The following is a 144,179-nucleotide window of genomic DNA, read 5'->3' as shown; positions in this document are numbered from 1 at the left end:
CCATTCGACATGCTGGCGGGCAGAAAAGCACCCACGATAACAATGTAGTTTGCTGGTCTGGGAACTACGGTACCAGCAAGCTTACCGGTACCGTAGTTCCCAGACCGGCATACTTGTAATGAAGCCCAATGTGTTCACTGGTTCCTGCTGATATTTGTATTCAATGTGGAAGTCATATGTATCAATCCTTAGAGGTCTGCCAATTATCCTTCCCATCACAATACAATAAGTAACGTTGAATTGGGCTGGTAACATGTATGCCTTGTATTCACAATGCTTTGAAACGGTAAGCCTTTCACCAAGCACTATATAATGAGTTTTATTGTTTGGCGTCTGGTGGCTTCATTGAGCAGTATTGTATCCATGACAAATCAGTGCTTTAAAAAAGGTAACTAGCTGATAATGTTGCTTATTGGTTTAAGCACATACTAAAAACTGAGAGGTTTTGAGTTGAGATCATTCCTGTTATTTACAACCCACATAAACTACAGGTTTATAAGATTTGCACTCGGATGTAAACGGCCACAATTGACACAGATAGGACGCTGTCTTATTTTATTTAGACAGACGTAAACTTCTATATAAAATAATACATATTTTAATCATTATATACAAAATATTAATGATTTCCACATTCTAAAACATATAAAAGAACAATACATGATCTGACATTCACAAATACTCTTGGTCACTAGAGTAGCAACATCAAAATGTCTGAATTGGGTCTGATCACTAAAAAGGAGTGGGATTAGTAGGGGAGTGAGGGATATGGTTGTGCCAATATGTTTACCCTCTTCATGTTCCTCCTTAGGATTCGTCGACACTCAGTTGTGTTTCTGGGTCCCAAGATGGCAAGCAATTGAATCAATCTCATTTACATGATCTGATGGGCCCATCTTCAGGACACTGTGTAGTGCCACAAATTAGTCAAAAATGACGTATTGTGTGGAGAGGTTCAAATAATACGGATCTAAAAACCAAAACAAACATGTGTTGGTGTTTTAAAAACTAGTACCTTTCTCTCTCTATCTGAGTTATGGTGGATTTTTTCACTAACCTTTAATTTATTTTAAAGCGTGTGATGGGTCAAATATGTTAACGATTGTAGCAATCCATTGTTGAGTGGCACTTCATCCACACTATAAGGAAAATAGCACAAGTTTAATGGTTCCTGTTTTCAAATAGTCTTTTTACAAAGGAATGGAATGCTTCATTCACTTTTAAAATCAATTTTAACAAATTATTCTGGCAACACCGTATGGGTTATTCTCACTGGGTGCCTGAATTGTCGAATGTACAGGTCAATATTTCTTATCTGCCAGTCATTGTAATATCGCGCCTACATAGACAACTTGCCTGTGGCGTGATCAAAAAGATTTGATTAGTTTGTTAATGAGCTCAAAAAGAGCCCTATCCAGTTCAAATGCAACATCTTAATATAGTTATACCAGTAGACAACACCTAAGGTGAAACAAATCATATTGAACTAATCTGTAACACTTTCCATCATATAAAAACTGTGTTGGAAATATCACGAAAAGAAAAACATTTAAACCGAGGTTGAATCTCGCTTACCTAGATTGGCTGTAATCGGGTCCCCGATGTCTTGTTTGGTCTGACTTTGCGCCGTGTAGAAACACCCAAGGCGTAGTACTGCACTGCAAGAGCTATAAGCGCGTGTCACCGGTAACTGGAAAAACGAACGCCGTGCACCAAAAAAGTTATGAAAGCGAACCTTTGTTCGGTTATATCTGTTAGATCTAAGCGAAACGCTTGAATGCTTTTGCAAGGTAACTAACTTTTTTCCCGATTTCCAGGGCCGGGTGGAACAGAGATACGACTTCTGTTTGTGTAAACAACAGGAGTGCGCTACAGCTGATAATGGCCCTCATTACGAACCTGGCGGATTTTTTCCGCCATCGGCGGACTTTTCCGCCATGGCGTAAAGTCCGTTTACGCCATGGCGGATGGTGGACTTACCGCCCCATTCCGAGGTCGGCGGGGCGGTAAGTCCCCATTGACCCATTTACCCTTCCCCATTCCCATTTCGGCCCCATAGGGTATAATGGGAGTGGGGAAGGAGTTAATTACGCCACCGTAAATTACGGTGGCGTAATTAACACCAAGGTCCCATAGCGCCATGGATTTTTGCGCCCGCAAAAAGCGGGCGGAAAAATGACCATGGCGCTCTGGGAACTCGGGATTGGCGGTAAGGGGTCGGCGCAGCTAACGCTAGCGTAAACCCCTTACCGCCAGGGTCCTAATGAGGCCCAATGTGTTTTGTATTAGCCACGCAATGCTATAAAGTGCACTGGGCCTCATTACGATTTTGGCGGCAGCCATGCTGCTATTGGCGGCATGGGTGCCGCCAAAATCGGGACCGGGTATGGGTTCCCAGAATGAGGAATCACCGGGCCATTCCGAGTTCAGAGGGCCCGGTAATTCCTCCCTCTGGGAACCCGGACCCGGGCCTTCCCCATTCCCATTCCAACCCCCATAGGGCTGAATGGGAATGGGAGAGGGAGCAAACAACGGGCCGATTATGAGCGGCCCGTTGTTTGCTCCCTCTTCCCCTCGCGGGACCCGGTCTGCAGACGTGCAGACCGGGTCCCACGTGGGGACCTCGTAATCAGGCGGTACGGGGTTGACGGCGCAGGCAGCTTTACCAGCGCTGTTAACCCCTTACCGCCTGACTTGTAACGAGGTGGACTGTTTTGCATCCCGAGTGTTATTCAGGGTGCCATGTTGGAGATCACAGAAGGCGTGCCTTCAACTGACTGCACATTAAGCATTTTTCTTGATCGACATTACTGAGCGGAGAATGATGTTTTCTTTTTAATTTCCTTATTCCCTCATAATGATGCAAAGAAAACACTGGGACAGGGAGGTTATGCAAGCAACTATTTAGTCACATGCATTATTGTTGGAGGTGACAAAAAACGTTCCTTCCACTGACTGCGCATTGAGCCTTTTTGTTGTTCGGCCATACTGAGCAGAGATTGTTGTTTTCCTTATTATTTTCCTCATTGCATCATAATGATACAAAGGAACTACCGAGACAAGGGTTATACAGATAACTGTTTAGTCACATGCAATATTGTTAAACCGGACCATGTCAATCAATGGGGGCCAATGGGGTTCTCTAGCCAAAATTCATTGATTTCATTATTAAATTAATCAGGTGGGAACCACAGTGACAGTTTTTGTGCTATTTTTGTAACATAGTCTGTCCTCGCATCCCATTTACATAGGCCATGTTTTTTTCTCATTTGTCTTTCATTTCAGTCACAGATAGTGTGTCTTAGTTCTTAACGGCTGAAATTGCAGACATGATGACAAAATTTAATTTATGAGTGAACAAATTCCATTCAATTGCAATATTTAACCCCGTCTTGACAGAGTTCAGGTCAAATATCCATTTATATTCCAATTGTCTGAGTTTGAAATCTCTGTCTCCTCCTGGATGGGCTGGGACCGTTGGAATTATAAACCAATAGATGTCTTCAAGGTTATGTTTGGCTCGTGTAAAATGTGCCACAAGTGCTTTATCCGTGATTGTGTTTTTCACGCAAATTCTTTGTTTAACCAGTCTTTTTGTTTTACCAATATACAGAAGTCAGCAAGCACATTTTATACCGTAGATGGTGTGTTGGTGTTTTGCAATTGGTGAATGTCTTCAATTTCCATTTGCAACCATTCAGGTCTATTTCTTTTAGGTTACTTGGTAAAAGGAAAACAAAACAGTTACCACATTTAAAATGCCCGATGACTGGGGGCAATTGCCATAGGGTGGTTTGTGTTTGATGATACATGTGTTTTTTTGCTGTGTATGTGTGGACCAGTTTATCTCGCAGGTTTGACATACGTTTGAATGTGAAACATGGTTTTTGAATGGCAAAGTCTTCTGTATGTATCATACCCCAATTTCTAAGGGTACTCCTATGGAGTTTGTGATTAATAGGTGAAAAAGTAGACACACAGGTAATTTTGTCTTCTTTTACCTTTCGATGTTTTTCAAGACAGTTTTCTCTATTGGCATTTTGCGCCCATTTCATGGATCTACGAATGGTGTGGGCAGGATATCAGCATTCTTTTAATCCGGAGGAGAGCTGCCTAATATTGATGTCAAAGTCCTCTCTGGTACTGCAGTTGCGTCTAATGCGTAAGAATTGCCCAATGGGCACATTCTCATGTAAGGCTTGTGAATGGAAACTGTAAAATAACAGGGAAGTGTTCTTATCAGTGGGCTTTTTAAACAAAGTTGTACCCCACTTGTTAAAGGCAGCCATACATATTTCTAGATCGAGAAATGCAATTCTTTCCTTGTTTGAAGTCATAGTGAACTTAATACAGATGTCGTGTGTATTTAACCATTCCAAAAACATAGAGAGACGCTCTGGTCCACCTTTCCAGAGCATGAAGACATCGTCAATATAGCGATGTCACAATTTAATTAAGTCTTTGAAAGGATTGGTGTCCGCGTATATTGACCTGTTTTCCAGGTCGTCCATAAACAAATTTGCCAAATCTGGGGCAAAGGTCGCACCCATACTAGTGCCATGTTGTTGTTGGCAGAATGTCCCTTCAAAAATGAAAATGAAAAAATTATTCATAAGGGCCAGCTTGATACATTCAGGTGGAACCATTTTGCCAGCTTTCCTGAGGCCTCACTGAACAGCAGAGGCAAGACTTCCAGCAGTTGCTGGATTAGTATATAGTACATAGGCCCATTCACCTTGACTCGGGGAAGATTATATGATGTGTCCATGACATTGGCATGGGAGCCAGTAAGCCAATAAATAGTAGGCTTCAACGGATGTTTGAAAAGGTCAAAGATACCATTAAGCAGGAGGTCTCTAAGATGTTGGCCTTGGGCGTTATTGACCCTCCCTGCATCCGCTGGGCTAGCCCATTGATACTGGTCCCTAAAATGTCCGGTAGCGAGAAACTTGAGGTCTGCTTTAGAAGACAGATGCACAGCTCATCCCTCAGGCAAATGAGCAAATGGAGAGGTTAGGTGCTGCCCGTGTCGTAAGTACCTTCGACCTCACGGAGGGGTACAGGCAGTTTGGTCTGACCACCCCTGCAAAAGTGAGGTCTACATTCTCCACCAAGGAAGGGCACTATTAGTTCACTGTTATGATGTTCAGACTAAAGAATGCCCCTGCCACCTTCTAGTGGATGGTTAGCCAGACCCTAACGTGGCTGGAACACTTCAGAGTTGCCTACGTCGATGAAGTTGCTGTATTCAGCAACACCTGGAAAGTCAATCTAACCAACCTAGAGCAGGTTCTTCAATCCATGTGGAAGGCTGTCTTGACTATCAAGGCATTCAAATGCCAGATAGAGCAGGGTAGTGTAACCTACCAAGGACACCAGGTCAGTTGTGGTAAGAAACAGCCTTTCCAGGCCAAAGTCCAGGCTGTGATAGACTGTGATGTCACCACCCCCAGACTCAAGTGATGGCCTTCCTGAGCCTTGTGGATTATTACTGGCCTTTCATTAAGTGGTATGGGACATGTGACCTTCCACTGATTGACATAACATCAAAGAAGTGTCTGAAAAAGGTAACTGACAGGAACCTGCCTGTCAGTCATCCTTCCAGAGCTTGAAGGATGGCCTGTACCAGGCCCTCATTCTGAGGATCCAGGAATTCGGAAAAGAGTTTATCATACAGACACACAATTGCAAATCTGGTATCAGTGCAGTGTTAGTACAACAGAACTCTGAAGGGGAGAAAAACCTAGTGCGTACCTCAGTAGGCACTTGACAAAGTGAGAGCCCACCCGGGCCACCATTGAAAAGGTGGCTTTTGCTTTAGTTTGGGAGAAACACAAGTTGAAGCTCTATATTTTCAGGTCTCACTTCCCTGTCCAAACTGACCACAGACCACTGAGGTGGCATATGGACATGGAGGGAGAGAACCCCAAAATACTAAGCTTGGCCATATCCCTGCAGGTATTGAACATGGACATCCAACACAAACCGTGGGTGTAGCATTCCAAAGAAGAAAGCCTCAGTAGGTACTTTCTCCGGGAGGAAGAGCCGGACCCCTAGAAGGGTGAGTCTCAACCTTTTTGACTGGAATGAGTGTGAGGAATTGCCATATGGCAAGGGGGCAGAGACCTCACTTTTTTTGATTTGTATTAGCATGTAGAGGAGCAGCTGTATACATTTGCAGGAGATCCCACCCCCTTCCCTCCCCTATACTGAGACATGAGACTGTGCCTTTTCTGACACCAGCTTTTGTACCAATACAATAGCTTTTGAAAGAAGTTACCCATTGAGACAACCCTATCGAATGTACCCCCGAAGTAATAACCTGCAGGAGGAACTCCCTCAAGCAATATGAGAAAAAGCTAATTAAATTAACTGATGATTCATAAGGAAATGTGCATGATGTCCTGAAATACTGACTGACGATAATGTATGGATCCTAAAGGACAAATGACGAAGTAAGGGATTGAGTGAACTCTCACGTGGAAAAGAAGATTACATGTTAACAAAATACTGCAGAACAATAGAAGCTCAATAAATGTACAGATGCTGAAACGCAAGGTAGATCAAGTCATCATAGAGGCTAGCTATGAGTAGTGAATAGAATGCAGGTGAAGCCGCCACTGTACAGTAAATGACATTGGTAACATGGTAAGCCAGAAACTATGAAGCAGGAATGGAAAAACTGTGTCACAGCAGAATAATAGGCTCATGGAGCTGTGTCGCAAGGCTGTCTGCCCTGAAGTCATGATCCTAGAGATCGAGGTCAGCTATCTAATCTGAAGAAGAACGGGTGTGCAGAGGATGAATCTTCTCACGTTAAGGTGCAACAAAGGACACAAAGGATGGCAAGTTTTAATTCATTGAGTGCTTTTAAATGCTGCAAAATGGACCGGATTGTGGTCTCCTGTCCCGTGAGCCAAGGATGGAAATAGAGTTTGAACTTGGAGTACAAGACACGATGGAGAGTGCCCTCACTCCCGTGCATTCCCAAAGACAAGAATACTCAGTAAGGCCATGTACAAATACAATTTCATGTCAGTAGGCATGGGTGATGAGAGAGATGCTAGGCTAATTGGGTGGTGAGGAAGCTCCATGTCCTATATCCCTGCACCTGGGTCTGGGCGTACGTGCTGCTAAATTAACCAAATGTTCCAGACATGGCACAAACGTGCCAATCAATTGTATTAGTACATATAACAAAAGAACTTATAGCTTGAAAGACCAATGAGAAACTGTATCTAATGTTTCTGAGATGACATTTTGTCCACCTGATATCAGACAGCCAATAACAATCCTAGCTCTTATATAAATTTTAATCTAGATGTTTTCCTTAACCAATCTCTACCATTGATAGGTTTTTCACTATTGGCAAGTAGTATGACGTCACTGTGATGCATATTTGAGTATACAAATTATATTTTTTCTGGAGATCATTGAGAGACTGATTGTACGCCCGTTGATGTTCATTGTAACCTCCCTGTCATAGACACTTCTTAATAAAACAGTAACTTGCCATCTTCTTGTGTTTGTCTGGTTATTTGGCCATAAGCTCAAGCACATACAATGATGAGGGTTATTCCCTCTCCAGAGGGGTAATATTCTAACCAGATCCAATTTGTCACAACTCCATGACAGAATCATAGTGTGCTTGTGCCCAGCTACATCAGAAACCTGATCTGCAGCACCCACTCTGTTCATGGCACAGAGCAGGTTCAAAGGTATAGCCACTCAACCACTGCAGCACCAGCAAAGTCACTGCAGCACAGGGGCGACATATAACATTATTTCTCCTGTACCCAATCTATGGTGATGGTGAGTACCCTATGATGGTGGCAGGGTAATCTTTAAGAATAAGCTATGCCAGAGTTTAGGGACAGTGCATGGCGACAATTATGATCATGGACTCCACACCCCAATTGATATTGCACTTGTGTCAGCTCCTGGGATTCAGCTCTGCTGTGGACAGGAATGGGCATTCCGGTCAGATAGGATGATACTGCCACATGGCAGGACAGGAACCCAGAGGACCCAGCTCTCTCTTTGATTCTCTTTGGGAGGGCTGGTAACACCCTCCCCAGAGACAGCAGGCAGCTGTCCTGGGGCTAGGTATGAACGGAGCACATCTGTTCAGGCGGAGTAGCCTTGAATCAGAGTGTTACATATCCAACAATCTATATTGTCAGTAGGAGGGAAGGGCGTGGGAGTCGGATAGGCAGGAGTGCTCTGGAAACTGCAACAAGCCTACAGCCATCTTGTTCCTCTCACTGTCTCTCTTTCTCGTTCCTGTCTCCTCCACTTCCTCTGGAGCCTAGAACTATGGTTGTGCAAGATCAACAGGGCAATGTCCATTCCAGTCAGGAGCCGGGATTGGTCTCGTAATGCAGGCTTACTTTTGACCAATTACTTGAGGACTTTTACCTTTACAGGAGGGAGTCTTGCACCTCTTGAGATAGAATCCCTCATTTCCTCAAGGACCCTTTACGTCTGAAGAAAAGTTCTAAACATTCTCACGTGGACGGTTGCACTGTCAAAAGCCCTCTGCTAGAGGTAAAGAAGGAGCCATTCAAGACAGAAGGAAGATATGTCCCGTAACCACTTCCAGGGACCATCCGGAGTGACCAGTGTTGTGGACCAGGAACCATTCTGCAACAGATATTCTCTGCCAGAAGACCAGACCTTCCACTAGAGTATGCTGTCCTCGTGTCCTTTGTGAAGGCCTCACAGCAACCGGAGGACCAGACCAGCTAAAGTGTCCTTTTCTCTTGCACCAAGACAGTTTCTCAGTGTTCGCCACATCCTGAACATTAGAGAGGGCACTGGTGCTGGTGTCTGCATTCCTCCAACCAGCCGAACTATTGCACTGCATCTAAACCAGCCCGACACTGCATTGTGTCCTAGTGAAGCACGTCACTTTTTAGGCCGAATGTGACTGCTCAATGCCAGAAACCAAACCGAATCTCTGGAGGCTCACTGGCTGACTCTAACCAGGGGCTATAACCATGGTTCGGGCCAGCTAGCCCAGGAACTGGCGCCTCATTGATGGCGCATTGATGAACCCTCGATCACCACTTCAATGAACATCGCCTGCCAACTTGAATTGTTGGAGCATCACTTGCCGACCTCTCCCAGCGGCCAAAGCATGAATCGGCCTGGCCCACTGTGAAGTGTTCTTGGCACTGTTCTGACCTGCATCACTTGCAGTGTCGCTGTTTGACCGCACCGATCACCCACATTCAACCCTACTCAATGCCCACTTGCTGTCAGGGCCTCCAAGATCCTACTTGCCTAACTGAGTCTAATCAGCTCGCATCAACATTCAAATCTGGGTCTGATGCTCCAACCCACCAAGAACTGAATACACATACTGTGATGCTGAACTGCCTCAACAGTCCACTGGGACCCTAGAGACTGGTTAGGTCATGATAGCTCCTGCTTTAAAACCAATATCCTTTTACGGTAGTAGCTTACCTACCACCCTTGGAACTACACTCCGTTCTGTCACATTTACTCTGCAGATGGTGTGTTTTATTAAAGTGCTTATATATGTATAGAACCTTGATCGGACAGTCCCTGGGAGTATATCTCTTGATTGTCCCTGTTTTACATTTATGATTGCATTGCGTTTGGGTTTGTAGAAGCCTGAGTGGGCCATTTTACCCTTACTCATCCTTATACTTCTACAAGGCAGAATCCAATTCATCACAATGTGTGGGTCTAGTGTGTGTGCACTACCAATGTGTGCATGTGGCGGGCATCTAGGTGACAGGTTAAAGGGGTATTGTGGGTGCTGGCTGTGTGTGGATGACAGTGCATGTGTGGGGGCAGTGTGTGTTTGAGTGTAGTGCTTGTGTGTGGGGAGTGCAGTGTGTGTGGGGGAGGCAGTGTGCTTGGCAGCCAAGAAGAGAATGCAACTAGGAAATAGCCACAGGCTTTCATAACAGAAGGGGCTGTGCATGGCTGCACCTTCAGTGCAGAAAAATAACATAAGAGGCAGAGAAAGCATCACTTGCGGATCCACTGAGAGGTTTCTTTAGTAGTCTTCTTGTTCTTGCAATAATTGTTCATTTTGTGGTAGAGCGAGGAAAGAGCCTGAAGCGGGATTTTCAGAAGGCCATGTCTGTCTTGTGTAGTGTGTGTTTAGCAGATGCTCACCGCCTTTTGCCGATGGGCAGCGCGATCCGCGTATGAATCCTGTCAGAAGGTTAGCTGAATCCCACTCCTCCCATAATAGCAATGTTCTTCTTAATCAGTTGCCTGCAGGTTAAGGATACACGCCTTGCCTGCTTCTGCTTTCCTCCCCTGAGAAGGTCTATTGGCAGGCATTGGCCTTCCGCTGCGGGGAAAAGTTAGACAGGGCGCCAATGGTCCAAGGTGATCTGTGCTGAAGCCTTCAGGCAGTCTGAAGGGGATCTCCCTGATGCCCTGTTCTTTGGACCCTATCCATTAAATACAGTAACTTTTCATGTTGTCTGAACAGTGGCAAAACATTAGGCTTGTTAATGTGTACAGTTGGAATAAAAGAACTAGTCTAAATGTGAAAAAGCCCAGGTATGCAAACTTTGGAGGTCAGATTACATAAATTGCTCCTGTATCGAGCACCGGTGCCAGGTTATTCTTATGGACCTTTTCACTGATCGACTGGTATAAATAGCATACACACTAATAATATTATGTTATGACATAGCAGGAAATGCCTGGCTCGTCTAGCTTTTAAGAGCTGTGAAAACAGGTACTGTTTCCCCATTCTGAATGGAACGCCATTTATCAACATTGGAATGCATACAGACTAAGCCAAAGTTGCAAAATGCAGGCAGCAGGGACGTCATTTAGGCGTCGCCAGGGGTCGCACTTGCAACCTCTGAGTTCTCCCTTGCTACCCCTGTTGTCTCTCTTGCTACCCCTGGCTCTTTGTTTCTAGAGTGGCTGGCTTTCTTCTGCAGGCTTCTTAAAAAAAAAACACAGGGTTCCACAAGTGTAACACTTTTAGCAGTGACCCTAAATAAGAAAGAATAGGAATAACAAATAATTTGTCTTTCTGGAATTCTAAAGGAGAGTCAACAGTTACCAGGATTTTTCTGGTCCGGGATCGAGTCAGCCTTCCCTTGGATTGAACTGTTCGCAGGTGAAGGGTCCTAACTGGCATCGGGACGTAATTCAAGTGGGTGAGCGCCTTGGTAGTATTGGAGGTTGAACTTTAGGTTATTTGAGTGCCTGCGCTGGTTTCTGGCAGGGCGTCCGGTTATAGTCTGCGGATGAGGGTATGTCAAGGTCCAGTGTTGAGGCTGGAGAGTTCACGTAGTGAAAGTGACCAGAATTAAGTTGATAGAAGGTGGTTCATGGTCCCTCGTAGTACGTACTAAATCAACTGAATGGAGCTGATCAAACCTAACTATGTGTCGACAACAGTAATATACTACTAGTTCACAAGTAGTATTGAAATTCACAATATATACTTATGTTACTAACCCTCACTCACTCAACTGTGATGTATAAAACAGTTTGCAACTTCTCTTGTGAGCCCAATTGTGCTTAAATGTGATTTTTAAGGTTCAATTGTTGTTTTTCTTTGTGAACCTACAGATTTTAGATGTGTGTCTGAATTTATGAATACATTGAATTGTCATAAAATTCTCTCTAAATCAATCTGTGACCTTCCATAGCCAGTATTTGTACAAACAAACTAGCTATCTGCTTCCTTTAGGCCTACCTCCCTAACACGGTTGAAAAGGGGTAGCTGTTGACTTTCCTTTTGCTTACTACGTAATAGTGCCTTTTTGAGTCAAGCCCCCCTCCAACAAAAAAGAAGGCTTTTTCCTTGCCCCACCTTTCTCCTTTTTCTGGAATTCTATACAGTAATTGCTAGACTCATTAAAGGTTTATTTCAGGCACACTTCAGGGGTTGAGTCAATGATTTAATCTGTTCTAAAACGCCGCAAATTCACAATGCAGACACAATACACCAAAAACCATTGAGAGTAAAATAAGCATCGATTTGTGACTATGATCCTCATTACGACCCAGGCGGTAAGTTACCGCCTGGGTCGTACCTTTACCACCATGGCGTAAACTATGTTTACGCCATGGTGGTTGGCGGACTTACCGCCCCATTCCGAGGTTGGCGGGGCGGTAAGTCCCCAATCCCCATTTACCCTTCCCTATTCCCATTTTTGCCCCATAGGGCATAATGGGAGTGGGGAAGGCGTTAATTACGCCACTGTAAATTACGGTGGCGTAATTAACAACGAGGTCCCTTAGCGCCATGGATTTAACACCTGCTAAAAGCAGGTGTTAAATCCTCCATGGCGCTAAGGGACCTCGGAATCAGGCGGTAAGGGTCGGCGCTGTTTACGCCGCCGTAAACCCCTTACCGCCTGGGTCCTAATGAGGCCCTATGTATTTTGCTTTTTGTAAGTTGCAGTTATAGCATGTTTTCTTCTGCTGATACATATGGTGATCCGTTCTTGTATGAAATGTTTATCACGTTACAGTGATATTGTAATTATATTTTTCATAGTGTACTCAGGAACAATGCTATGCAATGCCACTTCCTGTTTTGTCAAGGGGTAAAAGGTCATGTTCATAGCGTCCGTGATGTCACTTTGGGATGGGGTCAAATGACATCATTTCTGGTGATGTCATCAGAGGTCAAGGGTCATGTGATGCCACTTCCGCTACCCCTGGCATTTGGTGAAATGACGTCCCTGGCAGGCAGCCGCCTCAGCAGAAAGCAACAGTGCACACGCCTAGCTCTCCAGGCTTCGCCGCTTTCTGTGCACAGATCAGCCGGTGCAAATGTCACTTTCAAACTGGTTGGTCTGTAAAATGTTGTCCCAAAACCTTCCTGCAACGGTGAGCAATTGCATGGAAACGGTGCATAACTGCTTTGCACCAGTGCGATAGCACTACATAAAAAACCCATATGCCTGATTCACTGGTGCAGATCACAATAATAAAAACATGATAAAGCATAAATATGATTCCACTGCTGAACTGTGCATGTGAACTTTGGGGGACTACCTGCACGAACCCGAGCAGCCACATTAGCAGATTTTCTGATGCCACCTTCGCCTGTGCATCATCGGATACCATTTGGAAATAGAGCATTGGGTGGAGCAAGAAGCTCTTGTATGCCAGTAATTTGAACAGGACCTAGCTTTGCTCCCCGTATTTGCTCAAAGCAGATTCCATACCCATATTGAAGATGGTGGACGCAGCTTTCTTCAAGGAGCACATTGCCTGTGGAGCACATGTGAAAAGGAATTATGCACAGGCCACGTGGGAACAGTGAGCAATGCAGGACTGTTACCCACAACCTTCCTCGGCTGCAGGATTCATGGCGAGCAGAGGCCCCCAGTAGGTCAGTCGCCTCTGCACATCAATCCAAATAATGGGGTATCAGGGTACCTCACAGGGTATGTGAAGTAGGTGCTTAGACCAAAGAACAAGAATGAGATAATTGACGGTTTCCCATGGTTTTGTTTGAGGCTCTTACATGACACAATTACCCATGCAAAAAAGGTCATGCTAGTGGTAATTGAATGGACGAGCCACCAATATGTGGATCTGTATTAGACAATGGGCCTCATTACGGTTTTGGAGGTAGCCATGCCCTTAATACGGGCATGGCTACCCTACAAACTTGGGTCCGGGTCCCACGAAAGGGGACTTACTGGGCCATTCCGACCTTGGAGGACCAGGTAATTCCCTTTCGAGGGACCAGGAGCCGGTATGTCCACATTCCCATTTGAGCCCCCATAGGGCTTAATGGGAATGTGGATGATGGTAGCAACTGTACCGTACATGACGGTTCTGTTGCTACCATCCTGTACTGCTTGTGGGTGCTGCTCTGCATGCCTGGTCTTACCAGGCGTGCAGAGCGGCACCCGCGAGCAGCACTCGTAATGTGGTGGGCCGGTATGAACGGTGCCAGTGCCTTACCGGCACCGTTCATGCTGTGGCCGCCACTGTCGTAATGAGGCCCAATGACTTTATACTACAGTATTAGATCATTACAAATCCATCTGCACCTGGGTGGAGATCGCTGCCATGCTCTCCTGTGGGATATGTGAGGGTACATTAAAAAATCATCTATTCACACAGTTAGTCCTTTCCTCTGGTTTTAATGGCTGCAGAATTCAATGGGGAAGCAATGACTATGTGATTTTCTGATCCTGTAGCCCAAAATGTTCTTCTCACTTTTGGCCCCATTACAAGTATGATGGTGTGGTAAAAAAGGGTGGTAATGTGGCAGTAATTCTGTTACTGCCGTATCTTTGCCTTACAGTACTACAGGTTTGGCAGTGATGTGGAGGATATTCCTCCCCTGCCTTGCCACCAAAAATCAGCAAAATCAGTGGTATTTCTGCAGGTCTTTTTTCTGAATCCTGTGCACTCAAATAACAGGGACTTACACCACCTACCACTGTGTGTAATTCAGCAGTGAATCCGCCGGACCAAGTATCGAGGTGCAGTAATTCTGTTTGGAAGTATTCTGGTGGATTTACAGCCAGAATGCCACCAAACCTGTCATGAGGCTAAGGTGAAGGGTGATGCATGGGACGCATACACCAGAGGTGTGGAGTTCAAACAAATGCAGGTTTATTTGATTTCATATAGGCTCAAATCAGCTCATATAAAAAAAGTAGGATGTCTTCTCCATGGAGTTAAACATGGATCAATCTCTGAGTTGTCTCTCCACATTGTAAGAAGGTTCCCTTACAGGTACTCAGACCACTGTATACAGGCATTGGAAGCAACCAAGAGGAACCACTTACACCAGGAGCAGGCCATATGGAATGGTCAGTAGGCTCGGTGGATTGGAGTCCTCGTAATCCTGTGTTAACAGACCTAACTCTGGTATGCAATCCCTTGTAGTCTCCTTCCCCTTCGATTATATGTGACAGCTTCTTTCATGGGAAAGTCATTGGTATGTTCATGTTTCTCCTTCTAGTGCTGTTGTCCACACTCCCTCCACCTGATCCCTTGGCACATGCATGTCCCTTCTTCCCTCTCCCACCCTGATCAGCCAAGTATAAGAACTACTTGTTGCATTTCACTCTTCTTTGCTTACCCACCTGTGATATCCCTTATCTCGGCAGCTCTTTCCTTTGATACTTGTCTCTCCATTTCTATATGTTTTACCATCTCTCCACTTTGGTCTCTCTCCACAACTTGGTCTTCCACCACCTCTTTAATTTCCTTTTAATCCTCTGCCTTCTTCCATCAGACCTTCTCCTCCTTGGCTGCACCTTTCGCTGCATTGGACACCTCCTCCTGATTTATCACCTTCTCCTTTCTCCAGGCTAACCTCTACACTTGCTTCATGTTCCTCCTCTATTTTTGGCTACTACTACATGCAAACTGCCCCTGATGACACACATCCACAATCTCGGGACGCCCAAACCGATTTGACAAGATGATATTCGTGTCTATGGGTTTAGCTTCACCCCAGGGGACTGCCCTCACCCAATCATGTTTAGTAGAAAATAACTGTTCTTTCAATGGATTTTGACATCATGGAAAAATGTGCCCTGGTGCTAATACAGTACAATATTAGCACTAGGAACACTTTGGAAACATAGCATGCATAGCTTTAGTTGGGATGACATTCTGTGTCTGAGTTGATTAAGGGACTCAACTAGTTGATTAAGGGCCTCACCATGATCGAACCTGTCAGATATATTTCAGTGTTATACCTATCACTTTGTGGTATTTTTTATTACAGTGATAAAGGGTGGTATATTATGGTGGTAGTATATTGTGGTAATTTGTTGGGATATTTCTATCGTGGTGAGACTACGTTCAGAATATCACCTAATCATTGTTTTACCAGGGTCACTCACTATTCACAACAACTTTACTGCACTTGATACACTCTGGATTCCTTGTGGTATCTTATGTACAATGCCACAATACACCATTTTGGCTGAGTTTGATCATTTCACAACCAAATAGTTGTACACACACACACACACACACACACACATGCCTAGCACTTCTGAAAACTCAATTGACAAAAAAAACCAATTTAATTTATGTTATACAACATATGGTAATGTGAATTACCGCCTGCAGTAAAATAGGCTTACCACCTGTTGGACCTCAGTCAATAATTCAGACACATAGTAAGAGTACAAATCAAATTTGTTGTTTCTCTTTTGTGGCTTTATAAAATGTTAACATTCAGGAAATATCCAAACAGTTGCAACATGCAGTGCTACTTTACAATGTCTTATACTTGAACATGGATACAGTGCATTTCATTAGAGAGCTTGCACAAATTAAATAGCTTTTCTAATGATAAGATTTACTTACACATTTGTTGCTGGCTGGTCAGAGCACAGACTGACAAGGAAACCTTGAAGGTTTCTCTCACAATCCTTGGAAGTTAGGGGCCTGTTAGCTTAAGTAAAGCTCGCTTCATAATGGGAATCCAAGTAAAATATTGATTGTGAATTACTTTAAAAAACAAACATATTTCTATCACACAACCTGTAAGTATCTCTCATGTATGCTTCACGCTCCTCAATTACTGCAAAATTACCTCAATCTGTTGGCGATACTGCTCTCTCAGCTTGGCTTGGGACTCTTCCTCAGCCTCCTCACCTGTTCTACCCCAGGTTCGCGTATATAAGTACTTGCTCCAACATCAAATGGCCCCTAGCCCTGGAGTCTGTCTGCCTTCCAGCTGTCACCTCGTCTCCCAGCCCGAAGATATCCCTCCAAGTGCTCGAAGATGTCTCTGCCCAGCTACGCCCTCTCAAACCCTTTTTATTACCTCTTCCTGCCACTCAAGGGAAATCCTTCCCCTTGACCAGATCATACCACTGAAACTACATGGGTTCATTGTTGGAGAGCAAGAAGATACATCTCTTCTTGAATTTCCTGCTCACCCAATAGCCTTTTAGTAGAACTGAACTTTGCATCTTTATCAACCAGCACAAACCCAGCCTACATGTTTACTTTTCCATTGAAAAAGACCATCATGCATTTTCCAAATGTGCCTTCAGGTTACTTCCACATAGTCTAATTTGGCACTAAATGTTATTAAGGGACATGTTATTGGGGTTGGATTAGTATGTTAATATATCAGTATTAGGTTACGTGCAACTCAGTAAATTGAAATATCATCCTGAAATAATATGCAATTTTAAGCATGTGCTCTCTACTCTGTGTTCTCTGCATCTTCCATCATTTGCCTTATGCATTGTCAACCATGTGCCTTGTGCATTTCTGAGACTCATACTAAAGCTACATAAGCTACATGTGCACTACTACATCACACTACTCAGCTACATGTGCATGCTTACATGATAAGCACCTGCAATTTGGAGCCCCTGCAATTCAAAGCCCCCACTCCTACAAACCTGGTTCACAGTTAATTAATGGATTCACATTTAAGCAACACTATGGGATATTATTTGCATGGGTGCATAAATGCTTGAAAACAGTGCACCATCGGGTATTGTGGCCTGGCATGAATGGGAAGGCATTTTGACCCCTCTTAAATAAAAGCAAGACACTTAGATGCAAAATGGTAGACAACATCTCATGAATCTGTATCAAATGCCTATCAGAGATAAATTGAGGCCAAAATAGGGGCAATGTTTGTTGGTGAGATTAATGTTTCCACCGATTAAATGAAAGTGATATGCACGAATGTCACTTTCAATCACTGTATTATCCAGAGAATACAAGTTCTGTTATATTTCAACATGAGGCATTTCAATTTTGTTACATTTTTCTTAGGGTTTTAAGTACACATGCACCCCATTTAAATGTTCTTCACCATTATAAGCAGGATGTAGAAAAAAAACATATTCTGAATCATATCCATCAGGATTGATTGTTGTCTACACAGAACACTTGTCATCACACATGTCACACATTTGTTTGCACATTGTACAATGCTTTCCTTCTGTACCATGGGGTTCTCCATGAAAGATTTGTTAAATGTTGTTGGGGATATCTTAAGTCCTTATGTGTGTATGGATATGTGTATGTCAACTTGCTACTGCAATGTGTGAATGTGTGGTCTTCAACCTAAGTAGTCGGGTTCGCTGGAGCATTTGAAAAGTGAAGCCAGTAAGACAGCTGTTTATCAGGAAAATGACAACATTCACGTATTTGTTCCGTATACCATTGGGAAGTTGAGGAAATGTGTTTTTATGTTATGATATCCATTTTTGTACAAAGTACAGTACTACTTTTGCTCAAGGGTATCATGGCACTAATAAAACTTCCAGACAGTAAAACACATCAGGCAGGCAAATATTTTTAAAATAGCAGGGTTTTCAAAAGCAATGAAACTGCAAATGGTTGGAACTATACCACAAAAATGACTGAAGGGCGCTCCAGAGCTTAGTAGCATCGACTGAAAAAGCCCACCCACCAATCCCCATTATCGAAATCTAGGTACTGAAATTAGAAATCTGTCCCTAGAATGAAGAAGACAACATTGAACATATGGGTGGAACTTGTGCTTTAGATATTCAGCTCCCACACCATGAAATGTCTTGTGCATCAAACTCAAAGATTTCAAATGAACGCGTTTGGCCATAGGGAGCCAGTGATGAGCTGACAGAAACAGGGAGATATGATCCATAAATTGAGTACCAGTGGCCAACCTGGCTGGAGAATTCTGAAGAAGCTGCAGTCGCTTCATCAAAAAGCAGACTGACCAGGTGCAGAGAATTGCAGTAGGTCGATTCGGCTTAACACTAGGGCTGCAACTACAGGGGCACAGAGATGATGAGGAAGGAATAAACGGTTATTTCTCATAATCTTCAACTGGAAATGACCAGACTGGCAATTTGTACCAATCTGTGCTGCCATAGAGAGTGACACAGACAGTGTTGACATGCGCATGTTTTACTGTGGGGACAGGGACAGCAAGATGACCAATAGAAGACGGACAAAAAGAAGATGTCAAGAGAGTGGACGACGATATTGGACTCACTGCCTCAGACTTTCCCCCATTCAGTTTGAGTGAGTTGACACTCATCCAGCCTCCCACAGCACCTAAACAGTCTTTCCACTGAGACACGTTAGACTGATGAACCAGATTAAGTTGAACAGTGATCTGAGTATCATCTGCGTATGAATAACAATGGAAGCCGTGGGACTGAATGAGCACAACTAAAGGCTGTATGTCAATGCTAAAAAGAGTAGGGGAAAGGGCAGAGTCTTTCTGGACACCATATGTCAAGGAAGAAAGTGAAGAACAAAAAGGGAGAAAAGATAAAGACTGTGAAGGATTAGAGGGAAAGGAACAAAACCAGACAGAACCACACCAGAGTTCCCAGCCCCAGAAAGACGACTGAGCAGGGTGGAGTGGTCGGATGGTTTCAAAATCAGCTGAAAGATCTAATAAAATAAGTGCCACCAGTCCACCCTAGTCAGAAGGACATGCCGAAACCTGATTGAAACGCATCAAAGAGACAAGTATCTTCACAAAATCTACCTAGCAACAGAGATATCAAGGACTCTAAACGTTCCATTAGGAACGGGAGTAAAGCTACTGGATGTAAATTATCCAGATTCAGCGGATCCATAGAGGGCTTTTTGAGAATGACCAGGCCATGTTTAAGCTCAGTCGGAATCTCACCCAAAGAGCAAGAATGATTAAAAAGCAGAAACAACCGTAGTAACAATACAAGGCATCATTTCTTTGAAGATATTCCGAGAAATGGCATCAACAGGTGATGCAGATTTCATTGTATCAGTAGCTGAAAGAATGTCCAGAGGAGAAAAAGAAGGTGAATTTGCCCACACATGAGCAAGATCAGTAGAAGGCAGAGAAAAAAATATCAGATCAGTGGAAGGCAGACAGCGACAGGCTCATAAGTCCTGAAACCCATACTCTACAATATCATTGCAGACATCCACAATCTTTTGCACAAAGAAATTAGCCAAGGAATCACAGAATTCCAGAGAGGGAGGGATTGAGTCGTGCGAGGACAAATTAGAAGACAACGAGCGCACCACATTAAACAATTATTCAAGTTGGTTAATAGCATTCTCAACCCGACTAGTAAAATAATTGTGATTAGCATAACTAATGGCCCCATGATAGGTAATGGTAATAGCACAGAGAGACACCCTGTCATTAGGAGTATAAGAATAGCGTCACTTCTGTTTGGCTTGCCTGCATCTAAAGCGCAGCACTTTAAGATCCTCATTAAACCATGGCTCAGACGGCCGGCCACAGAATCTGATACTTTTTAAAGGAGCTAAAAAAAAATCAGCTGTAGTAGAGAAGGTCTGCAATAGAGAGGAGAGGTAGGTCTAAGGCAGAGGAAACATCACATAAATCATTAATATGAGAAGAAATAGAGGCCCACCAACCAAACTCCAATTGCGTTTGACTAAATTATGATTCCGGGATAGAGACAGAGAGTCATTAAACTCAAGTACAAAGGGTATGACAAAATGATCAGACCATGTTACCCTAAGGGTCAACACTGCCCTTGTGCCTATAACGTTAGAGACATTCAGATCAAGCCGGCTACCTAGTACATGCGTGTGTCCCAGTTGTTCTACACCTGGTCTTATGTCACAGCAAGGCAATATTAGTGCTTTCTGAGCCACAGACTCGAATGAGAGAGACCTGTGATTGAAAACAAAAGGTGCATTTTACTGATTGTACAGCATGCTGGTCTTTTGGAAATGTAATGGTCTAACCTACCCAACACAGTAGACCTGTTTTAATATCTCAGAGAAGTTGGACGTGGTGTTTGAATGAACATGTATGCATTTGAGTAATTTTAGAAGAGGCATAGCAGTCCACCAATTTCTGTTGTCTCCATTTCTTCAGGGTTCCGGGCATCTTCGATGTTGAGTATCAAGAGAACCCTCTGTTGAATGTATCATACCCCAGCTGCTGATGGTTACTCAGGCTGGGAAACATTTGGTCAATTTGGTGAAAAGCTGAATTACCAAAATGTTGGCTGATATGGCCGAACCAAACTTATCTAATCTGCCATCGGGGTTCAGAGGGGGAGGGGGGGTTCAGCGGTTTGGGGGAGTTTAACAAACACATTTAGAAATAAGAAATGAACAGTTGGAGTTTGGGATTAGCCTATAAGATGGAAAAAGAGGCAGCAGGTTTGGTTGCAGGAGCGATAATTGGGTCAGTCTAGGGAGAGTTCAAACGGTAAAATTAGATTTAGTTCAGCAGGAGTCAAAAGTTAAAAGTAACTTTTTACCACCTCTGAATGTTGTAATATATTGAAGTCTTGCCCAATGCATAACATGCCATGTGCTTGCTACGTGACACACATGTATTTACAGCAATTGGATACACCTTTACATATCTCTGCCTGTGTCTTTCCCTCTGGCAGGATACATTTCTGACAGGTGGCTGCCGAGAAGTACTGCCAGGCCCAGTAGGTGCCCTCTACAGGGCAGGAGCCAATGAGCACAGCCAGATTACCTACTTCTAATAATGTTCCTCCTGTGCCCCACATCCAACTCCTCACACTTTATCTGCTTCTCATGTTCCACCTGATACCCCACATATACCTTTTATTGTTGCAACTTCTCCACGGGTTTCATCTGTAGACGCATATCCTCATCCTTGTGCTTAACTGGGCATCTTCCCTGAACCCCTCTCTTCATGTTCACCCTCCGGTTGCATCTCTTTGCTGCTTGCTCATGTTCGCCGTCCTGGTGCCACTTTGTTTCTGCCTCCTCATGTTCCACTTCCTGCTGCCCCTCGATCGCAGGAGACTTGTGTTGCACTGCCTGCTGCCCAGCTGCCTCTACCTCCTCATTTCCACCTACTTCTGCCCCTCCATCCCTGCCACCTCACACTACACTTCCTGCCCTTCAGTCCCTCCAGATCCTACTTTTCCATCCACAGAATATTCTTCTTTCTGCTACCTTTCACCATCAGACCACTGCTGCATATTCTCACCAATTATTGCTGCCACATCTGTTGAGGACCTCCCTCAATGACTGCATGTGATTGTATTTAGATGTTCTCCACCATTATCATGTCCCAAGGCTTCAACATCTGTAGCCTCAGATGAGCTGATTATCCCAATATGAAGGGATTTGGAACTACAACCAAATGAACCACAACTTCCACCAGCTACTTCTCCTCAACTGAACATCACATGCTTGCAAAGAGTTCACATCGTTCCCTTTCTTTATTCACAATACGCTCTGTGGATTTTAGGCCAGCGATGCCGTAAGCATTCTGCAAGGGATTTTACAAAGGGTAAAGCTGTCCTTCCACCTTTGTGTAGGGTTTTTCTTACACAACTTGGCAGAAAATCCAAGGTTTAAAATGTCTTCATTGAGAACAAAGAAAACCACCACTAGCATTCTATGAAAGAAAACTGTGTGCGAAAGAAAGGGTACGACTAAGTTGGGGGCCACACGCTGAGGTGCCCACATTATACCACACCATGCATGAGGTTGAGATTAACTCATTTGACCTCTACTGGTGCCCTGTTGCCAGACTATAATGGTATGTGTGCTGCTACGACTCTTTTCTGGAGTCATGCTATTTCACAACCACTGTATTACACCATCCAACAAGAGAAACAGTACTACTGGCCATTCCGCGGGTTCAGACTTTTAACCTAGATCTGCAGGCATGAGTAGTTTATGATACACCAGCCTCATTACACAACAGCCGGGTGGTAACGGGCATCGACGTTCTTTAACGCTTATTATAACACTGAATGTGTTATTCATATGTGTTCGGGCAACATTATCTAATTGTATTTCCCATTCAGTTTAGCCTACAATAATTTCCGTGATGCATCTTCAACTTCTACAGCATAAACTACAATTTTTTTTTATGCACTTTCAAAATTGTGAACATCCAAAAATCTGCTTCAGAAAACAAACAAGATGGAACTATAGTCTTGTGTTGATGTTCAAGCAGTGGCAGGAGTTCATCTGGCGTTGATACATTGGGCCTCATTCCAAGTCCGGTGGTAATCGTGCCAGTAAAACTGGCAGGTTGCTGACGGACTTGCGAAATTTACAGGCAACTAGCTTGCCAGAAACACTGGGGCATTACAGCCCGGGCAGTCCGGGAAGTCAGGTGCCGGTAAATAGTAAATCACCTTTACCATTGAGTCCCGTAGGAATCAATGGGAGTGGGGACAGGGAAGCACCAGCACCGTTAATAACAGTGCCGGTGCTTCCCTGAAATTCTGCCTACTGTGGCCGCTGTGCCCGGCAGGGTCAGAAATGCCGGGCACAGCAACTCCGGCAGGCAGACATGAAGTGTACTGATCCAGTAACAACGGTGTCAGTAGGCTTACCTGCACCATTGTTACCAGACAAGCACACTTGTAATGAGGCCCATAGTCTCTCCAAAGGGTAACTCTTTTGGCCGATTCTTTATTTGTCCCTGTTAAATAAACATTGATTCATTGTTATAGCTCTCCACCACTTTAAATACACATTGTGCATTTTCACATGTACGACAGCAGAGTAACACAAGGGGCCTGCTCCTACAGTACCTGCAGTCACAATTTGTAACATGTATCCTTTGCCTCTGTGAGCCACCTCTGTTTGATTTCTTTCTTTCTTGTCAACAGCCAAAAGATTAAATAATGACACCTCCCCACCCTCTCCGTAGTGTCATGCTAGTCTGAAATTGCACTGCCCATGTGCAAGGTTTTGGCAAACTGAGCACATGGTCCCGATTGATGACATGCCTGGCTCTATGAAAGCTTATTTTCTCGTCAATGGGCTTCACATGGTTGTGTATTCGGTTGGGCAGTCAACTCTGAGAAGTACGCAGGGATGGAAGATGGGGTTGAATCTCACCTCCTCTAAGGCTTTTTGAGTTAGCCTCTTGTTATTTTGATCTGTTGCTTTTGTTACCTTTTGACGAAAATGGCTCTGAAACTTCATCTGGAGCGCCAATTACTCTTGCGGCTTGCTGGCCGAAGAGGTGTGTCGCTGTCTTTGCAATGACACTGAACTGATTTGTATAGTCTCCCCAGCAGTCATAACCTCAGAGAGGCAACGCCATTTTGTAGTATCTGAACAGTCACACCTTACAGTTACCACACGAATTTTTTTTAAAAAACTGCTTTATTGAACTGCGTCCTATTTATTATACGTTTAGCAGACAAAGCTAAAGCTTGGCGTTATATAACCGTTACTATTAACCATCTCAGCTCTTCCAATCAATGTTTTGAAATAAGTATTTCTTTTTACTTTCATGTTGTTTCTTTTTCCCATTGCCAATGCAGCAGTACAACACATATATGATATGAGGGTGAAGAACATGAATGCTTGGGGCAGCAATTAGCCTTACAGGCTTGGCAGTAGAGAGGTTGACCATCTCACTAACTTTAGAATGAGAGATAGTCACTCCATGTATAAGAATGCCCGGGTTCTGAGATTCTTTACAACCAAAATACTAAACATTTGCCTAACTGAAAATCAGGTTGGGCCAATCCCGGTTGCACCAACAGTAGAATAAAGCAGTTACTATTAACCATCTTTTCTGTTCGGTTATCAGCTCTTTCCACCCGCGACCTACCAAATCACCATGCTGTGTGTCATGGCTCAATGTGAGTGTTGTCTTAGAGTGTGCTGTCCTCCACAAAATAGTACTAGGGTATTTTCTATAGATAATCTAGTAAAACCTATTCACTAATTATCTGGTGTCCCGTATGATGCACATGAAGGTGACATTTTAAAAGTTATAGTTCTCAGTACTCTTAAAGGAGAGTTCCGGGACTTTTTTTTTATTGTCCCTACGGTTCGGCCATGTGTTTTTAAGCATAACTCGGTAGATCGTGGAAAACTTTCCTATGGACCTTACCCGACTTTTCGTCCATTAACGCACTCGAAATCAGCCGCCATTTTATGATAATCCTATCACTTGCCGCATCGCCCTGGCTCACCTGCTTTTGCGGCACTAAATCAAATCCCCCGCCCCCGAGGCTGACATCAGCAGACGCGTACCGCCCATTTCCCAACGCCAAAGCACGTTTCGTGTCAACAATCGCTGCGCCTCAGCTAATGAAGTGTCGCCATGGAAACGGCAGGACGCCTCTTTCCTCAATAAGTATAAACACACCGTTTCACAACACACAGCAGCAGATTTTCGATTCCATTACTCTCGCTGTGTTACTTTGAGTATTCTGTGACTCGTTTCTGTGCTCTGGTCAAATACCTTCGTTGATTGTAGCCCGTGTGAACAGATACCAGTACCACCGCTATAAATTATTTTACTTTCTTTACCACACAATGGCTACAATAATGCCGTATATGTACGAGCCCGAGTACACCGAGGAAGAACTACTGGAAAGGCAAGCACGCGAAAACGATGGGGATTCGGACGGCAGTTGGGAGGACCAGTCAACGGATGAAGAGCCTGGACCATGTCGCATGGACGGCGTCTCCACCTGGTGCACGTGCAATCGTTGCGAGCTAATGCCAACTGAGGAGGAGAACTGCTGCTGCCGTGAAAATTCCGGGTGCTTGGCCTACATTTCGGAAGGCGAGCCAAGTCCGCAATGCATCACCGAGCTGCCAGAGTTCAGGGAAGCCTGCCTCTCACGGACAGTGTTGAGGATGATGATGGTGCTTATGCACGAACTTTGCGGCACTGTTCGTCCGCGTAATCTGAGTAACGAGTAAGTATACTCTGGTTGTGATGTCAGTGATGCCACTACTATTTCATGGTCGTCTCCCACATATAAAACTACATCTACATATCATTCGAATGCATGTAAATTGGTTCCATGTTGTGCATTTTCTAGATAGAATTTTTTTCAAAGCAGAATGACATTTTTGTACCTGAATCGACAGTGATAAGAAAGTTGTCATTTTAATACAGTTTGCATCTTTCATTTTCACAGGTGGTACAGGCTGGTGGCCTATCGTTGCTTCACTTGGTGGCTTCACGGGAGGCTCGGACACCGCGTTCGGAGAGTAATACCTGCCTGTGCGGTACTTGCCATTAGACAACATTTCCCCAGCGACAGTGGACAATACCGCGGCTTTTCCCGGGATGTGCTGCAACCGCAACTTTACAATGTGTAATGTTTATTATTTATGTTCAATTGAAATTAAGATCTAAAATAAAACCCAACATATATTTTAACAATGGTTGTTTTGATTTTTTAAATGAATCTAGTGTGTCTCCATTGAATAGTCTTCCTGTGCCTTGTCTTGTCACACCACATGTCTCCGGCCAGCATCCTCCCTCACGCTGGCCGCCCACCTTCAATCCACATAACCGTTGAACCCATATGCAGCAGACATACATATGTTATTTTGCGGGTTGGCATCAAGCCTCCCGGCCTTGCCTCCTCCCCCAAAAATACTTACCACACCACTTTGTTCAGGGTCTCCAGGGTGAACTGCACCCATATATTCTCCTGGGAGGCTGAGGTATTTATAAACTCACCCCCCTGCCTTCCATGTACTAGATCCTGCAGCCTGCCTCTTACATGCAGTTAGATGGCCTCTCCTTGGTGAGGCCCTACGGCAAACGAGTCTTGTCTACACGACCACCGCCCGCACCGGGGTACTTGCGCTGGCAAGTGGAGCTGTCAGGGAGCGATAAAGGCCAAGAGGTGCCAAAGACCATGTACACTTCAAAGTGGTCTATAGAGCATGGGTTGTTGTTCCCATGTCTACCGCCAGACCCCGTGTCTCCTGCCAAGCATCTCCCCTCACGCTGGACGGCCCCCTGCAATCCACATAAGTGTGTCTCCATTCACGAGTCTTCCTGTGTCTTGTCTGCACGACCACCGCCCCAATCCACCCCCCGCCCTATCAAAGGCAGTTCGCACCGGGGTACTTGCGCTGGCAAGTGGAGCTGTCAGGGAGCGATAAAGGCCAAGAGGTGCCAAAGACCATGTACACTTCAAAGTGGTCTATAGAGCATGGGTTGTTGTTCCCATGTCTACCGCCAGACCCCGTGTCTCCTGCCAAGCATCTCCCCTCACGCTGGACGGCCCCCTGCAATCCACATAAGTGTGTCTCCATTCACGAGTCTTCCTGTGTCTTGTCTGCACGACCACCGCCCCAATCCACCCCCCGCCCTATCAAAGGCAGTTCGCACCGGGGTACTTGTGCTGGCAAGTGGAGCTGTCAGGGAGCGATAAAGGCCAAGAGGTGCCAAAGACCATGTACACTTCAAAGTGGTCTATAGAGCATGGGTTGTTGTTCCCATGTCTACCGCCAGACCCCGTGTCTCCTGCCAAGCATCTCCCCTCACGCGGGACGCCCCCCTGCAAACCGCATAATGCCACGACATATACACATCATTCATTCACAAACACACCCCTGTTTCGAATTCTTTATAACCCACTTCATATTTCTAATGAGAACTTCTTTGCGCTTTGCTAGTCAACCCGTGAAGGTGCTGGTTGTCTGCTCTTCGTCTCTGTGAACTTCCGTGACCACTTTGAGCAAACTCATCAGTTTGCAACCTGTGAACTGCTCCCTGTTCTACGACAAGAAACTACTCTGATCCCTGCATCTAACTGTTTGCTCGTCAAGGTAAGGCCATGTACCATACTCATTTTGCGTCCAATTTCTTTTCGTTCAAGACAGTACATGCAAGGAACTAGTCACATGTTCTGAGTTTAGTGAAATTATTTTTGTATTTTTTTAAAGTTATTCAAATACTTATCCGCATGTGAATAACGTGTATAGTTCCAAGAACCAAAACATACCTTGCATTGAACCTTTTATGTATTTAATTTTTTAACACAATGGTATTCATAGAGAATTGTTGATCTTTACTTTTCAGAACTTTCCACAATGCCTGCCTGTTCCATTGGCGGTTGTCCTTCGAAGACCCATAATAAATCTGAAGGTACTATAATGCATGTTTTCCCTAAGACAATAGATCAGATAAGAGAATGGGTCCGATATTGCAGATAACCACCCTCTGAGCTTGAAAGTAGAGTCCTAGAAGTCTTTGCGGACAAGAGGGGTGATCGATACCGCATCTGCAGCAGGCACTTTACCTCTGACATGTACTCCACATCATTGCTAATAAAGAAGAACACACCGCGAGCGAGGCGAAAATTGCTCTCAACCGCTATTCCCACTCTATTCGTCCACATCCCTCCACTGGTGAGTCAAGTTTACGTATTTATCTCTCGGCCTTGAGGTAGTGTGTAGCATTAGCTAACAATAATTTCCCCATTTATGCATCCACTCAATATGAAGGCGGAAGATTCTCCATCCGTGTCGTTATTGCAGTCATCAGCCACTTCAAGCGCCTATCGGGTAATCTTACTTGGCTATTCTGCCACTGACTTGTTTTAGGCATGTAAATCAATAGTTTTAATTTATCGTGTAATTATTTTACCTAATGGTACACCCTTGTACTCGTCCTCTAGTCTTTGTTTTCAGTTATAATTATTGTTATCCAAAATAATTCAAGTACTGTCTTTCAGGGAGATGCTGAGGAGTCCAACGTATTGACGACTACCGTTGATGTCACTCAGATGCTCGAGGTACGTTTCAGGACAGTTCCATCGATGGAGATCATCAGATCTTGCATTCTTGTAGCGTGATTGTTACACACAATGTTTCTTTTGTTTCTAGCCATTGATATGTCCTTCTGTCGTCGCCCTCCTATGTGTCTTCTTTTTTCAATATTGTGTTCATTACTAATGAAAGTCCTATGTTTCAGGGAGTCGATGGAGCATTAGTCCAAGAAGAAGGGGGAGCGTGCAGTTACGGGTCGGCGCAACAGCTTGCAGAAGTGTGCACCACAGTTACATCGTCCCTTGATGTTCTTATGCATTTCGAGGTATGGATACTGACAGCTCGATCAAGCGAGATCATATGACGTGATTACATCCGCTATACTTCCTTCTTTATTAACGCAAGTACTATGTTTCAGGGAGATGACAGAGCTTCTTCTACAAGAACATCACCCCTAGTAGTTGATGCAGATTTCTGGGTGGTGACACTTCCAACGATCGAGCAAATCGAATCATATTTAGATATCCATTATTTATTTTAGACAACTGATCATTTGTGCAGGTCTATTTAGATGAGCCGTTCACGCCTGCACAAACTTTCTGTTCTTTTTATCAAAATAGAAAACCATACTAATGCAATTACTGTGTTTCAGGGAGTCACTGAAGCATCATCTTCAATAATATCATCAATGGAAGTCTATGAGGAGCCCGAGGTATGGATCTTGACAGTTCCATCTAACTAGATCAACAATGCGTGAATAATTGTCGTTTGAATGTTCTACACAAAGCGTTCATTCGTGTTTTGCTATTGAGATGTACGTGGGTATTGGTCCCCAAGTACATTTTGTGTTTTCGATATTATTATACATACTAATGAAAGTTCTATGTTTCAGGGAGTCCATGGAGCGTCAGTGCGTGATGGATGTGCTTATCAGGAAAACATAGTCGTTGCAGCGCAAGAGGAAGTGGAGACATGCACACACGAGTCGGAGCAACAGCGTCCTGATGTTGAAGTTCGAGGCAAGAAAGTTTCAAAGAAAAGAAAGCAAAAGAAGGTTAGTGTCCTGGTCACTATATTATGTTGTTTTTCACTGTTAATAGTTCAATACTGTAAGTTGTGTTTAAACTGAACACCCCTTTTCCAATCTGTCCTCTAGTTGCGAGTGGGTGTACGAACTAGATCTACACAGACAGTGAAGCGAACGAGAGATGTTGCTTGTCAAACCTTTTGGCAGGGACTTGAGACTGGAGAAGCATCGTGCCAATGGGAAGAATATGAAGTGATTGACAACGGAGCTATACCACCACCAGCCATTGATAGTGAATGTCCTCCTGGTAGTTCGGATGCAGTCGGAGATCAATTCACAGAATCCACACCCGCAAAAACTAAGACGGCGAGAAAGTTGAAGAAATTGTTTTATTCACCCATCGCCGGAGAAGGAACAGATGTTGCAATGGAAGAGAATGAAGTAGACGACAATGAAACACCATCAATATCACTGAACATAGCGGAAGACGATATCAGAGATTCTACCTTTCATGTGAGTGACATGTCCTCAACGTTACAGGCCGAACCAGCTGGGATGCAGAGTGACAGTATAAGGAAAGAGGCCAAATTCATTGTATTCGATAGTTGTTTGATTGATATTATTATTCGGATGAAATGTGGGCATTCGGTTGGTGGGGAAGTATGTGGGGAGCCATTGATTAATGTGACTCGTGCAATTCGAGGCACTAACCTTAAAATACATGCCACCTGTACAAAATATCATCCTTTCACATGGTCTGCACAACCTATGCTGGGACAACTGCCAGCAGGCAATCTACTTTGTGCAGCGGCTGCACTTTTTAGTGGTTCAAGTTTTAAAAAATTAGAGTCTTTCTTTCAGTTTGTGGGAATCCATTTCATTGCGAAAACTCAGTTCTACAAATACCAAACCGATTATCTATTTCCAGCCATTAGCGAAGCTTGGAGAATGGAAAAAATGTCTATTGATAGTACATTCGCGGGCAAACGGTTCAGGCTAGCCGGTGATGGACAGTGCGACAGCCCAGGATTTTCAGCCAAGTACTGCACCTACCACTTTCAGGACATGGAAAGTAAGAAAATTGTGAGTTCGGTGGTCGTGCAGGTGTCACAAAGTACATCCTCAGTGGCCATGGAGAAAGTTGGCTTTGTAGCATCATTGCAAGAACTACAATCGCGGGGAATGGTGATCGACCTGATAGCCACGGACAGACACGTTTCAATTGCCAAGACAATGAGAGAACAGTACAAAAATATAAATCACCAATTTGACGTTTGGCATCTTGCAAAATCAATCAATAAAAAATTGTCGGCTGCAGGTAAAAAAAAAGAATTGCAAGGTATTTCACAGTGGTCCAAGTCAATCAGCAACCATCTTTGGTGGAGCTCAAAAACATGTGGAGGGTCGTTGGAAATTCTACTGGAAAAATGGCGGTCAGTAATGCCACACTGTACAAATGTTCACCGATGGAACACGAACCAACATTTCCACAATTGTGAACATGGCCATTTGTCCACAGAGGAGGCACGGAAGAAGAAGTGGTTGATTCCTTCATCACCCACTCACAAAGCCATTGAAAAGATTGTATTTGATAAAACTATAACAAAAGCTTTGAGGGGACTCACGGAATTCTGCCACACAGGAGATTTGGAGGTGTTCCACAATATGTGCCTAAAGTACAGGCCAAAACGATTGCATTTTGGCATGGAGGGCATGATAAATCGGACTCTTTTAGCGGTCTTGGCACATAACCATAATGTTGGCCGTCAACAAAGTAGGACGACCGGAACTTTAGGGACGCTTCGCTACAATAAGGCCTTCACTAAAAGAAGTAAACAATGGGTGATATAACCAGTGTTTGAGGATATGCAATATGAGTTTATTGAGAAACTTATTGTTGACGTCCTAGATAGGCACATAAATGGAGCTGTGAACGAACCTGTGCAGGGGACAACTGCATTGCCACCCAACATTGCATCTGTTCCATGTCCACCTAAAGAAGAACTCATTGAGAAATACACATCACGGTTTAAATGATTGTAATTTGATTGTCTGTTCTCTCAAGTCTCCTCATGTCGCAGGCCCATTGAATATGTGTATCTATGTATTGTGTAAATAAAAGTGATTGCTCAGTGTACATGCAATGTGTCTCTCCACCCTTGCCCCTCCCTTCACCGTGCAGTAGTGCGAACCACCCGGGTGTCACCTGTGACTTTGCTCTGGAGTCTTCTCATGTCGCAGGCCCATTGAATATGTGTATCTATGTATTGTGTAAATAAAAGTGATTGCTCAGTGTACATGCAATGTGTCTCTCCACCCTTGTTCATTTGCGCATTAAATTAAACCAAACAGTAATATAAATCATTTTTCAATAAATATAGAATCTCTCCGTATTTATGGTTCTGTGTGGCTGCAAAGCACGCAGACAAAATGCAAAGATGGAGTGTAAATTTTCAAGTCCTGTGAGAATGCCTTACACTGAATGTAGCTAACTTGGAATGTGTGCTTGTTCGAAGTGAAGGTCAGCTGCTTTGATTTTTTCTCGGGTGCCAGAATGGCCCACGACTCAGAATAAGGTTCTATTGTATTTTGACCTTGACAGGCCTGGACCACGTAAGAAACGATAATGAATATAATTTCAGAAACGAAAGCCATTTCATGTTCGTTCATTAGAAGAAATAACGTCGGCATAGAAGGAGTGGTATTTCAGGGCTGCCCTACGCACAGACGCAATGGAAAATGCAAATATAATGTAAGTAACTCTTTAGATGAGTTTATACCGCAATTTAATTACTATACAGTTGCTTTAAAGACGGGTTAAGTTGTACTTGTTCGTTCTATGTGGCATGTTGTTTTGTACCGCGCACTATCTTGGGGAGAACCGTCTACTTGGCCCCCTTCCCGCCCCTACCTGCAAGGCTAAAAACCTCGGGGTCATCTTCGACTCCACACTCTCCTTCTCTCCTCATATATCTGACGTCTCTAAGAAGTCACACTACCAGCTGCACCTCCTCAGAGGTATTCTTCCCTTCCTCTCCTTCCCCCAGAAGCTCACTGTCTCCCGAGCCCTGGTTCTCTCTAGGCTGGACTACTGTAACAGCCTCTATCTTAATCTGCCTGCCTCCACTCTCCGCCCTCTGCAACTTATCCAGAACAGAACTGCGAGACTTGTCCTTGGCCTCAAGCGGGCCCTTTTTATTTATTATTTATTATTTATTATTTTATTACGCTACTTACCTTGTACTGCACTTCCCCCCCACCTCCTCTCCTTGCACTCTTTCCTTTTCCCCTTACCTCTGCACTTGCGCGATCTGAATGACACCTGGCCTAGTAGGATCGTTTGTCTGTCTTCCCCTTGTTCCCCTCCCTCCCTGCCTCGTCGCGCCTTGAAACACTTGTGTATAGGCGCGTTACAAATACCATATCATATCATATCATACTTTTACGGAAGCACCTCAAAACCTTTGCTTCTGCTTTCTCTCTCCCTCTCCCCTGCTACAACTGGTCCACTGTCTGCGATCTCGGTCCTGGGCCCTTCCACTCCCACCTGCACTCCCTGTCAACCCCTGCACTGGGGGACTGTCTCAGTATCCTACAGCCCCCCTTGACATTTAAAACCCAGTTGCACTGTCCTAGCTATGAAATAATTTCCAGACCTAATATATAAAATGAATAATTTTAATAAAGATCTGATGGTGAGACTAATTTCCTTTTTTTATGTTTTTCAAATAGATACATCGTCCATTATTGTCTGTGTCACGAGTACCAGACACCGGCGGATGGCTTCTATAATCGCCAGTTGCTTCTCCGCGTGAACAACGTTAGCACCCTGACCATTTTGTGGGACGATCGCCAAGTACAAGTATGCCCTTACGCGGTACTAATGGCTAAATGCAACATACAGACCGTTGTGGTGCCCTAGTGCCTCGTTGTTGGAATAGCCATGCGATTATCAGTGCGACCGAAGAGCTTATTTTATCGTAAACCAACACCATGTCTACTGCACACGAACATCGCTTGCCTCAAGACGAAATATTTTGGATCGAGAGCAAATAAAAATTCATTTATCTAAGACCGTGTGTACAGCAAAGGAACATCGTGTGCCTCGAAACGAACTTTTCGGAATGTGAACAAATAAAAATGCAAATCGCTGAATATTCTCAAAACATTTGATGTCCAATAAATGTACTTTGCCAAATGTACAATCTTGCCGTTTGCTTTTAAACCACTGTTTCATATTCCGAATTGTGGCGCTGTATTGTGAGATGATCTAAGACCCTGTGTACAGCAAAGGAACATCGTGTGCCTCGAAACGAACTTTTCGGAACGTGAACAAATAAAAATGCAAATCGCTGAATATTCTCAAAACATTTGATGTCAAATAAATTTACTTTACCAAATTTACAATCTTGCGGTTTAATTTAAAAGTACAGTTTCATATTCCCAATTGTGGCGCGCTGTGTTGTTTGAGCTCATCTGTGTTGATTTCCTGGTTCTGTGTGGAGTCGCGTATAAGACGCCTGGGCGCGTTTGCCTACGCAGCTCAGTCACGTCACGGATAGAGGCGGGGAATATGAATGTTTTGATCAAGTCTGTTTCAGGGGCGGGGGATTTGATTTAGTGCCGCAAAAGCAGGTGAGCCAGGGCGATGCGGCAAGTGATAGGATTATCATAAAATGGCGGCTGATTTCGAGTGCGTTAATGGACGAAAAGTTGGGTAAGGTCCATAGGAAAGTTTTCCACGATCTACCGAGTTATGCTTAAAAACACATGGCCGAACCGTAGGGACAATAAAAAAAAAGTCCCGGAACTCTCCTTTAAAGACTAACAGCATTTCTCCCTCTGCTATCCAGAAAATCCATATCGCATATCACATTTTTATTTACAGTGTATTGTAGTACAGTACAAGGCACAGTTGTACAATACACAACAAAATAAGCATTGGGCCTCATTATAAGTGTTCCGGTCCGGAAACAACGGTGGCCGTAAACTTACTGGCACCGTTGTTTTTGGAATGGCAAAGTACAAGTCTGCCTGCCAGAGCCGCTGTTCACGATAGGTCTGACCCTGCCGGGCACAGTGGCCATGGTAGGCAGACTGTCACCGAAGCACTGGCACCGTTAGCAATGGTGCTGGTGCTTCCGTAGTCCCCATTCCCATAGAGTCAAGTAGGACTCTATGGGAATGGGGACAATTTGCCACCTCTGACTTCCCGGACCGCCGGGGTTGTAATGCCCCGGTGTTACCGGGAAGTCAGGCACCAGTAAATTATTCGGAATCTGGCGGCAACCTGCCGGTAGCACCAGTGGGGTTACCGCCGGACTCGGAATGAGGCCCATTGTCTCCCTTTGTACAATCGATATGCCTTCACCATCTGTTGTTGGTGTAGAATAAGAAGGCCTGCTGATGGTATGTACCAAACTGTCTTACTCCTGCATCTGGTAATAAGACATGTGTTTGTCCTGCTGTCTAAGGAAGTACACAGGCTCTTCTTTGTGAACTTCAAACTCATTCTGATAAATTATGCCCTTATTCTGCAACTCTGGCAGGACAGTGTATACTGGGAACAGAACACAGCCATGGATGTTTGGCCTTTCTCTTTACTTTATAGCGGTTCCGGTGGCACGCTGTAGCAGGGTACAATCCTTAGTAATAGCCATTGTCCTGAACCTTTTTAATTTCTCATCTGCAATAGAGCCACACCGCTTCAGATTAGCAATGACTTTTTAAAAGTATAATCGATTATATTTTGATCCTCATTTCATGCTGGATACACATTAAGGGGTCTGACACCCTCAATCATTGTGACATTGACAATTACCTATTTTCTCTGTCCTGGCTAAGGGGTAGTGTTCTGGCTTCCGATGTTGATTTGTACCATCCTGTCCAATTGGCCAGATGTACCAATGAGCAGGGATTGAACAGGAGGCCAGACTTAGAAATCAAATGCCTTTGCTGATTTCAATGCATTATGTGATGAAATCTTTAGGACTAAGACATGTAAGAACCATCAGTCTGGGGGAAATCGTCATACTTGACTTTCTACTGTGTGCAAGTGGAACAAGTACGGAAATGGCATTGATCAATCAAAAAAGATTTGAATATACAGGGGAACTAGCCCTGCAGAAGTATGAGATTGCGAGGTCTCACTGGTGAACTCTGTGCGAGACAGCTGCACATAATGATAATATGTGCTATTGGGCATTATTGCAAAGAGTTTGAATACATTGAATCTGGGCTTCTGTGACACTCCTGGACACATCATTAATCAACAGGGCTGGTTTAACCACTTGATACCACTCTGCAGTGCTGGGCATGATGGCAATAGTGATGGGCACTTTAACCATGACAGCATTACCTTGGAACCTTCCACAGTTAAGGAAGTGGAATTAGCTATTGGCCGACAAAAATGTCTTAAAGGGACCTGGGCAGAGGGTGTACCAGATACAATGACCTTGTTTGTTCTTGTACATAGCTGTGGGACTGTTTCCTCACTCAACTTTTTAATGCACTGTTGTCTAATGGCTCTATCCCTGAGAGTTGAACAATTGTATCCATTGTTGCTATATGTAAAAAAGGAAACAAATCGCTACCAACCTTATATCTGCAAATAGCATTTTTAGACAGAACCTCTACGTTATTCTGTGGTGTCATCATACAGGGATTGAAGGAATGGACCTCTGATCATAATATTCCTTCTGACACCAATCTGGCATTTAGACCAGGGTACGGCATGATTAACCAGTGTATCAACCTCTATCTAATTATCTCCCAATATATTCCCATCTTGATGGCTCCTGTCTATGTGGCCTTCATGGATTTGAGTTCTGCATTTGACCACGTGGACAGGAGTCTCCTGCGGATGAAATGGGGCTCCTCCACCCACTGCTGCAAGTCCTGGAGTCTCTACATGCAGACACACAAGTCAGTGTTCATTATGGCAATGGTGGCGAGGTTAGCAACAGTATAACGGTGAATAAGAGTGTTTGCGAGGGCTGTGTCCTGGCCTCATTTCATTTCAATTTGTATGTTAATAGCCTCCCTCAGCCTCGGGAGAGATTAGGTGCTGATGTTCCCCTCTGCGAGGGCACACAGTTGCCAGTCTTGAGCTACACAGACTTGGGCCTCATTACACGGATGGCGGTAAGGATTTACCGGTACCGGTAAAATACCGGTACCGATAAATCCTTACCGCCTTACTACGCGGTCCCTTTGCGGGTTGGGGGATTTAACGCCTGCTTTTTGCAGGCATTAAAAACCAACCCGCAAAGGGACCCAGGGAGCTAATTACGGTACCGCAATTTGCGGTACCGTAATTAGCGCCTTCCCCATTCCCATTGAGCCCTATGGGCCAAAAATGGGAATGGGGAAGGGCAATGGTGGAAGGGGGAATTACCACCCCGCCAACCTTGGAATGGGGCGGTAATTCCCCTTTCTGCCAAGACGGTGCCAGTATTTTACCGGCATGAACCATGGCGCTAATAGCGCCATGGTTCTCCGCCATCCAATGACACTCTCCTAGCCAGAACACATAAATCCCTGCAGACACTAATGGAGGGCTTTGTGAATGTTATGACCCAACCTGGTCTTAAGGTCAACAGAGAGCAATACTTGTTATGTGTTTATCATCCAGGAAGGCAAAATGACAGAGGATTTAACAACAGATGTATAAATTAACTTTTTGCCACCAGTTCAAATACTCTGGCAATTATCTTTAAGAGTCGACTTACATTCAAAGAGAAAACATATCCTAGGAGATTGAAGATGAAATAAGCTTCAGGCAGTTTATTTAGAGTGACAAAATCCTACATGATGCCTCTGTGCCTCATTTGTTGACTGCGTACAAGCGGAAAGGGGTGGGAGCAAGTGCCTACAGTGGAAAATGATGGGGCACAGGTAAATTAGGGGGGTTACAATCCAAGAAGAATGTATTTGTCTCTCACTCACTTGTCTCCTCTTCAACTGCAGCATACATTAGCAATCTTTGACACAGGGCAGACCTTTGTATCTGAAACCTTGCACTTTGAACTGATTGTCTTCTGGCACGCCCTGTGGCAATTAGACTAAACATTACTGAAACATATGTTTCTCTTTGACAACTATCAGAAGATAGATTGGCTGGCATATATTAAAAAGCCTCTTGGCTCCTGTTTTAATAATCCATCAAGTACTGCAGCAGTGTCTATCCTAGTACTCAAGACAAAACTGCTGCTGTCTGATCCAGCAACAGAGAGGATCTTTGTCTTCAAGCATCCACAGTACAACAGTATCTTCCACTATAACCATCTGACGGGATGGTGCTGTATCTTGCTTTTATTACAAACTCCTACCACAGGTCCTAATTGACTAGTGCCAGACTCAAAACAGTGTTTGTGCAGTAACAATTATATGGGTATCTGGGCCCTCGACTAGCTCAACTTGTTTTTGTGGAGAAGTTGAAACATTGGCTTATTTGGTGATTTTTTGACACCTCTATAAAGATGTATGGACATTGTAATTGTATGATTTACTGAGGGTTCCCGCTCCAGCAGAGGGGAGACTGGGGTATATGTTGACCCATTCCAATGTGCCCCACTGCATCATTTCACAAATGGGGAAAGAAACAGCCCAAAATGGATGAGCTGACTCCTGTGCGTGACAAAATCTGCAAAACTGTGTTTGGGTCACAACCAGGAAAAAGCTGCATACCCTGGCACACACAGACAAGGGGGAGTGAAAACAGAGTCATCAATGCAGGAGCATGCCAGTGGGTTCTGTTGCATTCAACATGGAGCAAAGCAGCTGAATTGTGCTGAAAACCGAAAAATGACTTTTAAAATGATAGCTTTGGAACTTCAATAGTGCTGTTTTTGGCGCTTGATCCATTTATTTCCATTGAATCATTGAGAGTAGAAAGGGTACTGAAATGCCAGGATTATCCAGTATGGCCAGAGGATCCGGGCCTCATTGACTGAGAGCAGTTATGATATCTATCTAAGGCAAAGGCAGTCCAGGAGCATTTGTTTTCAGTTCCACTGGAAAAATGCGGCTAAAATTGCAACATGTAACAAAATCAGCTGTGCAGACAGAAACTTTAAACAAAGGCTGGATACATGTATCCAGTTGCAGACAATCCCAGCACTCAAGGAAAGAAATAATGCTGAATTATATGTGTATGTACTGCATAAGAAAATCGGATTCAAAAGTTAATGGAGGTCATTATAACCTTGGTGCTAAGTACACCAACTTTACCACCATGGTGTAAACGTCACCATGGTGTAAACTACGTTTACACCATGGTGGATGGTGGATTTACCGCCCCATTCCAAGGTGATTGGGGCGGTAAATCCCCATTTCCCATGTTCCCTTCCCCATTCCCATTTTTGCCCCATAGGGCATAATGGAAGTGGGGAAGGCGCTAATTACGCCACCGTAAATTACGGTGGCGTAATTAGCATCATGGCGGATTAGCGCCATGGATTTTAACGCCTGCTAAAAGCAGGCGTTAAAATCTGAGTTAGGCGTTAAGGGTTAACGGTGGCGTTAACCCTTAACGCCTGAGTTGTAATGAGGGCCAATGTGTTTTTCCATGAAGAAATAGCAAAATTGCCTGTTTGAAAAGCATGTTTTGTTGAAAGGCTTGATTCTTTCAGAAATGTCAAAGGATTGCTAATGTCAAAATACACCTATAAACTCTGTTAATTGTATATGTTTTAATGAAAGATGTATGTAAAACTTAAAGTAACCCAGTTTGGAGTTAATTACAATTCTGCTTGACAGTCCTCAGCCTGGGAAAGGTTAACACTTCAGGGTGACACTCCAATTGCTGTGAGGAGGCTTTGCATACCCAGAACAAAGGACCTCATCAGACTTTTGTCTGTGGGTCAAGCAAAGACAATGGCCCTCATTAGGACCTTGGCGGAGGACCATGGTGCAATTTGCACCATGGTCCATGGCGCAAAGCTGCCAACTCCGCCAAGGTGGTTGGCGGACTTACCGCCCCATGCCGACCTTGGCGGGGCGGTAAGTCCCCAATCCCCATTTTACCCTTCCCCATTCCCATTCTTGCCCCATAGGGTATAATGGGAGTGGGGAAGGCGTTAATTACGCCACCGTAAATTACGGTGGCGTAATTAACAACGAGTCCCGTAGCGCCATGGATTTTTCCGCCTGCAAAAAGCAGGCATAAAAATCCTTCCATGGCGCTACGGGAACTCGTAGTCTGGCGGAGAGGTACGCCATGCACTACGCCGGCGTAATGCCCTCTCCGCCAGGGTCCTAATGAGGGCCAATGGCAGGCTTCAACACTCATCCCTACAGGGGACGGGCAGGATGTTCCATTCTCTGGGAGGAGCCTTCTCATTGAACTTCAAAGGACTGACCATTTGTTCCCACTTGTGAAGAAAGAAAAAAATAACAGACTTGTGATTTTTGGATTTAAATGCTTACTTTGCCTAAGAACTTCATGACATTTAACTTGGCAGACAAAATAAGTAAATGAGTGAAAAATACATACGCATGAATCTGAATATGAATGAATCTGGCCAGGACAAAGGCTGATATGCAGGGAAATTTCTTCTCTGTGAAAGGGACAGTGAGCTAAAGACTTGGTAGAGTCTCTCCCAGGGGTTATTCACCCAAGAACAGGTCATTGGGCTGTGTTTGTGCTGGTAGAGTGATCCCAGACCCCCCCTTTGTTTTGAATAAATTAACTTTGGGTTTCACCCTAAGTTAACAGGGCGATCCAGACGTTGACCCCTTGCTCACTGTTCTTAGAGAGGCAACAGTTTCACCTCACTGATGATGCCCAACAAGGCAGAAACACGTGTATGGGGTTACTGATGGTACTCTTGTTCAGAGGAGAATTGCCTAGCATTTCGGCGCTGGACTGCCCCTGGGCAGGACAAAGGCTGATATGCAGGGAATTTTCTTCTCTGTGAAAGGGACAGTGAGCTAAAGACTTGGTAGAGTCTCTCCCAGGGGTTATTCACCCAAGAACAGGTAAATGGGCAGTGTTTGTGCTGGTAGAGAGATTCCCAGACCCCCCTTTGCTTTGAATAAACTAACTTTGGGTTTCACCCTAAGTTAACAGGGCGATCCAGACGTGGACCCCTTGCTCACTGTTCTTAGAGAGGCAACAGTTTCACCTCACTGATGATGCCCAACAAGGCTGAAACACGTGTATGGGGTTACTGATGGTACTCTTGTTCAGAGGAGAATTGCCTAGCATTTCTGCGCTGGACTGCCCCAGGGCAGGACAAAGGCTGATATGCAGGGAAATGTCTTCTCTGTGAAAGGGACAGTGAGCTAAAGACTTAGTAGAGTCTCTCCCAGGGGTTATTCACCCAAGAACAGGTCATTGGGCTGTGTTCGTGCTGGTAGAGAGATTCCCAGACCCCCCTTTGTTTTGAATAAACTAACTTTGGGTTTCACCCTAAGTTAACAGGACGATCCAGACGTGGACCCCTTGCTCACTGTTCTTAGAGAGGCAACAGTTTCACCTCACTTATGATGCCCAACAAGGCTGAAACACGTGTATGGGGTTACTGATGGTACTCTTGTTCAGAGGAGAATTTCCTAGCATTTCGGCGCTGGACTGCCCCTTGGTAGGACAAAGGCTGATATGCAGGGAAATGTCTTCTCTGTGAAAGGGACAGTGAGCTAAAGACTTGGTAGAGTCTCTCCCAGGGGTTATTCACCCAAGAACAGGTCATTGGGCTGTGTTCGTGCTGGTAGAGAGATTCCCAGAGCCCCCTTTGTTTTGAATAAATTAACTTTGGGTTTCACCCTAAGTTAACAGGGCGATCCAGACACGGACCCCTTGCTCACTGTTCTTAGAGAGGCAACAGTTTCACCTCACTGATGATGCCCAACAAGGCTGAAACACATGTATGGGGTTACTGATAGTACTCTTGTTCAGAGGAGAATTGCCTAGCATTTCGGCGCTGGACTGCCCCAGGGCAGGACAAAGGCTGATATGCAGGGACATTTCTTCTCTGTGAAAGGGACAGTGAGCTAAAGACTTGGTAGAGTCTCTCCCAGGGGTTATTCACCCAATAACAGGTCATTGGGCTGTGTTTGTGCTGGTAGAGAGATTCCCAGAGCCCCCTTTGTTTTGAATAAATTAACTTTGGGTTTCACCCTAAGTTAACAGGGCGATCCAGACGTGGACCCCTTGCTCACTGTTCTTAGAGAGGCAACAGGTTCACCTCACTGATGATGCCCAACAAGGCTGAAACACGTGTATGGGGTTACTGATGGTACTCTTGTTCAGAGGAGAATTGCCTAGCATTTCGGCGCTGGACTGCCCCTGGACAGGACAAAGGCTGATATGCAGGGAAATTTCTTCTCTGTGAAAGGGACAGTTAGCTAAAGACTTGGTAGTCTCTTCCAGGGGTTATCCACCCAAGAACAGGTCATTGGGCTGTGTTTGTGCTGGTAGAGAGTTTCCCTGACCCCCCTTTGTTTTGTATAGCTTATGTTAGTTAGGATCTTTTCAGTAGAGATTTATATCAATTTAAGGATTTTTGTATAGTTGTGGGAAGATCCGGAAAAATGCATTTGCACAGCTCTATAAAAAAAACAGTACAAAGCAATAAAGAAGAGAATCAGGACAATAGTGTTGCAACATCAATTTGCCTATCTCCCCTTGCCATCTTTTGCCCCTATTATAGCCACTTCTCCTTCAGCTTTACCCCAGTCACCTTTCATCAGCTCCCCTGACAACTGTTCACATTTATTTCCACTCCTACCTACCCCCAAAAACACCACCAGGTCCTTCTTTTGGTCCAGGTCCTTGGCCTGACTGGAGAGAATTATAGGTGATGCTTCCTCCTCCTCTGCGAGGTCTGAAGAGTTTGACACCCAGTGTTTTTTCCATCTCAGGTGGTGTGCTCTCAACAATGCCTTCCTGAACACTATGGCTACTCCCAGCAGGCCTTACAGGAGGTGCTTGTGGTCCCACCATCTTGTTGTAAAAGACAACCCCTCGTCGCCCTCAAGAATACTGAAGCAAGGAATAGGATATTTAATTTCTTACAAAATGGAATTTTGAAGTGCAATTTCTTTTTTTGTGTTGCTTTTTTGGCTGAGCATTTTAATTCAGTTGGGTGAACAAGGGAGTGCTGGCATGCAGGATAAAGAGCTGGGGTCGAGAGCGTGGGGTCAAGAGGCAGATGGTACAGGTTGAGGGATTTCTGTCTTCCTGGTATAGCTCCCGGTGGGGGTTTATTTATTTATTTATTTACATAGGGAGTAGGGGCCCTTTCTCCCCTGCCACTTCCCTATGCATCATTGTCGTCTGCTACAGTTTACTTACTGGTTATTAAATGCAATTGTCCACTGGGGTTTTTCGTTTGATGTGTTTGCTTTGATTTGCTATTGAATTTCACAATTGTGTTCAATAATTGTGGCATGATATTTTAAAAGAAATATGTGTTGTGGGTCTGTTCTTGCCAAGTCCTGACACATGTGCTGCCCATCTCTTAAACCATGACAGGTAAGGCACAGTTGTGCCTCATTCTAGGTCGGCCGGTCTGGTATAAAAGTGGCAGTATTCATGGATACAAGCACTTTACTGGATTTGCCAACTATGGGTTTGCCAGCTGGAGGTAAGGCAGGCGCCGTACCAGCAAATAAAGCCCTCAGTTCTGGACTCCATGAATGGGGATTATCACCATCCCTCAGGCACTCGAAATCCGTTGGACCGAGTTCCAGAAACGGTAATATCTTTTGCCGGTATACTGGCGGGTATACCACCAGAATAACGACAAGGCTATAATGAGGCAGTGTGATTAAATGATTTGTCCAGGATGAAACACTTTGGTTAAGTGGTAAAGCCAGAACTTGAGCCTAGCCCGAAATGTAGATACTTGACCATGCAACTTCCAAGCTCAACTTGGTACAAATATGTGTTGAATTTTGGTTTTGAATCCCTAAAATAGTACTCAATTGTATACAGATTACTTTAAAAAGTCACATGATAAACCAACAAGACAAGGTATGCATCATTGCATAACCGTGTTGATGAAAAAGAGTAAGGGAGTCATTTTGTTTTAAATTGCAAGTTGGGGACCACTCGTGATACAGTTTTGTGCAAAAGGGCCCCTACATGCATTTTTAATTGTTTATACCAAGTACTGGACAAGTAAAGAATAAAACACTGGCAAATATCACCTCTGATCTTCCCTTTTCTACTACGTGTCTGGAAAAGTGTAAATCCCTCCCACAATTAGCGATTGTGGGAGCCATCCACAATGGTTTCTTTTGGAATCTGCCTGCATTTAACAGGTGTGAAAGTCAGGATGATCCCATAGGAATCCATTGGTTTTCCTCCAACATTAAAATACATACTGGAGAAAAACCAATTGGGTCTGGCAGGGGGACCTGTAAGAGCAGGCAAACTTGTTAAATCCGATCTGCTTTCCAACTTAGATTGCCAAATCATAAAAAATCCTGCAGCGCATAAAAAGTGTCGATAAATGCTTTTATCGCCAATTTTCTACTCTGCTTAACTTGGAAAATGACACTCTATGATTGTAGCTTTATGTTCCCCATCCTGAATGGAACAAGCTCCAGCATAGAAATAAATGAGAATTTACAATAAATCTCATACAGACACAAAGTGAAATAAAATGAGTGACAAGGTCATTGTTTCACACAGCTTGTTCTGTAACCCCTTAATTTCTAATCACCAAACAATCACACCTTATATAATTTTAGGAAAAAGGAGCCTCTGCAATGGTCACTGCCAGTTACCTTTGCCCATCTCTAATCACTTCCTGTTGTAAATGATCTGCCTATGAGACACATTAAAACGATTAGACCTCATTGGGAGGCCCTGTGCAGCACTGACTGTATTTGAGGGGAGAGAAGCAGAGCAGGGAGAAGGGGCATTGGCATTTGTCTGTTGCACAAATGTTAAATCCACCTCTGATTGCACGCTTTAGGAAATATTTAAATACTGTATTTAGTTTTAAAACATGTAAACCTTTTATATTTTACCAGCACCGTTGATATGATATGATAGTTTATTTATAACTTGCTTAATACCCAGAGGGTTCTAAGCGCAGACCTGGGGATCGAACGTGTCGTCTTTCTTCCAAGGCAAGCACATTGCCGCGCTGAGCTATCCTCCTGAGACAACATTGTAGGAAACTTTCTCACTCTTGTGTTATTTTCCATGTGTCCATTATTAATCTTCTGCAAGACAAATGTTTAGTGGGGGCTGGGAGCAATCCTCCCATAATCCTCCCACAATCACTAATAGGGTCCCCCTTTCCATTTTCAGCACTGCCCAAACACCCAGCACACAGGATGTTCATCATACTTTCCAAACAAGACCCACGATACACGTGATGTATTCTGTTTGCATACAAATACTGTTAAGTTACTCAAACAGTATGAGGTTATCAATTCAGTACTTAGTTTGCATCGTGAAATGTTCTGGCAGTTCAGGCAACTCTTCCACACAGAAAAAGATACATTCTATACAGGTCGGAATCCCACTGGTAAGTACGCTTGAGAAGAGGATCTGAAAGTGGTCCATACTTGCCATCCTAGCCTTGTCATTTCCAGGTAGAGCATTGTTGGATCAACACAGTGATGTACAGCTTGATTCCATAGGCATAGCAAACAAGGCACCCACATCTGGGCATACACACTTTCACCTCGGGAGGCAAACTGAAACCAACACGCATTGGCAAAGCCAACAGCTTGGGCTTTTGATTAGTCATGGATAGGCATTAGCCAGTAACTGCCATAAGGGTAACACCTGGCCATAATATGAGAAATGCTGGGAAACTGTGTGAGTACCTGGGAATATCATGTCATTGCCTGGCAAATGTCTGTCTAATACTTATTTGCAAGCCAAAATTGTTGGCTTTGCAAATGCTTGTTTTAGACAGAACTCCAGTGCAAAGGAGTGAGCAGATGCTTTGGTGAAGTCTTTTCCTGGAGTCTTTCTTTGCATTCTATTATCTGGAGGAGTGGCGTTCATGCTGCCTCTGCCGGAGAGTCACTCTTAAGCCTCACTTCAGGTGGAGTGCGTGAAGTTAGATGAGTGTTTTGTGTTCTGATTCCTCCACACAAAGCCTGAAGAAAGAAAACTCTACGCCACATCTATGCCACGCTCCTGCATTAAGACTGTCCATCTCTCAATTCCTGAAGGAGTTGACAGAACAATGAAGCGCACAGCCATTAGGCCGGTCGCAGTGCGGGCTTCGAAGTGTGTTGATAGGGTGGGGCCTGGTATCAGAATTAAGCTTATAGTGACTTGCAGCGCCACTGTGCTGCATTGGCCAAATACTGTAAAATCGCAGCCTCATTATATGAATGTTAATTTTGTTGTATTGAATTCGAAGAATACCTTTTTTTTCTTTATGATATCCACTTTAAAATTATACTTTTGGAAACAACCTGATTGAGTTTGTAGATTTTTTGTTATCTATCCAATTACTTAATTGTTTGGACTTATTCAAAGCCCTATGTTAATCACGAATGTATATGATGGTACTATCTATCTAGTCCTGGCTGGACATCAAATATAACTTTAAATTTGTAATTACGCAAATGCACAAACAGGAGCCGTTTTTGTAAATCGAGGCCCTCAGACCATTTGCAGAATTGTTTAGGGATCGTTAAATCCCACAGGAGTGGATGGACCTGTTGTCATACAACAGGTCTTGTTGTTTCTTTCATCCTCGTAGTCTGAAGTGGCCTTGGGACTTTTTACCCCTTTGCACCTGAAATAATCCTTCACACCTGATTTACACCAATAATTTTTAATAAAGCTACAAAGACATTCAATCTTCTAATATTAGTCGAATTGAGTAGTACCCCTCACACCATCCTCTTTTCTTTTTGCATTGACCAAATACGCTCCACACGTAGACTCAAACATCCAAACGCTCCCCCCTACTCGCAGATTACCGAACCAAACGATCATACTGGGGGTGTCATAATATGGTCGGATACCATTGACTCTGGTGAGTCATTCTGCCTGAGGAAGGACAAGTCACTCATCAAAATACACCTCCCATCATTGTCTAGGAACCACAAGAGCAGTTTCTTCCCTTACTCATGCCGCCAAATCTTGTCCGCGTGATACCTTTCGGTTTGGCACAGCGCGGGAACCATTTAATCTCAAATCCCTCAAAAAAGTAACAGCCTATTATCCAGTCTGCAAGGAGAGATGTGCCCCTTCCTTAACCACTGATAAGTCTTTAAGCCCCACAGCTATGGAACTCAGAAATCAGTGGATGGCTGAGCTGTCCAGTTCTGTCCCCTGCCTGGGAACTAAATTCATTGAGACTGTCTTTAGGGCCCTTGGCAGGGGCTCTGGTTCATTTATATCTGCATGCGATAAGAGTTCTATCTTTGTGGGGCCTGGTGCTGCAATTTTCAAAGATTACTGCAATGATCATATCAGTACCAAGGATGTTTCTCTGGCCCCTGAGGTGGACAACAACTGCAACGCCAGTGCAAGGGGCCGTGGTGTTGACCATTGCACCGCTGAAGCTACTAGGACAGAAGCTCGTAACAACAACTAGGTGACGGTAGGGGCAGAAGTGCACCCCTCCACTCTCCTGAATGAGCTCAACCTATCTTTCAGTTTTAATGAACCACTGCCTCTGTTTTCTATCATCACTGACTTGCCCTCGGATGGAATGCTTTCTACATTCCCAAACGTATTAAATTCATCCCCCACCCATACACACAGTACCAGCAGCTGTGATTCTACTTCCATGTTTTGTGTTCTGGAGAATTTGCTTTCCATACTCCTTTCCTGAACTGATGACATCTTGAGTCACTTAAAACAACAAGATCTTGTACAGGCCAAAAAGGCCTTAAAGCTTTTGCAGTCTATTTAATAAGGTCACTCCTCTAAGCTAGTAGAAATTGGGGTAACAATGTGTGGCTGATTACCACCGATCAGCAAATATGTTAGCCCTTAGTATCCCCTCTTTCCTCTGCTGAAGCAATGTTGCATAGGAAGGAGATCCTGGCTGCCGGTGATTCAGCCGTCCGGCACTCACGGAACAAAAGAAAGGTCATCTGCCAGCCGAAAAGGTACGGAGAAAGAAATTGTGGTAACAGAAAAATAACCCCTGCAACCTTAGATCGAAACAGTGTTTCAGGCCCTGTGAGGGTCTTTTCCATATTTCAGGGGGTCCGGCCTCCCTGTTTAATGGTTCCTTTACTGACAAATAGGCAATAGAAAATAAAAGATCTCCCATCAAAAACAACCACAAGAGACCTGTGCCGACTCAGCCACACCTATCCTATTGGAACCACCAAGTAAGGATCTTATCTTGGATCTTGGGGGAGCCGATCGAAATATAGAAGGCCCCCATTAAGTTATACCCAAGTCCAATTGCGCTGTGTAAACATCCTCCTTTCATGAATACCAGTAATCTCCATCTGGCCACGTTCGATGCGGACACTCATGCAAATATTCCAGTGTCAAATATGACTTTTCTTGACCTGATTTCACCCTGCCCACCTCTGCTGGTTGTGCATAAAAAGAGAATGATGGCATGTCAAAATAAACAAAAGGCTGGGTCACCCAGCCGTAAAGGTCAACGGGACATGGCCTCTGTTTACGACCCGAACCATCTGTTTAACATCCCTGAAGCTATGACCACTGCTGCCACCCGAGTGCCTAGCATTACTGGACCCAAGGACATCACTATCATTCCCACCAATGCCCGTCCCAATTCTTGCTCCGGAGTGGCCGGATCCAAGGACACCACTGCCATTACCAATGAGGCCCGATTTAATGTTTGCTCCACAGTGGCTAGATCATTGCTGCCCGTCTCTGGCTAGCCATCTGTTAACTTGAGGGCCCTGCAAATCAGAAGCCTTTTCCGGAGGGACTGCCGTGACTATTTAAATCAGGCACAGGTTTGGGAGCTGTTGCATTCTATCATCCCGCTGTGTACCATCCAGGCTGATGATATCAAAATGGTGCACCAATGTAAAGAAGTTCAATCTGTCACCTCTTTGGTGTACTTCTTTCCGGATGGGTTGGCTGACTACTTTGCTGAACATTCCCAGTTCTTTCTTTTGATCTGGATACAAATGATTTGTCTTGCTCTGTAGCAAAGTTCCTAATCTGGCTAACCGAGATGGATGCCGCATGATTGTGACTGATGCCTGTGACAACAATTATCCGCCCTACACCCCACCCTCACTAGTTCCATCTCAAACATCTGCTCTTGGGAGCTTTTGCTTAGTCCAAAAGGGTCAAAGTGGGGTTCAGGGGGTGGCATTCCAATGATGATGACCATTGGGAATGCTGGCTGGGTTGGTACAACAGCAGCATCTGAGGGGTCCCTAACAGCACCTTCCTATCTCTTAGTTGGAACACCAGGGGTCTCCTAAATCTCTGCGATCACGACAGCCTACTAGATCACTTTGATCTTTTCGGCATCATTGCACTACAGGAGACTTGGTTTATGGATACCTTTGTTTTGGAGGGTAGGCCTTTATCTTGGGTGTAAAAAAGTGCTTACCACAGCACCGGCGACCCTAGCCAGAAGTGCCAAAAAACTCACGGCGGACAACGTTAGTGCACACCTCAACCTGCCATGCCTAGGGCCCCCATTCTCATCAGAACCTAACATCCTCCCAAAAATATTCACTGGCACCATTACCATGGCTGTCAACACCGTTGCTCCACTAACAAACAAAAAAGAAAAAAAATCATTCCACTCCAATTCCTGTTTCACAGAGGAACTCCAGACGCTGCGCAAAGACAAACACCATGCGCTCAAAAACTGGCAACGCAATCCCTGTGATGCCACAAAAGATAACGTTTAATCCTGAGCCAAAAAATACAAAGAAGCCATCTTCAGTGCTAAATCGGAAGCCTACAACCACCGTATCTCCGCTGCCAACTCCCACTCCAAAGAACTCTTCAGTATCTTTAAATAATTAACTGTACCACCCACATGGCCTGATGAGATCGTCAAAGACGAAGCATGGTGCACAGTATACAATCAGCCATGCTTGCAAAAATAAATCTCCTCCAAAACAAGATATCTCACCACTACAAAACTCTACCAAAGCAAAGCCCCCTTGCACAGACACAACCAAATGTAAAAACTAGCAATATGCCCTATATGCCCAAATTCGCATTCTCTGAAATCTCGGAAGCAGAGGTCATTGACATCCTCAGACACCTCAAACCTTCACAATGTAAAGGTGATGAATGCCCCCTAAAATCATCAAAGTCTGAGCAGAACCGCTCGCTCCTCTTCTTACGGCATTCATTAATGCCTCATTCAAAACGGACATAGCCCCAAACAGCCTGAAAGAGGCTTGGGTGCGCCCTCTCTTAAAAAAAAACAACGCTAGACCCTGCAAACTCCAACAACTACTGACCCATAACAACAGTTCCATTCCTCCTTAAAATACTAGACAAGGCCGCCCACAAACAGATTAAACTATACTTGGAATCAAACGCAATCCTAGGAAAAAGACAATCTGGGTTTTGCAAGGGGCACGGAACAAAAACTGCTGTTCTAGACCTAAAAAATGAAATCACCAACATCCTTGACAAAGGCAAGCCCACGCTCCTCCTTCTCCTTGACCTCTCAGGTAGATCACACTACCCTGACCAGTCATCTGACACATGCAGTACACTTCTCTAAGAACACAGCGTCCTGGGTGACATCATTCCTAGAGGGCAGAGCTATGAAAGTGTTCTCCAACACAGATCATGCAGCACCATCCATAATCCACTGCGGTGTCCCACAAGGTTCATGTACTGCCCCCACGCTCTACAATCTTTTTTACAAAGCCTATCTTTGATAAATTGGACGCACTAGGTACCACATACACAAACTACGCGGATGACACGCAGGTTCTCCTTCCCCTGACGGGGCATTATCATCAAGACGCCACTACCTTACAACAAATTTACTCCACCATACAAGCGTGGATGGCTACTAACGGCCTCTGTCTGAACGAGGACAAGACTGAAATCCTCATTCTAGGACAGAAATCCACTCTCTCCAACCTCAACCCGTTGTACCTCAATTTCAACATAGACAACTGCATCATCCCAGTATTATCCTCAGTCAAAACATTGGGGGTTCACATAGACGCTACTCTGTCTATGGACAAACAAGTCAGCGCCATAGTCTCATCCTCCGCACTGAGTACTAAAATCATCAATGCAATAAAACCATTCCTAACCAAGGATAACTGCCTATCCATCGCTAGAGCAACCATAGGAGCCAAACTAGATTACTGTAATGCACTCCTAGCCGGCACCTCCAAAAAAAACCTATCAAGGCTCCCAACAACCCAAAACAATGCTCTTAGAGCAGCCCTCAGCATACCGAAAAGAGATCACATCACTCAAGCCAGGAAAACAGCCCACTGGCTCCCAGTCAAGGACCGCATCTCCTTCAAAATACTCACAACCACGCACAAATGCATCAACCTCACTGCACCCTCATACCTATCTGACACCCTATTTAGATCTCAATCAACCAGGCGGACCAGACTACAATACACCAATCAACTAACGATACCTCGCATCAATAGGACAAAGGCAGGAGGCACAGGCTTCCCATTCCTCGCACCTAAGCTATGGAACTCTCTCCCCACTGACCTCAGAGCTGAAACTTCTCTCTCCGCCTTCCTCAAAAAGCTCAAAACTGCTCTCTTTAACTAACCTTGCCCTCCTAGTTACCTGTCCCTCAATGTATATATGTAACAAAAGAATCATATCATCCAATGTAACCTTACGGACATGAATTGTATGTAACTAAATATAAGCAACACTGTAACAAGCGCCACTATGCCTTCGGTCTACTGTGCGCTCAACAAATACGAATAAATAAATAAATAAATAAATAATATCCAAAGGTATGTGGTTAAGGGGAAAATGGGCAGACCAAAGGATGACTGACTCCTGGGTGTAAAAAAGCCACTTTTACTCACTGAAGCAAATTGCAATTCTTCGAACATTGTAGCAGGTAGAATGGCCTCTACTAGGGCCTCTGGAATAAAATAACTGATTCTTGTTACAATCTATGACCCCCCATACACCCTATCCCATGCAGCAGTCTTTAAGGATTTTGAGGGCTGACTTGACTCTGTGACCTCTGCCTCCCCCATTATTCTGACTGGAGACTTCAATTCTCGTATCCCCAGCTGTACTGTATGCCTACGTTACGAGCTACCTGGGCAGCCAACGCCCACTTCTCTTCCCTTCCCTGCAAACCCTACACCAGTAGTTTCATACACGGGTGCAAATGGTGTATTCACCACCCCCCCCCCCAAAAAAGAAACCTACCTTTATCTCGCAGCCCTGCATAGCGCTGCTTGTCAGGGAGTTCCATTTCATGTTGATGACGTTGTAGTCATCCACATTGAAAGCAGTCTCTCTTGACAAGCAGCACTATACGGAGCTAAGGGCTAGAGGTATGCTTTTCTTTTAAAGACACAATTAGCACCTGTGTAGGAAACTACACTGGGTCTAATGGTGATATGCCCCTCCACGGCGGACTGACCCTGTAGGTAATGGCACCGGTGCCCTCGTTAATGAACCCCCACTTCGCTCAGGCCCTTAACTTGGGTGGCGGCCATTGCAGAGAGGGCGGGCATATCGCCTCATTGCTACACCATATGCAGTTGCATTGAAGCCTACAATCCACTCCAGGCCATCCAGAAAGATCATGGTGCTGTTAACTGAGCACATTCTTATGGCAACTCAAGCGTATTTCACATTCACTTTTTCACTGACACCCCAGTATAGCAGCAGCTCCTGTTTCCATGAACAGCTAGCCAGGACTCAGAGGCCCATGTCTGACTTACTGGATTGGCAACTAGAATGATTTGTATTATATTTTCTATTTCATGACATCTTAGTCTTTACCTTAAGTTAAACATGTACTCTCTGCTGCTGCCTGCATGAACTCCAAACTGCTCCATCTCAGGAAGCACGTTTTTCAATGATAACAATATCCAGCAGCATTTGACCCTGATTGACAGCTATGAATTCAGCAATTTCTCAGTTGGAACTTTGCATGGCACATTTTCAGTAATGTGGTCTATTCCAGTTTTAAAATGAACCCCAGTGAAGTGAGATTAGCGAGCTGACAGCCACACATGACCCTGACCCAATCAATATAGTGTAATCTGCAATGTAAGTGAAATACCCAATGGCCCCCTGCTTTATGTCTGGCTAATAATAGAAGAAAAGAAAATAAGGCATTTCCAAATGGCATGGTAATGTATAGTAATATGCAAAAAAACACAAAATATGTCATGTTATAGAAATGGATGTAGTTTACCTGTGGAACCAGTCAGCATGTGGTATGATATATACAGGTTAATGACAAAAGCATAAATCCTACAATGCAAACAAATGATGCATGGGATATGCAGATGAATAAAACGATTAAATGTCTTTAGAACGAACATTTTTATATTGAATGCTTTTATACCAAAACGTCTATAACAAAAAAAAAGAACATATTTTTTTTGTTTTTTTTTTTGTTTTTCAGCGGGCCCCAAACACCCGTTTCCCACAACTAAAAACCCACCCCCCACCATTTTCGAAAAGATGTATCCCTTTACCCCATCCACACATATACTCTCCATATGTGTTTTCGTTATAAACGTTTCGAAATAAAAGTATGCCTACAAAAAGGATGTGTTATAAAGACTGCATACCAATAAAACCATGTTTAACCGCTTCAAGAGCTCAAGGTTAATACTGGCTAAGCTCATCAGGTATTATTAATCTGTGCAACTCACAGAACATCTCCGTCCTCAAAAGAATACGTGTAATAAAGAATATACAGAAGTTGTTAATTTACCATAACTGAAAAAACATTTAAACAAGAACATTGATAGTTCCATATATCAGTGTATTGTATTATTACTGTTATATGGATCTGGGTGTTTCAATGTTACAAATTACAACAGGAAAAGCAATGTAATGTGTCCCATGTTTAATGACCTAGAATTTTAAAATGACTGGAATCAACAGTAATTTCTTCTGCATGGCTGCTTCCTATGTGTCGGCATTATCCAGTCACCAGAAATTACCTTGCATGCCCTGGATGTTGTTCATTTGGACACGATTCAGTTCATGGATGAGTGTGAACAAGGTATATTCTTTTCTCATCAAGGCTTAAGTGTGCCTCAGTCCAAAATTCAAAGTTCACAGGCTATATTGTGGCTTATGCGTGCAATTTTTCTTCTTCACTCTGCAACTAGGATGCACAGAGTGTCCGTTTTGAATGTCCTTATCCCCTTTTTTGCTTAGAGGAAGTGTCCAATTTAAGCCACAACTTGAAAAAGTTATTTGCCTTTGTCTGGCTGGTCATGCGGCCTTCTTCCTCATCATTGATCTCGTCTGCATGTGCTGTTGTTCTTCCCTGTCACTCATCGACTGTTCTCGTTGGGGTGCAGGCAGGAAGCCTTCTCCGATGTAGGGTTTGATATCGCTGAGAAAAATCCAAGCTCTCCTGCCTTGTAGTTTCACTGCGGATGGGGTACAGTCCTCCACCGTGAAGGGACCGTTAAACCTTGGCTTGTCCCACTTTTTCCTTGTATGGTTCCTCACAAGGACAGTGTCTACAGGAAAGACAGATGGAACACATAAACCCTGAACTTGGCCTGTTGTAGTATCACCTTCTGTGTTCTGTGCTGCCTTGCACCCTTTTCGTCATCGCTGCAGCTGTTCTGAAATTACAGTAAGGCAAGATGTCATGCAGTTCAGATAGTTTTGCATTTCAGACCCTAAAATGTATCCTGTTGACTGGGCATCATATCTAGCTCTATCTTGCAGTGTCAAGGGAGTTCTCATTCTTCTTCCTGTGGCTATCTCTTGTGGCGTAAGATGATGATCAGAACCGGATTTGGGTCCGAAGTGAATACAGTGCCAAAGGAATGCAGTGCAACCATCCCTTTCTTAGAGTCAGCTTAAACTTGGCTATCCTTTCTTTTAACACGCCATTGAGCTTCTCACAGATTCCGTTACCTTGTGAATGATACGCCGACGAGCACTTGTGCTATATACCAAGCAGCAAGCTAATCTGTTCAAATGTCTCGTTTACAAAATGAGCTCTGTTATCTGATCTCATGACTTCACACACCCCCCACCTGTGGAACACCTCTCTCATTAAAAATATGGCCTCACAGGTAGAGTCTGGGTGTGTACATGGACCTGCCTCAATCCATCTAGAGAATGGACAAACCACAACAATTAAGGGGCCGATTCATGGAACAAACGTGCGTGGAAAATCATCGCGCAAGCAGGCGCAAGCAGGCGCAAGCGGAAAAAAACAGGCGCACGCGCACACGTGCGATTCATGGAAGTCCCTGCGCGTGTACACCCCGGGATGTGCGCCAAACCCGTGCATGGCGCACAAGTCACTGCAACATCCCGAAAGGCGTGCGCGACGCGCACAGTGAAAGCGCACAACCTCGGTGCATACAACAGAAAGTGGACGGGACACGGGGCGGAACACGTGGAATGGGGAACAACGCGCGAAAATAAGGGCGTAACTGGGGATGTACTGCAGGGAAGCAGACGGAACGCCCACACGCACTCGAACCACACGTATTCATGGAATCGAATAGGGCAAAGCCACGCACAGCCAAAGACACGCACAAGCCGAAACACGTCCGCCACACGAAGGCAGGCGGTAGCGTCCCTGCGCATTACAAAAGTGGCAACATACAGCAATTGGGCCTGGCGAGTGGGCCTGGGGGAGCGGGCTACGTGTATTTCAGGGGTTCGCGTGAAGTTTCTCACGCGATCGGGCCTGGGGGAGCGGGCTACGTGTATTTCAGGGGTTCGCGTGAAGTTTCTCACGTGATCGGGCCTGGGGGAGCGGGCTACGTGTATTCCAGGGGTTCGCGTGAACTTTTTCACGCGATCGGGCCTGGGGGAGCGGGCTACGTGTATTTCAGGGGTTCGTGTGAACTTTTTCACGCGATCGGGCCTGGGGGAGCGGGCTACGTGTATTTCAGGGGTTCGCGTGAACTTTATCACGCGATCGGGCCTGGGGGAGCGGGCTACGTGTATTTCAGGGGTTCGCGTGAAGTTTTTCACGCGATCGGGCCTGGGGGAGCGGGCTACGTGTATTCCAGGGGTTCGCGTGAAGTTTCTCACGCGATCGGGCCTGGGGGAGCGGGCTACGTGTATTTCAGGGGTTCGCGTGAACTTTTTCACGCGATCGGGCCTGGGGGAGCGGGCTACGTGTATTTCAGGGGTTCGCGTGAACTTTTTCACGCGATCGGGCCTGGGGGAGCGGGCTACGTGTATTTCAGGGGTTCGCGTGAACTTTTTCACGCGATCGGGCCTGGGGGGGGCGGGGTACGTGTATTTCAGGGGTTCGCGTGAAGTTTTTCACGCGATCGGGCCTGGGGGAGCGGGCTACGTGTATATCAGGGGTTCGCGTGAAGTTTCTCACGCGATCGGGCCTGGGGGAGCGGGCTACGTGTATTTCAGGGGTTCGCGTGAACGTTTTCACGCGATCGGGCCTGGGGGTGCGGGCTACGTGTATTTCAGGGGTTCGCGTGAAGTTTCTCACGCGATCGGGCCTGGGGGAGCGGGCTACGTGTATTTCAGGGGTTCGCGTGAAGTTTTTCACGCGATCGGGCCTGGGGGAGCGGGCAACGTGTATATCAGGGGTTCGCGTGAGGTTTCTCATGCGATCGGGCCTGGGGGAGCGGGCTACGTGTATATCAGGGGTTCGCTTCACGCGATCGGGCCTGGGGGGGAGCGGGGTACCACTCACCGTCTGCCTTGCGTGTAGAAGAACGCGTAGCAAACACCCGCTGTGAAGTAATAGCGTGTGAACCCCAACGGATGGAAAACACACGCACCGCACAAAAAGCACGTACAGAGCAGTTCAAAGGCACGCGGGATCTCGCCCATGCGCGAAACGTCACAGACGCGCTTACGCTGTAAGGGCCTTTGGTCCAATGAAATCGCGTACGCGTGCTGACGCGCTTAAGCGCTAAGGGCCTTTCCTCGAATATCACGCTAACGTGCAGGATTTTCACGTGCCAAATCACTTCGTATCAAGCTGGCCACGCGAAAACACACGGAAGACCACGCTCCTGCCCAGAAGGCCGAATTACTGCCCCCCAGTGCCCCGAGCAGCCTCCCACGTGCCATCTGCTGCTGCCTGCCTGCCTGCTGCCACCGTGCCCTGCCATTTGGTGCCTGCACATCAGCCATCTGCAGGGGTCCAGTTGCTGTGTCCACCCCTGCTGGAACAGAAGACTCCCGACTCGGATAACATCGCTCCACAGCCCAGCCCCAGGACCCAGTTGCCCACCCACTCCTGCCCCTGGGGTTGCCATGTCGGGCACATCAACATCTGGCACCAGTGGCAACCCCCGGCCAGAGGGGCAGAGGGACACCAGCTTCACTGCCACCGAAGTTGGTGTCCTGGTGGAGCAAGTCCTGGGGCAGTATGATGCCCTCTTCGGATCGTCCCGCGCCAACAAGGAAGGACGGGAGAGGATCTGGGCCTAGTGTGTGGTTGCCATCAACGCGGAGGGGGTGGCAACCCGCACCATCCAGAAGGTCAAGAAGCGCTGGGAGGACTTGAGGTCCAGGACCCTCATAAAGGCCCGGTGCCTCGTGGAGGGGGGCCGGGGCCGCATCAGTTCCATCCAGATGAGGGTCCTGGAACGCGTACACCCAGCGCTCCACGCCCAGGTCCTTGAGAGGGAGACCCGTCTGGAGTTGAGAGGTAAGTGGCCAAGCATTGCTGTGTGAGACAGAGCATGTTGCAGTGTGCTGGTTGTCTGATACTTGCCTGTATGTGTGACATAGGCCATGTACGCATGTATGTGTGCAGGGACATCATGGTAATGCATGTGCGACCAGTAATGTGTGAACCGCACAGTTGTTGCATGTGTTTAAATGCGACATGGGGAGCCCTATGCAGATTGTACACATGAGAGCATGGCAGTCTCTGTTCCTGGACATGAGTGGGGGTGAGGGATGGGTGCTGATGCCAGGTACATATATGGTATGCATGTCTGTGTGCCTGACCTGCGTGTCTGTGACTTGTGAATGCCATGGATGCATGACACATGTCTGTGACAATGTACAGATTCACTGATGCAGCCTAGTCATCCTTGTATCCACTGTGATTGGGGTGTACGGGGCCAGATGGATGTGACTGAGGTGAAGTGTGTGCATGTGATAGGCATGACCCATGATGCATGTGAGTTCCATTACATTGTATGTTTCGAGAGTCCATTGGACATGTATGGAAATGTCCATGGCATGCACCATGACTGTCACTGTGTGTGTTTTGCCTGGACTGACACATGTGTTGTGGAGGGACATGATGGAAGTGTACTTTGACAGTGGCACTCATCTGCTATTGCTTCCTGTCTAGGGGACCATTGTACAGTACCCTGATGCTTGTGTTCTATGTCTCCCTCTACGCAGCGGCTAGTGAAGAAGAGGGCGGAGACGGCGCTGTGGAGCAAGGCGGCGGGGATGCCCCCACGGCTGCAGCGGAAGGGGTGGGTGAGCCCCCACAGGGGCCTGCTATGGCGGAAGACGGTGAGGAGCCATCCAGGTTGGTGGTTTCCACAGAGGAGGAGGAGGCCGCCACTGAGGCGCACATGGGGCCTGGTGGGGGCATCCCTGCTGGTGCAAGTGGTGCAGTCCAGGGGCAGGAGGCAGCACAGGTCACCGTGGAGGGGCCTGTGCATGTCGCTGTCCCTGACCCTGTGGGTGCACCACCATGCACCAGCAGGGATGCCCCGTCCCAGGCCCGTCCGCAGGTAGAGCGGATGTCCATGTCATCTGACTCCCCTCCACCTGCGGACGAGGGGACCCCTGGCCGTATGGAGAAGGTCCTGATTGGGGTCGCGATGCGCACGGCTGTGATTTGTGATGCCGTGCGTGCTTCCCAGGTGGAGCACGCACGTCATCACGAAGAGCACCGTGCCGATGTGGCCCAATTGGGATCGTACATGTTCGGGGGTTTCCTGCATGTGTCGGCCAATCTGGCGGCCCTCTCCTCCTCTGTGGAGACTATACACCAGTCGTTCTCCTTCCCGTCTTCCGGCCCAGTTGCCGCCAGGGCCCCCTGTGGACCTGCCCTGACCAATGCAGCCAGCTCGGTGGGGATCCCATCCGTGCCACAGTCGGGAGTCGGAGGTCCAGCAGGGGTGGACACCACAGCAACTGTACCCCAGCAGATGGAGGATGTGCCGGCATCATCAGGCAGGGCACGTGCACGACGGCGTCGGTGGATTCCATCAGCCTGGATGCCGTCCTGCTGGAAGAGGCAGTTGCGTCGGAGGCAGCAGCAGAGTCAACCTGGGAGGCATCATGGCTCGGGGCCATCAACATCGGAGTGGCAGGCATCGGCCGGAGTGCAGGAGGACCCAGGACAGGAAGTGTCTTCCGTGTGGCTGCGGTTGGGACAGCAGATAGGTGCGGAGCGGCGGCGGGCGGAAAAGGCGCGGCTCACGATGGTCAGGGCGGAGAACTCCATGCGGAGGGCCCTGAGGTGGGCCGAGTGCCTCGAGGCAATCCGCAGGGGGTTGGAGGAGCAGATGGCGTCGTCCCTGCGGGCCCTCGGGGCCATGGAACAGGACCGCCTCCGGGACATAGACGAGGAGTTTGATGATGCCCTGGCCCGGAACACCACGTAGTGAGCCGCTGGACTTGCCCTCCGCCTTTGTATATAGTTCGTTAGTTTTAGGTTTCATTTGTTTCTTCTTATGATTTGGAGTCGACGGACACAGCTCTACTTTTTGTATATAGTTGCATTTTAGTTAGGGTTTTTTGTAAGTTTCCTTTGTTCAGTTGGGCTCATGGACTCTTGGATGTTTTGTACATAGTTCTTCATTGGATTGTTTTATTTTTTTATTTTTGATCTATTCTCCATGGAGCAATGGTCTTTGCATTTATTTTTATCTCTCGGATTGATTTTATTTTTAATGTGACTTTGAACAACATTTTTTGGGATTTGGATTTGTAGTTTTGATTTTTTTGGAAGGACATGCAGCTTATCTTTTTTTCATTGCCATTGTAGTTTGTTTCATTTCATTTGCATTCAATTTTTTTTAATACAATTTTGTTTTCATACTTCACTGTGTGGTATCATCTCATTGGTTTCATGCATGTCATGTTGGGTGTTTTCCCATTCATTTGCAACCATTGTGTGTGACAGACATGGGTTCATTTGCTTTATGAACATTGGGGTGTGTAACATGTAATTTCCATTTCCATGTGGGTGAATGGGTTACTTGGTAGGGCCTTTTGGCTGTGGAGGCTGACCATAACGCACATGATTGGGGATTGTGAGGACCTGGGTGCAGGGGGACATGAGTGGGGGCCTGGTGGAGGGTGCCCCTGGATGCTGGGGGGTAGGGGTGGTGGGAGACATGAGTGGGGGCCTGGTGGAGGGTGCCCCTGGATGCTGGGGGGTGGGGGTGCAGGGGGACATGAGTGGGGGCCTGGTGGAGGGTGCCCCTGCACTGCTGGGGGGTGGGGGTGATGGGAGACATGAGTGGGGGCCTGGTGGAGGGTGCCCCTGGATGCTGGGGGTTAGGGTGGTGGGAGACATGGGTGGGAGCCTGGTGGAGGGTGCCCCTGGATGCTGGGGGGTGGGGGTGCAGGGGGACATGAGTGGGGGCCTGGTGGAGGCTGCCCCTGGATGCTGGGGGGTGGGGGTGGTGGGAGACATGGGTGGGGGCCTGGTGGAGGGTGCCCCTCAGTGCTGGGGGGTGGGGGTGATAGGGGACATGAGTGGGGGCCTGGTGGAGGCTGCCCCTGGATGCTGGGGGGTGGGGGTGGTGGGAGACATGAGTGGGGGCCTGGTGGAGGGTGCCCCTGGATGCTGGGGGGTGTGGGTGGTGGGAGACATGAGTGGGGGCCTGGTGGAGGGTGCCCCTGCACTGCTGGGGGGTGGGAGTGGTGGGAGACATGAGTGGGGGCCTGGTGGAGGGTGCCCCTGGATGCTGGGGGGTGGGGTGGTGGGAGACATGGGTGGGAGCCTGGTGGAGGGTGCCCCTGGATGCTGGGGGGTGGGGGTGCAGGGGGACATGAGTGGGGGCCTGGTGGAGGCTGCCCCTGGATGCTGGGGCGTGGGGGTGGTGGGAGACATGAGTGGGGGCCTGGTGGAGGGTGCACCTCAGTGCTGGGGGGTGGGGGTGATAGGGTACATGAGTGGGGGCCTGGTGGAGGCTGCCCCTGGATGCTGGGGGGTGGGGGTGTTGGGAGACATGAGTGGGGGCCTGGTGGAGGGTGCCCCTGGATGCTGGGGGGTGGGGGTGGTGGGAGACATGAGTGGGGGCCTGGTGGAGGGTGCCCCTGGATGCTGGGGGGTGGGGGTGCAGGGGGACATGAGTGGGGGCCTGGTGGAGGGTGCCCCTGCACTGCTGGGGAGTGGGGGTGGTGGGAGACATGAGTGGGGGCCTGGTGGAGGGTGCCCCTGGATGCTGGGGGGTGGAGGTGGTGGGAGACATGGGTGGGAGCCTGGTGGAGGGTGCCCCTGGATGCTGGGGGGTGGGGGTGCAGGGGGACATGAGTGGGGGCCTGGTGGAGGCTGCCCCTGGATGCTGGGGGTTGGGGGTGGTGGGAGACATGGGTGGGGGCCTGGTGGAGGGTGCCCCTCAGTGCTGGGGGGTGGGGGTGATAGGGGACATGAGTGGGGGCCTGGTGGAGGCTGCCCCTGGATGCTGGGGGGTGGGGGTGGTGGGAGACATGAGTGGGGGCCTGGTGGAGGGTGCCCCTGGATGCTGGGGGGTGGGGGTGGTGGGAGACATGAGTGGGGGCCTGGTGGAGGGTGCCCCTGGATGCTGGGGGGTGGGGGTGCAGTGGGACATGTGTGGGGGCCTGGTGGAGGGTGCCCCTGCACTGCTGGGGGGTGGGGGTGGTGGGAGACATGAGTGGGGGCCTGGTGGAGGGTGCCCCTGGATGCTGGGGGGTGGGGGTGGTGGGAGACATGGGTGGGAGCCTGGTGGAGGGTGCCCCTGCACTGCTGGGGGGTGGGGCTGGTGGGAGACATGAGTGGGGGCCTGGTGGAGGGTGCCCCTGGATGCTGGGGGGTGGGGGTGGTGGGAGACATGAGTGGGGGCCTGGTGGAGGGTGCCCCTGGATGCTGGGGGGTGGGGGTGGTGGGAGACATGAGTGGTGGCCTGGTGGAGGGTGCCCCAGCACTGCTGGGGGGTGGGGGTGGTGGGAGACATGAGTGGGGGCCTGGTGGAAGGTGCCCCTGGATGCTGGGGGGTGGGGGTGGTGGGAGACATGGGTGGGAGCCTGGTGGAGGGTGCCCCTGGATGCTGGGGGGTGGGGGTACAGGGGGACATGAGTGGGGGCCTGGTGGAGGCTGCCCCTGGATGCTGGGGGTTTGGGGTGGTGGGAGACATGGGTGGGAGACTCAGTGCTGGGGGGTTGGGGTGATAGGGGACATGAGTGGGGGCCTGGTGGAGGCTGCCCCTGGATGCTGGGGGGTGGGGGTGGTGGGAGACATGAGTGGGGGCCTGGTGGAGGGTGCCCCTGGATGCTGGGGGGTGGGGGTGGTGGGAGACATGAGTGGGGGCCTGGTGGAGGCTGCCCCTGGATGCTGGGGGGTGGGGGTGGTGGGAGACATGAGTGGGGGCCTGGTGGAGGGTGCCCCTGGATGCTGGGGGGTGGGGGTGGTGGGAGACATGGGTGGGAGCCTGGTGGAGGGTGCCCCTGCACTGCTGGGGGGGTGGGGGTGGTGGGAGACATGAGTGGGGGCCTGGTGGAGGGTGCCCCTGGATGCTGGGGGGTGGGGGTGGTGGGAGACATGAGTGGGGGTCTGGTGGAGGGTGCCCCTGCACTGCTGGGGGGGTGGGGTGGTGGGAGACATGAGTGGGGGCCTGGTGGAGGGTGCCCCTGGATGCTGGGGGGTGGGGGTGGTGGGAGACATGAGTTGGACATGAGTGGGGGCCTGGTGGAGGCTGCCCCTGGTGGCTGGGGGGTGGGGGTGCAGGGGGACATGAGTGGGTGCCTGGTGGAGGGTGCCCCTGGATGCTGGGGGGTGGGGGTGGTGGGAGACATGAGTGGGGGCCTGGTGGAGGGTGCCCCTGGATGCTGGGGGGTGGGAGTGCAGGGGGACATGAGTGGGGGCCTGGTGGAGGGTGCCCCTGCACTGCTGGGGGTGGGGGTGGTGCGAGACATGCGTTGGACATGTGTGGGGGCCTGGTGGGGGCTGCCCCTGGATGCTGGGGGGGGTGGTGGGAGACATGAGTGGGGGCCTGATGGGGGCTGCCCATGGTGGCTGGTGGGTGGGGGTGGTGGGTGACATGAGCAGGTGTGCAGGGTAGTCCCCTGTGGTGTCGGCGGCCTGCAGGGGCCGTGGAGGGTGTACAGGGAATACCTTGGAGCACACAGCCAAATCGCGTGTGGAACTTCCCACGCACCCCTGAAATACACGTACCCTGATGGAATCGCGTGTGGCACTTCCCGCGCACCCCTGAGATACGCGTACCCTGCTCGCACGGGCCCAATCGTGTGTGGAAATTCCCGCGCACCCCTGAAATGCACGTACCATGCTGAAATCGCATGTGGAACGTCCCCCGCACCCAGAAATACACGTACCCTGCTGAAATCGCGTGTGGAACTTCCCGCTCACCCCTGAAATCCACGTACCCTGCCAAATCGCGTGTGAGACTTCCCGCGCACCCCTGAGATCCACGTACCCAGCCAAATCGCGTGTGGAAATTCCCGCGCACGTACCCGGCCAAATTGCGTGTGGAACTTCCCACGCACCCCTGAAATCCACGTACCCTGCCAAATCGCGTGTGAGACTTCCCGCGCACCCCTGAGATCCACGTACCCAGACAAATCGCGTGTGGAAATTCCCGCACAGGTACCCGGCCAAATCACGTGTGGAACTTCCCGCGCACCCCTGAAATCCACGTACCCTGCCAAATCGCATGTGAAACTTCTCGCGCACCCCTGAGATCCACGTACCCAGACAAATCGCGTGTGGAAATTCCCGCGCACCCCTGAGATACGCGTACCCTGCTCGCACGGGCCCAATCGCGTGTGGAAATTCCCACGCACCCCTGAAATGCACGTACCATGCTGAAATCGCGTGTTGAACGTCCCCCGCACCCAGAAATACACGTTCCCTGCTGAAATCGCGTGTGGAACTTCTCGCGCACCCCTGAAATACACGTACCCTGCGGAAATCGCGTGTGGAACTTCCCGCGCACCCCTGAAATACGCGTACCCTGCTCGCACAGGGCAATCCATGAGGTACTTCCCGTGCACCCCAGTGATACACGTAGCCCGCTTGCCGTGCTGGTACAGGGTTAGCGCAGCCCTTTGCGCTGGATTGGGTATATGGATGGCTTTTCCCTGCGCGAGAGGCGTTCTTGGGGGCGTAACTGGCGCTGCTGCAGGGTCGCTGCGCCACTGTGCGCCACGGCTGGTTTTGGTGGCTGGAATCCATGAATACGCTGTGCGCGGAAATGGATTTTGGCGCACGCGGCTGGCGCAGGGATTCGCACGCGCACACTGTGCGCCTGCCGCGTGCGCCAATTGTGCGCTGAATTCTATGAATTACCCCCTAAGTATCTGTACCTGATACATACTTATATCATGTCGATGTAATCGACATGCAAGTGCTGAAAAGACCCATTTGGCCTTGGGATGACTCCTCTCATTACTTTTAATGTATGCCCAGCCGTGAATTGCTGGCAGATTATACAGTTCACTATAAAAAATGCAATGTACTCGGTTAAATTCGGTATGAACCAGTCTTCTGTGAGTGTTGCTGCTAGATTCTCTTTTGTCATATATTCCGGATAATGTAACTGCTCCAGCGCTATTTTTAGTAGGGCTACAGGCATTACTGGTTTACCAGTGCCGTCTTGTCACTACAAGCTGCCAGAGGGGTTTAAAGAACACCCTCGATGTTTCCAAATATTCTTTTCTTCCTGTGGTGCCTCCCCTTTGAGTTCCATTAGCTGTGTTTGCTCCAAATTAGAGTAACTTTCAGGTGCCGTTTGTGTAACCACCATTCGCTCATTTGCATGGATAACTTCCACTTCCATGATCGTTTCACTTTTGGGTGCCATACGCTTGGCTTCCATGTCTGCCTCTTTATTTCCACGTGAGATCAAATCTGTTCCTTTCATGTCTGCGGTGCATTTCACGACCGCTATGCCCACTGGGAGCTGTAGTTCCTTAATGAGTCTCTCCAATAAGGCTGCGTGCTGCACTGGCGTGCCGTCAACTCAGAGGGAGCCCCTCCTTTTCCAGCATGCTAGGCCTGTCTTGCACTGTCGACGTCACATAGGCAGAGTCATTGTACACTGTTACTTCCTGGTCTACGTGATTCACAATGGCGAGTATCAACACCAATAATTCTGCAGCCTGTGCTGAATAATGAGGTATTTGTGCACTAAAAAGCACTCAAAATTCTCCATTTGCTGTGTGCTTCACCACAGCAATGCCAGTATATCTTTGTCCGTCACTTTGATCGGTCCTCGAAGACCCGTCAATGAAGACAATCTCTCCTCCTGCCGAGGCATTTTCTTTTACCTTGGGGATTTCATCATAGAATTCTTCATAATTTCCATAGTCATGTGTTGGCTCTCCTTCAGTGACTGGCTCTTCTATAAAGATAGCTGGGTTCACTATCTTACATCGGACTACCTTAATCGATGGATTTGACATGGTCACTTCATAAGCAGATGCTCTCTGAGATGTCAATAAGCCCTTTGGTTTCTCTAGAATGGAAAATAGTGAGTGCTCGACGTACAATGTCATGGAGCATCCCATCACAATGGTTGTAGCCTTCTCTATGGCAAACACTGCGGCAGCTAAACTTTGTTTGCACTGGAAATGACCTCTCATTACTGGGTCCAAATTTCCACTATAGTTTGCCAGGGGCTTGTATCCCAACATGGTTCTTTGTGTGAGTCCTGCCGTCATAATGCTGCCATTCATGTGTGAAAACAGGTAAAGTTTCTCTGCATAATTGGGGATCCCTAGAACTGGTGCTGTGCAAATAGCTCTTTTGAGTTCACCAAATCCTTTCTCCATGGTCTCAGACCATTCAATCTTTTCTTTCGTTACTTGGGCCTTCTTTAGGGCCTGAAGTAAAGGCTTAGTGTAATAGCTATAGTCGAAGACCCATGCCCTAACATAGTTGCATAGGCCTAGAAAGCTCTGCATCTGTTTTATCGTGTGTGGCTTAGCCGTGTTCAGTATGGCTTCAGCCCTTTTTGTGGTCCCTCTCTTTCCTTCATTTGAGATCAGCTGGCCTATGTACAGCACTTCTTGTTGACAATATTGTAACTTTTCCTTGTCAACCTTATATCCTTTGTCAGCCAGTATAGTCAATAGCTGAACAGAATTGTACCTGCACTGCTCTTCTGTTGTGCTGCAAATTAAGATGTCATCCACGTATTGAAGGACAACACTTTTTAGTGCAATATTGCTCAAGTCCATCTGCAGGACTCTGTTAAAATTAGATAGAGACTCACAGTACCCCTGGTTTAGTCCCTTGCTTTTCAGACACATCTGTCTGAATGTGAATAACGTCAGATCTTGTGAGTCACGGTGCAACGCGATTGAGAAAAATGCATTTTTCAAGTCATTCACCGTGAAATATTTTGCCTCAATGGGTATATTACATAGAATTGTAGACTGGTTAGGAACTAGAGGGAACTCGGCCTCAACAATATCATTTATTGCCTTAGATCTTGAATTAGCCTCTAAGACCCTCCCTTTGATTATTTGATCAGATAAACCACGGTATTGCATGATGACTCTGATGTCACTACAATGCACTGTTCCATCATTACAGAAATTGTCTTAAAAATCCCCTAATCTGCCTCTCTGGACATGGGATATTGTCAGGCTTTTGGTAGAATTGCTCATGGTTTCAGTTTAAACCTCACTTCTCCGACATCCTTCAAGAGGCCTACGTCAGAGGGTCCTGTAGTCCATACTGAGACAGGCACTTGGGCCATGTCGTCATCAAAATATTCAGGACAGTTTATCATTCTCTGAGGTACTTCTCTTTTGATCATTTTTACCCAAAAGGTAAGACTCACTTCCACCATTGTCTCTCCCATATCTGCTTGTTCTTCAAACAGATCATCATCGGTGACATCAGTCAATCCTTCTTCAATGGCAATTACTGCGCAACATCGTCAGCCCTTGTCATCATAACCGTCAATCAAGGCCACCCTCCCTCGTACTGCAGCGTGTGTATCATCAAGGGAAATACTTGTCCCTTTTCCTTGTGCATCGGTATTCTTGGCCTGAATAGGAATTCATCAGGGGTTCTCATGATTCTGTCTACAAGGCCTGGCAATCCTGCCATAAGCACATGCATACCAATATTTCAGGCTCTAATGGTATAGCCCTCATGGCTGTGTGTCCTGCGTACATTTGAATAGTGTATTCCTGGAGTTGAACATATTATGCCCTCCTCTGTGAATGAGATTGTCATGTTTAACTTTGTCATTAAATCTTGACCCAAAATGTTTACTGGGGTCTGACGTGAATATAGTAAAGGCATATTCATCTCACATTCTCCTATGGAGACTGGAAGTGCATTTGTGAAGGGAACACACATTGTAGCTCCTGTAAAACTATCAGTATTTATGGCCTAGCCGGAGAAGGAAAACTTGCCTTCATGTATGCACAAGCGTGTTGCACCCGTGTCAACTAGGAAGAAATATTCTTTATCCCCTATAATGAAATCCACCCTATGTTCCCTGTGAGGGTCTTGCAATGGTGCCTGTTGGGATTGTCCTTGTGGAAAATTCCCTGTGCTCTGTGGTTGCACGCCTTGTTGCGCTCCTGGCGCTTGGTGCTGCACCGTGTGATTCTGTGCAATACCCTGCTGTAAAACTGCAGGTGGATTCACCATGCCTGCTCCTGTCCCTTGACCGTTCTGCATCATGCCTTGGTTTCTGCATGTGCGTGCTAAGTGCCCTGTCATTCCATTCAACCAGCATACTGGTGGTGGTCGGATTATTTGCCCATTTGACATATCTTGATTACCATTTTGCATATTTTGAAAACCTCCTTGATTATTTTGGAAACCTCCCTGGTTACTCTGCCATCCTCTTCCCCTCAATCCTCTTCCCCTGGGGCAAAACCCTGTATTGCCCTGATTATTTTGCTGAGGATTAGTCACCTGTTGCATGCTTGATTCAGCTGTGCTAGTTATCATGGCTCCCTCAAGAGCCGATTTTGAAAATTTCTTCTACACCAATTTTGCTTCCTCACCCTTAGGTGCAGCTTCCTTTTTGCGATTCTTTTCTTGCAGTAATCTGCAGTAGTGTGTGATGGTTAGCTGTATTTCAGCCCAAGGCTTGGTTTCAATTCCCACCAATTTCTTGAGCTGTTTCTGCACCGGCTCTGGCAACCCGTGGCACAATATATGGTAGAACACAGGTATAGATTTCGTCCAAAATTCATGAGTCTCGAGCACCCAGGCGTCTTGAAAATTCAGTATATAAATGAACGGATCCTCAGACGCCTTCATTTTCCATGTCATTATAGCTCCCATATTGGAAGTATCTGGATATAGCACTCGTAGCAATTTCCATACTGTGGCTCTACAATTGTTAAATGGAGCTCCATCATGCAAGGTATTAATTGTGGTTACACCAGGGTAGCCTGCTCGTGCCCACACATCGTCTGCTCTCTCACTAAGTATGGCGATTAGGAGACCTTTGATGTCCCCTATGGCTAGAGTGTTTCCTCCTGTCATTTTTTCTAACTCGTATATCCAATTTCCGGGTCCCGATGTCAGCATTCGAAGCTTGTTTTTCAAATGTTCTCGATCCATGTCTGGCCATGGAATATATGGTGGTCTTACTCCCCCTTTCTCGAGTAATGGAAATTGGGATGTATAGTTCTCTCTCTCTTCCCTTATGGTACCTCTATCTATCACAGGGGTAATATTCCTGCATCGTAGCCTGCCTGGTAGGGACCTAAGTCTGTCCTCGTAGGGCGTTGAAGACACCCCCCTCTGGCCGTGTGATACTTCTTCATGCCGGTCTGACTTCGTGGCTTATTCTGATGACCTTGGTACAGATTCACTAGTATCTAACCATCTTATTCCTTTCTCTCTTGGGAGTCGTCTTTTGCTCTGTCTCCCTTGATCAATATCCTCACGCTCCTCCCTTTCCGTGTCGGACAATGTCTGTCCCCAATTCGAGCAATGTATCTTGATTGTTTCTACAGATTTCTAATCTATCCAAGGATAGTTCTGTATTCCTACTACTTAGGGTGGCATCCACAGTGTCGTAGAGCTGGGTGCTCTCCAGGCGCTCGTCTTCCCACTCCCCTTGGGGTGTTTGTTCCACCCCCATTTCATTATATATTTTATCGATCATTTCTCCGATGCTTCTGGTGTCAAAGTCATCTTCCATATTCACCCTAGACATGCCTGGTACTGAATCGTATGCAGGAAAGAATTCTTATATGTCTTCCCAATCTACTACTGGAGCGGGTTTTCTAACTTCTCTCCCCAGATATTCAAGATCGCCTGCTCTCTGTCTCTGCTTACTTTCTATGTCATCATCGAATTCTCTGCACTTCCTCGCCTCTTCTTTTACTCTTTTACTCTTTCTTCAACCTTTTTCGTTTCATTTCTACAATCATCTGCCCTTCGAATGTCCTCATCTCTTCGTCTCTTTATTCTTTTCTCTCGTATTCTTTGTTCTTCCTCTGACCTTTTCTGTTCCAGTCTGTCATGATCATTTGCTGCTCTTTGTTTTTGAGATCGAGCTTTCTTGCTCTTTGCGATATAACTGTTCTCGTGTTGCTCTGTCTTTCTTTCTTATTCTTTCATTTCTCAACTCCTTCTCTTTTCTCTTTCTCTGTACATCCTCTATCCTTTCCTATTGTTTTGAGCCATCAATGCCTTTGCCATCAAGTTTCAATAAAATGTGTCCTCCCATCCATTAGTTTTTTGTGCATGCTATCTCATCAGCTCTATCTTCGTTTCCCTTCTTTCCCTCTTTGTCGAGAGATGTGTTTGTCTGTGCTGGATCGCTTCTTTCGTCATTGCGTCTCCCCTTGTCCCTTTGGACCGTGGAGGCAATATCTTTATCCTTATCTTTCCTTTGATTTTCATCACTACTATGCGTAGGTGACTCATATGCGGGGTTGCTATACCCCGTGGCTGCTTTAAGCTCTCTCAGCGGGTATAATCCCTCGTCCTTACTTTCTTTACCCTTTGTTTCGGATGGGGCGGTTGGCGTGGTAGGCATCTCACCCCCTCTGATCATATATTAAGTATCCATTCTATTGGCGGCTGCTCTCCCTTCTCTTGTTCATACATTTTCCAAAGTTCTAAAATAGCTAGGCGTTTGTCTAGCTTTTTGCCCGTGTATGTGGCATGCAAATATGTCGTCATGTTTTGCAAGACGGCTTTAGATAAGGACCCACCCTGTGGCCATGGCATAAACAACTTGTGGGCAGTTCCTTTAATCCACTATGTACTGTATTTCTTCAGTTTGGGTGCGTGTTTCGGCAACTGTTTGCATAAGTGTGTCAATGGAGTTATGTCCTCCATGCTCTAATCTGTTCGCTTTCCTCCTATATAACACTTGTCAACATTTTTGTGTGGCTTAAACAGTTCCAACAATATGAGCGAGCACCAAACACTGCCAGCTCCAATCCCGAATTTTCACAAATTTAATACCTTTTATTTTACTCAAAAACATCAATTCATATCCAATATTATCTTAGCTATTCAATCGCATAAAATTTAAATTAGTTTTCTCCAAGAAATGTTTCAATGTATGATGTCACAACAAAAAACATGTAAGACAGACGCTTAACAGACTAGACAAACACCAGCTCGTCACAGGTATCTCTGCCTCCAATGATTACCCCTTCATGGAGTCTAAACGTATCCCTTTCACAACGTCTTTAACCGTTGTGGTAGTCTAATCGTTCCCCCTTTAGCTGGGACTCTGGGTACACATTTCTTCTAGCCGCTTGTATTAAAAGTGTAGGAATAAGGCAAATCCTCTCTCTTCTCGGGTGTCTTCCCCGGTACCCTCTCTCTTCTCGGGTGTCTTCCCCAGTAACCTTTATTTACTTAATTATTCTCAAGTCATTATAATATCCCCTTATATATATACATTCTTCTCTACTTATAACTATATTTTGTTTTCCCACCTCCCTCTGTTACCTTTACCCTTTACTTGTTCTAAGGAATGCACTTTTGCCAAAACATTCAATCTTTTTTACTCACCGTTCTCATGTTTCCTCTCTGGAGCCTCAGGATCACTGCCTTTGTTACTGCCTTCTTCAGCTTTTCACCCGCTCAGCTGCCTGTAGGAATGGGAAGGGATAACGTGGGGAACACGGGTCCCTTCAGCCCCTGGTCTGCAGTTTTTCTTACAGTACCACTGTCTACGGGGAGCTTTGCGGTCTACTCAGCCGAATGGCAAAGGACTTGTGATATTGCCGAAGATCTAGAGTTACTTTATGCAGATGGTCAATGGGTGTATTATTCTAATCAATATTCGATAATCGATAAACCATCAATCTCTGCTACCAAGTGTACTCCGGAGACCTGCGGCTGGCCCATAGAGCTGAGGTTTGCTCCGAAGTACTTTAAGACGAGATAGCTGCACCCTTGAGATGGGTGGGGGTGCAGATTTATTACTCCAACACTAATCAAAAAGGACAACTCAATGGTTTGGCAAAGGGAGTCAGTTTAATGACAAGTACAAAAAACGGGGAGTCATGGAAATCAGCAGTGATGCGATCATCATTCTCACTTCAACTCCAACGAACTTCATACAAGTTTGAACATTTATATTCAAAACTCGTCATAATTGACGTGTAACACTCAAAAGTTAACATGTAATTCTATTGGTTAGGAAAAGATAACTTTAATATAGGTACTATATCTGTATAAGGTAACCGAGTGAGGGGATTGGGTAAACACTGTCAGGTGGGCGTCTAAGCCCGTCCTTCAAAAATGACTACTGGAGACGTCACCAAAAGTACGACGTCGCATTGGTTCTACTAACTATAGGACCCTAGATTATTTGTTCCATTGTGATTGGGTTGGCACCAACCCCATGCATACATTTCCACTTTGCTTAGCAGCACGCAGAACGGTCAGCCAGGTGCAGGGTGCCCCTCAGCTACCCGGCCTTTCTCCAATTAAGGTTACAATCAATCATCGCTTCAGCAACTATGCGTCCATTATTTTATTGTGGTTGGCCTCAAAACTGTATCTTCTGTCTGGAAGAGTTCTGATATCTCTGCCTGGGTGGATGCCAAGTGTAGGTGTGAACTCGTGCTTCTCCTCGCTGGGTTGGTTAAGTGCTTCCCGCACTGTGAATTTGTCTAGTTTCTCTCAATTTGTGAATTTTATTCTTATTCAACTTGCCACCTGCCTACGCCTCCTTATCTTGACCTTTCAGAGACAGGATATTCTGTTTTTAAGTTTCAATTATATGTAGCTACTCTTCGTTCCTTCCATTGGTATGACCTTGGCTCTCCTGGAATGAGTTGCATCTGCTGAGTTTCAATTCAGCCGTCTCTTCTCGTTTTGCTAGAATATTAATCTCTGCTCATTCTGCCTTTAGTAACCTGGGTGGATTCCGCTTTGTTTGCAAAGTGGAATTATACTTATAATACTGTGCTTAGTTTTGAGGTAGATTATGTATAATGGCTCTTGCTGCACTATTCATCTACTTAACATTGCAAGCCATACTGTTTTCTTAGCTTTCTTGCGGTTCCAAGCATATGTACAGGTTTTAGCTGGTTGAATATCTTCATCCTATTTACATCTTAAGCTTCTTTGTATTTCAACCTTGTTCTCCCCTTTTAGGTTCACAATATCCTTATTCATGGTGTTTTGTCTCTGTGTGTCATTCTTGAGTTGTCAGTTCTTCTATTTGTACGTCAGTCCGGGTCCTTGTGATGTCACCATTCATCTTCCATTAAGAACTTTTTGGTTTCTTCCGGGACTGTACTTAGTCAATCTTCATTTTGTCTCATTTGCTGGTAAGGTTTCCTTAATGGATACCTTACTGTCCATGGTTTTCTTGGTATTGGTACTTCAATAGGTGTTGCTATTCTGATAGGTACTGAGCAGAGTGCTACTGAGGCTCTCTGCTGATTTATCTGCTCAACATACGTCACATATTTTGGTATGAACGTTCCTGGTACTTCAAAATGGGCGAATGGAGTGCAGGCTTTATTTGGGACCTCCTCTACATGTTCATAAATGTGACCACGCAACCTATCTCTTGCGAAATGCCCAAGCAAATCCCTCAATGTCTCCGCCACACCGAAGGCAGGCGTAAGGACAATTGCGCATAGGATTCGCAGCACAGAGGTGAGTTCGCATTTTGAATTTATGGGTGCGTGCACGCAGACATGGTTCCGATCAGACTTAGGGGTGATTGTACACTACGTAGTGGGGCGCTGGGCGTTTTACGGGGGTTTGCCCACAGATTTTCTGAGTTTTATGGGATTACCAAAGTGGCATATACATGTTGTCGGGGTGGCTGCAACAGGTACGGGGTCCCTGCGCAGTGTTCCCGAGATGCCGGCCTGCTTGTGGAGGACCCCACACACTGCTGAAGGGTGCGTGTATTCAAGCAATGATGAGAGCATAAATGTAGCTGTTCTGGCTGTTTATGTTTGTCTGGGGCGTTCCGGCCGCGACTTCCGAATATGGTTATTTTGCACAGTAAATTCCATGAATACGCTGGGCGTGCATTTTTTCTTCTGAACGAAGGCTCGCGCAGTGTCATTCTCGGCACGCAGCAATTGTGGGACAAATTCAAACTTTTCCATGAATCAGGCCCACAGTCTCTAGAAATACCAGGCCCTTTAATTATTAATAATGGCTTCACAATGCATTGTATCTTTCAGTAAGTGCCACCTTGCTCCCTATTATGCAAAGACTCCAATTTAAAACAAGCACATTTTCCATCATTCAGTTCCACCGTCTTTAGCAGCGCTGTGCATATAATAATAGAAGCCTTGCAAAAGGTGTAGGTTCATATCTTTAGTTCGACTGGAGGAAATTAAAGGGTTTGATTAAGAAACCAGCCACGCTCCATAGGGATATGGGAAACTGGAAGGCAATCATCTCTTAATTACCCAATGATGCCATACACATACATACTGCGTAATTACACGCAAACACAATATAGCATTTGTATTTATTTTGCATCATTAGTGTAATTATCAGCATAACATATTGGAATAGGTTGCAGCAGGTTCGTTTGAACACACTGTTTGTAAATAATTACCATTATTAAGTCTATCTATTCATTGTTATCAAACTCTGCTAGCTGCAGATGTCCTCTGATTGCAAAGAAGCCTGCTAATTAATCCACTCAACTTTGCCTCGGCAATAAAGGCAGCAGTGTATTAAAGCAATGCAATACTTATGTGACTAACTCAGAATACATCTAGCTGGGATTAGAGATGCCAGCGGGGTTAATGTACCTGCTGCCGAGATCTGATTGCAACACATGAGATGCTTGCTTGAGTAGAATGATTTGTATTCTGCAGATCCATCCTTTAAACGTTGCCTGTCTCCGAACAAAAGGGTTAAGTCCCGGGCCACTGTAAAAAAGTAGTACACCAAGCCTGCTGAGGGATATAACCTACACCATCAGGGAAACCAGAGACCACCAGAGAAAGGGAACCAGAGCTTGTTGTGGGCTCAATCTGAGACAGCCCCCTCCTGCTCATGTGTGTTTACCTATGCCAGAAAGGGCATTCCATTTTGCTTTCCTTTTATCCCATAGACTTTTCTCCAACCATTACTGAATGCAAATAATGTTGCTGACACTGGCACTCCCCATAAATGACTTTCACATGTCTAAATTGAAAGAAAGTTATAACAGTGAGTTGATTTCAGTCTTAGAACACATTGTAGCAGTGCAGTCTGTTGGTTTCCAAGGTAATCATCGTCATTGTCAGAACCCCTTTTGTGACTGATGTGGGATGATATCACACAGCATATATTTTGTTTTCAATATTTAAATCAGGATATACACATTTTGTAATGAATGCTACATGATTCCCTGTACCAAATATAGTTGTGATGTTTCTAATTTCCCTTTCTTAACCTAAAAAGAATACAGCACCAAAGAAAACAACTGTGCTACCTCTCACGGCCATTGGCCTATTGTTTCTTCATGTTGCAACGTTTCATACGAAAGGCGTAATCTGTTTTTGCATACTATGTTAGCCCGCCCCTTTAATCATGAACTGTACACCTTGAAACGGTTAACTACTTACTTGGTGTCTAACTCTAATGCAATATCTTATCCTGCTGTAACCTCAATGTATTCTCAACAACTGCACCTAGATACCTTTGGGTTATGTGCGCTATATAAATGCACAAAAAACTAAATAAATACATTCAGCTGGCGCAGGCGTGATCCATGTGCGGTTGTGGGATCTAAGAGAAGATGTTACTTGCAGAATTCAATTTTCTACTAATGTTATAAAAGATGGTTGTACTTTTTCCGCCATGGCAAGTGCATATTGCAACACCTTCACGGTCTTTGGCCACTACCGTCATTGTGAAAGTCAATCTTGAACAACTATTGTGCCATCATTTTACTGGTGCAGTGCCACATCCCATTGATTTTATGACTTTCCTCCCAAAACACTGTCTGCGTTTGGGTGTGCTACTCCATGTAGCCATTAGAAATGTGCATTTCGACTTCATAGCAATGCATTTTCTCTTAGGTGCAATTTCATCTTTACTGCTCTGCCCTCTCTGTCCTTCCACATCTTATATCTTCTTAAGAAAACTGTTTGCTAATTGTAATATTAGCACCACTCATGTTTGCTGGTGGTGGCACATGTTATGGTTGCTTAGCTTAATATTACTGCTGAATTTCTGAGGTTTTTTCGGTTTTACTTATAACCATAACGTCCCTTTGGCAATGTTTTTTCATTGAATTTCATATGTTTTCATTAGTGCTACTTAACAATAACGTTCATTTAACAATGTTTTTTCAGTGAATTTCATGGTTTTTTACCAGTGCATGCTAATTTCCTACAACTTACCAATATCACACTTACCCCAATGTAGCAAAATGTTTTCTCCAGTTTAGAATACTTCACCTTAAAGCTCTGCCATTTCCCACCTTCTTACATCATTTTTAACACTTCTACACACTTTTTGCAACTTTTCCCACTATTTCTGCGTGTGTATATGTTGCAAACATCTGACCTCATCGCTGACTTTCTGGACAGTGTCACATGACCGCACACATGTGTGCAGCATGATGACGTGGCCACGAACGTGCCCACACTTTGTGATTGGGTCCGTGCTTCACGGACAGATTGGAACTGCACTTTCTACTGATCTGACAACTTTCAACCTTAGAATGATGCACCCTTGCACAGATCCTACAACCATTCTTACTCATTATCCACCAACAATCTAGCACACAGCACATCCTTGGAAGAATATTAGCAAAACTGCTATTTGTCTTAAAATGGCACCGCCTTCTGCCATCCCTCGTCCCTAAGAACCACCATCACCACTAGCAGCTGCAGGATGAGCACAACGAAATACAAATGATGCACTTCCAAAGATAAAGAAGAGGACCAGGAAACATGAGGTAGAGGAAGTACCTACCTCTTCCACAAATAGACAATCATGGGTGTGGCAGTTCTTTACAAATGTTGGAAATGCACCAAAGGTTAAAGATACCAAAGTGAAATTCACTGTCAGTCACGGTCTACCTGGACCACATCCATGCAATGTCACAACCAATCCAACCACTGCAATGCTCTCAGAAAGGATCTTCCTTTCTTAGCAAATAATAGCCTGTTTTCCTCCACCTCATCTTCATCAACCAGTACTATAATCACACAGCCTACTTCTGTGTGACACAAAATTCCACCAGCTACCTTGCAAGCAATGAAAGAGGCTGTTGATCCATATCTTTCAAAGACAAATGTCTTCTGTATTTACTGCAACGCACCACTCTGCAGGGGTGAGCAATTTCGAACTGGTTTTCAAGCTCTAATCAAAGAGCATGAAAAACACAGCCTAGCAGCGCTACACCTTCCACTGTCCACATGCCCCTCTATATTAGTGCTTGGTGCATATATATTTTACATTGCCACCTTTCAGGGGGGAAAAAAAAACAAAAACAAAAACAAAAACAAAACATTGCGGTAGGAACCACCGCTCACAGTTAAAAAATAAAATGAACAAAGTAATTTTATAGAATTAATCTATTTTGCATATTCAATGAAGTATATGAACTCAATAAGATTCTATCTGCTGAACTACTAAAGAGCCGTGCGGCACTGATTACATTTGCCCGCCCCTAGCGCAAACATCACTACATGCTCAAAATGAGCCTCACGTACTTCAATGACGTTAGTGGGCACCATAGCCAAATGTAGAAAGTCATCACCAACTTCATAAACTTATATTACGCAGAACACAGCAGTTAAACACAAACATCCACAACAAACACAAAACCTTGGTCTTTTTTTACAGAAATGGTAGAAACATTTTATTTTGACTAAAACAGCAGTAGTGGGGACCGTACAAAAAGATATATATAGATATATATATATGAAAAAACAAGGAAAGGTGCGACTCCAATTCTCTGCATGACCTTCCAGGCCACTGGTGTACTCCTCCGACTGGTTCCTGTGGCAATACACGTCATCAGGGAGGCTGGGTGGACTTGCAGCTCACCGCAGGTGCAGGTGATAAAAATCTGCTGCAAGGGCTACTGGTAGATGTAGTCATCTGGTCAGCAGAGAAAACGCTCACGCCCAATCCCACAGTGGAGAAATGGGGGGAATGTAGCCTCAAGTGAGGCACTCCAAAGCCGGGCATATATAACCCTGGTGCGGCACCCTGTCAGGCCCTGAGGATTCCACCCCTCAAGGTCCTGCGAAAAATGAAAAAACAAGGAAAGGTGCGCACTCCAATTCTCTGCATGACCTTCCAGGCCACTGGTGTACTCCTCTGACTGGTTTCTGTGCCAATACACGTCATCAGGGAGGCTGGGTGATAAAAATCTGCGAAATGTTATGAAATTGTATTATCATATATGTAATTGTGTAGTAAAATCCACAGCTTTTTTATTGCCAACACTACCTACAATGTGTCAGTATTTAATGAACAAACAACCCAAAAAGCTTGGGAGTAAGGGGTAATAACAGAAAAGGGCCAGGGGTCCATCGCTGCTTCTCAGCTTATAGGGTAGCGCAATAGGCCTGGGACAGCATTCAATAGGCTCATACATATGTTATTGCATAAAAAAGGTCTTCAAAAGAGAGTCTACACATACCAGCACTACAGTATCCATTTCCACAATAGTCACAGTGCATAACATACCTTTCTGGTGCACATGGTGTAGCACACCTTCAGTGTCTCCATCCACCCCCGTCCCCTTTCCAGCACACCATCACAGCTGCCAAGTGTCATTTATACTAGACATAGGGGACATAGGGGTATGTAAGGATAACGTAATGCGACTGCCATACACCAAAGCATGTGTTATTGCACACCACTATGAAACAATATTCTTATATGTTTGAACGTGTAGTGCACTTACAAAACTGTCTGACAACTATTTACCTGCAACTATTTGATAATATTTGTATTTATGTTTTTTTTATCCAGTAATGTTTTTTCTTTCCCGATGACTCAATTTCATAATACCTCATATTACAAACACATTATACTGCCACTGAATTAGGAACTATTACTTTTCACCTATTGCTACTATAATCATTCTAGCCTTACTCCTACTACATTGCCTTTAATTACAATACACATACTACTACTGTAGTCATTGTGCCCAGATCACATATTCTAGGGGCATGGCCTGCAGCCATGCCCCCCAGAATCTAGCCACTGACCACAACACAATTAACTGCATACCAAGTAAATATCATACACAGTGAACTAATGAAACTCACCCCAGCCCCTTGCAATCCAAATGATATCCGTGACATTTTCACAGACATCAAAGGAAAAACATGCCCATTTTTGGTCTTTTAAAGACCATATCCCATCCCATCCTCATCGCCCCTCAACTCCCCAGATATTGTTTAATTAGTTTGACAAGTTCAATCTTGTGTTTAAGGTGTTTTTCCAAAGTGTTTGTGGACAACAGGCGCTGTCCGTGCATCTAACATGGCGGCTGGTTCCAGAAATCTGACGTACATCACGCTTTTCACCATCCAATCACCATGTCCACGAACCTCATGTCAACCCCTGAGCCAATCGGAGGTCCATCCGCGGACTGAACAGGGAAGTAAGTCCACGGACTGAACCCAGATGTCACTCATTTATTTTTGCCTACTTTTTGGTTGTTTAAAAAAAAACGACTGGATAGATTTACACCAAATTTACAAAAGCACATTTTCGGGACCAAGCCGCCGCTTCTGTCGCACATTTGGAAAAGGTCTGTCCAGCGGTTTGGCCTGTAGACATGAGCAACATTTTGTTTCCATTGCATCTATGGTAAAAACAACACATTTTGGGATCCCCTTATAACTTTGCACCATCTGCACAAAATCTCACCAAAGTTTGCAGGATCAATCTTACGGGGCCATATACATTTTTTGCAAAGTGCTGATTCATCCAGGGGGGCCAAGGTATAAGCCAACCAAAATGTGCTCTTCATATGGGTTGAGCAACTTAACTATAACTACATGGCTGCCATCACAGGCCCTGTAATATCCAAAATGTTCCTTCATTACATGCCCTGAGGCAGCAGCCATGTAGTTATGGTTAAGTTACTAAACCCACAGGAAGAGCACTTTTTAGGTGGCTTATAACTTTGCTCCCCCTGGACGAATCATCACCAAGCTTTACAATGAAAAGTATATGGTCCACTCTGAATATTTTTGCAAAGTTTGGTGAGATTTGGTCAAGGGGGGCAAAGTTATAGGGGGGTGCCAACATTTCTTTTGTTCCCATAGACATAATGAGAAAAAAACTTTGCTCATGTCTACAGCCCAAACTGCTGGACGGATTTTCACATAATTTGCAGCAGGAGTGGCGGCTTGGCCCCAAAAGCATTCTTTTGTTAATTTGGTGAAAATCCTGTCGTTTTTTTTTAAATGACCAAAATCTAAGTCCCAAAAATGTGTGATATCTATGTCCACTTTGCGGACTTACTTCCATGTTTGCTCCGCGGTCAGGACACCGATTGGTTAATCGGCTTGTGTCATGTCTGCCGACATGCAACGTGTTCACTGATTGGTTGGAGTGAAACGTGAGGTGAGTCAGATTTTTGGAAATGCCTGCCATCTTGGATTTGCAGACATCGGCCGGTATCCGTGGGCATCGCGGCAAGAACATATTAAAAAAACGCACCACTGCACTTGTCAAACTTATCAAATAATCTCTGGGGAGGTGAGGGATGATGAGGATGGCTGCAAAAAGCAAAAAGAAGCAAAAAAATGGGTGGTTTTTGCCGCAAAAGTCCACCAACAGTTCAGATGTTCGCAAACAGTCCTGTGAAAGTTTGCGGACACCTCTGCATTACTGGTTTGGTGAAAAGCAGTTCTTTGATGGCTTATAACTTTAGTGCTACTAAATGAAAATTCATGACATTTTCCAATTATTTCCCTGACCTGATCCAGAATGAGTTTCCCAAGTTTGGCAAGATTCTGTCATAAGGGGACAAAACTAGAGGCGGGGTCCCAAAATTATGTAAAGGCTTATAAATGAGGTGCCATTTGTCAAATCTACACTTAATTTGGCAAATTGATGATAGATCTAAATATAAATGTTTTTGCAGAGTTTGGTAGGATTTTGTCAAGATGGAGCAGAATTAGAGGGGGTCCCAAAATATTTTAGAGGTGTATAAATGTGGTGCCATTTGACAAATCTACACAAAGGTTTTCAAAAAGATTATAGATCTAGATATACATGTTTTCGTAAAGTCTGAATGGATTTTGTCAAGTGGGGGCTAGGTTATATGACAATTGTATGTGCATACATTTGACACTTTTGAAAAAATAAAACATGGGTGGATTTCCAGAAAATGTGTGTAAGGAGCATTGGCAAGGACCTGAAAGCATGGTTTTGCAAATGTGCCGTGTTTTATTTTTTGACAAGTGTCATAATGTAGGTACAAAAAATAGTGCTATATCTTTGGTGACTGAGGTGTAGCCTGTGGCCATGGGCAGTGGCCAGATTGTCCAGGTCATGGAATAAGGTCATGATCCGGCCAATCTGGCTACTCGCCATGACCACGAGGGGCAAAACATCGGGTTAAAGTGGCCATGTCCATCTGGGACTGCCTTTGTGGTGAAGTTATTCGAAACTGGGATAGATTTGAAAGGGAAGAAAAATGTGCTTGTGGTAATAAGGTTATAGGGTTCTCTTTTCGCCTTCTACAGGCTTCTTTGGAAAGCAAAGAGGGGCCGTGTATGCAACCCCGCCTTCCCTTTCCATGGTGGCCATCTTGGAAACAGGCTTCCATGGAAAGCGAAGAGGGGCTCTGTATGGAACCCCACCTTCCCTTTCCATGGTGAAATCCTTTTTTTTAGCACCCCAGGTTCCTGCTTTGGGAACCTAGGGTGCTAATGGCCTTCATCCCCGATTACAGGGGCTGGAATGGGGGGATAATGGTCCAGAGACCTCATTATCCATCCTCGCTTCGCTTGGGCCAGTATCCACCATTCCACTTCCCATTAGCATTACACAAAATGCAAATGAAAATGTTGGAAAATCTTATTGAGTCTATGTACTTTACTGAGAAATATAAAGTAGTTGGAGTCTATAAGTTTATTTTTAGTTCTATTTTTTAACAGTGAAAGGTGGTTCCTAAAGGAACATTTCTTTTGTTGTTTTCGGATGTATTTTTTATTTATTTTTGGCAGGAGAGCTACGACCGAAATGTATGGAGGAAATGAGGGAAGAGGCACCAAACACTGATATGGAGGGGTAGGTGGACATGGGAAACTGTTGCGCTTGTGTTATTCATAAAGTAGGGGGCAGTGTTTCTCATGCTCCTTGATTACAGCAGTGGTGGTGCTTCTTGGGGAGGAGGGATGGCATTACCAGATGCCATTTTAAGATAAATCACAGTTTTGCTAAAAGTATGCACTTTTTCATAGGTTTTTATTAGTGCAACTTAACCATAACATCCCTTTGACAAAGTTTTTTTAATTAAATCAGTATTATATATAACCCGCTTTTAATATAGGGTGAAACAGCCGCTGTATTTGTCATTCAACACACATATATACATATTGAAATACAACATAAAAAGCACATAACTGGGCTACAAATAGCAGGTGCTACAATATACACACTCATCGTGAGAGTACACAGATTGGAAAAACGTGAATGTACAACTGTTATCCAACATACTCCATCATGTCCCTAACTGGTTCAATATAACTATCTATGTCCTTCCAGTAGCCTCATACAGGTTGTTAAAGTCCAACATAAAATACAATAAGAAGCTGTTGATACACTGTGTTTTGTCCCATTTTGTCTCATAGCCCATTTTCTTCAGGGCTTTCATCGGGAAAAGAGAGAAGTTTATTGCAAACCAATGTATACATGAGGTCAATCATGGATGTTCATCAACTATGTGTTGGGATGCAAGTGCATTGTCCCAGGCAGGCAAAGAGATTCAGGGTACGCAAGACATATTTGCAGGTGGCCAAGTGCTGTCAGTTCTTTTTGGTCATGCCGTAATGCCCATGTATTCAGTTGTAGTTAGTTTTGGCACAAATTAGAAGCTCCATATAGCAATACAGAAAGAGCAACAATGTTTTCATGTTGCAGTTGCAGAGATTAAAGACAGGGTGATGTATTTTGTATTTAGCAATAGAATACAATGTTATGTTTTAAGAGATGTGCTAGTAGGTAGCAGACGTAAGTAGGCGTCTGAAATGGAGTCAGAGAAGTGCTGCAGTATAGGTGAGGTCCAGGGGATAAGGTAGCAGGCATTCCGTCATGTTGGATTTCAGAGCACATTATTGGATGTGTTTGGTAAAGTACGAGAAAAAGGCCTAACGTGGAACTGTCCAGTTGATCCAGGGACGAGTCACCTTTCCATCCCCCAGAGAGAAGTTATGCTGCCAAACTCACAGGCAGCCGTGCTGTGCCAATTATAGCTAATTGGGTGCAGCTGCAGAGCTCAGAAGAGCCGGAAAGGAATGCCAGGTACGGGGAGGAAGGGTGGGACTGTGTCCTTTGAGGGCTGCACTAATTTGAGTAGGGCATGGTGTTCTGTGATGCTAAGAGGCCTGGTGAAAATTTAGAGCACTACTGCCCTCACCTGAAGAGTAGTCATCCTATTTGAACTGCAGGCGCTCAGCTCTAGGAATCCATAAATATGCAAAATACAAACATAGGCGTGGTGTCCCATCATGCAATTCATGGGTACCTGGGTTCCCAGAGAGGTAAGGGAGGAGACGTGCTAGTGTAGTACTGTAATTTGGGATGGGAGAAGCAGAGATGAAGACAATAAATATATCTATAAGGATAGGGAGCTGTGTCTGATATAACAAGGAGGGCCATTGTATTGTAAAGATGGCCTGAAAAGTCACCCAAAACTACCCAGAGGTTCTGGGGCTAGATCAAACTGAATGCATTAACGGAAATAGACAAAGTGCAAGGAAAGAAAACAAGCTGTATTGACATCAAAATAAAACAGGAACAGCATCTAATCATACAAATCCCGAAGCTCTCAATGTGCTTATCGAAAACAACAACTTTTAAGTCAATCCTTCATCATAATTAGCATCATAATGTACCAACACATATGGGGTGAGGGATTGGTTAAGGGGAATGACTACATACACAGTCTATAAGGGTTAAACCACTGTTTGGGTAACAACAATCTGATAACTCCTCCTGAAACCTCCTCTAAATTGATAACAATAATAAAACATAATGTATACGATTGACCATTGGCTGGCATAATACGTATTGGGTGGCCTAACATTTAGGGTTTTGAATGCTTTGCTCCATCCTGACCAATCCTGTGCAACTGACAGGTCGTGAAGACATGAGCCAGACAGAAGTAGGAGGAGAGAAGTCCACGGACTGCTTTCCTTTCAATTAAAGAAGATAGCATCCCTTATTCCTAGGCCATGAGCCAGAGTAATATCTGTGTATTCAACCTTGTGCAGCACCTCATGTCTCGGAATATGCTTGAGGAGTGAGGCAGGGGTCCTATCAGTGTTTGTTGCTAATGAATAGACAGTGTTGTTTGATTATTAAGATTTTAGCTAATATTTGTGGAATTGTTATGGTTCTTTTTACCACTGGGGACACTCTTGAGTTATTCATTTTGGAGTTTTCTTCGGTTTATGGTTTGCTCGTACCTGACTCACAATGGTGGGTTGTGCTCTTCCAAACATTAATTAGATGGGGAGTATTCTTATGTCAGGGGAACTATTATCTTGTGCCATTACTGCAGCATTTAGACCCTCCCAAAGTTTTCAGTACCTGTGGCTCTGATTAGCAGTTACTGCATGAGCTCTGCACAGATCTGTATTTCTGTGATTTAAGCATGTTAAATTCTCATGAAGTCTTGAGGCTTTCATCAACTTAAAAGCAAGCTGTGGCTTCAATTTTGGAAAAGATGGCTGCCCATTACTTTTGCGCTTCTATTTTCGTGAGCTACATTCGTGTGTCATTCATGTTGCATTCAGCTTATGCATTGCTTATGTAAGTATTCTTCATGTCTTTATGGATTCTATATTAATATACCTAATGTAAAAATGCATATTTGACCTACTGTGCAGATTTATCATGGTGAGTGCATATTTGCTTTGTGGCTAATGCATGCCCATGTAATGTCGTAATGTTAACTTGGTTTTACTTGTGCCATCTGCTGTTTGAATTGTGTCCATCCCCTCATGTACCTGTCTGGGATATGGGTAGTACGGTTGTCTTAGTGAGTAATGCTTCACACTTATGCAAACCTGGGCAGTGGGAGGGCAGTAGCTATGTTCACCTGCCTCTCAACAGTATTATCCAAGCAGAGTTGGACCTTGTTATTCACACTTTGATCAGGCTCCGACGGAGGGATGCTCATCATGTGATGGTCAGGACCATTTGCTTATTAAAGCAATGTATTATGGCAAAAATGTACTTGGTTGTCAATCAACTCCTGAGTTTCGTAGTGATGATGTAGTAGGTCACATGTTTAGGGGAATGTGTTTTAGATAATGTGTGACCAATAGGGTAATGGACTATAGGGGACAATTACAATTGCATATAGGACAATGGGGAGTGCAGGATCATGTTGTAATATTTATTATGCGTAGATATGCTAATGTGTGGTTTTCCACAATAAAAGATGTAACTCCTGTTCTTGGAGAGAACTCTGTTGTAGCGCGGTTCTACGGGACCATCTGATACATTTTGCATGCAATAAACCTTTGTTTTCCTTGCAAAACAGTGCAATGATTATTTGGCCTGTGTGGAATTGTTTCTTCTCGTTTGGGTTTTGGATAATTTGCCTATAAATTTGGTGACCTCGACGGAAACCCAGAATCTCAGTGAAGCTGGGGGTCCCCCGCCACACATACTGGTTCTAGGCGCCCTTCTGCAGAGACCAGTTCCACCCACACAACTTGAGGAGGTCTGCAGGTGCTGTGTTGTCAGAAGGCCTGCCTGTTACTTAGAGCAGGCCACTGCACCCAGCTGTTCAGGAAAATTGCTGGGGCCCCGCATCGGAGGAGCTCAGGAGAAAGCACAAATGTAAGTGCACCTTTTGCAGGAGAAAACAATGGGGGGAGTTGAGGGTTGTGTTTGTGTGTGTGTAAGGAATAGACCATGTGGCAATATATTGTTTTTTACATTAGTGGCCAGAGGGAGCTCCATCGATGAAAGAAAAGAGGATGTCCTATGTACAAGAGGGAAGGCAGCACTGCAAGTAAAGCAGTGGTCCAGTATATAGATGGCCAGAGATCCCTCCACCTGGCACAAGGTGGCATGAGAGGGGGAAATTCCCTCATCTTGAGGGAAGGAAACAGAGGAAGGGTGTACACCATTGTGTAAATAAGTGTTTTTAATTTCTTTTGACTGTGATTTGGTATATATTGTGGTTTAATGTGTTTATAGAATTGTTATGGTATGGGGCGATGGTTGACAAACCATGTGAATAAGGGTGTTAATTGGTGAGCAAGAGTATGAACAGGAAGGGACAAGGGAATGTGCGGTTTGGGTTGAGGGAATATTGGGAGGGGATGTGGGGATCCTGCACAGCATTGGGAGGGCGGGGTAGAATGGTGCAGCTGAATCAGCTATCTGAGAAATAAGTATTTTTGGTAAGGAGAGAAGTGGGACGAGTTATGAGTACCCCACCAAAGTGCTTGCACTTAAAGGAAAGGATCCTCAAACCATAGCATGTGGGTTGCAAATACCAAAGGAAGAATGTGCAAACTGTGCCTTAGAGGGCTCAAACAAAATAGATGTGATATGATATGATATTTTATTTATATCGCGCACAAGGGATAATAAAAACAAAAGATCTTACTAGGCCCAGTGACATTAAGAATGTGCAAGCACATGGAAAAGGGAAAAGAGGAAACGTGTGAGGAATGGAGAGAAGTGGAAAGTGCAGTAGAAAGGAGATAACAGAGTAAATAATAAGTGCAATAAAAATCCATAAATGCAATAAATAAGTAATAAATGCAGGCAAAGGCAAGTGAGTGATTTGTCAGATAGGGTATATCTGATAAGTGCAAGAGAAGAATGGGGGCTGTATGGGTACAGATGCATATCCCAGTGCAAGGGGTGGCTCTGAGGCAGTGCAGGAGGGTGAGAAGGTACCTGTGCCTGAAGGACAAAGGGTGGCCAGGAGCATGGTGCTGTGAGAAGGAACAGATCAGCAGGGGAGAAGAGGGGCAAAGGCAGAAGCAAAGAGGAAGGTTGTGAGGTGCTTCCCGAACCGAAGATTGTTCTCCTCAACTTTCAAGGAGGCCGGGAGGCTGTTCCAAAGGGAGGCCCCCACAGAAGACAAAGATCTGCCCCCAGCTCTTTTCTTTAAAAAATGACTGACCCTGAGGGAGTTAGAAGTAGAGGAGCGAAGAGCTTGAGAGGGAAGGTATTTACGGAGGGATAGTTGAAGGTAATTTGTCCCCAGGCCCCTGAAAGCCTTGTGGACAATGCAGAAGGTTTTAAATGTAATCCTTGCACCCACTTGGAGCCAATGAAGGGATTTCAGAGCTGAAGAGATACGATCCCAGGGCTTAAGGCCAAGAACAAGTCTAGCAGTCCTGTTCTGGATTAGTTGTAAAGGGCAGAGAGTGGAGGCAGGAAGACTTAGAAAGTGGCTGTTACAGTAGTTCAACCTAGAGATAACCAGAGGTTGAGAGACAGTGAGCTTCTGGGGGAAGGAGAGTAAAGGAAGAGTACCTCTAAAGAGGTGCAGTAGGAAGTTTGACTTTTTTGAACCATCAGAGATGTGTGCAGAGAAAGAAAGAGTGGAGTCAAAGATGACCCAGAGATTCTTAACCACGCAGGTAGGGGTAGGAGGAGGGCAAAGGGAGGCCGGCCAGAGGGTGAAGGGAAAGCATGGTGAAGGTGTACCGATGAGGATGATCTCAGTCTTGTTGGCATTTAAACAAAGATCGTTGGTGGTACATCAATTTTGAATGGCGGTTAAGCAATCAGAGATGAGGGAAGAAGAGGTGTCTGAGGGAAGCCTGAAAATGAATTGGGTGTCATCAGCATTGCACTGGAAGTTTGAGCAGGAAATGGAAATGCAATATGCAAGAGTAGCTACGTATTGGTTGAAAATCCAGGGCGAGAGATTAGACCCCTGGGGAACACCACAGGTAGAGAGGGAGATGGAGGAAAGGAAGTACCCAAGTTGTACCTGGGAAGGTCGATCAGAAAGGAAAGAGGTCAGCCAAGCCTGAGCCTGATCAGTGATAACCAGGTTGTCATGGAGACGATTGAGCAGGATGGTATGGTTGACCATGTCGAAAGCAGAGGAGAGATCAAGTAGGATGAGGACAGAGGGAAAGTTAGAGTCAAGGTTGGAGAGCAGGTCTTCACGGATGTTCAGGAGAGTAGTTTCCATAGTTCTGGAAGCTCTGAATCCAGATTGGTGGTCGTGGGGAGAGCCAACAGAGTCAGAATGAAGATTAAGCTGCGAGATGGACAGCTTTTCCAGGAGCTTCCCCAAAAAGGGAGTAATGGAAATTGGGCGATAGTTAGCCGGACAGGAGGGATCAGCTGTAGGTTTCTTGAGGAGAGGATGCACAGGGAATTGCTTGAGAGGGGAGGGGAAAGATCCAGAGGCAAAGGAATGGTTACAGAAATTGGCAAGGACCAGAGCGAGGGTATCTATGTGGTCCTTAATGGTTTTAAAGGAACAAGGGTGAACCTGTTTTGATGAAGCTTTCATAGATCGAACTTGCCTAGCAACCTCATCCGGGGAGAAAAAGAGGAAAAGAGGGGAAAGAAGGGCGCGGGGGATCAGAGGGAGGGTTAGCTGGCTGGGTAGGAGAGGGGAGTGGCCTCTCTTCTTAGAGCAGACAGCAAGACGGTACTGGCTTTGAAGCAGGTGGCAGGCCAGTTTGTCAGAGGGTGAGCTGGAAGCCCTCCCTTTCCTCTCAGCTGCCCTACACTTGCTTTTAATTGTAGCTACGTCAGAGTCATACCAGGAATTATACTTGTCTTTGGACTTTAAACAGATCCTCATGACAGGGGCAAGAACATTAATAGTGGCAGAAATAGAGGAATAGAGCCTGGACACGGCTGTGTCAGGGTGTGAGTCAGCCTGAGGTGGAGGAGAGGAGGAGAAGGTGGCAGTGAAAGCCTTGATTGACACATGCTTCATGAAGCTGGATGTCCGAGAGGGTAGGTGAAAAACTTGGGGTAGGCTTGGATTGGGGGAGGAGAACAGGCAGTGATCACTCCAGGATAGAGGAGTTGTGAGGGGAATGGATAGGAGGAGGTCGGAGGAGATCAAGACATCAAGTGTGTCGTCGGCAGTATGAGTAGGCCCTGAGGGGAGGATAGAGAGGGAGAGTGAATCACAGAGGTCACGAAAGAGAGCAGATGAGGAACAGGGCGAATTAAGAGGTTGAGGTCACCAAGGAGGATGAGTTGAGTGGTTGAGGCCTGGAGGGAGGAGGTGAGGTCTGTAGGGTATTTTGTGTAGATTTAGGGCCTAGCAATATTTTCTTACCGCCAAAAACAAAAGTAATTTAGCAATAATCACTCCTTGCATTTAGATTGGGTTTGGTATTATAGTGGTATAGTGGCTATGCATTATTTCAGTACACAGATACATTTGGTTGGGATACATTTCGTTGTGGTATAGTGATGAGCATGATTTTCTGTTCTACTGGTGGTCCCCAATATACAAAACCCCCTTTTTCTTGCTTGGTCTGTTTGTGTGATCACTAGAGAGACCTTGGGCCTACATTTTATGGATACCACAATGTTCACATATAGCATTTACCAACCCCTGTGGTATTATCACTAATTTATTTACATTAGTGAAATTATATTTCCAGAGGCCTCTCTCTCTGCTGATTCATGTACGCCCAGAAGACTATCGTATTATGTTCCACTCAGAAGCCACACACACAAATATACCCTGAGTGGAACCACGCACACAGCTATTTATAATTGCTCATAACATTACTTCATCTACACGGGAAGCTTGGCACGTATATTACCTAATAACCTCCCCTTCTCCTGTGTGGTATGGGTTAAATGCACCAGAGAAAGACAGAAGCAAAGAAGCAAAAAAAAAATAAAAACTTTACACAGGCTGTGATTTATATCAGTTTCATTTCAAAATAATACATTACCAGCTTTGCGAGGCAGTCCTTTCTAGAATAAACAGAAGAGAAACAAGTGCAAAAATGCAAGGTATTTCATTTTACATTTGCAACAATAAAAAGAACAGTCATTTAGAAGGCAACATTATAAAGTGGCATTTAAACACAGTGATTCCCCAGCTATATCTATCCTGCCTGAAAAAGACTTAATTCAGACAACGCTCCCTCAAATTGTACGTGATAATTACAAACTGTTTGTAGCTTTCAGCACGTGAAATCTCCTGGCTTGTTGCCTCCGAGAAGTGGCCCAGGGCTTTCTTTTTAAAGCACCCAGCGAGAACATGCAGTTGAATCTGCAATCTTCATTTCTCAAGCCGATGCCAATTGACTAGGAAACCCCCGTCTCCGAAGGTCAGCTGGAACGACCCCTCCCAGCAGCCCAGCCAGGTCCTCACAGCAGCTCTGCAAAATGTCTAATAATTCTCCTTCTCCCGAGCTGCTTCAAGAAACCTCTGTTACAGCCCCTAAGGTGACGTGTCACCAATCAAAATACACAATAATCTATCGTCCTTCCTCAACAATGGCTCACTTTTACAGTAAGCAACTGTATCTAATTGATTTCCTGCTATTCAAATTTTTCTTCCTGCAAAGACCGTAAACAGAGCAAAGAGAGAGGAAAAAAAATCTGAATACACGTTTAAAATGAATCTCAGCCTGCCTCATTTTGCTCATGGAGAACACATTACAATGTTAAGGAGTTAAAATTGTTTTAGTATTTGTTAATTGAGTTAATTAATTAAGTATCTAATGTTTCTCCTGTAAATGAGGCATTTCAAGTGAGAAAAAAAATGGTGTTCTTTTAAACTAAGTATTGAGAAAAAAAAAACGGTGTTCTTTTAACATAGATAGCCTGTCTTCATATACCAGTCCATATGTTACCCTGGCAACACATGGTTTGTTATACCACCTTACAGCAATAATGTGATCTCATGCACTCCAAAACACGCTAAATTATACTACAGGTCTGCCCACTCAGAGAGAAAAGAGGTAATTTGCCCAGGTGGCCTGAGTAGCAGTGAGTGAGTTGCTAGGAGAGAGGAATAGCCTGCAGACAAGGCATTTGAAAGAAGAGTAAGTCTGGGTGGGGATGATAGAGGCAGGAATCCATTCAGGGAAGATCAGGGCTACACCCCCTTCAGGCCAGTTGGATCTGGGGGCAGAGAGGATTTTGTAACCCTCAGGGAGGAGAGTGTCAAAACTTGTGCCAGAGCTAGCTGTGAACCTAGTCTTGGTCAAACCAGGGACGTCAAGGTCAAGTTCTTCATGGAGGGGGCAGATGTTAGAGGAGTGTTTGAGAGCAGAGGGAGAGTTGAGAGTGGCAATGTAAAGAAGCTTGCCAGCCATAAAACCCTTCCAGGGAGGGGTACATATCAGAGGTACGCCCTGTGGAGGTGTGAAGGGAGCTTGTGATGAGACAGGGGAGGAAGGGGAGGAGGGCAGGGTGGCCAAGGGAGAAGAAAAGGGGACATCTGGAGATGAGAGGAAGTTCATGAGGTGGGGGAACCGTCTATCAAAGAGGATTAGATTAGCCTGAGTGCCTTGAACCATGACATTGCCATTTAGATAGACACTCATTTAGATAGACATTAATGATCACTCAGGAGGAGTCGAAGAAAGCAATGAGGACTTTCCACCATGTGCCACCATTAATGGGAGAGGAGGCGACAGGACAGAATACAGAGATCAAATGAGGGGCCCATAGATTCGGTGAAGGAACGAAACAGAGAATGTCAGTGAGTAATTGTCCAGCAGATATGCTGGACTAGGTATCAGCAATGTTGGGCATATGTATACATATTTGGCTGTGAATTATAAAGGGAGAAAGTTGAAAAGGAGGCAGGGTATCCTCGAGCTTTGGAAAATGGTTGAGGATTTAGAATAATCGCTGGTGGAACATAAAGAATAAAATGTGGTAGTACCTACACCCAGTGTTGTCTCCACAGCCCATCCGCATATAAGTTTTTCTACTTGCAACCCACAGCAGGTTATACCAACCCCTGGTACGTGCACCAAAACCAAGGCCAGTAGCTCCTGCTGCACGAGCGAATGCTGTAAGCAACTCAGTGGTTAATGCTACTCAAGAGTCACTGGTTATTGAAGTAGAAAATAGGGTGCACAGAGAGTTAGAAACGACACTCTACAGGAATCGGAGCTGGCGTGAGTATCTCAGGAGCAGGGGGAGGGATTGAAAGTGATGATAGGCACAGATGAATGGAGAGCAGGTGATATTTTGATTCAGGACGTGCAAGTAGCAGCAAGTGAAAATAAACCCCTATGCTGGGAGGTGTTTAGAGGGTCCATCACGTAATATCAGTGTGGACTTCAAACTGCCCTTGGTGGATCTTTGTTGCGCTTTGTGAGTTCATGGAGATTTCCTGCAGGGCTCTGCCTCCACATTCCCATTTCTCAGTGTCTCAAATCAAGGTCCTAGAGCATACCACAGCCTGATCACAAGTTGGGTGGTATCACAGCAGTAATACTGCCGGGATACCGCCCAATGTTAATTGCATTGGTGTGACCTGTTCTAGCGCTATTAGCGCCGGATCATGGGTTGGGTGATAACAGGAAATCCCCATTGCCCATTGGGTCACATTTGCAGCACAATTAATGCATGATAATACCGCTAGCGGTAATTGCGCTGAAGACTGGGTGCTAAATGGAATTTTCACCTGCAGCAAAAATCTGGAGGTAACACAGCCTATTTAGCGCCCCAACTCGTGATCAGGCCAGCCCTTAAATGCAGTGGTATTAGCGCTACTGCTGCTTTTAAGGGCTACCGACCAACTCGTGATCATGCCCAAACTTGCCCCAGGCTCTCGCAAAGAACACATTTGTTGTTCGTACACTCCTCCCAGCCTCCAAACTGGCCTTATCCTCAATTCTATTTTACTCTTGGACAATTACAATGTCGTTCACACAGAGCCTCTTTGTCCATCTCAGATTGTCTCACCATCACTCATGCACAAAGCCGCACCACTTCAATCCCATTCACACACAGAGCATGTTTTGTTAAGATTCAAAACTTTGTTTTGCAGACATTGAAGAAGTAATGCACGTGGCAGTCTATATTTCCATTACCCAGTCTCAGCACAGTGATACCCAACATAAAAAGCTTATTCTTTCCTCTTTCAATATTTATCACATACCTCTCCCTGTCACTTTTTAATTGATATTGTTTACCTAAACAATAAGATGTTTATTCTATCCTAATCCATCCCAAATCTAAGCACCCACACATTAAAAGTAATCCCTGAATAGGGCACTGCAGAAATGAGTTTGCACCTTAAGCCAAGGCTCTGTAACCTTTGGCTCGCTAGATGTGTTGGACTACAACTCCTATATTCTCTAACCAGCATAGTTAATAGCCATAGATCATGGGAATCGTAGTCCGAAATATCTGGACAGTCAAAGGCTGGCGACCCATGCATAAGCATTCAGATGTTCCCTGGAAATTGCTATTTAGTAAAGATTTTGATGGAAAAACCGGTATCGCTATGTAGTATTCCAGGAAAATATATGTACAAAAAAGATTCTGTCTGCACAGGAGTAGCTAGGCTCAAGGCCATCCTTATGCGCCTGCCATATGCCAGCCTGCCATATGCCAGCTGAGTTCTTACTATTTGAACTTTAAGCTGTTTTGACATCAAATGGCAGGAGGGAGACTAAGAGGTCAGGGAGGATCAACTCAGATCTGCCTAATCATTTTCAGCACCCATTTCTATAATTTGATGGATATTAGAACCCTCCCTGGCAAATGGGCTAACGCCTGGAGGTAGCAATAATCGATGGATGATTTCTCCTAACAAAGTTACTGCAAGGAAACTGGAACACAATCTCATTGTCGCCTGAAATGTAAATGCAAATGGCTGCCCCATTTATCGCCCTTAGGGTATAGATAGTTGGTCCACCAGGCTTAGAAGGTGAGAACGGAAGATTATTCCCCTCTAATTGTCAAGCATAAAAAATGCAAACAATCCCTTTGCAATCACTTAAAATGCAGTCGCCAATCTGCCAGAATACATTTGGACCGCATTTAAAACAGCTAACGAATGCTTCATTTGCTGAACTAATAATACATAAGGGGATTACGAAAGCATTAAGGAGATATGTACATCCCCTTTAAGCTGGAGTGAACAGTGCCAAGGAAGTGCACTTAAAAAAACGTAAACATAAAAATAGTTTATAGCAATGCAGCAGAGGTTGCTGTGCCTGAGAATGCAAATGCAAATTGCACACCAATACACGCAAGCAAACACCCCCTGTTTATAAAGGAAGCATCTTATGGTGGTCTTCCGATTCAGTCCATGCACAGAATACTATTACAGTGATAGGTCATGGATAATTGTCCTGAAGTGTCACAGACAAGTGTTGGCAACAATCCGAACCCAGAATAGACGATGGGTAGAAATAAGGAGTGGTAGAAAGACGTGTCCTTGCAGGACTAGGCAAGCAGAAGCCATTCAATGGCAATAGGAATGTAATACCTGGCATATAATACCCTCTCTTGTAAGAGAAACTGATCTAAACGTATGAGCACAGCCAATCAACACTCCCATCGTGATCTGTTTCTTTGTCAGAATCCCCTGTTTCTCTCTTTGGAGAAACTGAATGTGTTTCATGGTCCACAAGCTGGTTCAAAATGTCATCACACTTCCCCAACCTATATAACCCAAGAGATAATGGAGAACAGTATTGAATTCAGACCCACCCTATCCCATATATCTCTTTATACCCTCTGGTATAACCCACTTGCAAAAATGTTATTAGGTGGGTGTCTCAGCTGGGATGCCTATTAGGGCGCCTTTTCTCCTTATTACCTGCTTATCAGTGCACTCTGGCAATGTGTTAATGCATCTGAGATGTGTAGTGCTCCAGGATGAATCAGCTTCTCTCGGAGGGTATCACGCAGTACTATTGAGGCGCGTGTAAGGACAAGCAGATGGCTGCTAGCTAAGGGGGGCTCCTTGTGAAAACTCTGTGTGCGATTCGATACGTCCAATTCGACAACTATGCTGCAGCTTGGTCACAAGAGTGACCTGGCCAGTCTGAATGTCTCGACATAAGGCGAGACTGTTCCATATTGATTTTTTTTTTAATTTGGTCATGGTACTAGGATGGCCAATGTACACATATCCATTTCTATTAAAGCAGACATTCCTTGCTACCTTTCAAGAAGACAGTCCTGAAGAAGGTGGCAAAAATCATAGATTCCACTGAAACCGGTCGACATACTCGTGGAGACAGCGGGCAGTGTCGCGCTGCATTTCCTGTTAGAACGGTGGGCAGACCTAAAAATAACGTGGTCTATGCCCCTGGTCATAGTCTCCATAGCATGTTCTTTTTAGCTCTCGAGTTAGAGCACACGTTTTAAAAGAGGGACACACTCACTCACAGTAGGGGCCTAAAAAAGAAACCTTTTACATAAATACTGTTTGTGAATTAACCTCAACAGACACTGTCTAATAATTGATAGCAGCAAGGTCTGATACTGATCCTCACACCTGCAACACAACTCATTTTACAGAAACTGTCATCGGGGCTAGTGAATGGGAATCTAGAGTCAAATTGAAATAATAAAAAGTTGATCACCAATGAATGTATATTTGCTGTCCTTATTCTCTTGTTCTATTCACGATTAGATAGGCGGCACACCAGTGCTGACTAGAGACAGGGTTTTAGAAAGGCAGGGATAGATAGAAACTTCTCTATCATCTCCTGTTCAGTTTTCTAAATTGTTTCTTTGACTCATGCAAAGGCTTGCCAAATACAAAGTAATTGTCTACATAAAATAGATGTATTTACTCCCATGACACAAGATAGGCTGTGACCAGTCCTTTCTGTTCCTCTCACCCTCCGAGATAATCGGATTCATCCGTGAGCACTACATATACCCAGATGCATTCACAATTTGTCAGCGTGTTGCCCCCCCCCTCCTTTTCGTGTTACAATATATAGCTTGGGCACAACCCTTATTAACAACTGAAAGGCTACCCCTACCCATCCTGTGTCTATTTAACCCTGCTTATCAGCCAATCATATTGCACATGTTGGCACAACCATAGGCACGCTGTAATATCTCTTCTAAGGAAAACATGTTGACGGGCTCCTGGCGTGGCATGGAAGTCCCTTTCCCTAACCACAGTCCAGTCTTTCTTGCTTGCTCTCCGCCCTGTATATCCTGTGGCCCACACCCTGACCCCATCTAAGTCACTACACTTATTGTGTCCTCTGCCGCTGGCACTGTCCCTTTGATACTCTTTGGTATCTGCTCCTGCTTGGATATTTATTTTAATTACAGTTTTTCCAACTCGCACCTGCCCTCCCTTATCCCCTTCTCCCTAAACCCAGCACCCTGCTCCTCGACTTGCCAGGTAGGGATGTTGAGAGAAAGCTCAGACCTCTGCTAAGCAGATCATTATAGCCTCTCCTTCACAGTCTTATGTGTAAACTGCCTCACTTCCACTATTAGTGCTTGTGACATTACCATTCAGCCAATCAGTAGTTGTTTAAAGATCCCTTACCAATTATTCATGACCTATAGGTAACATGTATGGCCTTGCTCAATTGAATGCAATGTTGTTTTTATTGCCAGGAAAATGCTTGCTTTCGCAAAGACTTCCTATAGTGAAACAAGAGATTCGGCAATATAAAAAAAAGAATTGTAGCAATGTGCTAGCTTGTTAATACACAGATATTGGAGACCACAGTCCAGTTATTAGGTTAATGGGGAGTGGGTGCCTAAGAATACGGACCAATCAGCTCTGCTTCTCCATGCACCCCTACTTCTTCCTCTCCCTCGACCAGTCAGTCGATAATGCCTGCAAGGCCAAATTTCATCGCTAAGTGTTTTATTTACTTCTAGTAACCATCGGGCAGACAAGCCGTTCCACCTGGTTGTAGAAGTCTTCTAGTCATCAATCACAGAACTATGCATTGGTCCCCATCCTCTTCCACATAAAGCAGGCTGTTGGCCAGAGGCGAACCCATCTGCCCTCACCCGTTCCAAATCAGAGCCTAGGATAGAAAATACTTCTGATTCAAGCTGTGCTGATTCCTCCAAACATCTTACCATTTCAAACCACTATTACAAATGTTTCTTCGCCCCTGAGCTGTGGTGACAGATTACATTTTTTCAAGTTTCCTCACTGTAGTTCGGGCAGAGAGAGCTGTTATGCTCACAACTTTGTCTTAAAAGAATGGTTCGGTCAGCAATATTATTGTCCCTATGGTTCGGCCATGTGTTTTTAACCATAATTCGATCGATCATACAAACATTTCATATGCACCTTACCTGAGTTTTTGTCTCATGAATACAAGCAAAATCAGGCAGCACGGCGTTGCCATCTTGTGATAATCTTATCACTTACTGCATCGCCCTGGGTGACCTGTGTTTGTGGCACTAAATCATATCCCCCGCCCCTGAGCCTGACATCACCATATCATTTATATTCTCCACCTCTCTCCGTGAGGTTGCTGGGCAGCGTGGCCAAACTTGCCCAGTCGTAAACTACGGGACTAGACGCGGAACCCAGAAACAACACACGTCGTCTTACAGCGCGGCGCGTCACAATTAGGAATATGAAACTGTACTTTAAAAGGAAACAGCAAGACTGTACAATTGGTAAAGTACATTTATTTCACATGAAATGTTTCGATAACATTTGGCGTCTGACCTAATCAATTAAACTTGAACTTTTCTTCTTTGCTCTCGTTTCATAAATCCGCAAATGTTTATCGTAATTCACGCGCTGTTCCTTTTGGGTACACAGGGTGTTTGTTTTGTCTAAATGAAGCACTTTGGTTGCTTGGTGAATAGCAAGGCTGGTGCAGGAACTTGGCACTAGACCACTGTAAAGGTTTTTATGTTGCTCCTTATCGCAGGTACCGCGTACAGACATATTGGACCCGTACAGACATATTGGACCTTGTCTGTCGTCCCAAAAGACGGTGAAGTAGATCCAGTGATTGACATGTAGCTGCAGCTGGTGGTTGAAGAAGCCATCGGTCGGGGTCTGGAATAGAGGACAATTCCAGAACGGCACGATGTACCTGTTTGCAAAAGATAAAAATCGAAAAGTGTCTCAGTAGCAGATCGTTATTACAATTAATCATTTCCTTTATTAGCGCAGAGGTGACACAATGTGAACTGAGAGAATACAATGTGGAATATCAAAGTACTCTGCTATTTGCTTCAGAGGATAGTGCGATTGAGAATGTTGAGCTCTAAACGTAATGCGTAAACTGGGGCAAGAATTCGAGGTGCAAAAACAATGTAAAGATTTAGTAGCGTAGAGCCAGGGAGAAACGAGTGGTGGTCTACATGCGTCTCGATGCTGGCCTGTCCATGTGCCCGGTAGATAGCCCTGCACACAAAGGTTGTACTAGCACTTCATTGCAATATGCCAATCAGAACGAACAAGTACAATGTCACCCAGCAGTAACGGTCAGCTAGTCATATTTCGATTAGTTCTGGTATGAAATCGTCTAAAGAGAAACTTACATTATATTCAGCATTTCCATTCTCTAGGGGTAATGCAGACCGTATTGCAGACTCCACCGTTCGTGTCAACGGTTTCTCATAAACTGAACTTATATGTAACTAGGTGCAGTTTCGGAATGCGCAACCTTATCATAACATACGTTATTATACACCCTTCAATTCAATCCCTTTCGGAATGGTCCCTGCCTCTCAAGGTAAAAAAACAATAGAACCTTATACTGTGCATGGGACGTGTGGTCCTCCCATCTCCCAAGCAAAAAATTCAAAGCTGGTGACCTTCACTCAAAATTAACATACATTGTTACTTTGCAACATCCCGTGTCAACACATCCATGAGAACTTGAATTTTGAAGCACGGGCACAGGAAATTAGGGGCTATCACTGTTCGTTGTTCGTGGTGCTGCTCAGCTGTAGGTGAAATTTGTCGATGACAGAATGCTCCCTTTTCCCAAATTATAGTCGTGTAAAACAAAAACTGAGTCAAAATGTGGCTAATAATAGGGCCACCTCTGCTTATCTCATGGCCTCCTATCCCATGGCATGTTTTCACAGTCAGTACTTCTTGCATGCCTAGAATGTTTTGTGGCCTAGGTCTAATCCCTTTTGTAGGACCAGCAGTTATTCAGCTTTTTGCGGAACTTTATTGCAAGTCAACTGCCAAAACCCAAATATTCTTACGCACTGTTACCCATTGATCATTAACACGAACAATGAAGGTCCCACAGTATCTCAACTAAACAGTGAAATGTGAAAGCAATCATAATAATTGTACTCTTTTTTTAAGAAACAGACTAAGAGGATTGATTTCAAAAGACAAATTGCATACTTTATTTGTACACTTTATAAAAACATTTTTGGCAAAAATAAAAAGAGACGGTAATCATTTGTACAGGGATTTGAACAATTCAACAAGCTCTGCTTTGGGTGGACATCGCACGTTTGCAATGTTTTGTGGCAATGTATGTGTGCTCTGGACAGATATATGCGCAATTCCATGAGTATGCATCTCGACGACATTAACAATAAGATCTTTCACAAAATCAAATTCCATTTGATCATATACTGGCTTGACCACACATTCCTTGCTTCTTTTCGCAAAGGGAATATTGTAGCGAAGCATCCCTAAGTTTCCTGCAGTCCTAGATTGTGCCCGGCCTACATTCTCATTATGCGCTAATACCGCAAGTTAAGTCCTACATTTCATCCCTTGGATGCCAAAATGCAATCTCTTTGGCCTGTACTTTAGGCACATATTGTGGAACACCTCCAAATCTCCTGTGTGACAGAATTCTGTGAGTCCCTTAAGATCTCTTGATAGAGTTTTATCAAACACAATCTTCTCAAGGGCTTTTTGTGGAAATGTTGGTTTTCTGTCCAGTGGTGAACGTTGGAACAGTGGTGCATCAGTGACCACCATTTTTCCAGTAGAATTTCCACAGACCCTGGGATCATTGCAAAATACTTTCAAAACCTTTTTTTTCCCTGCAGCCGAGATTTGTTTATTAATTGATTTGGCAACATGCCATACTTCAAATTGAAGTTTAATATTTGGATACTGCTCTCTCATTGTCTTGGCTATTGAAACGTGTCTTTCCATGGCTATGAGTTTGATTTGCATTCCACTCGATTGTAGATCTTCCAGTGATTTTATAAAACCAAGTTTCTCCATGGCCACCGAGGATTTACATTGGGACACCTGCACGACCACCAAACTCACCATTTTCTTACTTTCCATGTCCTGAAGATGGTAGCTGCAGTACTTAGCAGTAAATCCGGGGCTGTCACACTGTCCATCGCCAGGTAGCCTGAACCATTTGTCGGGGAATGTACTTTCAATTGTTGTTCAATTTTCCAAGGATCACTAATGGCAGGGAATAGATAATCACGTTGGTATTTGCAGTATTGCATTTTAGAAATGAAATGGAGTCCCACAAACTGAAAGAAACTGGATAACTTCGTGAAACTAGAGCCACTGAAAGATAAAACTGCTGCACACAGTAGATTGCCAGCTGACAGTTTCCCACGCATCGGTTGAGTGGACCATGAAAATGCTTTATGTGACTTTTCACAGGTGGCATGTATTTTCAGGTTACTGCCTTGTGTTAGACGAGTCACACTCACCAATGGCTTTCCACATACTTCCCCTCCCACTGAATGCACACATTTCAGCATCTTTATAATCTCCATCAAGCTGCTGTTGAATACTGTGTATTTGGCCTCTTGTATAATACTGTCATCTGGCAACACTGTTGTTTTGGACTGAACCGTTGTGGACATATCAGCCAAACCGGGCATACTATAATCAATATCTTTTTCTGTTTCGTCGGAAAATAGTGTTGATGCTTCAGTTTCTGTCATTTCAACATCTGTTACTTGACGATGGAGAGGAGAAAACATCAATGTGGACTGTTTTTTGGGGGGGCTTTTTTTTGGCCGGTGTCTTTTGTGTCAAAGGCTCATCTAGTAATGTTAAACTATCATCTATAAATTCAATTTCACCTTCCTCTGGCGGAGCGGGCGCATTGTAGCAATGGTCCAAGAACACTTTGCTGGAATCGCCGGTTTTATTAAATTCATTTTCTGGCCACTGGACATAGGCATCTCGAATGTGAACACGACGCGCCTCAATGAATAGTTCCTCCATGGTGAAAACAGTTTGGCAAGCAGCATCTGTCATTTGTATCGCTGTCTGTGTCTACATAGTCCGTACTCCATCGGGCAACTACAGGACAGATAGAAAAAGGGATGTTCAGTGTAAATCCAACATACAGTGTTGTACAATTGACATTAAAAAAACATATAATGAAGGCCTTAGCACAAAACTATTGCCAACAATAGGAAGTGTTTATTACTAACCTTATTTTTTATTTCTTTTCTTTGAAACCTTCGTTACTCTAACATCAGCAAACTGGCGCACCGACTCAGATACACGTTCCTACAGTTCAAAATACGGATCTTGTATACATCCCTACAAAAAATAGTATCCATTTAAAATAAGTAATTGGCATTACACATCCAATTAGACCGACTTTCTTTCATTAGAGGGTACTGTCAGTACGCATACCTCTGGCTCCGGATCAACTGTAAGGTCTGGTTCCGGATCAATCACAATGGATAATGTAATTGTAGAGGACGCTGCAGTATCTCCCTGAAACACAGTACTTGCATTAGTAAGGAGGAAAAGATTGGAAACGGGACACACAATTTGGAAAAACGACAAAGGTACATATCAATAGTAAAGTAGGAATGAAACATTGTGTAAAACAATTACACGATATGAAAATATGATCAGATTATCTTGTCCTATTGAGTTATTAAGACCTATACCACTGGCACCGGTTCGACTAAAGTGGACACTGCAGCATCTCCCTGAAACACAGTACTTACATTAATAAGGTCGAAAAGATTGGAAACGGGACACACAATTTGGAAAGACGGCAAAGGTACATATCAGTAGTAAAGTAGGAATGAAACATTGTGTATAACAATTACACAATATGAAAATATGATCAGATTATCTTGTCCTATTGAGCTATGAAGACCCATACCTCTGACACCGGATCTACTACGAGGGGTGTTCTAATTGTAGTGGACGCTTCAGCATCTTCCTGAAACACAGTACTTGCATTAGTAAGGTCGAAAAGATTGGAAATGGGACACACAATTTGGAAAGACGACAAAGGTACATATGAACAGTAAAGTAGGAAAGAAACATTGTGTAATGCAATGATACGTTGCGAAAATATGATCACATTATCATAAAACCAGTCTGGAACAGAATAGCTAGGTAAGATTACCTGATAAGCCCTTGAAGTGGTTGATGACTCTAGGCAAGACATGGATTTTGAATCTTGTTCCTTCATATTCGGTGGATAGTCATGGAGTGGTAAAGGGAAAGTATTATTCGATTTAGAAATTCCAGCATTACAAAATGGCATGTAAGGAGACTGAATACGAGAAAATTACACTTATTAAAATGCATAATATAGCATAGTTATCCATCCCCATAAATCATTTTTCTATGTGGGTTCTACAAAACAAGGACTGATGTTTATCAAAAAAGTAGTTATTTCAACAGCTATTCAATCACATAAATATGGAAAGTACTATAAGTGGCATGTACACCAAAAATACAAGCGTAAAGGTAAATCCAGAAGCGTGACTCACCTGTGGCGGCATTTTCACAAATAAAGTTGGAATAGCGTTTGGGAGCAATTTCCGAGTTGTTCTCAGTTGATTCCTCTTTGTGTACAAGGATGTGTCGTACATATCCGTGGAGAAGTGCAGGCTGCAGATGCGGTATCGATGACCCCTCTTGTCCTCCAAGACTTGTTTGACTCTACTTTCAAGCTCCTCCGGTGGATATCTGCAACGTCTGACCCATTCACTTATTCGATCAACAGTCTTAGGGAATACATGCATTGTAATGCCTTCGGGTTTGTCATGGGTCTTCGGAGGGCAACCGAAAATAGAACATGCAGGCATTGTTGTAAATTCTGCAAAATAAAGGTCAACATTATCAGAAAATTATTTTGCATAAACATGTGAGAGAATGAATTGGACCATGCATTGTTCATTGCATGCTTTCATTTGGGCACCACAGCAAAACCAGTGCAGCGTGTGCGGCTGTATTATGGGATACATTGCAGAAACAATTCATTGTTTTGTTGAAAATCAGAACATGTCACTTGTCCCTTGAATGTACTATCGTGCATGAAAAGGAAACATGCTTATATTATAGACACAGTACGCGAAGGATGCAATACAATGCAATTGACACTGATAAAAATTGATATATCGATAACATAACAAAATAAACTCAAGTCACTAGCAATGATACAAATTAACATAGCACTATAGAGTTAGATACTTCAGAATAGATATACATTTACAAATGAAGGAGAAATGATTAGGATACATGCCCTTACCTTGACCAACAAACAGTTGGATTCAGCAAGCAGAGTAATTAGTGGCAGGAGAACACGGAGATGTTCACAGGTAGCACACTGACTAGTTCACTCGAAGCGGTCACAGAGTAGCACGTTCACGAGTTGACTTGCAGTGCTCAAAGATGTTCTCATGGTAACTATCCAGTGGTTTATAAAGAATAACAAAAAGGGGTGTGTTTGTGAATGAATGACGTGTATATGTCGTGGTATTATGTACATTGCAGGGGAGCGGCCTGCTTCAAGGGAGGCCTACCTGGAGACACGGGGTCTGAGGAGGCCATGTGAGCAATGGTCCTTGGGCATGGGATACCTTTTGAAGTGTACATGTTATTTGGCACCTTGGCCGTTTGCGCCCCTGACAGGCCCCCATGGCAGCGCACATCTACTGGTGCGAACTGCCTTTGATAGCGGGGGGTGGGATGGATGGGCCGGGAGGTGTGCAGACAAGGCACCGGAACACTGTTGAATGGAGACACACTTATGTGGATTGCAGGGGCACGGTCTGCTTCAGGGGAGGCCTGCCTGGAGACACGGGGTCTGAGGAGGCCATGTGAGCAATGGCCCCTGGGCGTGGGATACCTTTTGAAGTGTACATGTTGTTTGGCACCTTTGCCGTTTGTGCCCCTGACAGCACCCCATGGCAGCGCACATCCACTTGCGTGAACTGCCTTTGATAGTGGGAGTGGGATGGATGGGCCGGGAGGTGTGCAGACAAGGCAACTGAACACTGCTGAATGGAGACACACTTAAAAACTGAAACAACCATTGATAAAAAATATTTTGCGTTTTATTTGGTTTCTTATTTTGATGGCACAAAAATACTAGACATTGTAAAGGTCTGGTTGCAGCTCAGCGAGGGAAAATCCCCAGTACTGACCACTGTCGCTGGGGAAAGTTTGTCTAATAGTGCCAACGACACAGGCGGGTATTACTCGTCGAACGCGGTGTCCAAGCCTACCATGAAGCCACCATGTGTACGAACGATAGGCCACCAGCCGGTACAACCTATGAAAGAGAAAGATACAATCTGTTTTTAAATGACCAATATAAGTGTATTAAACCTAAGTTGTCAATGACAATTCTTGTGTGCAATGGCATTTTTGCCAGGACAAATGCTAACTAGACAACTAGACACTGCACAATATTGAACGACTTTTATGCGGCTATTACTAGAGAATTGCAAGATTAAACGGATATGAAAATGATATCTTGAAGTTACAAGAATATAGGGGACAACAAAGAAATAGTAGTGGCCTAACTGAAATCAAAACCAGACTACACTTACTCGTTACTTGGATTACGAGGGCGAACTGTTGCACGAAGTTCGTGCATAAGCACCATCAAAATCCTCAACACGGACCCTGTGAGACAGACTGCCATGAAGTCTGGCAGCTTGATAACGCATTGTGGCTGTGGATCGCCTTGCGACATGTAGGACAAGCATCCAGAGTTTTCTCGGATTCAGCAGTTCTCCACCTCGGTTGGCATTAGCGTGCACCGATTGCAGGTACACCAGATGGAAACACCGTCCATGCGACTGGGCCCAGGCTCTTCATCTGTTGAAATGTCGGCCCAACTGTTGTCCAAATCCCCATCGTTTACCGAGCTTGCTCTTTACAGTAATTCCTCCTTGGAATACTCAGGCTCGTACAGTTATGGCATTATTGTTGCCATTGTGTGGTAAAGAATCGAAAATAATTTATAGCGGTCGTACTGGTATCTGTTCACACGGACTACAAGCAACGAAGGTAGCTGACCAAAGCACAGAAACGAGTCACAGAGTACTCAAAGAAATACAGCGAGAGGAATGGAAAAGAAAATCTACAGTTGTGTGTTGTGAAACGCTCTGTTTATACTTGTCGAGGAAAGAGGCTTCCTGCCGTTTCCATGGCGACACGTCATTAGCTGAGGCGCAGAGAATGTTGACACGAGACGTGCTTTGGCGTTGTGAAATGGGCAGTACGTGTCTAGTGATGTCAGGTTCAGGGGCGGGGGATATGGTTTAGTGCCTCAAACGCAGGTCATCCAGGGCGATGCGGAAAGTGATAAGATTATCACAAGATGGCTGCGCCCTGCTGTCTGATTTTGCTTGTGTTCAAGAGACGAAAACTCGGTTAAGGTGCATAGGAAATGTTTGTACGATTAATCGAGTTATGGTTAAAAGCACATGGCCGAACCATAGGGACAATAATATTTTCTGACCAAACCATTCCTTTAAAGCAAGTTCGTGGAATTGGCTTAAGGCCTTAAGTGCTCACTTATGAATACTCTGTGGTTAGCCACATGTAGGGAGTATATTATCAATTCTAGCAGGCACTTCATTTTTATCACTTTAGTTTGGCATATGACACTAGTGGACTGGACTTGACTCACAGTATTTCTCGTGGTAATGAAATAATTTGTATTATTCATCTCAATCTCCCTGGGTCTAGAGTAGCAATCATTTTCAGAGACACCATTTTCTAATCTCTCCTTTACTACTTTTTAGCAGACCCTATCCCTTTACTAATCTCTTGCAGTGTTGCTCTGACTGTCTGTGCTGATGAGCCCATAGTGGTTTTGGGTGATTTTCTCATTTCAGCTGATGAACTTTCCTTTCAAGCCATGAGTAATCTAAACCATCTAGAACAATTAGACATCTATCAGCTGGTGATCATTACTCGAATGACACACTTAAGACCTTAGACCTTAAACTTTTCCAGCACTACCATATTCCAACTGTGGAGGTAAGTTGGAGAAACTCCTTAAGCACTCGGCCGCTTGGAGAGAAAACGAGACCGTCATTGCTATCTCAAGGATAAAGAAGCATTTGAGCCACATTAACTTCTATGAACTTGCACTACCTTTGGCTAATTTAACATACTAATCCACCAAGATATCTCAAGCAATCAATTAAGGAAGGATGCCTTGAGTGACGGGATAGATCTTCTTCAATGGCAGCCTTCACAAATTCCATTCTCTGTGGTTATTTGTCACGACACTGCATGTTTTTTCTATAACACTCAGAAAATTCCAAGACTGAAGCAAATTGCCATTCCCTGCAGCTTGATTTGTCCCTGCTTGGATTAAACGGAATACGCTACTTCCTTATATCATTCTATCACATTTGCTGTTGCTTTACAAATCATTGAAACCTAACATGGGTCTCGCTGGTACACGTGCAAAGAGAACATCTTCAAGCATCATGTAGTCAAATTGGTACCACAGTTAATACATTGATTAATGCTCTTTTAGTTCAGTAACTGCAAGATGTGTTCCAGTCCCGAAAAATACCACAATTCAGTTATTGAATCCTGCCAAAATCTCTTCCATCTTCCAACTCCCATTTTTGTCGGGCATAACTGTGAAATATGTTGCTTGAGAAATTCTGGATTTCGTTGAGCACTCGGGATTCACCGATTCACAGCAAGTGGGTTTACAAACTGCATAGTCAGCTCTACTGACGGACCTTGAAAAACTGTACACGGCAGCAAATGTTAATGGTGTCTGAAAGTGCCCTCCACAAGACAGGCCCAGAATACATTCAACAGAAACTCATCTGTTATCAAACCAATAAAAACCTGCGATCAGGCACAGCACTGGCATTTTGGATACCTCTCTTCAAATCGACAAGAATAAGGGGAACCTCTTTCTCCGCCCATGCCCCCTCTTCCTTGAACACAATTCCCCTTAGCATCCACTGCATAGAGGATCACCTTGCCTTCTGGTTGGGCCATCAAGACCAGGCTTCTCCCCCCACATCCTGATATACCCATGCCTCTCTTCAGACTATTTAACCAACTAATTACAGGTACACGGAACAGCAATGAACCTCCATGAAATGTACTGAGCAATGGAGAGAATAAACTCCAGCAGACCACAGGTCTGAATCCATGCCACCTCTATGAAACCAAGAAACCAGCCAGGACACAAAGGTACATATCACACTACATGCTTATGGAAGATAGCCGAAGTCATGGTCAGCCACTTACTTGCATCTGCTATCATACACTAATTATTACTCATCGCACAACACCTTTACCATAAGAATGCAGCTATCCTCCAAGACAAAAATTCCATCTAGCTGAACACTCAGGGCCAAATTCATGGAAATATGTACAGAGATCACACAAAGTCCACGCGCCAAGAAAACCCTTTGCGCAAATACGTTTTTCTGCGCGATCCTCATATTCATGGAATTGTTTGCGCAAAGTGACCGCCTACGCAAGTCGTGGCTGGAATGCCCCCATGCAAATCAAAAAGAGCCAGATACAGCTAGCTTTGCATGCCCCTCAGGCACAAACACATGCACCCTTGAAACAGTGTATGGAGTCCCCCGCAACCAGGTCTGCACCTCGGGATCCTGCACAGGGTCCCCCGTAATTATTAACGACACCCCGACAACATGCGTACACATTTCTGTAACTCAGGTAAAACTCTGGAAATTCTGCGTGCAAAACCCCATAAACCATTCATGCACCCTGCCACTACACTGCATATGCGCTGCCCTAAATTAGTTCCAAGCCCTGTCTGCATGCCCGCACCCCTAAAACCCACATGCAATCTCACAGCGCAGAGGTGATTCCTATGCGCAAGTGTCTGTATGCCTGCCTTCAGGTGGCGGATAGATTGAGAGATTTGTATGGGCTTTTCCATGACGAGAGCTTGTGCGGTCAGATGCATGAATGCGCTTTGTTCCATGCGCCTGTGAGTGTATGGTGGATTGCCTCTAACCCATCCCTCATAACGGCCACATTTTGCCAGGTTCTTCCTCATTTTGTGTGTTCCGACCCCTGCTCTGGCCTCTGCGCAGGCCATGCCCACGATCTGCAAGGTATCTCCCGCAGTGCGATCAACTGCACGCAGGGATGTGCTGAGCCTACACAAAGTCCCTGCAAAGTACGAAATAATTACATGCAGTCCATTCCGTGAATTGACACATGGAATTTTGCGCATGGGTTGGGACGCAAAGTCTCTATTCACCTTGCAGAAAATTCATTCCATTAATTGGGCCCATAATGTGTCTCCTTTATTCGCATACTCTCCAGGCTACCTCAGAACACCCATCCACATGACAGCTTGACATGGTGAGCTATCACAGACTCTGCCACCCCTACCTACCTTCGTATTGGCTCAAATGAACACATGCATTCTAAAGTTCTCTTATGAATTTCCCAAACCTTGAACGTTGGTCCCCCTTGGGACCTCACCTACAGCACCTTGAGGACATATCAATGGGAAAACGCGCTATTAAAATGACAAATTGCATTGCATTACATTACAAGGCCGGTCCTCCTGGTTCTGACCTCTGCTTTTCTAATAATCAACCACTTGTTTCTATTGGAATGATTATATGGTGGTCCATCCATCTCACACTCAATACAGCTCCACACTCAACAGTTCATACTCTTCTGTGTGCTTCACTACCAGCCAGCACACTGGTGTAAGAAACTCTAAAGTCTGTTGATAAACAAAATAAATGGTGGCTGTATGGCCAGGCCATGCACATTTGGAGCTAATTTCCATGCCCATGAAGTACAATAATTTATTTGTAGGATGAATGACCCAAAACCTTACTGATGAAAACAATCCCAATTATAACAATCACTTTAAACTACTCCCTCTTAATACCAGATCTCTTTTAAAACATGCCCTTGATGTGGCTATGTTTATTGAGAACCAGGAGATAGACATCCGTGCTCTTACTGGGACCTGGTGTCAAGATGAAGCAAGTCCTACTCTTGCTCTGGGTATTCCCCCCAGTTATCATATGCTACATCAGGATAGACAGGAGGGAAAGCGGGCCAGGGTTGCCTTTATCTTTATTGAATTAATTTGGATGTGTGGAAGGTAGAATTACTTGGCATTGAGGGATATGACATGATACAGCAAAAAATTAGGACGGATGCAGAAACCACTTATAATCTGGTTCTAGTCTGTAGACCTCCCGGTTCCATGCCAGAGCTTGCTACACAAATACGTCACACTCTCCTTCTCATTCTCAAACCTAATACAAAAGCCCCGGCCTTGGGGTAGCTACATGTTTGTCTGGGTAATGAGAAGTACTCCCATGCCGGATTTCTGGAAAATGCCGTAGAAAACCTGGACTTTGAATAACACCCACTCATGTCAAAGGGAATACCCTGGACTGAGTTGCCACACATAATATTGAAACAACAGATGTGCTGGTTGCTCCCTGTCCCTGGTCAGAGCATGCCTTTGTGCACTTTACTATACTTTATGACAAGACTGTAAGAATGAGGGAGCTGAAAAAAGTTACGGTAACCTCGAGGAGCACTAGGGAACTTATCCCTGAAGCTATAGAACCCTGGATATTTTCCATGGTGGAGAAGGTCACTGGTCTTACCCTGGCAGAGAACATTGCATGTGCCTATCAGCAATCTGTGGATGAGGCCACCAACACATTAGCTCCTCTTCAAACCAAGCATGTTGTGGAGAGTAATGGGACTGCCTGGTTCTCCATTGATCTTCCAATACTTAAGTCCACTAAAATCAAGTGCTTCTATGCCTGGAGATACTCTTAGGAGGCCCAGGATAGGGAGGCATATATAATGACAGCTAAAAAGCTAAAAGAAGCTGTTATGGCAGTTGAATAAATTACATTCGGAGCCATGATCGGTAAAGCTCAATTTGAATCTATGGAACTCTTCAAGATTTTGAAAGAGTTAGAGCACCCGTGTCCTAATAAATCTGATACTATTATCAAAGACTCTTGATTGGTGCACCTCAATTCAAGACGCTATGCTAGGTAAGCTTAATCAAATAAAACATAAGAGTGAGATGAGCTAGAACATTAGTGAATCAACAGGAGGCTGGCTAGTTGCGGCAGCTCGTACACCCAAGATGATAAAAAAGCAGTTCAACTTTAATCCTATATCAGAAACTGAACTTGCCCTGCTTATTGATAAACATGTGTGCCCTGCAATTGTAATGAAGGCATGTAGTCCTTCAGTGATAGGTGCCTTATGCAAGTTTGTTAATGAATAATTCAGAGAAAACTATGTAACAACAAGTTTCAAGAATGCCTGGGTCAGTCTATTACTAAATAAACAGGTCTGTGACCAGAAATGACAGGGAACTACCGGCCCATTACTAACACCTCATTTTTATTGAAAATGCTGGACTAGTTAGCATACACACACATCTTGGCCCATCTGAAAGCACATGGTATTCTAATAAATGACAGTGTGCTTTCTGGCAGGGGTTTGGGACAGAAAGGGCTATGCTTGATCTGAAATCTAGACTGCTGCAGATCATTGACAAGGGGCAAACTGCAATGCTCATGCTTCTGGACTTATCTGCAGCCTTTGACCTGGTAGACCATGAGCTGATGGTCACCAGGTTGAGGAAAGTAGCGGGTTTTTCAGATAATGCTGCACTCTGGATTAGATCATTCCTGAGTAATCCTTGGTGCAGAGTTTAAAGTAGGGACGCAGAAGTACAACCGGATTTACTGACTTATGGTGTACCAATGGGGACTTGTCTGTCACCCTCCCATTGTCTTCTGGAAGACAATGGTGCTGGTTTAATGAACTACGCGGATGACGCACAATGTGTCATCCCATGGTCCTGTAATCATGGAGATGATGAAAAAAAACTGTCAATAAAATGTATGAACTTATACAAAAGTGGATGATAAGAACTGGTCTGGCTCTCAATAAGGAAAACACAGAATTGATGGTGATTGGCACAGAGGCTATCACACGCAAATTGAGAACAAACTATTCTCACTTTCAAGTGGCCGGCTCTGACATCAAGACCAAAGAAAAAGTTAAAACTCTACGGGTCTATCTGGACCAAAACTTGACTAGGAAGGCTCTTGTAAGTGGTCTGTATTCCTCCACTGCCTTTTGTATTAAGTTGTTGGCGCAGCTCCGCCCATATATTTCTCAAGTTAATAGTGAGACATTAGCAAGAGCTATTATAGGGTCAAACATTGACTATTGTAGCAGCCTGCTACTGGACGTATCCAAGTCTGACTGTGCTAGATTGCAAACCTTTCAAAATAACGCAGTTGGAGTAATCTCAGGTCTTAGGAGAGATTGTGTGTCTGAGGCCAGACACAATCTACACTGGCTACCAATAGAGGCGAGAATCGAATTGCGCCTCTTATTGATGACGCATAAATGTCTGATGATATATGATATGACATTTATAACGTGCCTGTACACAAGTGTTTCTGGGATCAAGTCCTTTAGACTTGAGTGAAGTACTGGTGAATAAGTCCAGTACAAGGTCTTTGAGATCAAACAATACGAATAAGATTAAAATACCCACTTGTAAACCGATTGAGGTCAAGAAATGTGCCTTTTCCTTGGCAGCCCCCAGGTCTTGGAATGCTGTTCCATCCGATCGGAGGGAAATAAGATCTATTGCAAGCTTTGAAAAAAAGTTGAAGATAATCTACCCTGGCCCTCTGCGATGAATTTTAGTTTCTGATGCTTAACACTTGTTGCTTTGTTATGGCACTCTTTTTGTGCAGGCTTGGTTTGTCCCAGCCTGCGTCTTTATTTGTTGTATGTAAAGTAAAGTAAAGTAAAGTAAAGTAAAGTAAAGTAAAGTAAAGTAGGCCAAATAATCGATGCAAAGACTGTAAGAAAATCAATGTTTTGTTACATGCAAAAGTATCAGATGGTCCCTTAGAACCAAACTAACACAGAGCTCGTCCCACCTAAAGATGTTACATCTTTTATAGTGGGAAACCGCAAAATAACAGAACTATGCATAAAAAAGATTACAACAAGGTCCCTCACTCCCCATTGTCTAACACCTATACACAATTTTAAATATCCTCTAAAGGCCATTACCCTATTGGAAACACATTATCTAAATACATTCCCCTAAACACGTGACCTACTACATCCTCACAATGAAACTTAGGAATTGATTAACTACCAGGTACGTTGCTACCATAATACAGTTCTTTAACAAGAACAATATTCTTGACCATCAGGTGATGTGCACATCTCAATTGGATCCTGATCAAAGTGTGAATAGCGAGGTCAACTCTGCTTTGATAATACAAACACCCTCCTCATTATACCAGATACTGTGGCATGAACAAGCAGCTCCCTAACCTTGTAGATACATGTACTGGCATCACCCCTGCTCCTCCCATCCCAAATCACGGTACAGCCCTGACTTGTCTGGCCCATTACCTCTTTGAGAACCTCTGTGCCCATGAATAACTTGATCGGGGCATGAATCTTATGTCTGAATTTCGTATATTCATTCGTCCCAAGAGTGCAGCACCTGCATTCAAATAGGATGACTGATCTTTGGGTGAGGGTAGCAGTGCTCTACAAATTCACCAAATCTCTTGGAATCACTGAACTCCATGATCTGTTCACATGAATTTAACTTTCAAAAGGCACATCTATACCCTGCGTCCCTGGACCCAGCATTCCCTTTCCAGCTCCTCTGAGCTCTGCAACTTGACTCAATTAACTGTTATCAACACAATGGCCCTGCCTGTGACCTTGACATCATAAATTCTCTCTGTGGGAAGTACGCGGAACTTATCTCCAGATTAACTGGGCAGTGCTGCAGTTTCACGTCAAGTCTGTTTTGTATACTTTCAAAAATGCATCCTGTAACACGCCCTAAAATCCAACATGGCGGAACACCTGCTAGCTTAGTCCCCAGACCTCGCCTTTACCGCAACACTTCTCTGAATCTATCTCATTACCGCTACATGTAAGATACATCACCCTATCTTTAACCTCTGCAACTGCAACATTAATTTATTGTTGCTCTTTCTGTATGCCTCTATTGTGTTTCTAATATGTGTCAAATCTAACTACAAATGGGTACATGGACGTTCTACCACACCCAAGGAGAACTGCTAGCATTAGGACACCTGCTAATATGTGTTTTGCAGTCTCTTCGCCTGACTATGAAGTTGCACTTGCATCACCACAAATGTTACACAATAATAGCAAGATAATTGCGAGGTAGGTAAAGTACATTGTTAGTGACATCATGTAGTAGCTATGTTGATGAAAACATGTACTACACATATTGAAAGGAAAGAGACGTTAATAACACACTTTAATAATGCCATTATGTACTACGGTGATCACTCTGTATCAAGCGATTTCTGCCAGGCACTTGCACACAGCGGACTATGTGGCACTTCCCTTTGTGGAACTCCTAACACTTACCCCCTTCCCCCTCCCTTCTCTCTCTCTCTTCTGAATGTTCACGAGGCCTAGTAGGACCACTCCTTTTTCCGTTCATCAGTTTATTCTATTTGCCTTTGTTCCCATGTTCCCTCCCCTTTGGCCTGTAGGTGCTTTAAAACACACTTTTTTAATGTATAACCACCTTACAAATGCACAATAAATAAATAAACATGAAATACATTAGATATTGATGGAGTACAGTACATATCAAATGGGAGCAGCCCACAGTTGATGCACATTTAGTACAGCTGGAGTCAATGCTCCAGGACAGTGTGTATTGCACACACCTGAATCACAATCACATGTTCTATTAGGCTGCATGCGTTTTGGCATCATTCCCTCCTTGGTATATGTTCCTTTCAATGGGCTCATTCCCATAAGTGAACTGCAGATGTTTTCACTGTCAATTTAATTTTGAAACTTTGAAACCCATCGTAATTATAATGTTCTTCTTATGCAGGGTAAGGTTTCAGGTGCACACTCATTCCATCTGCTTTGCTTTAAAAAAACACTCACACAGTAGCCATCAAAAAATCCAGCAATGCACTGATGAGTGAAAACAAAGCTGCTCAGGATGTGCTTTGAAATATAGGTAAGTGACACAAAAAGGTGATAGGACGCCCAGCAAATCACCCCTCATTTCTATGTTATCACTGCATATGAAGTGTGTGTCGGCCATAATTGGCCCTCGGGCGCTGGTCTAATTGTGCTTCAACAGATGGTGTTATAAGGTTTCTGGAAAGAAGAACGGTCTGTTGTTTTCCTGAAAGCTAAGAGAAGTACATTCCGAAGGGAAGGAGCAAGCGTAGAGACGGCTCTGCCTCCAATGCTTTCCTACTGATACCGCGGCCCAATCAAGAACCTGCCAATGGACGAATGAAGAGAGTGTCTTTGCACATAGTCTTTCGGGTGAGATCAAACTGATTCTGGGCCAGTACCTGGGAGTGAGTGATGAATCACACACAGCACCTTGCATGCAAATTGCTCCCCACCAGGGAGTCAGTGCACGGCCTCCAGAGCAGGGGAAAGGTGATTAGACGTTGGGAGATTTAGTAAGAGGCCGCCACAGAGTTATGTGGTCTTTGAAGGAAATATTTAGGGAGACCCAGGCTGATACATTAGTGTAATCCATACACAGCAGTCAGAACCACTTTGGTAAGAAGGGCATATCTTGTTTTTCGTTGCTAAATACAACAAGCTGGCTATTGTAACCTGGGAAATCTGTGGGCTCTGGCCATCTGTACTAGTTTACAGGCTGTTTACTGACTGAGATTGTGGTGGACATGTTTCTAGCAGAGTTGTCTGGAATAACTCCAGGTCTGGTGCTGGAAATCCCACAATCAATAGCTCTGTTTTAGTTAGATTGCGCTTGAGAAAGTTCTCGCTTATCCAGGCGAGCAGGAGACTTTCCACATTGGACGACACCAAGTCTCCTGGTGACTGGGTCATTTCCAGGATGATGGCAATATCATCTGCAAATTAAATAATCCAAAAGTATGTGTATTTTAAGCGCTGCTGATCCTCCGCTGTTGAGTTGGAACATTGCAATCATGTTCAAGTTATTCATAGGGCATCGGGCTTGGGAGCCGAGGCGCGGGGTCTCAGGTTATACAGAACAGACATCAAGTGAGAAAGACTGATTATGAGGCTATGGAAAGAAAGTATTAAAGGGGCGGTTTTGTCAATTCAATTACCTGTTGCTGATACCATGTAAATACCCTTCCCTTCCCCTCTCTGTGACGTGCCTGCTAGGTCAGGTGGTCGTAAGCCTCTTTTCCTTAGACTGGATGTGCCAGTGCTTCCTTGGCCGTGCCCACACCCCACCATATGATTGGATGTTAAGCAAGGGTGGCAGGACATGTGGTAGCATGTGTACTCCTAACTAATGATCCTGTTGTGCAGAATCCTAGAAGCAAGAGGACTAACAACAGCACAAGGAGGTGAAAACAGAGGAGGAAGTGGCCCGGGATGTAAAAGGATCCAAAGTTAAAGTCTCTTTACTATGTTAGGACTTCATTCTCTTCCATAATGTATTTACAGAAGGTAGGAGAAACTAACCAGTATAACCCTTTGTACTGTACAGTACTCTCAAACTCTCTAGAATAATGCAGCGCATCTCGCTCTGGGAGGCCCCAGAGTTGTTCACTCTCAAGATCTTTTACATCAGTAACACTGGCTTCCTATCAGAAGCCGAATTAAGTTTAAGGTACTCTGTCTCGTTCACTGTGCTACTCACAACGTCGGGGTGGAATTCCTGCCCTCTAAACCTGTGCCTTACATTCAGGGCCGAATGCAGGCCGATTGCTTTCGACAAATCAATGTTTGCTAAGCGTTCCTAGATTTCGCCGCACCTGAGGGAGGGAGATCTTTTTCAGTTCTTGCCCCCATGCTTTCAAACTCCCTACCGCTGGACCTTTGTAATCTTCAGGAGTTTCTCTCTTTTCGAAAGCCTCTAAAAACGTCCCATTTTTAGCCCAAAGTTTTCCCTCTCACACTCAGCGCCTTTATGCCTTGCGGTCTTTGTGCGCTCTATAAATAGGAATATTTATTTATTTATTTATTTGTTTATGGTTTGTTTAAACCTTTACAAAATGATTCATCAACAAAATATACAACATTTAAAACAATTAGATCAATATCAATTCATTCAGTCATATTAAGAACATAATTAAAATAACTATATCGTATATCACAATCCAAAGATAAAACAAGTGAAGCCGAGAAAAGGCTACATCTTATAGAGCAAGACCTTCATATTTCATATAGTTTACTCAAGATAGGTTACAAAAATTCTCCAGAAAAGCAATCATTCTTAATTTTAGAACAGTAGAGCTATTGTGTCCAATCTGATACCATAACAATTCTGTATTAACACAATGCAAATGTTGTATAAATTGTTCAAAATATAGTATGCGTTGCTTGAGTAGAGCAGGACATAGAAGTAATATATGTAACAATGTTTCTTCAGTGCCGTCTTCTTTACAGTACCTACACCAACCCCATGTATCGTTAAGGAGATTAAATCTTTTCAAAATGTAATTTGTTTTTAAGATATTAAAACGGAACCTCATGAATGTATTTCTAAAGTTCCAAGAAGGATATTTCTGCAAGTAAGTTTCGAGAATAGGATAGAATTTCCAAAACAAACACATTTGGTTAACCATTTTAGATTGTTGAACAAAACTGAGAGTGAGTTGCCAGTCGTTACATTTCAGAATATTTTTAACTTTCAAAGGGTTTGTTATCAGCATCTTTATAGCGATGCCTGACTTCATCAGTATTTCCTCAATAACCACTTTCAGTTTCAAACAAAAGATGTTAGATTGGTCTCTCCCTGCTATAGTATACAATGACATCGAGTTGTTTACCAAACATTTTCTCCACAGCAACATTTTTTTCCATAAAATAATTCATTCCAAAGATTGAAGGCCGAATTCATATCTAATGGCTTGAATTGGTATACACTTATGGATAAAAAACAAAACACCTTTCCATATATATCGCTTTCTCATTTTTTCATAAAATCAGTACTCTCTAGGTCATAGAATTCTAAACCATATGTTAGTTTAGGAATGCCTGACATAGTATAAAATTGCTTTAGAGGAATTGCCATAAATCTACAATATTTGAAGTCCAATTTGTGCATCTGTCTGTTTTGACTTCTAACTGCCTTTTAATCATAGCAGTTGAACCATTACCTGTAAAATGATATCCTAGATATTTGAATGCTTCTTGACTTTTTATACGTTTACCTTCGCAGAACCATGTTAGAGAAGATTAATTTTTCTTATGATTTCCCAATTGTATAATTGTTGTTTTAGATGCATTGATTTTCAAGTGTATTCCGGAAGTGAAGGCTACAAAAGCGTTTATCAGTCTCTGTAAACTGACTTTTGTGCAGTCTAAGAGTAAGAAGTCATCTGCATATGCTAACCATTCAATAGAAATTTCTCCTAATTTGGGCGGTACCAAACCTTTACCCAACATTGCGATAACAGCTTTAGAGACGTATAAATTAAATAAAGTAGCAGCTAACTTGCAGCCTTGTCTCAGGCCATTGGGGATTGTAATCTCTGAAGAGAGACGTTCCTCTGAGTTGAATCTGACTTTGATGTTTGTGTCAGAGTATAGATCCATGATCATTTCAAGTAGATGTCTAGGGATCAATAAGTCTCTGAAGGTCACCCATAGTGTGTGTCGATCAACAAGGTCGAAAGCTTTGGAGAGATCCATCGAAGCAACAAAGATAGCAGAGCCTAGCTTCTTTAAGGTTTTAGATTGTAGGCTTTTCAAAACAAGTCCACCACAATCGGTGCCTATCTTTTTTTTTAAACCTATCTGTTTACAGTCTAATATGTCACTGCTACTAAGCCAGTCTTCTAGTTCTTCCAATATAATAGAAGTAAATATCTTGTACTCAGATCTGATCTGAAATCTGAAATCGCAATCGGTCTGTAACTTTCAATTAAAGTTCTAGGACCTTTTTTGTAAATCGGGATCACTATAGCCAGTCTCCATGAATGTGGGATCAGCTTATTTGCAAGTACATCATTAAATAATATCTTTAAGATCTTTCCCCACAGCAGTACATGGTTAGATAAATTAATAGGTCCTGGTGCAGCTGATTTTTTTGATTTTACAATTAGTCTGCTAATATTAAAAGGAGAAGTATCTAGTGTCCATCTGGAGTTTGTTAAGTATAGGGACCTATTGTCATTATTATCTTCGCCATAACAGGCATATACAATACAATATAAAGAAAGGGAACATAACTGTGACTCAGCACTATTACTCAATGTTGCAGAGACTGCAAAGCTCAAGGGGATTTGTTTCTGGCTGTGCTTCGAAAATATAAAGAATTGGTTTCAGTCCTTGGATGTCCACTCTCCTACCAGGGGTGTTGCTAGGTCTGGAAAAGATCCGGGTTAGGCTAATGTCGGGTCTGTTGGGACTGGGTGCTAGCTAGCCTTTTGGCTGTAGCCGCTGAGCTTCTATCCGGGGCTACAACCAAAATATCGGGGCTATTGCCCCTTCAGCCCCCCCACCCCTCTAGCAACACCTCAACGTTATAGCACGACAGGCCAAGACATGCACAAAGATAAGGATTATCAAATATCAAGCACTGAGACCTGTCACACAAATTCCTATATTGTAACATAGTACTATTGTGTCTGCAACAGATTTATCTGCGATTCACCATTCCAGGGCCTGTTGACAACAGCGCATTAAATATTTGCAGCACTAACTGCCTCTTCAAAGAGGAACCCCGGGGATGAACTCCTATTTTACAAAATGTGATAATGAATATGTCTAAGTACTCAGTAATTGTAATTGGTTATTTATAACGTGCTTAATACCCAGAGGTTTCTAAGCGCTGACCCTGGGTTCGAACCTTTTTTGTTCTGCGTCATCTTGCTTCCAAGACGAGCGTTGCCCCTGAGCTATCCTCTCAAAACTCCAGCGTCTGAACAGACAACATATGTTTCTCTTTATTTGTACTGTAGATGTGCGAAACACACTTCTTTGGGCGGACGATGTCAGCCGGTCTTTATATCTGCATTCTCTTGTTAATCAGCAAGCATTGGATTAAGGCCACCAAGCTTTAATGTATCACACTGTGTGCTCTCCTGTGTACACAGGACTGGCATGAGTGGGGAGAGAGGATTTCGCATATATTAAACTAGCCATGGTGCCACTCAGCCAAACGTAGTACCCACGTGCATCCACAACATGCTTTAATATCGAGAGGCCCTGTTCTGAACAAGAAGGAGGAAGAGAGCACGAGAGAGAGAAGCCGAGAGACAAAGAGAGAGAGGGGGAAGTCATACACATGTTTTAAGATGAAATCCATTTGCATTCTATTGCTGATAACCTTTTGACTCGCTGAATGGATTACGCTGAAATTCAAAGAAAACATGCCTGGCATAGGCCCTCGAAACTGCGAGTTATGGAGACAATGTTTTCAGGCTACTTCCGTTTGTTTTCCCATAAAGAACAAAGTGCTTCCATTGAGCAGGTCTAGCATGAAAACCACAAGTCAGGCACAGCGTTTTGCAGACATTATTTGGTATAAATCTGTCCTGTACTTTTTTTTTTTTTAAACAACTAGACAAAGAAGGGTGCTCCCACTCCCACAAAAGGTTTTATATATTGCGCATGGTGCATTGAGGCACTGAGGCTTTTCGGAAATGAAAAAAAACACATCCTTTTGTTTTACTAGATGAGAGTGATTCATGTGGTAATCCTGTAAGAAAAAAAGAAAAGGACTGAAAATGATATTTGGAGAAAGGAAAGCAGTGGTTTGATCTTAGGAGTCAAGATGGAGAGGGAGAACAAAGACCACATGGGAAGTTGGAGACTTGGACAGCACGTTTTGAGGCAATCATTTTCTTCTTACTGTGGGAATCCATTACAATTAACACAGTTTTCTTGAGGGAACGTCACAGGATGTGCTTCGGTAATGATGTGTCACACAAACCGGTCAGTGAAGAGAATAGGATGAAATATGGAAGGGTTACGCAGTGGGGCTGGAGCTAGGACCTACACGGTAGAATGGGTGCACATGAAGAGTGGATGTGGAGATGAGGTAGACCTTTATAATTACAATTGTTTTCCCATTACCGCAGTCATCGGTAAACTCTACATTACCACTGGAGTGATTGTGGCGGTATTAGAATGTGGCGTCAAGGTAACCTTGATATGTTTCAGCTGGCATTTGCTGGCGGGAACTACCTCAAAAATGAAAGAAGGAGAAAAAAGAGGGGGGCATTGGCCAGTGGCCGGAGATGTAGGCAAAGCCCTGTGTCCATGCTCTTTTAATTATGTTGGTGCAACATGGACAGTGGCCACAGGCAAAATTACTGAACGCCATGACCTGTGTGATCTGATTATTTAATAGTGAGGGAATATGGGGCAGGACCAAAGGCCATCAGCCAGTGGGTGATTCTCTGACTAATTGGTGAATCGAGGACAGTGGCCATGGCTGATGGGATCTGGTTCCTTACTAGGCAGGGGAATATCTTGCAAGTTATAGTCCAGTGGCCCTTTTTATTAATTGGATCATCATGACCAGTCGGTGCGTCCAAGTTATAGCCTCAGAAAACACTTGAAACTCAGTGAAAGAAATGTAGTTAAGACTTCAACAAAGTCCAGGAAATTTAGCAGGTGTGGGAAGTGGCGACAATCTTAACTTGGAGGTCTCCTCTTTGCTCAGCTCATGCACACATACATGACATCACAGCAGGGATAAACAATGAGCTAAAAATGACATGTTGTCACTTTCACTGAATATATGTGTATATATTCAAGGAAAACACTTTTGTTGCAGGTAGGCTAATGAGATTTTAATGACTAAACCCCTGAAATTCAGCTAAAGCCACCTTAAATTCAACCCCTCCCCTCACCCCCCGCCGTTGCACAGCCTATGAAGACAATAATGACATTACAGAGGCTGTGTCTACTGTATTTCTTTAAACCTTAATAGGCTTTCAGCCGGGCCACTGTATTTTTGAAAACACACTTGCAGCCCTCTGACCATGGCCTTCAGGTTATACCCAGTTATACCCAAGGTTATTGTGAAAAACGGCAAAAGGAAATGCTTCCCTGCACTCCCAGCCCTTCTAAGTACCCACGTCATGTGTGCCTGGCCCCCCACTCCCCTGATGGCCTCCTCACCTCTCCTGCCCTCTCCCATTCCCCTAACAACACTCTTTGTTTCTGTGATGCAGTTTCATTTGAAATGTTGAGTAGCTGCGGATATAACACAGGTTTTCCACAAGGATACGTGAAAAATGTTTGAGCCTCGTGTTGCCAACTTGGTACCTAGCTCCACTCCAACTCCCAAATTTCACTTGGTGTCCTCTTGCCTCCACCCCACATCGAGTCTGGTGGCATGTACATGTTTTTGACCTGAAATGTGCTTTTTTTTGCATTTTGTTTTCCAATACCCTTGTGTATAACCTGGTGTATGACTTGGGGAATAACCCGGGGTATAACCGTGGCTATCACTTCCATTGAGAACAAAAAAAAGATGACGGTTGTTGGAATTGGAACTGGAAATTAACCCTTGCACAAAAATGACCTTGCACAACATTACGGCGCCGCACCCAACTTCCTCAAATCCATTTTCTCTGTTGATGACCATGACCACATGAACAGCAAATCAAACTTTGGCAAGTATGGCACAGCACAATGCCAAACGGTAAGGTAAAATGTTTCTTTAAACAAAAAAAACAAAAAAAACACCCTTAGCACCATGCATTTGCTAAGAGTATTGAAAAAAACACACTTACATCTGCACCACGCCCTACTTCCTCCAATCTATTTTCTCTGTGGGTGACAGTTACATCATCAAGAGAGAAATAGACTTCAGAATATACAGCACTGCACAATGCCACACCGCAAGTTATCATTCCTTTTAATTGAACACACTTAGCACCATGAAGGTGCCATGGGTGGTAAATTGGGTACAAAACACACTACTTGCAGCACACTTCGGCACCACACCCTTATTTCCTGAAAACCATTTTCTCTGTCGATGTTTGTTACATCATCAACAGATAAATAGACTTCAGAAAATAACGCACAGCACAACTCACAGCAACATCATTTTTATGTATTGTTTTCATTAAACACCCTTTGCACCATTTAAGTGCTAAGGGTGTTTAATTAGAAAAAGAAATAAGACCTTGCGGTGTGTTGTTGGGCCTCACATCCATTTTCTCTGTTAACGACTCTGACATCATCAACAAAGAAACCAACTTTAGAATGTACGGCACAGCCCATCAACACACCACAAGGTCAGGGGAAGAAGACACAATTACATTGTGGCATACCTCAGCACCACACTCTAGCTCCTTAAATATATGCTCTCAGTTGATGACAGTGACAACATCAACAGATAAACGGACTTCAGAAAATACAGAACTCCAAAACGCTACACCACAAGGTCATTTTTTTTTAATTGAACGCTTTTTGTTCCAATGCCGAGAATAGAGCCCACATTCCAAGTCTCCTGGTTGGCATGTGTCCCCTTCCACAAACGTAATGAAATGTAATTGCTACACCAGTGACCAATCCTTCTGAACTCTTTTTCAGATAAATATAAACATAAGGTAGTTCAACTTCGTCAACTCCAAATATACAAATGTGCAATCTTAATCAAGAATCTCACTTCTATAACAAATATTCAAACATTACACACTCCTTTTCAACTTTGTAAAACCTGGGTTTCAACCTAAGTAACCAAGGGTAATCCAGAAGTAGACCCCTTGCTCACTCTGCTGTAGAGAGGCTCAGCTACACCCTACTATGTAGGCCCAACAAGGCCTAAACACCTGTGTGGGGTTGCTGATGGTACTCTTGTTCAGAAGAGAATTGCCTCGAATTTCAGTGCAGGTTTGTCCTTGTGGGTAAGACAAAGACTGATATGAAAAGGGATATTTCTCCTCTGTGAAGTGTGCAGTGAGCTAAAACATGGTTGTAGACCATCCTGAGTGGAATAAATTCCATAGAACAGGGTACTTGACCCATGCTCGTTCTCATTTAGGGTTTCCCACATTCCATTTCAATGTTGTAAAACGTGGGGTTTCACTCTATGTAATCAAGGGTAATTCAGATGTGGACCCTTTGCTCACTGTGTCTCAGAGAGGCTCAACTTCAACTCACTGAGGAGGCCCAACAAGGCCGAAACATCTGTCTGGGGTTTCTGTTGATGCACTTGTTCAGAGGAATATTGCCAAGCATGTTGGTACTCGACTGCCTTTGTGGGTGGGACAAAGACTGATATGGAAATGGTTGTATGTCCTCTGTGAAGGGTGAGTGAGCTAAAACGTGGTTGTAGACCCTCCTGAGCAGATGAAAATCCATAGAACAGGGTATTTGGCCCATGTTCGTTTTCAGTAGAGAGGCTCCCACACTCCGTTTCAATTTCATACATCTTTTACTTTCTGAAAATAAACTTCACCTTTTTTACATTGTATAGTTTTTTATTGTTCGCGTCTTACGAATCAAGAAATCATGCGAAACAGTGAAAATGTATCTCTGTGCCCATTGACTGTTTCCCAAAACTGACAACACTACTTCGGTCCTGTATACCCCTTAAATCCACCCTTCCAACAAATTAAACTTTAAACAATCCTGAAAGCAACTTTTCAAACTTATGTACCAATTCCAACTTCGAGAAACGATCCATACAGAACAGTGGTTTGAGAAGCATCTTTAATACCATGTATACTCTTTGTTAGTTGCATCTAACGAATCAAGCAATCATGCAAACATGTATGATTTATATCCATGCCCACTGCCTTTTTCCCAAACTGACAACACTAATCTACCTCCTTTATACCCCTCACATACTCCCTTCAAAGAAATCAAATTTTAAACAAAACTAAAATCAGCTTTTAAAACTTCTGTACAAATCCCGACTTCAAAAGCCGCTCTGAACAGAAACACTAAATTGAGAAACATTCCTTCAGATCACGTGAAAACTCACCCAGTTGAAACAACACACACTAACCACGGCTCTGCCATGAACATGCTGTAGTGCTACAATGTATATTCATACAAAAAAGTTAAATAAATAAATCAGTTCTCAATCTCAATACACCAACATGAAATGTTACATTTTCTTAATACAACTCCCTACACAGTTTGTTTTAATTTGGAAAGCATTTTTTAAATATTTTTAAAAAGTATTTTAATCCTAAATTAACTTGACATACTCATCTTCCCTAACTAGCAACTGCACTGATTACCACATCTCAATGTATCATAGTTTACAAGCATTTACTCTGTTTGCGCCATTTCCTAATCTTGGCAAAACGCTCGTGAAAAAAAAAAAACAAGCAATCCCCAAGCCCCAAACCTTCACTAATAATCCTTCCTCACCCTGCCCATATGCTCCCTGCCATCACAACTGCCCAATTGAAATTCTTCATAACATTTTAGGCAATTTGCAATGTTGATTTGGAACTTGATTCTCGAATCTCATAATGGCCTCCTTTCAGAACAAAAAAAGCTTGGTAACACCAATGCATAATGGGTGATACTTTGGCTACAGGGGCACTCTGCTATGCACTAAATAAAAAAAATAAAAAAAACACTGAATGTGTTTGTACCAAAACAGGAAAGGATTTCCTCTGATTGCTTTGTGCCCGACTGGTTTCTTATTTGGTGCAAATCTGTCCACCAGTAAAATGAATGGAAAGTGACAACACACCCTTTTTAGACCCTTCATATATTTTGAATCATAACACAGATTTGCACAAAAAGTTCCATTCCTGTGGGGCCAGGACCTAATATAGGAATGTTTAAATGCTCTGCTGATCCGTGCTGCGGCTCACAAGTTATTAACCATAGAATCTTTGCTTTTCCTTTTGATGATAGGTTTCACCTTAACTAAAGGTTGGCGATAGGGACAGGATCAGCATTACCTTTGGTGTAAGTGGAGGCAAGATGCAGCCTCTTGTCAGTGATGTAAACAATGTACAGAACTGGGCAACCCCTCACTACCTAATCCCAAATTAGGACTTTTTTGGGCCTCATTGGGAATCACAGGAGTAAAGTGGCAGACTATAGAAATATACCTGCCCCTGTGACTGCCCTCACTACTTCAAGGGGATCTATATAAACCTTATGGACCCTGGAGTGTGAGAAGGCTCACCCCCTCCCTTCCACCACCATCCAGTTTCATCTCTCCTCTTGTTTTTCCTCTTGCCACCTTCTCTGGTGGCTCACCCCCCACACCCTACTCCCTGCTAACCACACTCATCTTTCTGCTTGTTTTCCTCTTGACACGTTCTCCCGTGGCTCAGCCCTATTCCTACGCAATCCGGACTCATCTCTCCTCTTGTTTTTCCTCTTGCCACCTTCTCCGGTGGCTCTTGCCCCGCCATCCAGACTCGTCTCTCCTCTTGCTTTTTGTCTTGACACCTTCTCCAGCGGCTCACACACCTTCTCAATCCTTTCTCTCCTTTTTGGTTTGGTGCTCCATTTTGTTGCACTTTCTCACCCGTAGCCTTATTTTTATCCATCTTGTGGTCCCCCTCTTCCACTTGCCTTCTGTGGCTCTCTCCCCCCTTCTTTTTTCATGCGGCTACCTGTGCTGTCTGTCTCCCTGATGTTCACTTTTTCCTTTCTTGCTGCTGCTTCTGCTCTTACTTGCTTTCTTCCCTTGCTTACCTGCAACCACTGGGACTTAATTTTCAGCCTGGGCTTCTTCGTGTTTTCTGCCCTCCTCCACTTTACTGCCCTCGGCTCACTTGCCTGTCCTGTGCTCCTCTATTCCTTACCTAGCCTTACCCTTGGAGTGCCCCTGGAACCTTGCTTGTATGCATTGTCTTACCTGCAACCACTGGTTTGACTCTGGATTCTTGCTGCACATTAGCCTCAAGTCAATCAGCACCCCCTCACTGTCTACAACACGGACAGTGATGCTCACCAACGTCCGCTCAGCTAACACCCATGCAACAGACATCCACACACACAACCTTGATGCCATCATCATCAGAGACCTGGCTGACCCCCACATCTTAGATGTCCTTGTCCCCAATGGCTACAGCATCCTACAGCGAGACTGACCAAACAAGACCTTGTGGCCCTGCACCAGACTTGACGTTGACGACATTGGCTCCTTTGAAGTCCGCTCCTGCCACTTCATGCACTCCCTGATGGACAGTCACCTATCTCATCTACAGACTTTTGCCTGCTTGCCTGATGTAGCACCTCAATCCCTGAGGCAAGTCTTTCCCAGGCTGTAGTCATTTTTACCAGTTTGTCCCAATAGCATGACTGTTTTCTCCTTATGCAGTTTTCCTACATGTTCCTGCACTTATTTAACTGTTTGTATTCTGTACCACTTACCTTCTCCCCTCCTGCACCCCTTAATACCTTTATCCCCCTTTTTATGTCTCAAAACGTTCACGTTCTAAATCGGCTCAAGACCGAGTCAGAGTGTTTTGTTTGTTTGCACCCTTTCTCCCCCTCCTTATGCCTTCCCCCTCTCCTCTGCTCTTATGCTATAGCACCTGCATGTTCCAAATGTTTCAAGACTTTTTATCTCTTCAACAACGTTTTTAGGGGTACATGAAAGTAGAGAGCAAGAGTGCATGGCCATTGCATGCAAGAGATCCGGTTTTAATCATGATAAATATATTTCCAGTTCAGTTTGGTACAACCACAAAAGGTACACATGGTGGGTTGACATTGTTGACATTCTCATCGATCACTGACCAATTTCTTACTTTGCATTTTGGGGCCCAAATGGCAGCCACTCTATGATTTACCTCTTCCTCCTATGCATAATTGCCCCAAATGTCGATGTCAGTGGATATGACTCACAACTGTTCCTATCCAAGCCCACTGCTCTAGCCATTACTCCAAACGCCAATGACCAATATAAGAAGATGAAGCTGGAAGTCATGCATTCTTAGCATGAAAGCCACAGCAACTCCTCATTACCTGTGTTGTGGCCTTGGTGATTTCTCTCTGTGTTCGTCCAAGACTCACCTACCGCTGTTTCCCATTTGAATGGGGTTGTTTAAAGCATGTGGGGTATACAGGGATAGCAAATGATTGATAGAGCCGGATGCCTGGATGTCTTCAGAGATATGTGTGGATGTCTCCAGAGATACTCAAACACAAGTGTCCATGGAGGATGGGGAGGGTGTCTTTGTCTCTTGGATTGTGGTTTGAAAGTGCTGGAGCAGCTTGTGGCTGGGGGGCACCTCAATCTATATGGTCTACAATCCATGCACTTTCAACTTGCAAGGGTTACTGTTGCACTGTATTGAGACATGTGACGGCTTTGAGCATGTGTGTGGTCAATGGCACAGAACTCATGAAATTACAATAATAAACGTACTGTTGCCTAAATTCAGTTTATTCAGTATGCCCATGTTGCACAGCACCAATTCCAGATGTTTTCTTGCATCCACTGCTAATGAATGTCTGACTGGCACTGGAAATGGTCCCCTCTCATTGTGATTGTGTATATACACACATTCCACTTTAACTCCGTCTCTTGCTCTCCCTCTCTTTCTGTCTCACTTTCTCTTTGAGCATCATTATCCATGTGTCTGTCTGCATTAATGACTTTGTGTGTGTTTGTGTTATTGTGCTTGTTGGTGTGCTTGCATGTTCCTTTCTCTCTCTTTCTCTCTCTTTCTTGCTATCTCTGTGGATCATTCTGCATGTGCTTTGATTGGGTTTGCGTGTATGTGTGCCTGTGTGTCTTTGTATGTGTTTTGGCATGTCAATGTGTTCCGCTTAGTCTCTCTCCCAATCTGGCTCGCTCTTTCTTTCTCTCACTCTTGCTGTCTATTTGTGCATCATTCTGAGTGCATCTTTCTTTGAATATGTAGTTGTGTTTGAGTTTTTCTGTTTGTGTGTCTGTATGTTCCCCTCTCTCTCTCTCTCCCTCTCTCGCCATCTGTTATCCCTTTGAGTATCATTCTCCATGTGTCTGTGAGTGTAAATGTGTTTGTGTGTGTATGCGTGTGTTTGTATGTGTTTATATGTTTTTTGTATTGTGCATGTATGTTCATCTTAATTTTTTTCTTGTGTTAGCTCATCCTTAATGGGGGAGGGAGTGCCGACCCACACACATGATCACATTGATTCTGTGTGTGTGTGTGTGTGTGTGTGTGTGTGTGTGTTTGAGGAACTGGGGGCCCAGGAAGCAGGCATTCCATTTTGCTGCTTGGCATCTATGATAAATGTCTAGTTAAAAATACAATGCCTGCCCTCTGAGCCCCCCAGTGCCTCTCCCACACACATAATCACATTGATCATCACATCTATGTTCAGTAAAAAATGCCATACCAGTCCTATGAGATGCCCAATGCCTTGCATGCAAAGTCATGCAAAGTCATGCATGACCCCTTAGCCCATCCCCATGCACACACACTGACTGCGAGATGCTAAGGGCCCCATGGGGGCAGGCATGGCTTTTTTTACTGGGAATCTATAACACAGCCAGAATGATAAGTGTTATTACATGGCCAAACTTGCATTTTGTTGCAGCCAGTTTAGCCATTTCTTACTGTGGCATGACATTTTGTATTGGGGATCTTTGGTGAAGCAAACATGATAAGTGTTATTTATGTAGCTAGACTGGCATTTTAATGCAGCCAGTCTAGCCATTTATTATTGTGGTATGATATTGTGTATTGGGTGACTTTGATAAAATGAGTATGATACTTGTTGTTATGTAGCTATACTGGCATTTTAATGCTGGCAGTCAAGACATTTCTTATTATGGTATGACATTTTGTATCAGGTATCATTGCTAAAACAAGCATGATAAGTGTTATTATGTAGCTAGACCGGCATGTTAATACAGCCAGTGTAGCCATTTCTTATTGTGATATGATTGTTTTTATATTGGGTGCCTTTGATAAAGCAAACATGAAAAGTGTTATCATAGAGCTAGAATGGAATTTTAATGCTGCCAGTATAGCCATTTTTTTTAACTATGGTATGACATTTTGTATTGGCCATTTTTGATAAAGCAAACATGATAACTGTTATTATGTGGCTAGACTGGCCCTTTAATGCAGCCAGTTTGGATATATTGTCATACTGTGTGATGCATTTTTAATGTTAAAGCCAACAGGAGTATTTTGTGGTGGTACTGGCATATGTTGGCAGAGCCAGCATGGGCATGTTTTCTTATTGTATAATTACTGGCATTATGCTCAAGGGAAACATTAATATGTTCTTATATGGGAATACTGGAATATATTTTTGCAGCCAGCATGATAATATATGGGCACAGCCAGTGTGAACATGTTTTTATACTGGCATACTGGTACATATTGTGGCCAACGCATCATGAACATGTGTGGGGGAAATGCTCCTCTGCACTGTTGGTGAATTGTATCTACTGGATTTTTTCATGAGTTACTCAACATAAGCAATTGCAAACTGTTTTGCTTATTATTCAATTTTTCAAAAAAGTATGCTGACCCATTATTTAAAATAACATTCTGGGGGGGGGGCACCCTGAACCCACTTAATTGGTTCAGGATCCCTTGATATGCTCCGTTACTGGGGCATTTTTGGGGGAAATGTTTACACCCTTCAAATAAATAATTCACTAGCCACCACTTTCTCTCTTGCTTTCCCTCTCACTCTCACATATATAGTAACTTCACTGGCTACCAATTGTGCAGAGGGTCACACTCAAAACTTTAACTATTACCTATAAATGTTTATATGGTGAAGCACCTGGCTAGCTTAAAAATGCCTTAAATGGCACATGCCCACTCGCGCATCGCGCTCATGTTCTCAGCAGCTATTACTTTGCAAACGTATCACACACACCCGTGTGGATAACACATCAATTCAATATCTTGCACCTATTCTGTGGAACAACTTACCCAGTAGTATGAGATCCGACTCCAACCTCTCCGCCAAGAAACTGAAGACCTTCCTCCTTTCTGAATGTGTCACGTAGATGATGGCTTAACCTATGGTTGCTGTCTCCCTACTTCTTACCTTATGGCATTGCCCCCTCATGTCTTCCACTTGTATTGTATTTGTCTCAGGTCACACGGCTTTGACGCTCTTTAGGTTTAAGCGATATACGAATAAAAATAAGAATGAAAAATACATTTTAAAAAATATGTCTCTATCCCACTCTTGCTATGTATATTCTTCATATGTCTGTGCTTGTGTTGTGTTTTTGTCTTTGTATGTTTTTGTGTTTTTGTCTTTGTTGGTGTATTTGTGTGTTCCTCTGTAGCCCTCTGAACTCTCCCTCTCTCTTATATCTCGTTAGCCATCATTTGCAACACAAGCAGCAATGCACTGCAGCACACAGTCGGATGCACTGAGATTGTTTCTTTGGGCAACAAACACAGATGCCAATGACTGTAATGCCAGTACTACCCTGGTAATTCCTACATGACACAGACGTTACTTTACTTGACACATGTCTCAAGGCTGACCAAGAGACAGAAGAACGTCTTCCTGGATGGGTGAGTAAGTCATCATTTCACAGGGAGATTAGGAAGAAGAGGAGGACCTAAATGTGCGAGAAGGCCAGTCATCAACTCGACTTGCTGTGTGTCCCTCTACGAAAACACATCTCTGTAAGGTAGGGGACAGACTTATTTAATCACAAATGAGTGATATTGTTACTTCAACATTGTCACAAACTAGAGCTACAGCTCAAACTGCAAAATCCACAGGGCCTCTTTTGGTTCCCAGTCCACTCATGCCCATAATCTGGGACACAGCAGCTGAAAGATCTTCTTCTGGAGGTTGCAACCCTTTTTAGATAATTACATTGCGAGGGTCATGCAGGCCAAACATAATCAACGTGTCCACACAAGGAACTTCATACTAAAAGGCCCAGTGAATTTAGTGACCCTTGACTACCTTGCAAGGCTTTTCAATTAGTGAAATGCAGGGATGTAGCTTACTAAAAGGCATATAGATTCAAATAGGTATTGTGTTACCTCTGCTCCTCCTCTGTTTCCAGTTGCACTGTCCCATGCACCTTCTGTGCCTCCTCTTGGTTCTGGTCTTTCTCCATACTCGCCCCAATCCATTGGAACCCACTGCCCATAACGATCAAAGACAGCTTGATTGTGGATTGCTCTGCTTAAACTTCACCTACTTGCCAAAGAGGGAGCTCCCTCTGTCCTCTCTCCAATCCTCCCTACCTGACCCTCCCACCACTCTCTCCAGTGATGTGTAATAATGTAATTATGCATATTCGTACAGCTCAACTATTTTGTTTAAATCACTTTCCTGCCTGGGTAAATCATACCATTGTAAGTCACATGTCTGACAGGGAGGCAGTATGCCACCTTCTATGACCTGTAGTGCTCCACTCCTGCAACACATTTGGACATGTGTTGTGTGTGCTCGGGTAAGCAGTAGTGATACTAGTGCAATGAAGATCATTAGCTGTGTTCTTTGTTTGGCAGGGTGTATGTAGTACACCTTCTAGCGCCTATAGTGCACTTCTTGGCAAAGCCTTTTGCCATTTTTCGTGTGTGCTTGGACTGCAGTCCTCTGCTTCTCACTCTGCAATGACCAGGCCATGCTATGTAATTGCATACAGTGCAAATGCGCAGTGTTCAGTGCACAATGTGTCTCTTTCAGAGATTGAGAAAGAGAGATTGATTGATATTTTATTTCTATCGCGCTCGTACACAAGTGTTTCAGAGCGCGACAAGGCAAGGGAGGGGAACAGGGGAGAAAAAAACAGTGATCTTACTAGGCCCAGTGACATTGAGAACGCGCAAGTGCATGGGAGAGCGAGATGGGAAAAGTGCATGGAAGGAGGGAGAAGTGGAAAGTGCGAAGCAGAGGAGAAACAGATCAATAACAATAAATAAATAATAAAGGCAACACACAGTGGTAATGCAGCATGCAATTTGAAAGTGCTAGGTTTAAGGCAGCAGAGAGAGAGAGAGAGGGCAAGATAGAGCAAGCGTGAGATAAAGAGAGGGAGGGAGACCCAAGGTTTGACGTGGTTAAGTGAGAAAGTGAAATGGTAGCTGCCTGCTGAGGTTAATGGTGGGAACATGGGGGGTGAAGTAGGTTGTTTAGCCTTGTCAGACCTTTTCATACTTTGCTATGATTTATACTGCTTTGTTATTCCTTCCATTCACTGCAATGTCATTACGGTGACTTGCTGTGCCATGTTATGACTTGCTATATGTGGCTTCATTGTTTGCTCCCCTCCCTAAACCACTCACCATTCTACTTTTTACATTATTTTATACTGCTCTCAATATTATATAGTTTATTATATAGTTATGCCACTATAAATTGCCCTCTCTTTGTCTGTGCTCTTGAATGTCCCATTGTAATAATGCCCTCTAGGGCTTTGCTCCCTGGTGCCCCACTGTTATTTCTCCCGCCTCATGCCCAATGCAATTAGTGCCCTACTATGATACTGCTCTCTGATGCCCAGTGCAATTTCTGTGACCGGTCCCAAGACATCACACTCTAACCTTGTAGCATGCTGAGTGTTCCTTGGGCTCTTTGTCAGGACTCTGCCTTCTCTGGAATCCTGGCGTTGATCTCTCTTCAGGAACTGTGTTCACCCACTGCCCATTTTATACTCACAGCTGTATTCTCCCTTTGTCTTCCACTCTTCCACATGTTCCCCCACTGTCTTCCAAACCAGTTGGTGCGTCCTGCCTACTGGCAGAACTACTGAACCACAATATGGAGCTTCAGTAAATCTCCTCATAAATAATGTACTGGGATGCCACCCAAGCTGCACCTCTTACGAGATGTCACCATGGCAACTCTGATGGATGCTCCACGTTGCCCATCAGACCCTACACTAACCTCCCGCACTGGCATACACATATAAACATGACACTTGCACAAAAAACTTGAATAACTTCACAACAGGCCTCACACAATATCACGGTCACTAGCCAATGCATCCTAGCATCACAAGCCTGCACGGCTACCCTCTGGACCTACATTCCTCATTCCTCCATGGACTTGACAAAGAGCACCTAGAAAAACATTTACAGGCAGTGCAAGTTTAGGGCTGGAATGCACAAAAGAACACAACAACAAAGTTAACTTGCATTTTCTCCCGCCCCACTAACCTAGATTGCACTCTCTATTTCATAACCTCGTGCGAGCCTGGACACCGTGCAAACGGATGCATTGTGCGACACAATTCATAACACAATACAATATCACATCACATTAAATAGGGCCGAGCGTATAGACAGTGCGTGATGGAGAGAACCCATTGACAGATTGTGTTACACAGAGGAAACTGTTCTACAGCTCTTTACGTTCACAACAAAATGATTGCAGAAAAAGCTGTGACACTGAACATCTGGTATTATTTGGCATTCTAAGACATGGCATGGAGGCTCCTATTATGCACATTACACAGCCATGCCTGCCCCAACATGGCAGCAAGCACAACAGGCTTGCAATAAATGTCATCAAAGTTACAAACATTGGCCAGTCGACTAATCGGAGAATGTCCTCCTAACGCGTTCCCGCCCATAAAGCCTTGGAAGCCATGGCCTTCCTGATGGAATGGACTCCGACACAGTCCTTATCAACCCCAGATTCCCTCAAAACATTCTTAACCCATCCAGGCAAAGCGAGGGAGGAAACTCGAAAGGTTTGTACACCGTGAGGAACAAGATACCTGCAGATGTTCTCAAACCGACTGTAGCTAGTTTATGCTGCTTACGATATTACAACATACACAATTTAGGATTATTAGGAAATCCTGAAAAGTCAACTGGGCCTCATCAGGAGTTTGCCAGTGCAGAACTAATGCACCACTAATTCCGTTTGACGGCATGTTTCCACACCGGAAAACTCCATGTTTTCTGGCGGGCTGGCCGGAATTATCTCCAGTGCAGAGCTGGAGGTAATTCCAGCACCCCAGCAGCAAATATTGCCATTCTGGTGTGACTCCATGAAATGGGGAGTAACTGCCTTTACCAGCACTCAGAATCTGGCGGTAATTCTGCCAGACCAACTGCCAGTAACAGAAATACAGTTTGGTGGAATCCTGCTGGATTAACCAGCGGGATAAAACCAAATTTATAATGAGGCCCAATGACTTTCAACCCAGGTTTGGTGTACTTTAAAAGTAAAAAGAAACACCAGAATTAGTAAATACTCGACATTTAACGTCCATTGCTCAGACACCTGCTACTCAACGGAAGGTGACCAAACAACAATTGGGCTTTTGTTGGTCATTTCTTAAAACGGGATAGAATCAAACCGATGCTGCCTGTTCACCAGTCTAGAATACCTAGGCAAAAGGGGAGTTGCTATTTGACACCCTTTAGCAAGCGATACACCATTGGATGTTCCTTCAGAAGGAAAACATCCACTTACTCATAGGATTTGTAAATGGCTGAGTGATAGAGATTAGCAGTCCGGTAAGAGGCCCCCTCAGCTAGCTCTGCTAAAAAAGGAACCACTATACCTCAGGGGCCTGATGGCGATCACAATCCTACCTATAACTCCAGCACACCCAGTATTCCCATCCAGACTTATCTGACCTGAACTGAGGTTCCTACTCAGCCTTTAAGACGAGTTAGCAATACCTTAATGATGGACTGTGGTTGCAGAGTTTACTCAAACATCATTAATAGAAACAACTCAGATAGTTGGCAAAATATATTGTTTTAATATCAATTATCTAAAACAGGGAGTACAAGGGATATCAACAGACATCCCTCATCATGATCTCTCTTCATTCTTAAAGTAAAAAGTCGTTATAGGTGACTTTTAAAGTGCATATTACTAACATCATCCTACATGGCAAACTACAAAAACCTAATGGTGAGTGTACTAGGTTCTACAAGGATCATCCAGCTATATGATACATACTCATTTAGGGCAGTGGAAGAAAATGATTTGCTTCTTAACATCAGGTGGGGCATCTAAGCCCTTCCCTAAAAATATGTCAATATGAACGTCACTACATATACTATGTCTAATTGGCTATACAACTATAGGACCCTTGATCATGCGGTCCGCTATCATTGGTTACTTTACAACCTCCATCAGAACCCTCCCAACCTCGGTTGGCAATACACAGGCTGAAGTCCAGGTGCAGATGAGCTTGTCTTAACCATAGCTTCCCACCAATTAGCATATCCATCCATCATCACCTCAGTGGTCCACTGTCAATTAGGTCTTTGAACTCGGCCTTGAGCATGTTCATTGCACCAGGGAATTCCGGGGAGTGAAGGCGTGCTCTGCCCTCATGCGTAGGTGTGACCATCATGCTCGTCCAACTTCTCCCCATGTGACTAGAGACCACGAAATTGAGCTTTCCGTGTATCAAAACACTATCCTTTAATAAACCTCTGATGTCTTTTTGTTTTTGTCCATGCCTTCTGAACAGGAGCTTTGCTCTTTCACACGATTTGTATCCGATGTCAGCTCACCCCAGCCTGATATGGCCTTGGCTTCTTGGCTCATTCAATTTCGCCTTTCTGAGTTTCACCCTTGTAAATTCACTTGTTTTATAACTGTGCCACACTTGGAAACTGGGAAAAGCAGCCTTCCTTCGTTTTGCGCAGCACTGCTATCATGCATAGTGGGAACATTCATCTTCTACTGACTCCAATATATATATATATATGTTCACGTTGGCGCATGCTGAAATCTATTCACTATTTAGCTAGCCTTTAAGAATACTTCATCTGTTTGCGTTTCTTTGCATGTATATACGTGTAAAATAGCTTGATCTCTTCATTATGTCTGCATCATAAGTTCCTTCATCTTGATCCCAAGATACATTCTTGATGCCTTATAGACTATCTTCATTCTCTAGTCTCTGCATCTCTTCCCTTATACGTCAACCTTGCTCTATATGATGGTGACAGTGATGGTGATAACGTCAACATTCTTCTTTGTCATTCAACCGTCCTCTTTCTTCTGGAATTTCATTTAGACGACCATCATACTATCCCGTATGCAAGTATGGTTTCCTCAGTGGGAACCTTGCCTCACAGATTCTGCTAGGTATCAGCATTTTCACTGGTACCGCATGTGTTTCACACTCCGGCATCCAACATACAGGTGCTGTGGGCGAGATGGTTGAGGTGCGGGTACTTAGCTCCTTCACTACAGACCGCAGTTTGCTTGGAGCCCAGGATTATTGGATAAATGACCTAGCCACATTCCATATGCCCTGCAGGGAACATCGGACTTCTAAACCTGCCATTTCATCAGAGGAATAAAGCCCTTTTCGACCAGAGGAAGAATCATCACATCGTGATCCTATAGATTATTGGGGACAGCAGGAAGGAGCTCCAGAGCCAAGGACCACAAGGCTTGTGTCAGGGAAAAAATGAGTGATTAATACCAAACAGGACCTTTGTGTCTGAACCTAAAGGAGAACGCTTTGGATCAGCGAAAAAGGGAAGGAAAGGATACATTACATGGGCAACACAGGCCTGAAGAAAAGAGTCTGGCTTCCAGCTGAAAAACAACAGGTGTTACATTGCGAGATGGGGTACAAACAGATTAATCCATAACAACCCCCACATATTTGAAGGCTCTGTAGGACCCTTCAGAGGATGTTACGCTCACCTGGACCCCACAGGGGTGTCGATCGGACCCGGACAGCTGTGGTCTCTGTGGAATGTATTTACCCATGCATCCGAGCCCTACCTCAAAAACTGTGCAGTATTGACATGGAAAACATCATGATGGCCAGAGCTTCCCAGAAAATGCACAGGCTGCCACTCATTTTTGCCGATGTTATGGGCACAGAAGGACACTGCCTAAAACCACCAGTGGACTAACCACACAGTAGTCTGAAACCATTGGTAGTGGCAATGCTGATTGCCAAAAGCAAACCCATAACTGTTGGGAATTCATTTTCTTAAATCCCAAAAAGGGGTGCAGTACCAGTACTCACCACTATCCAAAAGCCGGCGTTTTAAAACAACACCAGATTTTACTTTTTGTAGAAAACTGAATAAATGAACCCAAAACATGCCAAAGAAAGACTTACTGAGAGGTGGATCCAATGTAAAGTTATATTCTGAAGTGACTTGAAGGTTTATAGCAAGACTGGCTGAGCTGTGGATTTCAGCAGTTTAAGTAAATTTGGACTGAAAGACACTACAAATCTAAATGTTTAAAAGAAATGAGTGACCTACTTTGAGTGTCACATAGGTTGCAATTGTTTAAATGTCATAGTTTTAAACTTAGAATCAGCATCCTAGCTGCATATGTAAAAAAATGTCTTGACTTAAACTGGGGAACAGAAATGACATGTAGCTAAAAACTGGCTTAAAGAGATTCCAATTTTGCCTGGCTACTACCCCCCATCAGGAGTGAAACTTGAGTCACAGCTGTGTTCCCAGGCCTATCTGCCTTTTGCTGGCCACACTAAGGATATGCCATCTCTCTGATAATTGAATTAAGGGGAGCCCCCACAGAATACAGGAGCTCTGAACAAAGCCCTGTCCTGACTCAGGCAAATGTTTTATTGGCGGGAGTCGTAAATGGAGCTTCCTCTTGGCAGAAGCTGGGAGGGGCAGGGTCTCTGAGCTTGGCAGAAACTGGAAAGACTGGTTTCTGTACCATGTGACATGAAAAGACACACCTCTGTAGCCAGAATATGGTTTTAGAAAAAGATGAATAACTCATAGAGCGAACTTGTGAAAATTATTTAAATGACACCATAATTCTTGTGATTTTTCTGCCCACATTTTAAGAGGTTTTTAGAACCGGTGGCATGTTCAGGGGGGTTTTAGCGGAAAAGAGGATATTACTCAAAATGTGTGCATGTGAAAAATCTGACACTTCATCAACTAATGTCCATACTCCTTGCGCACATGTGTGTAAATTTGGGTTAATGTCCGATATTGCAAACCAGTTAAAAAGTGCAAAATATTGCCATTTCTGAATGCAAGCCCCCAGGAAGAGCAGAGTTGGAACAGGGGATACCTCCTGTGATATGTGATGGGTGCATATAATTTCAAACCACTGTGTAGCTATGAAATATGTATTTGGTTCAAATCTAGATTTGTGTGCAAGTTGACAGGAGGAGTGGACTTTCTGCAGGCTGTAAAATGACATCACTCTGACACAACTTAGCTCCCCCAATCAGGGGAGAAATGAAAGCTTGGCCAATGATAAGTGGAGAGGGGCTGGCTAGTGATGCTGCTCACACACACCCATTTTAAAAACACATAAAAGCAGAGAGACAGGACAGATAGGGACCTTCAAATCCATTTGCAGCTGGAAGCTCTGCCGGGAAAATCCATACTTTACCTCCATCAACCTTCAGAGACCCAGACCAGACCAGCAGAGTAGAGCTGACCTGTTAGCAGAACCAGAGAGAGCTGACCCAGATCACTGTGAAGTGCAGAGACCAGAGTCCAGTCTAAAACCTGACCAGATCCGTGGCGAGGCCCATTTCACTCAAGAATATAGTGTGAGTACCTAGAAAACTGTGCAGAACCAATCTCTTAGTTAAATAAAATAATTCAATCCTATTTTAATCTAAGTAGAACTGTCTCCTAACTGTCACCTGTCATTTGTAAAGCTGTCACTTGTCATTTTCTAGTTGCAAGCTGCGCTTGTCTTTTTGAACTTTAAAATTTCAAATCTGAAAAACGACCTTTATTCAATCGCCCATATCTCCGCGACCGTTTGTGCTAGAGACTTGCAGTAACTTTCCTCAGAAAGCTTAGAATCGTGGCTTTCCTACGAACCTAGAACCTACCCCCTATAGTTTTGCCGTAATCGTAATTCGTGCGCATTCGCAAATTTTGCCGCGATTTGCAATTTCTTCACGTGTAAAAATCTGCTGCTGCTTGCCTTTCATTTGCCAGAAATTCGTTTAACCTGCTAATTATCCCTGAATCATTGCTAGTGTGAGCCTGGACTAATATTAACTAGATACCACTCACCCTGAACCTCTAGAGGGAATTAAAAGCATTTTAACATATTTTCACTCCATTGCCAGCACATATCAAAGCATTTTGCCTGTGTTTTCAACTTCTGTAGTCTAAGTTGCTGGGTGAAATGAATTACATTTGAATTGCATTTCTGAGAATTGTGTGCCTTCCTTCCATTTCCTTGCATTGCATAAAAGGGGGGGTGAATTGTACAAGAAAGTGATTACATTGTCTTTGCTGAAATCCTATCAAGTTATTTTCTTTACTGCATTTCATTCCACATTGCATCCATTTGAAACCATAAAAGTATTGTTGCTATCTTATCCATTTCATGTCAACTCCTTAGTGATTATAAAGAAGCGTGCTAGTGCCAGATTCTCCGTTGTTAATCTTTATCATATCAGATTAAGTGTGATATTCAATTATTAATTTATTATAAAGCGTGATATAATATATATTGTTTAAGTTATCAAATAAACCTTTAAACTTGCAAAACAGAACTACTTCTTGGCTCAGTGGGGTCAGGGGGATTCCAAGGGAGGGGTGTTATATACGGGTAGTCATCCAGAACGCATGAACTGGACATAAAGATATATCAATAAGGGTTTCCATTCAGTATCCCAGACTAGGCATTGACTTAGCTGTAGTGTTGAATTGAATCCTCTTACAAATTGGGGGCTCGTGCCGGACGTTTGGATTAGATCTATCACTTGTGCAGATTAATACAGCGTGCCAGCTGACCAGATACACATATCCGGTCGGAGCACACGCTGTGTTACGCTGTAAAGCACTTCTCAAAGGAACGCTCTAAGAAAAAGGTCTGTTTTGCAAAAATCAAATACAAACTTCTGTAAGTCAGGACAGAGACCAATCTCTAGAATGACGACCTTAGTAGACATGAAAATAGCCAGAGAGCACTTCTTACATAAGTTATTTGTGAGAGGTGAATGGACTCACCAGGACCAAACAGTCTGGTTGCAGGCCATCACACCCCAAATCACGGAAACAGGGTCAGATATATGGAGAGACCAGGGTCCCTTACATGTGGCCCTGAGTGAACTATATATGTCCTCTAAGGCCAAGGATGAGCACAACAAGATTGCCAGGGTAGCGGCATATTTATATTTACATATGGGAGCCATGCAGGACAAATGTGCTGAAGGCCAAGATCTGGCGAGTAGGCAACTGCTGGCATTACAGAAGGCCCAATCTGAGCTGGACTCTTCTGAGCAGAGGCTGCTCAGGAGCCAGGAGTCAGAAAATGACAGTAGGCAGTATATCATTAAAATAAAAGAGGACATGGATATACTGCAACAGGAAAAGGCTGACCAGGATACTAGATTTCGGGCCCTGCAGAAGGAGCACCGAGACAGTTTGGACTCCTTACTGCAGAGCCAGAAAAAGCTGGAGCAACAATTAGACTTTAACAGGGCATGCACGGAGCAGGTAGCCACCCTGCAAAGTCATCTAGATAGAGTGAAGGTAGAGAGCAACAAGCTGATTTCGAAAGACCTGGATACCCAGGCAGAGTTTGATGAAGAACACCAGAAAGCTGGTGCCTTTCAAAGGCAGAGGGACGACCTGGCGGCACAAATGCAGGCTCTTAGTCAGGAAAGAGACGCCTTAGGCCAGGAAGTCTGCCATTTAAAAAGAAAAATGGAAGAAAATAACATTGGCCCACCAGGGACTGGGTGACCTCCAAAAAGAACACCAGAACTTGTTAGAGCACACCAGGAGGGTGGAGGATGCTCTAGCAAGAAAGGAGCAGGCCAATAGGGACACAGCTCAGGAGGTAACCCTCCTGCAGCAAAGACTGGCCCAGTGCTCCAGGACCAATCAGGAAACACAGAGAGAGAATGAGGCTCTCTGCCAGCACAATGATAGGCTCCAGCAACAGGTAGCGATGCAGGAGAGACTGATAGAGTCTAGTAAGGCCTTAACTGAGGAACTGAAGGCACAAATGCAGGCTCTTGCATTGCAACAGGGAGCAGGGGCGGATAGAGATGAGGTTCGCTGGGAAATGGAAACTCCGGAGCATAACCTCAGGAGCCCTAGTACCAGAGGCCCTCATACCTCTCAGTCCCTGGACTCTGCCACCCCCATGTCCCCTGGCGCACGTGAGCACAGGGCCACATGGATGGCAGATTACTCTCCAGACAGAAGCATGGGGCTCATAGGCCAGTACCACCCAGGAATGGAGGGGCGGGCATCCGGGTATGGGCACCCAAGCACAATGGAACTTAATGGGGAACCCCAGGAGAGTAGGCCCATTAAGGGCATCGTGAAAACCTCTGCCCAGTTAGGTCAGTGGAGGGGGTACCCATCAAATCCTGGCAGCAAGGAGGAATCTGAAGACTCCTCTGAACTGCGCAGGACACAGGAGACGAGGTCCCCACATTCTGCCAGCCATTCCCAGGCTCACAGAATCCGGGAAAACCTGGAAGAGCAGACAGGAACCTCTGGGAGCAGTGCCTCTGAGTCAGAAGATGAATGGACCAGGGTTACCCGGACCAAAAGGGCCAATAAGACAAAAAAGGGCCTTGCTTAAGGACCCCTTAAAGCAGATTAAGGCGATCAGGAGCGTCATCACGCCTTACCATAAGAACGCTAAGTATTCTGTTTGGGAGCACTTAGAGTTGTTTGAGCAAATGATGGAGACTTTCCATTTGAAGGACAGCCAAAGCTGTATTCAATATGTAAAGTGGACCTTCTCCCCGGAATACTCCAGTTTCTTTGCGGGGCTGGAGGACCAAAATCATTTAAGATGGTCCACCTATAAACATTTTTCTGTTCACAGAAATCCTCAAGAGGCTCGCAAGGCAGCCTACAATTTGCAGTGTGGGGAGGATCAGGCCCCACAAGAGTTTGTGCAAGAACTGAAACGTGCTTTTGCGCAGACCACCAGAAGGGTGCGCACAGACAGTAGAGAATTCATTAATACATTTTTTCATGCCTTGCCCAAATACATAATGACCCAGCTCGTGAGGGATTTTCACGAGAAAAGATCTTTAGACTGGGTCATTGAACAGGCTACCCGGATCTATGAGGTGCAGAAACCGGTAGATAGCAAAAGTAATGCCCAGAAAAACCCCAAAGCCAACAGCACCCCTGCTGCTGCCAAGGTGGCAGAGGTAAAGGTCACCCCCGTTTTGGATTTGGAGATGGGGGGGCCTAAAAACCTACCTGCACCTAATAATGCTAGGCCCAGAAGGTCCTCGGGCCAGTCACAGACAGGGAGCCAGGGAGGCAGCCCCACAAATGGGGTCCCTCGCTCTCCTGATTATGTAAGTCCCCGTTACAAGGAAAATCGACCCATCCAGGGTTATGTGTGGACTCCTCCAGCCCAAGGGGGGGGATCCAGCCAAGCACCTAACCCAGGGAACTTCCCTCCCAACTTCCCACAGGAGGGCAGAAATTCTCCAAATCCTGGGCAGAACTTTTTCCCCAGGTATCCACCCAATTTCCAACCCCAAAATCATCCATCCTTCTTTCCCCAATTCCCTGAGCCCAGACAACCTAATCCGGGAGAGGGGAGGCCAAGGGTGGAGGGGTACCCAAATCTTCCCAACCCGGGGTATTACCAGAGGAGGGACAGCTACCCTTCCCGGGATCAGCCCAGGGGAGAAAACAGGGCCCCGTATCAGCCTGAGCGGGTTTCCCAGTTAGAGCGCCAGGTTCAAAACATGGCGCGGGATCTGGGTCACATACTGAGGGCTCAGCAGAACCCTCAGATGGGCGTGCCGGGGCAGAACGCACCCAACTCTGGACCTGGTGCTCCAGAACAATGACGGGGGCAGCACCCCGATAACACACCGGTTCCCAGGGAGGAGGCACAAGGGGAAGGGGGGTGTAAAGCCTTGGAGGAAGCTTCCTTCCTCACTTGTAAACAGCCCCTGGAAACCCAGGAACCGGAAACAAAATCTCTTGCCCCTGAAAGTCTGCCTCCTAAGGAGCAGAGGGGTGGTAGGAGAAACAAAAGACCCAAACAGACACAGTTTGAGGAGGAGGTACAGATCTTCCAATTTGAGGTAGAGGGATCCTCAGAGGATCCTGGGAAAAGGATCTTCTCCTTCAGAGAGGGGGGAACTCCTCCCAAAGAAAAATGGGTCCCTAGGGATGCAAGTCCAGACTGGGGAGATGTGGAGACTGAGCTACCGCCGCCCACCATCTCATCCCAGAACCAACAGCAAGAAAATCCCCTGGTTCAAACCCATCCTGGTGACTGCCTCCAAAAAGGGGGGGGCGGCCCAGAACTGGAGCCAGGGGAACCCACAATGGCTCTGATCTCCAGTTGCCAACTTTTTCTTTCAGATTCCCAAGGCTCTCCACAGAATTCTGCCCAAATCTCTTCGCTAGCGATGTCCAAAACCAGAAAATTAGCCCACCAGTTGGCCAAAAATGTACATTATCTGTGCCCCCTTGAGGAGAAGGAGGGAAGATACTATGCCCCGGTACAAGTACAGGGGCAGGGTACAATTTTGGCACTGGTGGACACTGGATCTCAAGCTACCCTTCTGTCCAGAAGGGCCTTTGACGAACTGAATGCAGGAAGGGGAGAGAATTACCAAATTCCTCTCACCTCACTTCCTGGACAACTCCAGAACTTTGACGGGAAGGAAATTCCCGTCGAGGGGACGGCAGACTTGGACATTAAAATTGGGCGACACAAGTTGAAACACCCGGTCATAGTTGTGACTCCAGAGGGCACCCCTTGTTTACTAGGGAATGACCTCCTGAGAAGGTTGTCACCCCTAATAGATTGCGTAAACAAGGTCCTCTGGACCCAGACTAGCCGACCAATAAAATTAAAACAGAGTGTCAACCATGTTAGTTTAAACGGCACCTGCCACATGGTTGAACAAAAATCTGACCAAGTAGAATTTCACTTCCAGAACAACCAGATTCCAGACGTGACAGTAATAGCAGTAGGACAACAGACTGGTGATGGGGGGTCCTCTCTATTTCTGAAAATCAACCTTCCTTCCAGTTTAAGGTGGTATTCCACACTGGAAGGAAACACCCTGAAATTCTTTACTAATCCACAATCAGAAACTCCCACTCCTATAGTCCAGAAAGATGTGAAATCAGCTCAGAGCCTGGCTGAGATTCAGCAAATTGGAGAGCAGTTGTTCATCCCTGTCCAGTTAAATGATGGGAAGGACTCTGTTCTCGCTCGAGTGTGTGTGAACAACGGTAAGAGCTTCATCAGCGAAGCCATGTTCCGCCAACTCCCAAAAGATCCAGCCATTCCCACATTCAAACTGATGGACAAATGGGAAATGGACCTGGAAGCACCCAATTCCAAACATCTCCTGCCCAGCAGGTGTATGCTCAAAATCTCCATTGGCAACAAGAGCATAGTCCACAATTGTTGGGTCGTGCGAGACGTCCCTGCCGCCTTTTACTTAGGCAGTGACATTCTCAATCGCTTTGCCATTAGTTTGGACCTAATAAACTTCAAAGCTTGGTCCCGATTAGCGGATAATCCCATGGGCTTTGATGATCCAGAAAAAGCATTTAGGTCAGCTCAATTGCTACCTTATGCAGTTGAAATTCAGATCAAAGAGGAAGTCACCATCCCAGAAAGGACCCGACAATTCTCCCTGGAAGTGAAAGTTAAAAGAGGACAATATTTGCAAAACCCTGATGCTTACATACATCTAAATGCTTCTCTCCAACAGCAAGGGTTAGGGGTAAACCCAACACCATTAGTCAACATAGAACATGACACCATTCCAATAGAGGTGGATAACAGCGACTTAAAGAGTATTACTCTAGCCGCAGGCACCATTATTGGAATGGCGGTTGATGACCGACATTTCTCCATTGATCTTGGAAATGAACTGTTAGGACCAATCCCCAAGGACTGCATTGACAGTGACAGTGAGGACCATACAACACCAGACAGGATT

The sequence above is a fragment of the Ambystoma mexicanum genome, chromosome 5q (genome assembly GCF_040938575.1).
Source record: "Ambystoma mexicanum isolate Mex_15411 chromosome 5q, UKY_AmexF1_1, whole genome shotgun sequence".
NCBI lineage: Eukaryota > Metazoa > Chordata > Amphibia > Caudata > Ambystomatidae > Ambystoma > Ambystoma mexicanum.
This window is presented reverse-complemented; position numbering follows the sequence as displayed.